The following is a 121,899-nucleotide window of genomic DNA, read 5'->3' on the forward strand; positions in this document are numbered from 1 at the left end:
CACTGTACAAAAGCTATAACTAGAGTTGAACCTTGAATAATACACGTCTGAACTGCATGGGTCCACTTACATGTGGATTTTTTTCAATAAATACCTGTATGGTTTTTGATCTGAGGTTGGGAGTTCATGGATGTGGAGGGATGACTATTCACGCTGATCGATGCCATTTTATACAGAGGACTTGAGCGTCCACTGATTTTATTATCTGTGGCAGTTCTGGGACAAATCTTAGGTTCTGGGGGAGTCAAAAGTTAGGGACAGATTTTCAACGGTATGGGGGTTGGTGCCCCTAACCCCGACATTGTTCAAGGTCAACTGTATAGCCCAAAGGAGAAATTGTACAGACACCTTCTTCCTGCCAAGCACATTTCTTCGAGGATGCTCTAAGACTGGGCAAAGGGGGAAAGAGAGAGGAAAAGGCAGGCTGGAAATGACAGGGACAAGAGAGCAGGCAGGAGAGGGGAGGACACAGAGCAAATGAGGGAGCAAAGAATCCAGAAAAGGGGAAGCGCAGAACTCACATCACCCCCAAGTCCCTGAACCCAGTTGGGAAAAGAAGGGAGACAGACAGCATAATTCCAACAAACCATGAGAGTATATAAAAGGGAGTTTGCACACAAAATAGCAAAGGAAGCACAGAGAATAAAATTCTTTTTAAGGAAAGGGGCATCAGGTAGCATTGCAGGTAGGCACTGTGATAAACTGAAGTTACCATACAGTATAAACTGCTCAAAATAGTTTAATGAGAGTATATGATTCCTATATCCAGTTACTAGAAGGAAAGTATACATGTTATATTTGTATTGCAGGTAAAATCATACTTCGGCCAATAAAATATAGAAGAGACATTTGCTTAATTTGTGGTTGGGACTCGCGCTCTTAACACTCTATCCATGTGAGAGAAAGAATGTGGGAGATAAACTTGGAGCGACACCCGCACCCACCTGCATACTTCCCACTGCAAGGTACCAGGCGGCACTCCGCAGTAACTCGGAATCGGGGCCCGGGTGTTCCATGGACACCGGGGTGGAAATAGGAAGCCTGGAGGAACTAGAGGAGGAACCACTGCTAAGGAGAGAGCTGAGATTCACGGAGGCACTAGAGTGGCCTAGATGGAGCAGCAATTCTCTTAGGGACTCGACTCTGTCTAGTGGAATTTCTTGAGCAAGGAAACTGTCCATGCCTAAGCATACCTTGTAATTAAAGGGAGCTATGCAAGCCTGTTTGCAGGCCTGGGTTTCTGTGGAAACATCACCACCCAATCCTCCGTCTCTCCTGACATGTATGTAAGATGTCTTTCTCTTAGCCTGGGTAAAGACCATATTATGTCCTGGTCTCCCATTCCCACAAGACTGTTTCAGAAACTCACATTTAGGGGTAGCAGGAGAGTGAACCAGCCAGGAGAGTGAACTAGGTTCAGAAAATTTTATTTTATTCCTCATCTTCAAACTCTGCAGGGAACAAAACCACAGAGGTAAACTATTTTTGTGTCACATTCCCAAAGTATCACATGACTCATGTCATTCTGTTTTCTTGACTGATTGGTCCTTCTCTTTCTGATTACATCCATCTCATCTCAGCCAAACCTAATCTTTGTTACCCTACGGTGAGCACAGGATGGGTTTCCCATATGACGTCGTTTTGAGATTCACCAAGTTAATTTTATTCCTATAAACTCAACCACTTTAGACAAAATTGAAAGTAGATGCCTTATCTAAAAGCCGAGCAGGTGCCAGCGAAAAGAGAGGCCCCTTTTGTTGTCTGTGGAGACTGGACTTCCTCTCTTGCACGGTTCGGGGGACTGCTCCTGCTGCAGGCCTCCGGGCAGCTTGCATGACTACAGGGTCCCTGCTTATGTTCTGTGGCCAACAAAAATAAAAACAAAAAATTCTAGCCTACCCTACTCATCTCAAAGCTACAACCTGATGACTTCTGAGATTTGACCTCACTTGCAGATTCAGAATCCTAAAACCGTGGCTTCTACTTTCGCGTCCATTCATGTCTCCATTTTTCTAGGTCTTTGTGTAAGGGAAAGCACAGAGGAAGAAGTAAAAGCTTTTGCCTTCAGGCCAAAACCCTTCAATTTTCACTTCAAATAGAGCCAATGAGACTGAGCAGAAAACAACTTCCTTAGCTACCTGCCAGATGTTACAGCATGGGATGGCAGGGACAGACCCTTTGTATGAATCAGGAATGTGGTTCTTTAGATAGGAAAGGAAGCTTAAGAGAGCCAGTCTTGCATTTATACTCAAATACAGAATAACTAGTACACAGTGATCTTCTAGGTTATGGGACAAAGAGAGGTTTATCTTTTTCTTGGTTTAGGGAAACTAAAGAATACCAAATTATATTTTATCAGGAAACACCATTGAGCTAACAAGGAAGGAATCTTCTAGTATGCCTTCTTGTTTCTCTGTATTTTCAAAAAGACTGTCTTTTTTAATCTCAATTTATTTGATGACTGTACCTCTGAGAATGTTAGGGACAAGACGATTTTCTGTTTTTAGTTTTCTTTAGCTTGTTATCATGCAAAGTCCAGACACCTAATATGACCTCATCCGTGTGGGTGCCATTACGGGTGTGTTCTCCATGACTGGCGGTGACATTGGTGGAAAGTCAAAGCCACACTTGCACTGGCCAAATAGAATCCTACTGTTTGCTGGAAAGCAACTGTGGAAAATATCATTCATTTGTATTGCAGGACACAAGTATGGACCACAGTGAGTGATTTTTCACTGGTGTGGTGGGTTGGATGATGGCCCCAAAATTACATAGATAAGTTCTAACCCATGGTACCTATAAATGTGACCTCATTGGGATATAAGGTCTTTAGAGATATACTTAAGGCTGTTGGGATAAGAATATCTGACATTTAGGGTGGGCCCTACATTTAATGGCAACGTTTTTAATAGAAAAAGAGAAGGAGATTTTAGATACAAGAAAGACGCAGGGAAAGCCATGTGAAGAGGGAAACAGAGACCGGAGTTACACAGCTTCAAGCCAAGGAGTGCCAAGGATTGCTGGCTGCCACCGGAAGACAGGAGTCAAGTATGGAATGGACTCTCCTGCAGAACCTCCAGGAAGAACCAATCCTTCCAACACTTTATTTTGGACTTCTGGCCCCGAGAACTGTGAGAGAATAAATTTACATGTTTTAAGCCACCCAGTCTGTGGTAATTTATTATGGCAACCCTAGGGTGATACAACGGGTATGAGACAGATTCTCACACCCTGATGAATCATGACAAATAACTCAGATTCTTAGATGACCTCCATTTGGTTATTCATTCACTCATTTTCTCATTCATGGATTCGTCAAATATCTATTTCTTACATACTTGGCTTTAAATATGGCTGGCACTTGTTAGATTCTTTGACATGTTCTTATCCACGGTAAATTTGGTTACTCTAACTCTGTAGGTGGAGGAAAGTTTACTGTAGATATTTTGTACTTCTGAAGAGCTGTTATCTTCTGGATTCTTTACAAGTTACCTTTACATTCTACCTAACAACTAACAAATGTAACATTTTTCTCTTCATCTCAGAATTTCATCTCAGGCCACAGAGTTGAAGACAAAGGGTGATAAAGACTTCCACATTGGAGGAAATGTGCTGAATACATCTTTGCAGGATTTACAAAAAGATTAAAAGCTTATCTAGCTACATGTAATCATAATATGAGGAATCATAATATATTTATGTTATATAAAATATAACATAATAAGAGGTTGCTGGAGGTTGTCACTGAAAAGAATTCATAGAAGCTAAGGCTGTTGAGATTTTTCTTCTTGTGAACACTTTTTACAGCTGAGCTAAGCATACATTGCACAACCACAGGGGGCACCGTTCACCCCACGGTCATAGAGATTTATACAGGGATGTCGCAATTTCCCAGCAGGTGGCAGTAAAATATCTTGAGGAGTAAGGTCCTTTTCCTAATTCACACTGGTCATTGGGCTAAAGGTGCTGCTCCTTTTCCTTCTTCTCCCCACCACCCTCCCCCAAGCCAAGTATATAGAGTTCAGAGAGAATCTTCATAGATATTGAGATTGATTAGCTGAATGAATGCGGCTGAGTTGCAGAAACTCATAGGGCCGTCCCAAGCTATTTACTAGGAGACCAAAGCCTGGGAGTCCTGGGAGAGCCTCATAAGGTAAAAGGAGTCTTAGGCCTGATGCCTTCTCTTTATCTGGAGAAGCTTGAAGGCAGGAGTCTTGCTGGAGCTACCATGACAGCAAGACAAGGCAAGAGGAGTCAGACTGGTCCCACTATACTTCCACCACTGGGCATGGTAAGAATACATGAATTCCCAGGCCAAATGGACACCCTGGCTACAGGTGTGAGCTGTCTGAAAGAACCTTGTCTGACAGGCCCACTGAGTAACAGCTGCTACGACCCAGTCAAAAAGAGATGTACAACTAGAGGACGGAAAAGGTAGGGGGAGATAAACAAAGTTCACCCAGAGGAAAGATCACCTTGGACGTAGAAGGGTGTGTGGAGGTCCACCACAGGCTTGCCAAAGAATGCGGAAGGGTGCTCCACAAAGGAGAGATACTTGGTCATCTGTTGTTGTAGAAGGCATTCCACAACAAAGAGAAAACTATAAATAGCACCGGCCTTTGCCTATTTACCTGCCTTTCATTCACCCCTCCTTACCTGGGAGGAGCCAGGAGCTGCAAAAGAGCAGAAGGAGCTTGTGGGCTTATCAAGGGTAGCCATTCTGACAGGTGTGAGGTGATATCTCATTATGATTTTAATTAGTATTTCTCTGATGATTAGTGACGTTGAGCATCTTTTCATATGTCTATCGGCCATCTGTATATCCTCTTTGGAGAAGTGTCTATTCAGGTACTTTGCCCATTTTTTAATTGGGTTGTTTGTTTTTTGGTGTTGAGTTTTGTAAATTCTTTATAAATTTTGGATATTAATCCCTTATCAGATGTATCAGCTACTGTGTTCTCCCATTCTGTGGGAAAGCAGTATGGAGATCCCTCAAAAAATTAAAAATGAGTCTGCCTTTTGACCCAGTGATCCCACTTCTGAAAATATATTCAAAGGAACACAAAACATTAATTCGAAAGGACATAAGCACCCCTATGTTCATTGCAGTGTTACTTATAATCACCAAGATATGGAAGCAGCCCAAGTGTCCAACAATAAATGAGTGGATAAAACAACTATGGGATATTTGCACAATGGAATACTACTCGGCTGTAAAAAAGAAGAAAGTTTTACCCTTTGCAGCAGTATAGATGGACCTGGAGAACATTATGCTAAGTGAAATAAGCCAGTCAGAGAAAGACAAACACCATATGATTTCACTCATATGTGGAGTCTAATGAACAAGCTGAACTAACAAGCAAAATAGAGGAAGACTCATAAATAGCAGGATGACAGCTGGGATGGGGTGAGTTTAGGGGGTAGAGGGATGGGCAAAAAGGAAAAGGACTCATGAACATGGACAATAGTGTGGCGATTGCTGGGGGGAGGGGGTATAAGGGATTAAATGGTAATGAAAAAATACAATAAAAATTATTAAGTTTAAAAAAAAGAGCAGAAGGAGCAAGCTAGTGTTGAAAATTAAACCATGCTCCACCTCCCCATTCTCAGTGTGGGCTCTCCCACACTGAGGCACCAATTTAGCCAAAAGAATTACTTCCCACCATATACCCTTTAGTTCTGTCTAAAGAGAATCTAGATTTTTACAGGTAAATCTCAGAGATATTGCAGGTTCAGCTCTAGACCACTGCAATAAAGTTTATTGGAATCTTTTTGTTGGTGGAGGGCCTTGCCTTCAGTTTGCAAAAAAAATGCAACATCTGTGAAGCACGATAGAGCAAAGCTCAGAAACACAAGGTATGCCTGTATTTGGTAGTCCCCTCTCCCCCATGGAACTCATATGCATTAGGGGAAACTAAATATACTACTAACAACAACAACCCACTCTCCACCACCCCAGCATTAGTTTGTATGCTCTGAAAAATATAAAAAATTGTTAAGAGAAATTTTAAAAGATCTAAATAAATGGAAAGACATCTTCATGGATCAGAAGGCTTACTATTGTAAGAGTAAGCAATTCTACTCAAAATAATCTATAGATTCAACATAATCCCTATCAAAATCCAACCTGGCTTTTTGCAGGAACTGACAAGCTGATTCTTACATAGAAATGTAAGGGACTCAGGATCACCAAATCAATCTTAAAGAAGAACAAAGTTGGAGGACTGACACTCTGATTTTAAAACATACTACAAAGTTACAGTAATTGAGATATTCTGGTAGTATAAGAAAGAATAGACATGTAGATCAATAGAACAGATTTGAAAGCCCAGAAATAAAGCCTCACATTTAGAGTCAATCGATTTGCTACAGGATGCCAAGACAATTCAATGAGGAAAGAATAGCCTTTTCAACAAAAGGTGCAGTGACAACTGGATATCCACATGCAGATAATTAAATTGGACTCCTTCACATCAGACACAAAATTAACTGAGGTGGATCACAGACATGATATAAGAGCTAAAATTATAAAACCCTTAGGAGAATACAAAGGGGTAAATCTTCAGGACCTCAGATTTGGCAATGGTTTCTTAGATGTGACACCAAAGCATGTATGACAAAAGAAAAAAATAGATAAATTGGACTTCATCAAAATTAAAGCCTTTTGTGCCTCAAAAGATATCAAGAAAGTAAAAAGACAACCTGCAAAATGGGAAAAAACATTTGCAAATTATGTATGTGATGAGAGACTTGTATCTAAAATACATCAAGAACAGTTACCACTGAATAAAAAGAACACAGCTCATTTTAAAATGGGCAAAGGATATAAATAAACATTTCTCCAAGGAAAACATACAAATTATCAGTAAACACATGAAAACATGCTCACCATCATTAGCCATCAGGCAAATGGAAATCAAAACCATAATGAGATACCACTTCACAGCCACTAGAACAACTGTAATAAAAAAAGACAGACTGGGTGAAAAAGATGGAGTTAAGAAGTACAAATTGGTAGTTACAAAATAGTCAAAGAGATGTAAATTACAGCTGGGCAATATAGTCAATATTATTGTAATAACTATGTATGGAGCCAGGTAGGTGATTGAAATATCAGCGGGAACATTTTGTAAAGTATATTATCGTCTAACCACTATGCTGTACACTTGAAACTAATATGAAATAATATTAAATATAAACTGTAATTGAAAAATAAAAAAGAAAAAGAAATGTAATTGGTAAAAAAAAGACAGATTATAGTTATTGATGAGGATGTTGAGAAATTAGGACCCTCGTACATTGCCAGCAGAAATATAAAATGATGCAGATACTTCAGAAAATAGTCTGACAGTTCCTCAAAGTGTTAAGCATAGTTTTATCACATGGCCCACCATTTCTACTCCTTGGTATATACCAAAGAGAAGTGAAAAATGTGTCCAAACAAAAGCTTATACGCAGATGTTCATAGCAGCATTATGCATAATAGCTCAAAAGCAGAAACAACTCAAATGTCCATTAACTAATGAATAGGCAAATAAAATGTGTCATAGCCATACAATGGAATATTATTAATAATAAAAAATATTGAAGAACTGATATATATGTTACAATGTGGATGAACCTTGAAAACATATGCTACCTGAAAGAAGCCAGTCACAAAAGCCCACATGTTCACGATGACGGTTACTAAAATTATTGGGGTGTGATCATATTGTAAAATATAAAAAATGTCAAATCACTGTATTATACACCTGAAACTAATATAACCAATATAAGAATATATACCAACTACTCTTAAATAAAAAAAAATAATTATGAAATATGAAGAGTAAGCAAATCCATCGAGATAGAAAGTAGGCTCTTGATTGCCTAGGACCGGGGGCTTAGACGGAATGCCTGCCAATGGGTACAGGGTTCTCAGGGAATGACGAAAATGCTCTAAATCTGATCCTGGCGATGGTCACATAACTCTGCGACTATACTATTATTGAGTCCAACCCAAAAGATTGCAATTTACTTGGATTGGGCATCAGGATTTTTAAAAACTTCTCAGGTTATCCAAATAAGCAGCAAAGCCTGAGAGCCACCAATCTGACCTAATCATGGTTATTTTGCCAGGGATTAGTTTAGGGATGGGCATATGTGCAACTGTGGCCAGTGAGATATAAAAAGTTTTCCTGGGGTTTTAAGGACAGCTTTCTAATGAGAATTATGGGAAAAGAAAGCTCCCTTCTTTTGAACATTGTATAGTATAAAATGTTTCAAAGCAGCTATGACAAGGTTGAGAGTGCTGTGAAATCTAATTGCTTTTGGCTTCCATTGGCATAGCTGCAACATTGGCGTAGATGACCTCTGCATATCGACCTACATCATCCAGATAGTGTCTAGAAGCCATGAGTATCTCCTTGTGTTCAAATAAATTAGAATTAAATAAACTTTAAAATTTACATACTCAGATTTCAGTTGCTCAACAGCCACAGTGTTGGGCAGATATAAAACATCTCCATCATCACAGAAAGTCTCATTGAACAGCATGTACCCAAACAACTTGGAGCCTCTCTCTCTTGGGCATTTTGAATTCCAAGGTCAAGTCTGTTATTCCTCTTATTCACCTTTCTCTCCCTGAAGCCTGATCTTTGGGTAGCAACTGCTGTTGTATCCACTTTATTTTTCAGAGATAAACAGTTATAATCACTTATTCTTTCTTTCTTTATCAGATAGTTTCCATTTGTCCTTCAGACCCGCTCTCCACTTTTTCTACCCTGTTCTGCACCCCAGGAGGCAGGTCAGTGGCTCCCTACCTTCTCATTTCAGGTTGGGTTTGGCCAATGGGAAGCACCAGCAGGGTGTCAGAGGGAGGAGGGAGAGAGATTTGTTCCCTGACCTGCTCCCTGAAGGACTGCTGTGCCTCAGCTGTGCCCCTCCCTCAGAGGCCTCCATCCCAGTGAGGCGGAGCCTTTCATGCATCCCTCTGTCTCCAGGTCCTTCCACTCACCCCTTTCAAGCGTTAGAGTCGTACAGGGGGCACTGTTGCCCGTCCTGGGATGCTACACTCACCTGTGATTTTACTGTGACATGCCCACACACTTTTAAATAGTCCATTTATTATTAAACTCTCCTCCAATTATTACAATTAGAGTGTATGATGAGACTCTAACTAATAGACTTTCTTATATTCATTATTTCTCCAAGAAGATGGGCCTATAAGTAGGGTGATCAACTCTCTTAGTCTGCTGGGATTGTGTGCTTTCCCAATACAAAGGACTTTCAGTGCTAAAACCAGGACAGTTTCAAGAAAACTGAGATGGTTGATTACCCTACCTTTAAGTATCCTTTAATTTGATATTTATCCACATGCCAGTCTTTAAAAATTTCTGAATACAATTACTTATCTCTTCTTTATTAAGCTACCTGTGTAAGGTCTGCTTCTCTCTACCTATTTTGATTTTATCTTGGGAGCTATTGGTTTCTGTCAGATTTTTTTTTCTATCTACTTGTATTCAGTGCCTTTGTTTGTTCCTGGGTTTTTTGTTTTGTTTTGTTTATTGTTTTTTGTTTTTTTTGTGTCCATATCCAGTGGTATTTTCTTTCCAGCATAGGAAGAAATCATGCACAGTGCCTGTCTGGAGATATAACCCATGTAACGTTTTAAGATATTTCCTTAAAGTCTGCGGTGTTTATGGAAGTAAAATCTCGGTTGTTTTCTTGCTACTGCCTTTCTTGGGATCTTTGAGTAACCATTCATCCAGGGTAATCAGAGTCTGAAAGTTTCTCCATTATTTTTGGTGTGAAGAGAATACCAAATTTGCTTTGAGAGTTACTATCAGTATAAAGTGACTTAAGCCCACTCAAGCTATATCCTTCTGGGTGTTGGCTCCTAGTTAAAAGATTAATGTTGTCTAAATAGATGCTGTGTTTGTTACGGGCTATTCTGAGGTTCAGAGTATAGATTTGAGTCCAGGGTCTAAAAACCAGAACTACAAGCAGGAGCTGAAATGAGATGAGTTACTGCTTTAGACCTCAAGGTGAACATGGGGCTAAACAGGACTTGTGGATGCCTAGGAATGACAAGTTTGCATACCAACTTCCCTGACTCCTACATTGGCTATTTTCTACCAAAAGAAAAAGTCAGGTTACTTTACAAAATTTCCCTCAGGAACAAAATCTTGATTTTCCTCCACCCCCCGTTCTCAAAATAGAGGCTTTTTGTTTTCTGCCTCTTCTCCATTTGCCAACTGCTGAACCTTCTACTACCCATTAGGCAAGCTGATCAACAAACTTCCAGCTATGTGGCTCTATGCTGGAGGAGAGTCTCTAAAAATTCAAAGAGTTGGAAACCCTTCTGATGAGGCAGATGTGCAGGAAAGGCGGGAAATTTTTCTCCCTAGAAACTTAAAAAAGCTTAACTTCACTTACAATTTAGGTTGCCCTTCTAGCCCGTGATCCTTAACCCTGATTGCACATTAGAATCATCTGAGGAGCTTTCCCTTCCAGAAGATTGAGTCAGCCTATCTGGGGTTTGAAGTTTCCAGGGTAATTATTTTTTAAAGCTCTCCAAGTGGTTCCGACGTGCAGACAGGGTTAAGAATCCCAGCCTTAACGTTTTATGAATTTAAGTGCGTATACATACCATGACAGTCTCTACTGCATAGGCGGAAATCACTGATCAACCTAAGAAACACATGGGAAGACTTTCATTCTTTTTGCTTCTTACTGTGTAATAACACTACCCAAACCAACACTGTTCCGCACGACACCAACTGACTGACACAGCACATTCCTGACAACCACGATCCCAAGATCCCTGTGAATCACCACACAGGTTTTTTTTTCCGTTCTATTCTCCTCCCACATGCAAGCAACAGAGCAGCTGTCTCCGTTGTAATAAGCAGTGGACTAGGAGACAGAAGATGTGGATTTTAACCTCACTCTGCCTCTAAGTAATTGTGAGGCATGAGTCAGGTCATTTAATATCTCTGAGACTTTATAACATGATAATTTAATTGTCTGGCCTATCTACTCCACAGACTTGTGTGAAGATCAAATGAAATGTGAAAGCAATCATAAGCCATAAATTGCCATTTTTAGATAACAACATGACTATGTACTTGGGACAGAGCATGTCCCTTTCTCCCTCATATTATCTAACTAGTTCCCCTTTAGTCTCAAGGGATGGCAATTAGAAGAACAGGTGGACAAAGAGAGGAATGTGTACAAGAGTGCATTTTTGCAGTGTTTTCAAAGGAAGACCGTGTACACGTTGAAAAAAACTGAGATAGCTCTTTCTATACAACACACACAGAATGATGTTAAGGACATATTGTTTGGTAAAAATATCTAAGTTACAGACAGCATTCAAGGTATGATCTCAGTATAAAATTATATAAGAATATGTTTGTTAGTGCACGAAAACTGCCTAGAAGGATACATTCCAATTGGTTAACACCAGGATTGACTGGGAAGGAGAATTTTATTTTTCCTTTGTACATTTCTGTAATATTTGAATAGTTTTATATATAACTTTCATAATTTAAAAATATATACTAAAATGCAAATTGAGAGGAAAGAGTGGCGGGGAGGATATTTCAGCCTAAGGTTAGTAAAGAGTCGAAGAAAATTGAATTGCCTTAAAGTTATAATGCATGGGGTCAGACAAAGCATGCTCCCAGGTGCACCCCTCACAGTCTATTATCAACAATTTTAAGAATTCACAGCCCTGAATTAGTGGACCTACCGGCAAGCAGAAGGTTGCCGGTTTGATTCCCGATCAGGGCACATGCCTGAGTTGAGGGCCAGGCCCCCAGTTAGGGACTGGGGGACGGTGAGAGGCAACCAATCTTGCCCATCAATGTTTCTCTCCCTCTCTTCCTCCTTTCCTTCCCCTCTCTCTAAAAATAAGATTAAAATCTCTTTTAACAATTCACAGAGAAGAGAAGAGGTGGCAGGAGGCTGAAAATGGTTTAAGGTTCTGGTTTTCAAATGGGAAAAAAATAGAACTTCTGGAAATTGCCAAGTATAAAAGTTGGGACTGATTGGGAAAAGTCTAGAACGGATTATCAAACAGTTGCTTTGTGAATACTAAAAAAGGCATGTGGCGATCAGCAGCAGCTGACAGGGATTCATTAAGAACAAACCATGACAAAATAACCAATTTTCTTATTGGTAGGGCAACTACCAAGAGGATTAGTACGTCAGAAGAATATCATAGACTTCTTAGTGTATCTTCACTTCAGCGAAGCTTTTCCCAAAGACTCTCACAATATCATTTTGGAAAATACGTGAAATGTAAATCATTAAGAGAGAGATTCATGACTAACTAAATAGAATATCCATATATCTGATTGTTAGCCTTGTTCTCTTTCATGTTTCTGTGAATAACCTAGATAGAGACAGATGGCAGTCTTACTGTTCTGAGATGACACAAAAATGGAAGAACTAGACACTAGCTAGAGCACAGAATCTGTATTAGAGATATTTTTAGCTTATTGGAATGTCAAACTGAAATCAGCAAAGGAACTAATGGGCTATAGGATGAGAAATGTCCGTTCCATGTAAGGAAGACTTTTTACTACAGTTGTCTGACAATGGATTGGGCAATAGGTTATCAGTCACAAAAATGTGGAGGGTTAGGAGATTGGCCCATCGAATGTTCCTGAAAGTGCCAAGTTTTTTGATTCCAGCTATGAAGTTAAAAACAGACACTAAGTACTAATGGATTTCAAAGATAGTCAAAGACTATTTTAGGGCATAATATTTGTTTTCATAGAGAAAAAAAATCCTGAGTGGAACCTTCAAAAATCAGTAAATGGGTATAGAGTAGATGCATAAAAGACAGTAGATCATTCCAGGATGTCATAGAACATAAGAGCAAGACTAAGATGGCATTTTCCAGAGTCAGGAGGTGACTGTCCTAGCTGTGGCTTTGGTAAGGAAGAGAAAATAAGCCTGCGGTCAGATCATGCAGGATCCAAAACCAGGAAAGAAGTTTATACTTTGTACTAGAGAAAACATCAGTCAGACTCTGCTTACAAGCATCAGAAACCAACTCTGGAAAACTTCAAGAGTGGAGTTTATTGGAAAAATACCAGGACCAATAGGAAGCCAGAGGAATCAGGTTTGGAAACATTAGAAAACAAGGTGGCCTTCAAGGGCTAGAAAACAGGAAGCAGAAGAGTGGTCTTGAAGTAGGCCAGAGTGCTATGCTAGGCTGAATGAATACCCAACCATATTTGATCTCTTCATCACACTGCTAATGATTCAAATAGAGGGAAAGGATGTCCCAAAGCCCTACCTTGGGTCACATGCCCTTTTTGTAGCTGAAGCAGATGAGTCCTGGATTAACAGTTTTTCCAAACTATATCCAATGGGAAGAGATAATTCTCCAAAAGGGAATTGAGGAGGGAAGGAGAAATAAAGGCCGAGCATCCAAAAGACAATGAAAGCTCACTATTAGCACCATTGTAGGTTTTGAGCAAAGTAACAATATGTTGAAAGTAGTGCTGTAGGGAGATTTGTCAATTTGCAAATGGACTACAGGAATGAAAATCTAAAGGTAAAGGTAGGTAGAGGGTGACTAGGTGGAGCACAGAGGATTAGAGGATTATATAAGCAGTGAAAATGCTCTGCATAATATTAAAATGACAGATATATGAACCTAGAAAATAGGAGGTGAAAATAGAATGTACACCATGAAGGGTGAACCTTAAGGTAACTATGGACTTTGGTGAATGATGTGTCAATGTAGGTTCATCAGTTGTACCAAATATACCACTCTGGTTAATGGTACATTCATCTGAACCTAGAAAATAGGAGGTGAATGAGTACACCATAAGGTGAACCACTGTGAATGATTCCAATGTAGGTTCATCAGTTGTACCAAATATACCACTCTGGTTAATGGTACATTCATCTGAACCTAGAAAATAGGAGGTGAAAATAGAATGTACACCATGAAGGGTGAACCTTAAGGTAACTATGGACTTTGGTGAATGATGTGCCAATGTAGGTTCATCAGTTGTACCAAATATACCACTCTGGTTAATGGGAGAGGCTATGGTTGTGTGGGGGCAAAAAGTATATGTAAAATCTTTATTCCCTCCTCTCAAATTTGCTGTGAAACTACAACTGCTCTTTAAAAAGTTTCTTCTTGTTGTTGTTGTTTTGTTGTTTTTAAGAATCTAAAGGCAGATGGTGAGTTCCCCAGGTTTAGAGAATGGCAATGGAAATAAAACAGCAATGATATTTAGTATAAAAATAGTAAGTCTTGATAACTGCCTAGATGTTAAAGAAGAGGAAAAATGACTATAAGTGCTCCTCTTAGAGCCTGAAGAAATGATGGTCGTAAAGTAAGAAAGCTTAGAAAGAGAGCACTATCTGGGGTGGAGGTAAAAATAATGTTCACGGTATCGATTTTAGCTGATGATGAAGACGTGCAGTAGGAAATAGCCCAAGAGGACCTGGTTGGAGGGATAAATGTAGGAGGGTTTGGCAAAGAGAAGAAAATTGAAATCAGATCAGTTTCTCAGAGAATATGTAAAATGGTGAGCAGAAATAGTAAAAAAAAAAACCACTTCTGGATTGTGAAAAAAAGAAGAGAAGTCCCCATTCCCCAAACAAAAGAAAGCAGTAGAAGAAGTTTAGGGAATTTCAAATGAGATCTTATGCATTGTGAACTTTTTAATTTTAATTTTTAGACAGAGGGGAAGGGAGAGAGAAATAGAGGGAGAGAAACTTGGACATGAGCCTCTCACGGGCCCCTGACTGGGGGCCTGGCCTGCAGCCCAGGCATGTGCCCAACTGGGAATCCAACCTGCGACCCTTTGGTTTACAGGCCAGCACTCTGTCCTCTGAGCCACATCAGCCAGGACTGCATTGTGAACTTTTATCATAAGCAGTATTACATGTTTTTCATTTTTATCTCTGATCCCATTTTCTCCCTCTACTCCAGACACCCACTCTAATTATCTTCTAATTTGTATACAGTATTTCTGTAAACTATGTGGGGTTTAATGGAGCTTGTGTGTTTGAATGTTAATAAATGGCATTACTCTGTAGAAGTCACTGGTTTTTTTTTTATTCACTACATCATGTTGATGTATGTATGAGAAAGCCAAAGTCCTCTTTGCTTTTTATCTTTATTTTTTTCTCAAGTGCTCTTTAGAAACTGCTGCAACAGTTTACATTTCCACTAGCAGATCATGAGAGTTTCCATTTCTATGTATTTCACCAATAGTCAGTAATATCTAATTTTTGCCAATTTGATGGACATAAAGTTGTATCTTATTGATTGAAATTAATCTTTTTCCTATGCATATGAAAATCTCTTCGGATTTCAGGTTCTCCTTCAATATACTGCTTGACTTTATCCTTTCCTCATTTTTTTCTATTAAGTGTCCTTTTTTTTTTTTGATTTTCAGGAGTATCACTTACATTCTAGAGTTGTGCAGTCCAATACAGTAGCCACTACCTACTCGCTATTGACTAGTCAGACAGGAGCTACTAAGTACACAAACTATGGCTGTCTACACTGACATGTACTATAAGTGTAAGATACACACTAAATTTCAAAGACTCAGTACAAAAACCATGTAAAATAATAATTTTATATTGATTATATGTTGAAATGATAGTATTTTCGCAAATAAATATATTGTGGCAAATAAATATACTGTTAAACTTAATTTTACCTGTCTATTTTTACCTTTTATAATGTGGCTACTAGAAAACTTAAAATTACATATGTGGCTTACATCTGTGGCTCACATCATATTATTATTAAATACGCTGTTCAAGATGTTAATTCTCAGTTGGCTTTAGACATTGAAAATAACTTCTCTCCCTCTGTCCTCTGTCTTGTTTATGGTGTCCACTGCACTCATGTTTCACCAGGCCGCCACATTACACAGCTCCGGGGGAGGTATTCACAGCAAGACCGACGTAAGTGACCCTCCGGAGTTGCGCAGTGGGTGACATATACAGCCATACACAGCTCTGATTTTTTTGCCCTGTGGATTGTACTTAGTGTATCTTGCTTAAGAAACCCTTCCCCACAAAACAAGATCACAATGATATTTTCCTTGTATTATTTTTTAAATTAAAAAGGAAAACCAGGATGGTGTTACATCCTAAGGAAGCCATAAAAGAAAGTGGTTTCTAATGCCAAGAAAATGCAGATTTTAGCCAAAATTCTAGCCAAAAAAGAATAACGTTAGAGGAAATCATTTATTGGATTTTATGATTTTGACTACAATGTTTTCTTTCTAATTATGTTTTGGGTAGGCAAATATTAAAATTTGCATTGCAAAGAGCTTGTGAACAGATGATGGGGAAGGCAGGCCACAAGTATGCTGAATGACTGGCTGACTCCAGGCTGTAGCCTAAACAGCTGTTCAAGTTAATTCTGACAATGGGTAAATAACTTTGATATGGATCATAAAAAACTGGCAGTAATAGCAAAGATCCTAAGATAATGTTTAGATTTATACTTACATCATTCCAAAACACCATTTTTGGCACACATCACTTGCTTACCCTGGAAAGTTAACATGTCCTCACACACCTGGAAAGTTAACATGTCCTCACACCCTATCAGATCAAGCCCGGGCTGCTCCAATCTGTCAGTGGAGACAACTGCAAACTGGTCCCGTTCAGTTTCCCACATTTCATTTCCCCAACAGACTGCAGATTCCATTGGATAGGTACCGTGTCTTACATTCGCACCTCTTCCTCAACATCCTGGGAGATAGCCTGGTTAAAAACTGCAGCATCAGGTAAACAGGACACTTTCTTAAGCCAACTAAAATTTTCTAAATCATTTGAGTAAATGCTCTGAGCTTAGCATAAAATGACTAACATTCATTTGAGCAACTGTTTTCACCTTGAAATAACTCACCTGACCTCATACAAAGAAAAATTATAATGGCAGACGCAAGTAGAAAATACCATGTTCAAAATGAGATATCAAATGATAAGGTATTTAAAAGTTGAGGTCAACCTCAGAACTGCTAATATACCCATTATAACCACAGAAATATAGGTTTACAGTAATAAGTATTATAGTCTTCTTCAAACCCTTTAATTCAAGAAAGAAGTTTCAAAGGTTACAGAAAGTCAAAGGTAATGAGGATAGACTCACCTCAGACCAAATTTAGGTCATTTAGAGATTGAAGTCATTTGTTCTTGATTAATACTGGGAATTCTCTCTCCAGGTATTAACACTTACTGGAATTTATAATAGGTAAGTCCAAATTAAAAGCTGACCCTTCTTTTTACTTAGCCCCTAGCGATAAACTTAATTATGACTGTGTGAATATATAATTTTTATTTGTGAGAGTTTGTGATACTTGTGGTACGAGTCTGGACATTATCTTAAGAAAACCAAATGTTTTCGATCCATCTTATGACAGTGATAACTTCATTTGCAGAGGCAAGAATTTGTCTTTCAACATTGTATTTGACATTAAATAGAAATATATTTCCCAAGGCTTAATTGAAAATTACATACTTTTTAAAATTCAGCTGTGATTTTTTTCCCTAACTTCCGAGTTTCTCCATGTCTCCCTCCTCTTTCTGGATTCATTCTCCTTGCCGAAGTACATTCTTCGGGAGTTCTTTCATAAATTATCTATGGATAATAATCTGTCAGTATTTGCATATCTGAAAAAGTCTTTTGCCCTTACTCTTCAATGATAATTAATCAGCCATGCGGACTTTTGGGTCTGCACAAAGTTCATCAGAATTTTTTCAACATTTGATAGAAATCAAAGAAATGCAAACTAAGAAAACTTTGAGGTACAGTTGTGTGTGTGTGTGTGTGTGTGTATAAAATATATATTTAACACATGAGATTATAGTGAAATCCACACTCAAACCTTGTTGATAAATTCCTTCAATCCTTTTGCAAAGTAATGTGGCAACATAGGTAGCAAAACTCAGAATGTTCATTTCTGAAATCTAAATTAAGGCTACTTTGGGAAGTTGAGGACATAATTAGGAATAACTTAGAAAATAATTTTACAGAAGATTAAATCTATGTGCATGCAGTGAAGTGTTTGTATATCATAGTGAAAAACCAGAAACAAGTTAAATGTCTTTGTAAGTTATGCTCTTAAATTTCAAGCCACAATAATAATGGTGCTTTATTGAGACATAATAGCATGGCTTATAGGGAGACATAATAGCATGGCTTATAGGGATGACATAATTCCAGAACGGGAAAGTTTTAAGGTATAAAGCATTAAGTTGTATTGTCATTATCAAAGCAACATTAACCTCTCAATTACAATTTGTACCCTGCTTTTAAGAAGACTGGGATACTCTAACTCTACTGCTACTACTCCTAATTCTACCCAATTATTTCTTTTATTCTCGAGTTCAAATGCCCTCAGAAAGAGTATCTGATTATTTTTGGACATTCACTGTGTCATACTGGGGGTCTTTTGTCGGGCAGAGCTTTTACACAAGACCACATCATAAATCTGTAGCCAAAGTCCAAAGTACACAGCTGTGGTCCAATTAGTAGTAGTAGCAAGGAGAGCAAAGTTGTATTTCCAAGAAACATTTTTTTCCTTAATCTCGAGGTTACATTATTTTTGTAACCTAAAAATAAAACTAAAAGTTTCTTGGTGAACATTATTTAGTTATATACGTAATACAAGTTTCCCTTAAACATCCATTTTTAAAGATAAAAAGCGTGCCTATAGTCTGTTGAGCATAATTCATATTTGCAGAGAGACTTCTGAAATTAGGAAAGATCAGAGCCCAGCAGAGAGAGACTTCTGAGTTTTCATTCATTCATTTCTCGTTTCATGGATCTTAATAAATCTGTTCCTGATATTAATCTTCAAACTAGCTATAGAAAAAGATGAACACTCAGCAGATAGACAGAAAGATGCCAAGAGAGATTTACTTACACTGTATCACAAAAAAACATATCTAGAAAAGGTATGTCCATGTTATACATAAGCAGAATGAAAAGAAAATTTATGGAAAGCATTAAGCATGAACAAAATTTAAAAAACACATAGCAACTGTACAAATATAATCATCAAAGAAAGCAGTAATATGGAAAGGAACATGGCACACCAAATGTAATCTGGAAAATATAACAAGAATAGAAAAAAATGCAAAGTTCTTTGTGCTGGCATGTTTATTATAAAACAAAAATTTATTACAAAATGGTAAGACAACAAAATGAGTTACATAAAAGACAGATTATAAAATTTAGGAGACAAAATTAGGGCTGTATCCGTCAGGGTCCAGTCAGAAGCCAGAAACCATACTAGTTATTTGAACTGAGGGACTTAAAGAATTGTTAACTCCATGCTGAAGAATTGAAAAGGGAAACGAGGTATTGGCCAGCTGGCACTGGTGTCTCCAAGGGGCTGGGATGAAGCTGGTCTGCAAGTGTTAAACAAACCAGAACTGTAACCTGGACTGTGTAACCTGTGTTGCTGCTGGATCCAGGTGTCACAGCCAGGATGAAGAAACGAGGTTGTGCCACTGAAAAGAGCAGGAAATCAAAAGGAAAGAAGAATAAAATCCCTTCTCTCTCCTCCAGCCTTCCTGTCTCTCTCTGATACTACTGGGAGTATGTAACAGAGAAACTGGCAAAGCAAAAACGTGGGTTACGTGGCCTCAGCCCTAGCGTCACTAAAACAAGAGTCCAGAAGAGGGGGTGCAGAGGTAAGACATGATGTTTAATAGCTGGCATAGGGCCAAAAAAATATCATTGCAGAATTAATAAATAAATCTGGAACAGCAAGAAACAAATCTAAGGACAGAATCAAGGTTTATTTTGTTCACCACTACAGAAACCCAGGACCTAGTACAGTGCATGACCCATAGCAAGTACCAAATAAATATTGAAATAATGAGTAAACGAGTGGACGAATGAATGAATGAATGCTCACTGCCACAGTGGGCCCAGCTTGCATGGTTTTTGTTAAGGTATCATTGATTATTTTCTTTTACTTTCTTTTTTTTTAAATTTCAGCTTCGTTGAAGTAAAGGCACAATTGGTTCTAAAATGAAAATGTTTGAACTGCATTTTATCTGTTTTCTTTGAGAATGGCTGCTCCTATCACGCTGGTGGGCATTACAGCCAGCAGTCTCACCACCTGTTATAGCCTGGCACTGAATAGCCCAAATAGACCGTATCAGAAATGTGCAATCATCCTCTGTATCAAGGGAGACGTGGGAGAAAGTTAAATGCACATTCTCTGACCATAACCTGAAAAGTACCCTCATTCTACATTGTCAATCATGAATCTTACTGATAATATGGAAAGTACTTCAAGATTTTTTTTCTGCGGGTATTTTTTTTTTTTACCTTTATTCTCATATAATATTACCCTCTTTTTTTTTTTCTGCAGTGTGATTTGTATGACTTATTACCATAAATGATACCTTCTTATTCTGTGTAACATTAGTGTATCTTCCAGGAGAAATGATAAACAATCAAGGGCTTCTCTTAAGGAATTTTTAGTGTGTATTTTTAAGTCTTGGGAGGTTTTGCATCATTCCAATCCATCCTTTGTGTTCAGGTTCAACAGAGGACATACATTGTTACAGCAAATCCCTGGCTAGTGTGGCTCAGTTGGTTGGGTGTCATTCTGCAAAGCCAAAGGTTGCTGCTTTGATTCCTGGTCAGGGCATATGCCTGGGTTGAGGACCTTAATCTCTTTCTCCCTACCATCCCCTCTCTCTAAAATAGATAAATAAAACCTTTTAAACAGCTGTCATAGTTAAGAGAGTACTTCATTGTTTCCTGTTGATAGCTTTTCATTGTATAGAATCTATTGAGTGTTGGGATCTATTTCCTCACCTATTCTGAAGAATAGTAAAACAGAAATCATAGTTTTTATATTTGACTGTTTTTTCACCTTCTTGGAATTCATACAAATCCTGCTGACTTTGCACTTGAAAGAAACAAATGTAAATGAGTCTTATTTTTTACTTTAAAATTCTTCTTTGGCAAAGATGGTTTGAACTGAGATATTTTGACATGAATAATTCATTATGCAGAATATTTGCACAAAAAACGTCATTGCACTCAAATATCTCAAATATGCAGTTGCATATTAGTAAGTGTTAATCTGAGGGTAAAAGAAAGCAGATAAGAGAAGAAAAATGGGGGTGGGGGAGAAGAGGAAGGAGTATTTGGATACTTTTAACAGCTTCTTCTACCATAATTATTAGATAAAGACACCATTTCTGCTGTGAACCCATGGCTACTTAGCCAAGGGCAGTCAGCTGAGCCCACCCTATCCCCCTGAGGCCCAGACCCTGGAAGGCAAGTAACACTCGGGTTCACCTAAGGACCACCAAGCTGAGGGAGCACAGATATATCTAGAATCACCACCCACTCCTTCCCTCGGACAAGCGTTCTCTTTTCTTTATTATTTCTGCTCCTCTCTTCTTTCTAGAAAGAACTTTAAAAAAATTCTCTGTTCCTTCGAGTTTTGGGAGTCGGCAAGCGTAGGTATTTAGCTTTTCGTGGGTGTCCCTCCCTAAAGTCTTGGGTGAACAGGAAGCTACTGGGACTGCCTGCCAAGGCTGCCCAGTGTTGCACTACTGGTGAAGGAGAGAAACTGGCATGATGACGGACAGTTGATTTTTCTGTCAGGCCCAGATCATCTGAAGATACATTGATCACTCATGGTCTGAGGATCACTGTTTCAGAACTTTTATAATAAGCTATAGCTCACCTTTGAGGGTAAGGACTCCATTGTGTTCACTGCTATATCCCCAATACCTAGAATGGTGCCTGGAACGTACTTAATGCTGAATAAATATTATTTCTTCTCTCTTATTTTTAGTTTTTTACTAGTAGAATTTAACTTGCCTGTTCTAATGTAGTTTAAGAGCTCCTTGAAATCTGGGGCTATAAGGAAACTATCTTCCAGAGAACTCATAATTCTTTATATTATATACCAAACCCATGGTCTTCCTTGAAGGTTTCTTAATTATTGGACAAAAATCTAAAAAAATAAAGATTTCAGTATTGTGAAAAATGTATTTTAAAATTTTAGCAGGAGATAAGTAGTGTTAAAATTTTTGAGATATATATATATACACAATATAAATATATATTGTATACATATAACAGTCCCTCAAAAAAATTAAATATAAAATTATCATATAATCCCAGAATTCCACTTCTGGATATATACCCCAAAAAACTGAAAGCAGAGACATGAGCAGACATTTGTAGACCAATGCTTATAACAGCATTATTTACAATAGTCAAAAGGTGAAAGCAACCCAAATGTCTATCAAAAGATGAATAGATTAAAAATGTGGTATATATGTGCAATGGAACATACATTACTTAGCTTAAAAAGAAATGAAATTTTGCAACATGCTCTGATATTGATCAACCTTGAAGACACTGTGCCAGGTAAGATAAGCCAGTCACAAGAAGACAAATACTGAATGATTCCACTTACATGAGGTAGCTTAGAAATAGTTAAATCTATAGACACAGACAGTAGAATGGTTGGTGGTTTCCAGGGGCTGGCGGAAAGGTGAAATGGCGAGTTATAGTTTCATGAGCACAGATTTCCAGTTTGGAAAGATGAGGAAGGTCTGGAGATGGATGGTGGTAATGGCTTACAATAATGTAAATATATTTAATATCACTACACTGTACACTTAAAATGGTTAAAATGGTAAATTTTATTATATATACTTCACCACAATAAAAATAAAAGAAAAATGTTATCAAAAACGCTTACAGAATTTTGGTCATTAGAAAATATTTTATCTGGCCCTGTCTGGTGTGGCTCAGTGGATTGAAAGGTCACCAATTCAATTCCCAGTCACGGCACATTCCTGGGTTTGGGGCCAGGTCCCCAGTTGGGGGTATGCGAGAGACAACCTGTTGATGTTGCTCCCCATCTCTTTCTCCCTCCCTTCCCCATCTCTAAAAATAAATAAATAAAATCTTTTTGAAATAAGAAAATATCTGATATTGTTTTAGCTCTAACAAATTTTGCTTTGAACTACAAATAACCCATTTTACCAGTTTGGTGGTCCTCAAAGTATGGTTCGTACCGGGTCCTTGGAGGGCTCCAATATCTTTACAGAAAGTTCATGAAGTCAAATCATTTTCATAATAATACTAGGATGTCGTTTGCCTTTTTAAAGAACATTTATTCTCTCTTGAGTGAATGTTGGAGTTCTGCAGAGGTCCCATGATTTGCATTATCACAAAAGACTGAATGCAGAAGCAAATATGAGAATTCAGCTGTCTTTTATTAAACCAGACATTAAAGAGGCTTTTAAAATGTGAAATGATGCTATTCTTTTCATGAAATTTTTTGGCTTGGAAGGTATAGTTGTTTTTATAAAATGTGTTATTTATGTTAACATGTAAGAGTCATTATTTTAAATAAATTGATAAATATTTTAAAATTTTCTTCACTTGAATTTCTAGTATGGAAAATAGTGATAGATAAAACTCTCATAAACAAAAGTTATTTGGGGTCCTCAATCTTTCTAAGAGTATAAATGTTCTACCCTGACTGGTGTGGCTCAGTGGGTTGGGCATTGTCCTGCAAATGGAAAGGTCGCTGGTTCGATTCCCCATCAGGGCACATGCCTGGGGTGGGGGCCAGTTCCTTAGTTGGGGTTGTGAGAGAGGCAACTGATCAATGTTTCTTTCACTCTTTCTCCTTCCCTTTGCCTTCTCTCTAAAAATGAATAATTAAAATCTTTTTAAAAAGAGTGTAAAGTTCCTGAGACCCAAAAGTTTGAGAATTGCCGGTCTAGTTTCTAGGGTGATCAAACTAAACTCATTGAGATGCTAGAAACGGACATTTCTATCCTAGAGTTCTATTCATTACTTCAGGTTAATCAAGGATTAGCAAACCTCTTCTAAATTCAGATAACCCAAAATTGCCTGTGAGTGCAAACAGTTGTGTCAAGTGTGGGTTAAGTAATACTTGCTGATAATTTTGAATCTGCACACTTCTGGGTCTGACTTCATTGCTGCTGGATCAAAATTCATGCCTGCACACAGAGAGTGGTAATTGAATATCCTAACAGAAATTAGGGGTTTGGAAGAAATGTACTCTTTAATTGGGCACCTTATCTATTCTGTGGTCACTTAAATATAACCCACTAACTACAGAGTTCTTAGTCTACTTAGACATGCAATTTAAAATCCATTATCCAGCAGTATAATTCGCAAAAACTGTATAAAGACTAGTTATGCAATAGTGACATCAGAAATATAGTCATAGTTTAAGATAGGTCACTCAAGTCTTCTCTTTAGTCTGTATAACCATGTTTTGCTTTCTGAAAGATCCCCAAGAAAGATGTTGCTAGTTAATGTTGACTGAACTAAAATGTTTTGATTTTTTTTTCTTTGCAGATAATCAGGTCTTATCAAATCACTTACTGGTATAATGGGTAAAAATATAAATGTGGCAGGTAGACAGACTGCATTCCAATCTCATCAGATATTTTGCAGCTATGTGACCTCTTTAAATCTCAGTTTACCTATCATTAAAATAGAGATACTAATACCTTCACTCAATGAACTAAACAAGCATCAAATTAAGTAATGGGTAAAAAGCAATTAGCCTAGTTCTGGGTCCATACTAAGCATCTGATCAAATTAGCTACTATTTCAAATACTACTATTGGCCTTCACTATACTCCTGAGCTAGTTCTTATTAGAAGTGAGAGAAACCAAAGGCCTTCCTGTTATCATTTTTCCTCTGTCCTTAGCAAATACAGAGACTGACAACACTAAGAATTATAGAAAAGGAAAAATAGACACTCTTCTCTCTGTCCTCTAAAAGCAAAGGACAGTCAGAGATGAGGGATAAGCCATTCATGTCTCTTATAGTCCTATTTTATTAATTCTAAAACGAACATTTATTTCACGTTATAATGCTTCTGCAATTGGGATATGTCATACGATGGATGATATTGCAGTAAAACTGGCGGGGTTTTTCTTTCTTAATGAGAAGAAAAATAATATAAGATCTCACAATTCATGGCATATTAGAGTCAACAAAATACAGCAATTGAACTTTCTATTAAAAAATACTAATAGTACCCAAATAATCCCCTAAAGTGCACCCTTTATCATTGTACTTATGATACTATCTTGTAATCTGTTCCCACAGCCCTCAGCCCTAACACAATTACCATCTGACACAAAGACGTCACTAACATTGGTTGAGTGGCTGCATGCATGCGTGGGCTTGATCTCACCTTAATCACCACTCACACTGTGAGTCTCTGAAAAACTGTAGACAAAGGAAGTCTATTTCTCTTTTCCTCAGAATCCAACAGTCTCTAATTACATAGTGTTGCTGTTGCTCATACTTGTTTCACGCATGTGAATCTCATTTGCCCAGCTATGTACAGTGCAAGCATCTCAAGATAAGGACTGCCTGAGTTGTTTAAATGTTTTGCCTATAGTGCTGGTGCCGTGGTACACACTTTTTGATCAATTGTCTGAAGGGCTTTTTCACCCTTCAGTAGGAGGTACAGCCACATTCTTGCCAATCTGATTTCCCTGGAAGCTTGGGTAAGGGTTTGTTTGAATTCCGTAGGCTACTCTAACAGTTCAAATCACCTGAGAGCCTCTTCCTGTACCACTATGGGTTGTTAATGGACCTTTTTTGTCTGCTGTTCAATATTGTCATACCTAGAATGAAAGAATGACAAACTATAGAATCAATGGTGTCTGACAGCTGATGCTGTCAGTGTACGCACCATTCACAGCTCCTCTGATCCTTTTTGATAGGCTCTGGGTCTTTTCCCAACTTCCATTTGCTTTGCTTCTAATGAAACTGCTTTGCCAGTATTTGCAGAAATTCATAATTGCCCTGGGGACCATAGTCATTGATGGCTGGTGCCTGAATAATGAAAGCCCAGGTCCAGCTCCTTTGCCTCACAACTGGGTAAATCCTGAGGTGCAACTTAGGCTCCGGCGATGCCCCGTAGGATCAGCCCAATGCCAGGACTCCATGGAACTGCACCGGTGCTCAGCTTCCAGCCTCCCGCCCTGCCCTCCTTTGCCTGCTCCCTTTTTAAGGGTGTCTCTGAGGCAATTAGGACCTGGATTTGATAGTGTCTGGGTTTCAGCATAAAAATAATGGAGAAAAAGTTAGTTTTGGGTTCCATGGTTTAAAAGTTTACAGTACAGTAAATCCTCATCTTCATGCTGAGCGTGTACCCTTGAACTCACAGTGAGCAACATAAAACCAACAACAAAACCAGACCTGGGGGTCTTTCTTCCCGCCCTTTAGGAGGACACATCTTTCCTGAGCAGGGTGGTAGGACTGGAAAGAGGGCAGCAAACAGAACCGACCAAACAGCATTTCACAATCAATTCTATTTTATTTACAAGTGATATTTACCTAAATTTATTTTTTATAATGTCAGGCCTTTTTTTTTTTTTTTTTTTTTTTTTTGGCTGGGCATCATAGTGGCTTTTTGGAACAAAATCCATGATACAAACAGGCTGATTAATTCCCTGGCGCTGTGCCACAGACAGTCCACATTTTGCTGCAATGCTGCAAGATCACAAAACAGAAACGTGTCCTCTCACAGGCTCCAGTTCTTCTCTCATTGCGCCTGGAATCTCAAAAAACAAATCTCAGGATCCATTCTAGGGGATGGAAGTTACACAGGATAATACACTTCGGCAGGCAATTTCCTAAATTTGTTTCTGAATTTCTTTAAAGCTCTTAGGTGTGGTAAATGGGAGTGTAGACAGTGAAAAGAACATAGGCCTTGAAGTGGGACTAAATTCTTGTTCTTCCCCTTCTTTTATGGCTTTCAACAAGTTGTTTAATCTTCCTGAGCTTGCTTCATTTCTTCAGTAGGACTGTTGTAAAGAAATGACCGAGATAATATATATTTGGTGGGGCAACTGTGAGAGATGTTGATCTCTATCTTGCTCGGGCTGCTATAGGTATATTTGTCTTCCCATTCAAGGAAAGTAGCCAAGTTTACCTCAGGGAGTATTTAATAGCTTTAATGTTACAGGACCAAAATTAAAAGTTTCCTAACACCCAGAACACAATCCTTGGTCCTTTGTTCTAGTCTTGGAGGTGAAACAGCTGGACTGTGCCAAGTGACAGGAGACACCAAGGGTTAGGAGAAGAAAAAGTGAACCAACAGTAAAGAGAAATCTGTTTTGGGGATCAAGAGGCAGGGACATGTGCCCTACTCCCAAACAGCAGTTGGATACAGGTCCTCTGATGGCAATTGCAGACGCATCTGTGTGCTGCATCTCAGGGGACAAGATGGGTAGCCGCTAGACTTCAAGGTTTTCGATTTTATATTCATGGCCCAAGCTTTACTGTGAAGTAGTGAAATCACCTACCCACAAGAACAGTACTGCCTATAGACATGGGCAAGACAAGCTCCCACACTGGGTCCCCTACTTTAAAGGGTTTTGTTCTGGCTCTCCATGGGTTACATGCCTCATTATGGGGCAAGAGGTCTGCAAAGGACATGTGCACCCAGAGTTCCTGCTTCACCTGCTTAGCCCATGCTCCATGCTTCAGGCTAGGAATGCCCGAAACCCCAGAATTCCCAGCCCAAATGACCTTGAACTGCTTCCAGGTCGTGAGCCAGACTTTTCCCAGGGTTCATCTTACTGAAGGCAGCCATGCCTCTGTGTGCACACCCTCACCTGAGAGACATTTAATGTGTGACTTTTTTGCAAGGATGGACATTGGTGGACAGAGCTTGGATGTGCAGGCTGGACTATACACGCACATGCACACGCATACAAGGTCCCTATTGTGCAGGACAGAGCTTGGGTGGGAGAGGAAAGAGGGCAGGATCGGGGCCCCCTTTCCTTACACTGCCACGTTCAGAACTCCAAGAAGCCCTCAAATTCTAAATTCAAACTACTTTCCAGCTTGTTTTGAAGTTATCTTTGCCAACACAAAATGATAGGATCTATTTGATCTAACAGTTTTTCAGCTTGATTTATAACTCTAAGCTATTTAACATATGGTATGTGAACCTCCATTCGTGCTCTTGTCCTAGGCCCTGTAAACAGTAGGGGTGGCCCGAGCAAGGGACGCAAGGACTTGGATCATGAACACCCAGCTGTGATAGTCAATATGGTCTGAAGATCAGAGGCTCCCTCTCAGAATATTCTGGAATGTGTAGGATCCCAGGAAGGTACAGATATTCCTGATAAGTCCCCCAAAGTGAACATGGCAAATTTTGGATTTATCATCTCCTTTGACCTAGGTGGCTCAAAGCCAGACTTAACTTCATTTAGGACAAAATAGAGCAGGGATTCTTGTCTGTCTTATTTGCCACTTCACTCCTAGCACTTAGAACAGTCCCAATACACTTTTGTTGAACGAATGCATCCTTGTTCCCAGTGCCAAGAACCAAATGCATCCCTGACACATATGTAAAGCACCTGGTTTTATGCTGTCGCATAATAGATTTCAGTGATAGGTTCTCATTTTTGCCAAACACCATGTAGTTCCTATTTGTATCTCATTTGTCAGATGAGCCTAGAATGCCTGGCTTATTTATTACATTGTTTTAGCACCGTTAGCACTGCCCTCCAGGCCCAGGCTACTGAGTACCTTGCCTGCCAGGTTTCCTCACTTCCTCACTGTCATAGGTCCTCCTCCCACTTTCCAGTGGAGCCCCACCTGTCAAAAAACCAATCCTTGGGCTCTGTACGTAAGACCAAATCTGTTTCATAGATCACAGCCTTCTAGATTCTTCTCCATTTAGATGTGACTCCCTGGTTTCCATAGTACAGTTCTGATTATTGGTTGTGCCCACATTGAACATAATACCTGCCTAATACCTGCCTTCTCTCCCATCCTAGATGCCATCCCAGAGTTAGAAACCCCAACTACCAACATCACCACGTATCTGTACAGCAGATACACCCTTTGATGTGTGGGATGGAAAGTGGTACTCCTACTGTCACCCTTTAGACTACTTTATCCAGGAAAGAGTTACAAAAAGAACAAGTCCATCTAAAAGCAACCCTGTTTCCTGGCAGCTGAGGACAGAAGAGAACTGTTTTAAAGCCTTCCATTCTCCAGGTCACCTCTGTGCTCCTCAGCTCCTGCCTTCTGTAGAGAACACACATATTCCCAGAGGACTAAACTCCTAAGGTCTCTACCCTGTTAGGATGTAATCACAACCATGGCCAGCACTGTACTAGTCTGAGTTTGACCTTCTTCTGTGTGCGTTCACTAGCTTAGAGCTTTAGCTACACTGAAACTCTACTACAGAAGGTCCTCGAATCAATGTCATTTTGTTATAATGCTGCTGAGATGCCATAGGAATTTAATTCCTGTTTATATCAATCAGCCTATGATAAAATTGGTTTCATTGTGCCATTTTGGCACAGTTCCAAGAATCTATTAACAGTGTTAAGTGAGGACATACTAGTACTGAGCTCAGTAAACTCCTATTCTGTACATTGATGGTTTCTTGCTGGCAAGAACTGCACCTTTTGCTTTTATATCCCCAGCACTTAGTCTTGTTCATGGTGCTTGGTACATGGTATTGTTCAGTGAAATTTCTCCTGGAGATAAGTTCTGTCAGGAACTATAATAGGTATGAGGTTTACCCTACATGCAAATTAACAAGTTAACCTGTTACAATTTCAGAGGTGCTGGTAGAAGACATGAAGCTGTTGGGTCAGAGACAAAAAGAGTTTATTACTCACAGCAGTAGTAGTAGCCAGAGTACCTGCATTATTTTAGAGACAGTTCCCCAAGACCTGCTTTCCACAGGGCAATGTGAAAAGGGCAAGTTAACTCCTGTACATGAAGAACACCAAGCTTAGGGAAACAGAATCTTTTTCCTTTTCTTTGCAGAATTTTATAGTTTTGTTTAATGCAAATAAAACTTTCTCGTGGGCCCTCTATTCATTTTCTTCGCTGTGCAGCCTGGCATGAGAATGAGTGACTCACGGCCAGCGGGGCCGCTCTTTCCTCAATAGCTTTGCAGTGGTTGGAAAAACATTATGAATACTCCCTGCACAGTAAAGATTGGTGCACATTAGCAGTACTTCCAGCTTTCTGATGTTGTAGACCAGAAGCTTCTAGAAGCCACTGGGCAGCATGTGTTTCATTTTCTTGTTGCTGCCACAGTCAATGTTGAGTGTCAAGATCTGACACTTGACTCTTCTCTGTACCCTGTTGATTTCTGCCAGGTATGCTTAATTTGGACATATCGGTCTGATAGTGCCAGATGAACTTCCTGAACTTCTTTTGACCGTCTCAGGCTTCACCAGGGGTCTGCGAGCAGTCATGGTGCCAGGTTGGAGATGGACGCCACCTCCCTGAATCTTTTGTGATGGGCAGTCAGCAGGCCTTCCCTGTATTCCAGGGGGACACTATCTCTGTCAGACATCCTCAAAAACGTAGTCTGGGATAAAGTGCAATGAGTGCTTCACTTGCAAGGAAACATGCAGATATGTGAGTGGCCTGGGGAGAAATGTCTCAACAGGTGGCTGAAGTGAGTCAAAGGAGTCAGCAGTCAGAAGTTCACTTGCCCCTGCTCGCCCCAGCTTCAGACGCCTTTAAGGACCAGCAGTTTCTCAGTGTTTCACAACGTAGTACTCCTTCCAGTTTCTACTTGTTTGGTGGTCCAATGCTCCCTGACTTGAAGGCCTACTCCCTGCTTTTCTCTCTGGGTCAGATTCAAACTTCAGCTTTCCCATAAAGCATTCCATAACCAGCCCAATTTACCATGACTTCTTCTTCTCCAGCATTATAGAGTGATTATTAGCTATATCAGTCATATTGGCACATAGGAAGTAACAATAGTAAAAACATCAACAACATCTGACATTTGTGTGTCATTTTACCTTTTATAAAGTGTTTGTACATAATCTATTTCCTTTGACTATCATAGCAATCTGTGAGACACACAAAGGAAAATATGAGGAAAAGCAGACATTCGGAAACTTTCCCAAGGTCACCTAATTAATAACTAGGTCATCAGGTTTAGAGAAAGTTCCCAGACTCCCAGTGGCTGCATTATGCCACTTCTTGTTGCTGTTTAGTCTACCATGTGGATTTATATCAGGTAGTGGTAAATTTTAGAGAGACTTGATCATTTTTTTCTGGTCCAAGGTTAGGAGAGAATAATAGAGTTACAGCAGATTCTAGTGGTGAAGAGTTTTGAGTCAGACAAACCTGCTATGGAGAGATTTCTTTGATTCACCAAAATACAGGTTGTCTCTTTTTCTGGAACATGGAGCTCCACTATACCTTTCCCTTGCATCCAAAGTTCCCTTGCATCATGGTAGAACCATGAGACTGAGTTCCAGCTAATGGAATGTGGTCATAAGTGGTGTCGCTACTTTCAGGTCTGGCCGTGGAACATCCTATGCAGTCCTCTATGCCCCATTTCCATCACTCGAGGTTGGCTGATGATGGGGAGATCTTGAAGCTATGACATACTTAGGCTGCAAGATGGAAGGGGTCTGTGTACATGAGTCAGTGCTTAGAGTTGAGCTGCCCAACAGAGCCACCTAATGAGCACCATCCACACTTGACTTTGTTTCAGTGAGAAACAAATTTTATTGTGTTACATCACTATGATGTGGGGATTGTTAAACCAGTTACCCTGCTGTAATACACTTGAATCCTGGCACTGCATTTTACCAGTCTGGTGTGACCTTATTTACCTATTTGTAAAGTGAAAATAGTGATGATGATGATGATGATGATGATGATACCTATCTCATAGGATGCCTGCAAGGATTAAATGAAATAACATATGCAAAGGACTTTCACAGTGACTGGCACATGGCATAAATGCTATTTAATCAATAGATATTAACTACTCATGTAATTATGTCTAACACATTTTCTGCTGGTTCCAAACAGAATTACATATTCCTGTTGCCCAACTTGTGTTGGAAGAGAAAATCTCACTCTGATCACCTCATGACAAAGAGAATGAGTGTGGCTCCGGGTTAGAGTCCGTCTGCACATAGGCCCTGTCTTCTGGGGGTCCTGTCAATCCAGCCTTTCCTGCCCTGATAGATTTTTAATTTTCAATGAGAAATAACCAGGGGAAGGGGTGTGGAACCCATGAAAATTATAAAGCTATTTCCAGAAGGAAGAAAGCACTATCAATCTTCTGAAACTCTGATTATCATCTGGGAATATATATTTCTAACTAAAGGTTACATTGATAATGCTTATTCTGAGTGTTCACAATGAATTCATCAGTTGAGTGGTTGGGTCATTTAGAATCAATTAGATCTTCCAAGTGAAAAATTCTATTAGGGGGCAATAGTGATGTGTCAATATACGTTCCTCAGCTATAACAAATGTAGCCCCCTGAGGCAGGGTGTTGATAATGGGGGAAGCTATACCTGTGGCAAGACAGGGTGTGTATGGGAACTCTCTGTACTTCCCACTCAATTTTGCTGTGAACCTAAAACTGCTCTAAAAAAATAAAGTCTACTAAAAATTCTATTCACTACCACTGAATTGAACTTCCCCATTGTAAAACTTAGTTTAATTGGGATAATTATGTTATTAAAGGAAACTAAAATAGTTTTGTCATTAAGTGATGGACACAGTGTATTCCCAGCACATTTTTTTCCTCTGGTTGGTGGCAGCAAAAACTGGAAGTACACATCGAGCCACCTCTCTGACTCTTGGGAAGCGGGTGCCAGCGCACAGACAGGCCTGTCACAGCTGATTTCGTGTTATGACTTGTTAATGTGCCCAGCCACCCACCCGTGCAGTGGTTCAGGGAATTAAAAAGGAATCATAAGGCACGGAGCAGGAACATTTCTCACATGAGCAGATTAGGAAAGTAAAGAGCATTTCTTTGAAAATTTTACATGTGGTCCAGATTTAAATATGTAACATAGGACACAGGATACTTTTCACTGAGCCTCTTGCCAATTATCCCGCTGCTTGCACTCACCTTGCCTACTGGAAGTAAACCTGCATAAAATCTATGGGCTCTGAAACCAGTAAGCCTGGATTCAAATTCCAGCTTGATGCCTTGGCCAGGTTACTAACTTTTCAGATATTTGCTTTCCTTATCGGTAAAACATGACTATAGCAATGACCAATGGTAAGTAACTAGGAACTGTTTTGTCCCCTTGTTGTTGTTAGAAGAGGATTAAGAACCAAATTTTGATACAAATTTGGAATAAAGAAAGCACACCACTTTAAAAACTCCTGAGGGATTAATCACAAGACTGATAAGAAGATTTTAATACAAATAATCCATTTATTAATCTCTCTAACTTCTTGCTAACCCTTTTACCCTTCTAACACTAAAAATTATACACACAGTTTTGGAATATGGAATATTTTATCAAAATATACTAGTGTAGTCCCTGATCAGGTAGCTCAGTTGATTAGTGTCAACTCGATACACCAAGGTTGCAGATTTGATCTCTGGTCGGGGAACATATAAAAAATTGGTTAATGAGTGCACGAATAAGTGGAACAACAAATCGATGTCTCTGTTTTCTCTCTCTCTAAAAAAGTCATTAAAAAAATACTAGTGTACCATAAGAAGTATAATTTTAGAACTATTTGCATTTTCCTATTTACTATTAAGCAGCCTATTAAAAGGTTTTTAAACACATGAAAATAAAAAATCATTTCTATCTTCATTCTCAAACTGATTTATCACAGTCATAATATGAAAAAACTTCCAGTGAAATTGTATAAAATACCCTGAAGGTATAATTTAATATACTTTTATCTGGTGCAAGTACCAAGAGGTGTGGTCTGGTCTGGGTCAATCTGTGTTTCATGGAGCATAGTGGTTCAGTTCTGGATCTGAGGAAGGCTTGCTCTGAAACTTTGCTTCTGTCCACCAGCTCACAAAGATCCAAAACTTTGGTTTGGCCTAGAACTGATCTAGTCCCTCCAGAAATCCTTCAGTGAGAATTTACCTGAAACAAGTTGAAATCATACCGGTCACCAAGATCTAGGTGAGGAATTAGGATTTCTTTATTTTACTTTGATGCATTCTGCCTTTATTTAAAACAAAACAAAACAAAACAAACAAAAAAAACACTTAAGTTTTTTTAAAGTAAATGCAGCAAAGCAATTAAAGATGCAGCGAACAGGGACACTCATGCTATATTTCATTTTATCCTATACTCTGCTCAGCTTATTGCAGGTGGTTGGAGCCATATGACTAGTTCTGCTCAATGGGCTATGAGGGAAACCGATGTGTGTCGCTTCCAAGCTGAGACAGAAAAAGGTAGGTTCATGATTTGCTAGATTTTTTTTCTTTTTCTACTGTTTCAAGTGGCCTCATGGGTCCCTAAGTGACATTGTAGAACAAAATCTATTGCCTATCTGCCTGAAAGAGTGTTTAAGAGAGAAACGAATTTTTGTGTGTTGAGCCTCTTAAATTTGGAGGTTGTTTATCACAGCAATTAATTTAATCTGTCCTAATTCACAATTCCCTAAAATTCAGGGGTGTCCAACCTTTTGACGTCTCTGGGCCACACTGGGAAAAGAACAGTTGTCTTGGGCCACACATTAAATACATTGCAACATGTAATCACAAAAAAATCTCATAATATTTGAAGTAAATTTTACGATTTTGTGTTGGACCGCATCCACAGCCATCTCGGTCTGCATACGGCCCATGGGCCACAGGCTGCAGGTTGGACACCCCTGCCAGAATGCAACCCGTTCACTCCCTCTCCTCAAGCTTTCGTACACATTGTTTACAACGCCTAAGAGGTTCTTGCACATTATCCATCAATCCACATCAACCCACTCCAATTTATATTTGAAGATCCAACCCCAACATCTTCTGCGCAATGAAAGGCAGCATGGCATATACAGGAAAGAGTAGAGGTTTCAGAATTTGCTTGGCTCAGGTTCAAATGTGGCTCTATCTCTTACAAGCTAAGCAACTCTGGAAAAGTTATTTAACCTTTCTCTACTCTAATTTTTTTACCTATAAAATGAGGAAAATAACTGCCTTGGGTGATTGCGAGATTGAATATCGTATGGTCTGTAAATTGCTTAGAGTGTTTGGCACATAGTAAAAATGCTAGCTGTATCATTATGCCCAGGCTGCCATCACAGTAGCTAAATTCAGATGCATTTTCTTCTGGGTTCCCATAGCACCTCTATCATAACACTTACTGTCTTCCACTATATATTTTTTGCATTCACATGTATATCCCCCATTAATCTATGAATAACTAGAAGTCAGTTTCATTCTCTGATTTTGTTTGCAATTCTAGTCCCAGCACCTAGGACGCTGTTTGGCAATAGTAAGTTGCTCCGTGAATGTTTGTTAAATAAATTCATTTTGATGTGCCCAGCATAGTCAGTCCTCACTAAACTATGTATCGATTGGATGAATAAAGCAATGGATAAATCAATTAATGAAAAGTGATGATCACTTTCTTTTCCCCATGATTAAATTAACTTTTTAAAAGGAAAACCACTTTAAACTTCTTCCTATAAATCCCATCTCATTCCTGCAGCTGCTTCTGCTTTCTTCTCTCATGGCTGACTGGCTATATATTCATCAATATGTGTGTTCTCTGCTTTATCGTACTTCTCGAAAACCTTTATCAACCCACGTGCTATGAGGAAGGGCTTTGCGACTACTTCTCACCAATTGGAAGCAGAAATAATATATCTACCTCCAATCTTAGCTTGTAAAGTACCTGCCTTGAGGTCCTCCTTCCCCCTTTATCCTTTTTATTGGATGCAGAGGAACCAGTGGAGGATCTTAGTCCCAAGAAGATGCTGGAGCCACCAGGTGGAAAATGCTTGGCTCTTGAGTCCCCAAGTGACTGAGTGGAGTAAACTTTCACTCACCTCACCCCAACCGATCAAATTGGGCTATGATACTAATAAGAAGTAATTACTGTGTTCAGCCATTGGGATCTGGGGATGTTAATTACATTCAAAATACTATTTTCACCCATCCAGGACTGGCATAAGAAGCACTTAGGCAGCTTGGTACACCCCAGCCATTCATCACCAAATGTATAAGGGCTTGGAAGGAGCGGGTCCTCTTGTTAGTGCTGACCACTGGCTCCTGTGTTGTCCACCCCTTGCTGACAAAGATCTAACCTGGGACTTGGCCAGTTTTGCCCACAGGAGAAATAAGGAGTTGCAGTTCCTTATGCCCATGAGATGTCCTGTTCTGGTCATGGGCACGGCTTTCTAAGCCTGAGTTCCAATATTGTTTGTAAAGTATAGTCCTGCTTTTGATGTTTTCAGCCTAATATCCCAGGAGCTCCTAGGCATGAGACTTTGCTTCGCTGTTGCTGGATCCTGCACCAGAGCTATACCCCTTCCTCCAAAGGCCATTCCACATTAATTAACCACGGTAAGCATGGTAAGCCAGCTCTTTGCCTGATTGGAGTCTTGAGTCCTGTCTACCTCCTTCAAACCCTGCCTCCCCAGATAGCGTTGGGAAATCTAGCTCTATCTTAATGCCCCACTTGGCAGACCAGGCATTTGTTTCAACTATGCCCATTTCTCCTGCTGTTCCCTGAGGCCTCTTTGCCCTACTGAGCTGCCAGAGCCTTTACTTTCATCTGTGCCCATGCCTACCCTTCATTTCCTGGAACAGGTGGGCCTGGAGCCAGGTATCGTCCTGACCTTCCTCTCCAGCCTAGAGTAAGCAATGGGGCCTCACAAAAGAGTTCTGAGATAGCACAGTTCAAGAGTTATCAGGGTATGCTTTCACTGGCATTTAGTATTTTCATCAGTGTTTGTTATTGTGATAAATGTTTTAATTGTAGAGTTTCACAAATATGTTAATGATTTTAGGGCCTTGTGTTTTTATAAGATGTGGATATGCTGCATTTAGCCTATGCTTACATGCACACATTATTTTATTATGCTAAATCAAGGCTTCTGGGCTCCCAGCTTAACATTTGATGACTTAATATGCAAGTTTACAAAAGTCCCAGCCAGTTGTCCTATTGTTCAGTCACTGGGTACACAAGCTCCTCAAGTGCCTTCCTCCTTTGATCTCACTTTGTCCTACACTCCTCAATGTGCCTTGTTTTCATTAGCTGGCCTGTATCTTTACTGTCCAGCTAAATAGTCCAAGTCATTTCTAAACAATAGCTTCTGTTATTGAGCTTAAGAAAGTTAAAGAATAAAATCAAACCTGCTGCTTGTAGGCACAAGTTGTGAATTGTCAGTTCTCAGGAAAGCAGCTGCCAGAAGGAGTCTGCCCGACACTCCTGGCAGCAACAATGCCAATAGAGGGCTCACCCGCAGATGTCCTGGAAACACCCAGTTTCCATCCTGTCAGGGCAGAACATTGCATGTGCTTTCAAACTTTACTATCTGCACAAGGATGTTTGCAGAATCCTGTAAAGATGGCAAACGTGGAGTGTTAATATGTGTCAGACATTGTGCTGCACATTTTATGTACTTACTTACTCATGGAGGTGTTTTTACAAGGTAGCTACTAGTATATTATTGCTCCCGTTTTTATAGGTAAGGAAGCTGAGGTTTAAATGCTTCAGGTAACTTGTCGTAGTGTGTCAATTAGGATGAATTCAGCTGCAATAAATAAAAACTTATGATCAGGGACGTATACCAGTGCTTCTCAGATTTTAATGTGCATAAAAATGGCCTGGGATCTTATTAAACTGCAGATTCTAATTCATCAAGATGGCTGTGAGATTCTACATTTTTAATAAGCAACCAAATGATGCTAATGCTGGTCTGCAGGCTACGCTTTGAGTAGCAAGTGTTTAACCATAAGAACACTTACTGTTTAGTTAATGAGAGGTTTGGAGGTAGGCAGTTCCAGGATCGATTCAGCGCTCTACAATGTCCTTTAGGATACACTATTTTTCTAATGTGCAGCCATAAATGAACAGACTTTTTGACCTTAGGCTATTTTCTCATAGTCACAAGGTGGCTATCACTGCTCCAACTGTTATATCTGCACGGAGCTAGAAACACAATTCATTTTCTGAGACTGAGAACATCGCTAGCTCAGAAAAATCTAGCGAAGAAGACATGGATGGGAATGAAGGTGGGGAAAGTGGAGGGTAAAAAATCTGATGGATAGACATTAATCAGTGTCTGCTGTAGCTAAGAAACAGTATAGCCAGGATTCAAACCCACCTGTATCCAAAGCTATACTACCTCTGATCTGTTCAATTAACTGAGATGACCTGGAGTCATCTCAGAAGGTAAGTCTAGTATGTGATTGTTCCGAACATGCCCAGGTCTGATGACTTGTACCCTGCCAGCCTAAAGAATATGCTATTTAAAAAAATGGATCTGTTTGGAGCCTAGAGATGAAGAGCTAAATAAGCGCTGTGTGGTTACAAAGAATCTGCTCAGCAGAGAATTTTTCTTCTATGGGGCAGGTGATGTTCAGCTGGATTAGACATACAGATAAAAATTTCCCTTAAAATGACTTATCTTAACTCTATGCTCACCAGGAAATTTTCCAACTAGTCATTTGGTCTGCCAAGTAATCAGACACCAGGAAGTGGGGCAGGCTCGCCTGTTGACTCTACACAAAAGTTATTATTTCTTTGAGAGTCCATAGTTCCCATTGGAAATAAATACTAAAACGTAGAGAAGAGCTCAGAGGCATACCCATGTCCAAACTGAAACGTTATGCAGTAAGCATGGAATGGTAAATCACTGAAAAAGGAAAAAAATTTTTGAGATGTTGGGTCCCCATCTGGGAGAAAATTTTTAAACAAAATTTTTAAAAGATAATGAGATACCAGTTACATTAACTAGACTGGTATCTCAGGGAACATGGGAGAAGGTGTTCACTGGAGCCTTTTTTATGGTGCTGGGGAGTTGGAGGTAAATTGGGTGGCTAACACTGAGAGAGCAAATACGTTGGATACAATGCATTTGATGTACCACATAACAATGAGAATAGATCTTCAAAACATAGAACTAATGACAAAAGATATAGAGTGCAATAATAGTCATGTAAACTAAAAATAGAACTACATAAAATAATATGCTGTTTGCATAATGTATTCAAATAAAAAGATACACATTAATTATGTTAAATTACCTATGGGTATAGGGGAGTAGAATATAATGAGCAAAAGGGATGGATAGATGGGTGGATGGAGAGACATGTAAAAAGGACAGAGGGATCTTGGTGGGACCAATAATGGTAATGGAAGAATATCATTAACTCAACCTTCTGCATCTAAAATCCAAATAAATAAATTAGCATAGGCAGGAAAGCACATATACAGACATATTTATGTATATATACATATACATATTCTTTTAATCCTCTCCTGAGGACTTTTTTTTTAATTGCTTTTAGAGAGCAAGGAAAGGAAAGAAAGAAACATCCATGTGAGAGAGAAGCATCTATTGGTTGCCTGGTTGCCTCCTGTACACACCGAGACATGGATCAAACCCGCAACCTAGGTCTGTGCTCTGACCGGGAATCAAACCCACAGCCTTTCAGTTATAGTACAACACTCCAGCCAACTGAACCACATGAACCAGGGCTCTCGATATAAAAAAAAGACACACTTTTTTAAAAGTTAAAAATGAATACGTGAAGATTCTCATTTGTTCATCAGTTTTCTTGTGATTTCTCGTCAGTGTCTTGATAAAAATGAGTCTCAAGGCCTGCTAAGCTGAGTCAGAGCCCGGGCCTGAAGACTCACCAAGGTCAGCTTCTCTGAATAACCCAACTTCCTAGTCCACACCCAATGTACCTCTAATTACAACCAAAAGTTTGGGAGATTTTAATTAAAGTTGGATATCGTCTTTCTGTCTAGTTAGGATGCATCCTTTCCTTCAGGCAGGAAGTCATACATGTTCATTTTTATTTCTACCCAGTCACTGTTTCTTTTTTAAATTATGTTCTTCAGTTATTGGAGTTAGACTGTTAATACCTTCTCATTTGCACTAACAGTTTTCATATTATCACAGCTATTATTACTGTAAATAATTGCCTTGGTCAGTGTACTTTTTTTGGTATGAAGATAGATATCTTTTTTGTGTGTTTTAGAAATAAGTCCTGATATTTGAGGGATAACATTTAAGGTGAAGACACTATAAATAGAAAACTAGCTCACTGAATTGTAAACTGGCAAGGAATGGAATGGGGAAAAAATGGAGTGTGTCCTTAAGTGGAAGAGAATGCTTGCACAGGAGACCAACTGTTGTTTTAAATTAACCTTGACGATAGGATTTAACCCTTTGCTCCCAAGGACATTAAATAGGTTAATTTCTAACCAATTGGAAACAAAGGGTTATGGGGCAAATTATGCAAATACTCAAGTCATGCTTGAATTTGTAAATTCTATAATCTAATGTGCTAAGTAAGATGTCAAGACAAATTCTTTTCGGCTTGGTTATTTATAAAGGTAAACTGTAAGGTATATAACCAATATATTTAAGGAAAACAGCTATACAAGTGAAGAGAACTGTTGAAATACCTCCTTGGCATAAAAATCCAAATGAATGTACATATACTTTCATAGTAACCAATAGAGACTTAGAAGATCTAAAAATGTAGGTGGCTGCATGTTGTGCTTTTTATAGCTCTAGTCCGGCTCTAAAGTCATTTTATGACTTCGTGGCTTTATGCTTTCTTCTTCTTAAAATGTCATTTGTATGCACACTGGTGTAGCTCACTGCTACGGGAATGACTGCTGTTCCAGCCTGCCTCGAGGCTAGTCTGTCTGGGAATGAATTTTGCAGATGGTGGACACTCCAGGCTCTTATTTCAGATAAGATGTAGAACCCAAAGGCAAGACCATGACAAATTCCAACGGCATGCCCTCTGGGCAACAATCTGTGAACAAACTCACTGCAGTTCTAGAAATAGGAAGTGGAATCAATCTAATCAAGGTGCCCAAAGGAGGAAATTATTCAATAAAGAAGTTCACACAGGAAGCATGTTTTCCTAGACACACAGAGAGGGAAATATTTGAAATCAGGATTACTCAATTGATAAGGAGTAGCCTGGTAAAGATGTGCTGCTTTGGAATTTTATTCAAGGACTAAGATTTATTACATTATTTAACCAAATACGGGAAAAATATAATACTCCATGTGTTGTCATTTGTCTTCTTTGCAAAATGAGGATGAAACTTGAAAAAGGAGGGAAAGGCATAGAGCTTATTAGGGGAAGCCACTCTAGGAAGTAATTTTGAGAGGATTCTATCTTGCACCTGTTCTCCAGTCTTTAGGCAGAAAAGGGGCTATAAATAAGATGATTATTTAATTTATCATCCAGATATTTTGCATGAAAGGGAACGCTGCTAATAAATATGCAAGTGCAATAGCTATAAATCTGGATTGTCCCAGGCAAACTGGATGTATAGTTCTCTTAACTGCGAATATTATGTTATTTCAGAGGGACTAGAAAGATGCTTAGCTGATTGATACCCGAAATTCCGCCATTAGAGCTTTATTCCTTTGTCTTAAACTACAAGAGGATTGGCTCAGTTTCCATAAAATTACTTTTGGGAGAAGTAATTTATATTTCAACATGAATAAACTTTTCAGATTCTTGTCACAGGGAAATTTGGGGGGAGAGGAAAAGCCAGTCTGTAGAATTCTGGACAGTGTTTGACTGAGAGAAGAGGGAAAAAGAACACTGCATAAGGGAAGCTGGAGAGGTCTGAGGATGGTGCTGGCCATAAGACCGGGTCTCTACCCAGGGAAGCATCCACAAGGAACTGTAGGTGCCAGCCAAGCCACCTCGGCCTGCAGGAGCGATGCTCTTCTAGGCCCAGGGGACACATGTTCCCCTGAAGATCGTATCTAACAAAGTATAAAGAATGATCTTCCAGTTGCTCAAGAATCATCCTGCTCAAGCAAGCCTGCTTAGAAGCTCACAGGGGAACTGCCATTTTCATGGATTCAGAGACGGCTTTCCCTTCACCACGCAGAATCATTTAGAGAACACTCGCTGGTCAGAGCACCACGTTTTGAAGGTCCCACACCCAACTCCAAGTGGTAGCAACTGAGTTAACCCTACAAAGCATCCTTTCTTACAGAAAAGATGAAGGGATTGTTTTGTATTTCTTGACCCTTGGCAATTGATATGTCCGATTTAATCACTATTCAATGTGAATCCTCAGTATTAAAAACAAAACAAAATAAATAAATGAATAAATTAAAGTCCCTGGGCTATAATTTGGGCCATTTTGACCAGTAATTTAGATCAACCCCATCCTTTCTTTTCACAACAACAGGTTATACAAGCAAGGGAATAGCCAGTGACCACTCGCTTTTTATGAATATATAAATGAACTGCAGGATGTCTCTGGAGAAGATTACAGGTTTTATGTAAAGCTACGTTCAGAAATAAGATCCTGAAATAGAAACTTACAATCTGAGCAGAAATCAAATGGCTCCAAGATGCCTGTACCAAGGTGTCCTTGCCAAAAGTTCTGCTATGGCAAATGCACCGTCCATGAAAAGGCTAAGAACCGGGGCCCAGCCTATAGTTAGTTAACCTCAGCAAGCTTTGCTGCCTAGAGCAGCCCTGTCCGACAGAACCTTCTGCAATGATGGGCATGTTCTATATTTGCACTGTCCAACATGGTAGCTATTAGCCACATAAGACCTTTAAACACTTCAAGCGTGGCCATTGTAACTGAGAAACTGAATTCTTAATTTTACTTTAGTTAAGTTAATAATTTAAATTTAAATTAATTTAAATTTAAATTGCCACCTGTGGCTAGTGGCTACCAATGTAAGTCTAGAGGTTAAATCAGCCAAAAGAAAGCAATGCAGAAGTTACCCTTGAATTCAGCAGGGAATTTGAGAAGTTAACATTTGATAACTTTTATTTTAACTCTGTAAGAAAAAAAAACAAAAACCAACTGTCCCTATTAAGTTCTCTCAAGTCTTCACAATGGCCTTCTATGCCCTTCTGGACCTGACCATCCCGCCCACTGCTGCTTCACCCATTACCTCTAGGATCTCAGCTCCTGCTCTACTTCCTTCTTCTTACTTAGCTCCGGCCCCGTGGCCCCCTTGCGGCATCCCTGTCTTGGGGCTTTTGCACTTCCTGCTCTCTCTGCCTGGACCACTCTTCTCTTAGCCACATACATGGCTTGCTCCCTCCTCTCCTTCAAATTCATGCTCAAATACTATGTTTTCAGTGAGGCCTTTTCTGACCATTTTACTTAGAATTGCGATGCCAACTACCACCCATACTCCTTATCTCTTTTCCCAGCTTGTTTCTTTAGTGTTTATCCCCTTCTAACATACTTCTAACAAAATTTGCTTACTTATTTTGTCTATCTCCTCAATTAGGCTGTGAGCGCTATGAAGGCAAGGATTTTTATTTGTTTGTTCAGTGGTGTGCTCATAAATATTTAACAACCAATTTTCTGGGAGGTGTGCAGTGGGGTGGAATGCTGTGTTTTGTAGCATTAGCTAATTTCCGCGGTCTAAAAACCCCTACTCTGACTAATTTCAAACTAACAACAGGTTATGAAACATGGAGCTGGGAAGAAGTATGCACAATGAGTTTGCAGTTCAAGCAGCTCCAGCACTCCACTAGCTGCTATGCTCCAGCTCCTAAAACACTTCATCTTTCTCAAATAACAGTTCCCCTGCTTTGCTCTTGAAGGAATCACCTCAGGCTCTTAAAACTTAACCAGGCTAATATCTAGAGAATCTTCTTTCCTGGGGATTCTGATTAAGAGGAACTGGGATGGGATGGGAATTTGTGCTTTTAACTAATGCCCTAAGTGCTTCTTAACATCAGGATAGCCCAGTCCATATTCACTTTCCAAATGGGGTTAGTCCTCCAAACCTGAAAAACAGCCTTGGGCCAGAGGAGATGGAGAAAGCAGCCTATCATCCAAACAAAGGTAGAGAGACTCAGGTGGGAAAACTCCTGACTATCCTTCAATGCACCATTTTGGCTTCCCTTCCCAGAGGACACGGAAACGGGAGAGAACTGCAGGCAGGCTTTGAATCTGGCCTCACACAATGGTCCCAGTTCTCTAATCCAACAAGCATAAAATACCACTGTAAAGCAGGATATAGGAAGGCTGAGTTTCAAGAATGTTTAAAAAGAAATATAATTTCCTTTTGAAAGTTCACATTCAATTTCTATATTCATTAAAACTGAGGAGGAATGATATAATAACCAGATCGTGTCCTGTTTCTATGAAAATTTTTTCAGTCTTACAATGATGAGTAAACAGATTAATCTATCTCTTACTGGACTATTGGACTGTAAAAAACAAATGTATTCAACCAAACCTGTGCCCACTCTGCACTACGCACTGGGATGGTATATTTGGTAAGACACAGTCTCTGCCCACAGTCTTCTGGGGACACATTCAAGCAAATGGGCAATGCAGAAGGATAAACTATATTAGTGGTTTAAGGCCAGTGGGATTGCTTTCTGCAGGAAGGGGCATCCAAACTGAAGTTCAAAGGAGGAGTGGGTATTACCCACATTAAGGCAAAAGTGGTGGGAGATAGGCATTCTAGGAAGAGATAAGAGAATGCTCAAAAGCCAGGAAGAGTGTGAGAGTTAGATAGCTGGATTCTACAAAAGAAAGTTCAGGAAGACTGCACCATTCAGTGAGATCCAGGAAATGACTTGAGACTAGGAGAACGAATTTGCATCAGGCCACGAGGGCCTTGCAAAATCAAGTTTTTTTTACTGTTTAAAATATGTGCTCTTCTTTTTTGTGTTAACCAAAAATAGGGAACCCCTTGAAATGCTCAGAGCAAAGGATGGGTAATGACTTGCAGTGCATTCACAAAATGGAATAGTATACAACAATGAAAGTAATGGGTCTGCAACCACATGCAACAACGCAGATAAATTGCACAAGCATTATATTGAAAGAAAAGCAAGACACAAAAGGGTAAAAATTGTATGAATCCTTTCATTTGAAATGTAAGAAGAGACAAAACTAGTATTTGGTGACAGAAGTCTGAAAGCAATTCCAACAGGTTATGAAAAGGTGTTCAGCGTTACTAATCATTGGGGAAATGCAAATCAAAACTACCTATCAGAATGGCTATTATCAAAAAACCCAAAAGTTAACAAGTATAGACAAGGATGTGGAAAAATGGAACATTATACACTGTTGGTGGGAATGTAAATTAGTACAGCCATTATGGAATACAGTATAGAAGTTCCTAAAAAAATAAAAAGGAAAACTACCATATGATCCAATAGTCCCTCTTTTTGGTATGTATCTGAAGGAAATAAAACCAGGATTTTTAAGAGATATCTGCACTCCCATGTTCATTGTAGCACTATTCACAATAGCCAAGACATGTAAACAATCTATGTATCCATGGACAGATAAATGAATAAGAAAAAAATGGCAAATACATACGATGGAATATTATTCAACCATAAAAAAGAAGAAATCCTGCTATTTGTGACAATAATGATGAATCTTATAAGCATTTTGGTAAAAGAACTAAGTCAAGCAGAAAAAGATAAATACTGGATGATCTCAGTTATATGTAGAATCTAAAAATGCCAAACTCATAGAAATAGAGAGTATATTGGTGGTTGCCAGAGGCTGGAGGATGGGGAAAATGGGGAGATGCTGGTCAAAGGGTACAAATTTGCAGTTATAAGATGAATAAGTTCTGGGGATCTAATATTCAGTATAATGACTATAATTAAGAATACTGTATTTAGACTTGAAATTTGATAAGAGAGATCTTTAAAAAACTCAAGGTAACTATGTGAGGTAACATATGTGTTAACTAACTTTACTTTGGGAACCATGTCACACTATATATGTATATGAAGTCATCACATTATACGCCTTAAACATATACAATGTTATGTGTCAATTGTATTTCACTAACACTGGGGAAGAAAGAAGTCAGAAAGTAGTTACTAGCCAATACTAGCTAGAAGAAAACACAGAGGGACTTCAAGGAGCTAGTAATGCTAAGTTTCTTGATGGGGTGCTGGGTACCCAGGTGTGTGGGATCCGGGTATGTGCTTCCAATTTGTTTACTTTCCTGTCTGTGTATTATACTTCAAGAAAAAGTTAATTTAAAGATATATAGTACTCTTTTAGTTTCATAAACTTTAAAATACTTCTCTCACTCTTACTTCCTGCGTTCACGTTTTCATTACTGAATTTTGAACTCATGGTCTTAAGGTTGTATCTCGTGACAGTGGGTCACCACCCTAACTACACTTTCACCTAAATTGATGTTCTCATCTCAGCTGATCCAAGTGGCTGGAAATGACCGGCTGCACTTGCTGACTGGGTCCCACACTAATGCCTAGACCGGCCTGGCAATATTATGTGGCCCTATCACCATGATCTCTGGTATGTACACCTGACACAGAATGCCAGTGTAGGTTAATGAAAAACAAGAAGGGAGGGGAGTTTAATCCTGTCAAGGCTTGTTAATGAGAAAATATAATTATGTACTTTGTATTTTCGGCAAAGAACTCATGGGGTTAGCAGACATGGTTATGAATGTAACTAACATTCCTGCCGGATCAGTCAATAAAATATTGACTTAAAATGTTCATTTATTTCTGTGAATTGGTGTCATCATTGATCTGGGAGGAGGAAAAGCGCTGATTATCACCAAAAATATCCTTTATTCGTCTTGCACATAGTAAGGGTTCAATATAGTTTTGTCGAATTGCACTATTAGCCAAAAATCCTGAGTCTGTTTTCCCCTAAGCAGTTAATAGTTCATAGAACCATAGCAAAACAGAGCCAGAAAGGTTATGTAGAATATACTCTGCTGTATAATGAATGACATCTTAGAAGCTTGAAAGTATCTTGTGCATGAAAAAGTATCTCATTACATTTGCTTGCTGTGGGTGATAGTTTATTAATCTGGAGGCTCCTATAAATAAGCAACTTTGGTTTTTCAAAGCTGGGAGTAACCTTGGGAATATCATGCTGAGCCAAATAAGTCAGACAGAAATAGTGAACAGCCCAGAGTATTCTCAACATGCCAATAGATAATACTGTAGTGCTCAAGCAAGAAAACCATGTCAATTAATTAATTCATCTGAAGCCAGAGGGAGATTTTAGTAACATGTGAGTCAAGCTGCTATGCCTGGGAAGCTTGGCAGTAAGCTAGGCTTTGCCTTTCCCAGCTACACCTAAAATCAACCACTGGTGCTCACAGTCACACTGATTTGTACAGACAATAGCACTCCTTGGGAGGCCTCGACACCAAGAACAATATAACTCTGGTTTACAATAGGCTATCTCTTTTAGAAATTGTATTATAAAATCATTCATTCATACAAAGGATACACATATATAACCCATCTTTAAGGTTTTCATATGTATGTTTCAGGGTATCTTATTCATTTTTAGTATGGGACTATGTCCTGGAAGGGAAAAAAAGCATTCACGCTATTATCAGGGATTCACTTGGTAAATTTAAACAGTACAGAAAGTTGCATAACTTTAAAAAATATTTCTGGGGTTTAATGATTTTTATGGCTAAAAAAAATCTTAATATTGAATCTTCAACTTAAATGTCTTCCTCCTTGTTACTAGTCAGTGAGAGGTTTCAGATTTTTGAGACACATTTTTTTTTTAGATTAATCTAAACAAAGAACTCATTTTATTTAAAAAATTAGATCCAGCTATTCCTCAAAGGACTAGATTTGTTTAAACTTTAGAAGATACTTTAGAGGTAATTTGGTCAAACTAAAAAATATTCAAAATCGCAGCACAGACTTTATAATTGTTGACAAATTTTCTTAACTTAGGAAATATTTATTGAGCACCTACAATGATATAAATGGAAATACAATTGGAAGATTTTTAGTGCTTCCTAGTCTACCATCTTTCCAGAATCCTATCTGATGAGGTTTAAATTCCTGCTTCTTTCTTGCTGGGAGATTCCATAGGCATAATTTGACCTTTAAATTTTCCCATCTGCAAATGGGAATACTAATTTATTTCATAAAATTGCTTTAAATGAATTACATTAGCTAACATATACAAAGACTTATCACAGGTGTAAATGTGATCTTTAAAATAGTAACAATAATAGTTTATAAGACATTACTATTATTAAACCTTACATTGCTTTGTATTCAGAAAGTTCCCTTGCTGAGAGCTTACAAAGATTTCCTAAGAAAAAGTGACCAGGGCCTGAATTGTGGTTTATCACCTTTAGTCACATGCTAACAACTCAGAGCTTCATGAAATTCCTTCTCCCAACATTTCCATTTACTGAATACTTCTTCACTCACACCAAGAATCAAATTAATACTTAAATTCACCTCTTACATAGAAGTATCTACTATGTTTCATTGATTTGCAAAATTCCAGTAGGGAAGCAGGTCTGTCAAGCACAGTAATAAATGTATATGTTGAAAAGGTAAAGAGAAGATCTAGTAAAGAAATCACAGCTGACAGCTCACATCTGCTACTAGTCACCTCTTGTAAACCAGGAAGCATTCAAGTCACATGTTCTTCTCAAGGAGAAATGCCTCATAAACAGGTATTAGGAGAGGAAAGCATTTAACCAAAGCCAGGTAGTTTCTACAGAAAAACAAAACCAGGAAGTTCTAAGCAGCTTTTTATTCTGTGGACAAGATAATTACTGAGACTGAAATAGTAACATGGACTATTCACATTAAAAAAGAGATAAGCACCAAAAAGTAACTCACAATGGATTAAAGACTTAAATATAAGGCCTGAACTGTAAAACTTCTAGAAGAAAACATAGAGGAAAAGTTTTATGTCATTGATCTTAATAATGATTTCATAGCTAGGGTGCCAAAGGCACAGGCAACAAAAACAAATAAACCAGTGGGACTACATCAAACTAAAAATTTCTGCACTGCAAAGGAAACAATTACCAAGGAGTAAAGCAACCAATGGATTGAAAGAGTATATTTGCAAACCATATATCTGATAAGGGGTTAATATAGAAGGAACTTCTACAACTCAACAGTAAAAAAAATAATAACCAAATTTTAAAATGAGCAAAGGGACCTCTGGCCAAGATGGAGGGATAGGTAGATACACTTTGCTTCCTCGCAGAACCAAAAGAAGGACAACAACAAATTTAAAAACAGAAAACATCCAGAACTTCCAGAAATTCGAACTGTATGGAAGTCTGACAACCAAGGAGTTAAAGAAGAAATATTCATCAAGACTGGTAGGAAAAGCAGACACTGGCAGCCAGGGCAGAGAGCCACAGCAAGGCAACAGACCTGGAGGGCAACGTGGCAGCTGGCAGACCGGGCAGTCCCATACTCATGTGCAGATAAGCTGAGAGGAACAATGGGGGAGTGAGACAGACCACACAACTCAGGGTTCTGGTGCAGGAAACTAAAGCCTCAAGACCTCTGGAGGTAAAAACCTGTGAAGGTTGCAGTGGCAGCAGGAGAAACTCCTACTCTCGCAGGAGAGTCCATTGGAAAGACCCACGGAATCCTAGAATGTATACAAACCCACCCATTTGGAATCAGTAACAGAAGGGCCAATTTGTTTGTGGAAAGCAAGGGAAGTGACGGAAAGTGGGGCAAGCGCCAAGCAAATGGCATTGTTCTCTCTCTGACCCCTCCCCCACATACAGTGCCACAATGCAGTGAAGTGGGCTGCTCTGCCCTGGCGAATACCTAAGGCTCCGCCCCTTACAATGTAACAGGTGCGCTGAGACGAAGAAATATGGCCCAAATGAAAGAATGGATCAAAGATCCAAAAACAGAACTAAGTGATGAACATATAACCAGCCTATCAGATGCATAGTTCAAAACACTGGCAATCAGGATGCTCACAGAAATGATGCAGTGTGGTTGCAAAATAGAGGAAGAAGTGAAGGCTATGCAAAATGAAATAAAGAAAAACATACAGGGAACCAATGGGGAAGGAAAGGAAACTGGGACTCATATCGACGATTTGGAACAGAAGGAAGAAATAAACATTCAACTGGAACAGAATGAAGAAGCAAGAATTCAAAAAAATGAGGAGAGGCTCTTTTAAAAAATAAGAACTTCTGGGACAACTTTAAACGTTCCAACACCTGAATCATAAGGGTGCCAGAGGAGAAGAGGAAGAGCAAGAAATTGAAAGCTTATTTGGAAAAATAATGAAGAAGAACTTCCCCAGTCTGGCCGAGGAAATAGACTTCCAGGAGATACAGGAAGCACAGAGAGTCCCAAAGAAGTTGGACCCAAGGAAGCACACACCAAAGCACATCCTAATTATGTTACCCAAGATTAAAGATGAGAAGAGAATCTTAAAAGCAGCAAGAGAAAACGAGACAGTTACCTCCAAAGGAGTTCCCATAAGACTATCAGCTGATTTCTCAAAAGAAACCTTACAGGCCAGAAGGGGCTGGAAAGAAGTATTCAAAGTCATGAAAGGCAAGGACCTACATCCAAGATTACTCTACCCAGCAAAGCTATCATTTAGAATGGAAGGGCAGATAAAATGCTTCCCAGATAATGTAAAGTTAAAGAAGTTCATCATCACCAAGCCTTTATTATATGAAATGTTAAAGGGACTTACCTAAGAAAAAGAAGAAAGATCAAAACTATAAACAAACTATATAAACAAACTATAAAATGACAACAAACTCACAACTATCAGTAACTGAACCTTAAAAACAAAAATAAACTAAGCAAACAACTACAACAGGAACAGAATCACAGAAATGGAGATCACATGGAGGTTATCAGAAGGGAGGGAGAGGGAGAGAATGGGGGAAAAGGTACAGGGAATAAGAAGCATAATTAGCAGGTACAAAAAAAACAGGGGGAGAATAAGAATAGTGTAAGAAATGGAGAAGCCAAAGAACTTATGTGTACGACCCATGGACATGAACTAAGGCGGGGGACTGCTAGTGGGAAGGGGGGGTGCAGGGTGGAGGGGGATAAAGGGGAGAAAAACAATGAGATAACTGTAATAACATAATCAATAAAATATACTTTTAAAAATAAAATAAATAAAATAAAATGAGCAAAGGACTTGAACAAACAACATCCCTCCACAGAAGACAAACCTATGGGTATGCGATAAGATACTTAACATCATTAATCATCAAAGAAATACAAATCTAAACCATATAGAGTTATTACCTCACTTTTGTTAGGATGGCATTTACCAAAACCCCCCAAACATAACAAGTGCTGGCAAAAGTGTGGGGAAATTTGAACCGTTGTGCACTGTTAGTGGGAATGTAAAGTGGTGCAGCCCTTATGAAAAACAGCGTGGAGTTTCCTCAAGAAATTAAAAATAGCCCTGGTTGCATGGCTCAGTTGGTTAAAGCATGGCTCTGTCCACCGAAGTGTTGTCAGTTGGGTTCTGATCAGGGCACATGCCTGGGTTACAGGTTTAATTCCTGGTTGAGGTGTGGAAGAGAGGCAGCTGATTGATGTTTCTCTCTCAGCTCTCTCTCCCTCTCTCTCTCTCTCTCTCATCCCCCACCGCTCTCCCCTTTCCTTTCTCTCTAAAATCAATAAACATGTCCTCGGGTGAGGATTTAAAAAATTAAAACTAGAACTACCATATGATCCAGCAATCCCACTTCAGGATATATATCCAGAAGAATTGAGATCAAGATCTCAAAGAGATATCTGCACTCCCATATTTATTGCAACACTATTTATAATAGCCAAGACACAGAAGCAACACAAATGTCTGTCCATGGATAAATGGATTAAAAATGATATAAATATTTAATGGACTATTATTTAACCTTAAAAGGGGGGGAAATTTTGCCATTTGGAAAAATATGGATGAACCTGGAGGACAGAATGCTAAGTGAAATAAGCCAGACTCAGAAAGACAAACACTGCCTGATCTCACTTTTATGTGATTCTGAACAGTCAAACTCATAGAACCAGAGAACAGAACAGTCGTTTCCAAGGGCTGAGGGGATAAGGGAAAATGGAGTGGTGTTGGTCAAAGGGTACAGAATTTCAGCTAATGAGTAAAATGAGCTGAATGCAAAAATGAGTAAGTTCTTAAGATTTCATGTGCTGCATGGTGACTATAGTTAACAATACTGTATTGTAAACTTGAAATGTGTTAGAAGTGTATAGATCTTAAATTAAGTCCCACCACACACACAAAAAAGAAAATGGTAACTATGTGGAGATGATGGACTTATTCATTAGCTTGATTATGGTAATTGTTCCACAATGTGTATGTATCCAAAGCATCAATTTGTACCTTAAATATATACAATACTTTTATGTCAATTTTACCTCAATAGAGCTGTTTTTTTTTTAAAAAGAGTGATAAGCACATTGTCTCCTAAAAGTTGTGGTACAGATAGATACCAACACATGTACTCAACCCCAACAAATACAGTAAGTAAATGAGAACGGGGGAGTGGGGGGGTACTTTTTTCTACTTTTAGAGAAGAGAAGAAAGAAGGAGTAAGATCTGGCCCATAGCTTCCTTGATTGGAAACACCTAGAAATTCTTTGCATTTTCTAGTAACAAGGGTTTGAATTATCTATACCAGTCTTTCCCAGCCCTCGCTGCACAGTAGAATCACCATGGGAGCTTTCAAAATATACCGATTTCTGGGCCTGCTCCAGACCATAAATCAGAATTTCGTGGTGATGAGCCTTCGTCTATGGCAGCCGTTGAGGAGCAGCATCCATGGCCCTCCGCTACCCCATGGCCATGGGCCTCAACAGGGGCCAAAAGTTGCAAAGAACGTGAGCAGACTGAGGCGCAGCTGCCGCCGGGCCTCCTCACCAAGCACACCCACTGTGTGCAAGACATGATCCAGAGGTGTGTGGCTTTGCCCTCAATGAACAGCATGCCATGGAAATGCTCAAGGTCTCTACGGACAAGAGGGCCCTGAAATTCATCTAGAAAAGTGTGGGGACACACATTTGTGCCAAGAGGAAGAGAGAGGAGCTGAGCTATGTCCTTGCAGCCACTGGGAGGGCAGCAGCCAAGAAAGACTGAGCCCCATCCCCTTTGTCAAATAAAACCTGTTCAGAAAAATAAATAAATAAATTTCTTGGCGATGAGGTTTGGGCATAGACTCTTTTGGGGTGTCATTTGTTAATTTTTTTCTACAGTCTTATTGTGGTATAACTGGCTACAATAAACTGTACACACTTAACATGTACAATTTGATGAGGTTTAGTATAAGTACGCATTTGTGAAACCATCACCACAATCAAGATAACAAATATTTCTATAATCTCCCCACATCTCCTTATGTACACTAGTATCCCATTCCTTCTCCACCCACGCCCTCCCCAGGGAAAAACTAATCTGCTTTTGGTGACTGTAGGTAAGATTATGTTTTCCAGGAGATCTTATAAATAGAATCGTACATTATATACTCTTTTTTCTTTTGGTATGCATTTTTACTCAGATTCATTATTTTGAGATTAATCTGCATTGTTATGGCCATTAGTATTGCCAAGTAGAATTTCTTGTATTTTTTAATCACAGATTGTTTATTAATTCACTTGGTAGATATTTGGATTGTTTATTGTTTTGAACCATTACAAGTAGAATGCTTTAAATAATCATGGTCAAGTTTTTATATAGGCATATGCTTTTTTAAATTTTATTTATTTATTTTTAGAGAAAAGAGAAGGGAGAGAGAAAGAGAGGGAGAGAAACATTGATGTGAGACAGAAACATTGACCAGTTGCCTCTCATACTCCCTAGCTGGGGACTGAACCTGCACCCTAGGCATGTGCCCCGACCAGAAATTGAACAGGTGACCTTTTGCTGTGCAGGATGACACCCAACCAACTGAGCCACACTGGTCAGGGTATGGACATATGCTTTCATCTCTTGGATAAATGCCTAGGAATGAAATGGCTGGATCGTATAGAAAGTGCATGTATAGCTTTTTAAGACATTGTCAGTTTACCAAAGCAGTTGTATTATTTTACATTCTGCCCAGCAGTGTGAGAGTTCTGTTTGTTCCATTGCCAACATTTTTTTTATTTTAGCCATTCTAATAAGTATCTAACGTTTTTAGTTTACACTTCTCTGATAACTAATGATGTGGAGCATCTTTTCATGTGCTTATTTGCTCTCTCTCCATTGATATATATATTTCCCCCTTTGGTGAATATTATTCAAATATTTTCTTCATTTTAATTGGGTTTTTAGTTTTGTTGTTTATAATTTTGAAATTTCTTTTTTTATTATTCTTGTTTATTCTATTACAATTGTCCCGATTTTTGCCTCTTTGCCCTTCTCTACCCAGCCCACCCCCAGCTCCCACAGTCAGTCCCTGCACCGTTGTCCAAGTCCATGGGCCACCCATACACGTTCTTCGACTAATCCCTTTCCTTTCTTTCCACCATTCTCCAGCCCCCTTCCATATGGCAGCTGTCAGGCTTTTCCATGTTTCCGTGTCTCTGGTTCTGTTTTGCTCATTAGTTTATTTTGTTCATTAGATTCCTCTTATAGGTGAGATTATATGATATGTGTCTTTTACTGACTGGCTTATTTCATTTAGCCTAATAGGCTTTGGTTCCAACCATGCTGTAGCAAAAGGGAGAATGTCCTTCTTTCTCCCTGCTGTGTAGTATTCCATTGTGTAAATGTACCACAGTTTTTTAATCCACTCATCTACTGATGGGCACTTACGGTGTGTCCAGCACTAGGCTACCGTAAATAGCACTGCTATGAACATAGGGATGCACAGGTTCTTTTGAAATGGTGTTTCAGGATTCTTAAGGTATATTCCCAGCAGTGGAATCACTGGGTCAAAAGGCAGTTGCATTTTAGTTTTTTAAGGAAATTCCAAACAGTTTTCCACAGTGGTTGCACCAGTCTGCATTCCCACCAACAGTTCACTGGGGTTCCCTTTTCCCCACATTCTCACCAGCACGTGTTGTTTGCTGATTTATTAATGATAGCCATTCTGACAGGTGTGAGGTGATATCTCATCGTGGTTTTAATTTACATCTCTCTGATGGCTAGTGATGTTGAGCATTTTTCATACACATTTGTCTGTGAGCCATCTGTATGTCCTCCTTGGAAGTGTCTATTCAGGTCCTTGCCCATTTTTTAATGGGATTGTTTGTCTTCCTGGTGTTGAGTTGTATGAGTTCTTTACATATTTTGGAGATTAGACCCTTGTCTGAGGTATAATTGGCAAATATGTTCTCCCATGTAGTTGGTTGGCTTTTCATTTTGATGATGGTTTCTTTAGCTGTGCAGAAGCTTTTTAATTTGATGTAGTCCCACTTGTTTATTCTTTTCCTTTATTTCTCTTGCCCTAGGAGATATATCAGCAAAAATATTGCTACATGGGATATCTGAAATAGAACTGCCTATGTTTTCCTCTAGGACTTTTATGGTATCACAATTCATAGTTAAGTCTTTTATCTATTTTGAGTTTATTCTGGTGCGTTGTGTAAGTTTGTAGTCTAGTTTCATTTTTGGGTTTGTTTTTGTTTTTGTTTGTTTGTTTGTTTTTTTGCATTACCAGTCCAGTTCTCCCAACACTATTTATTATTTTTTTAAATATTTTATCTTCCTAATTAAAGGTGGACACTGTCTCACCTTTCTTTTGTGTTTTTTTAAAAGAATTTATTTATTTATTTTTAGAGAGAGGGGAAGGGAGGGAGAAAGAGAGAGAAACATCAATGTGTGGTTGCCTCTCGTGTGCACCACTCTGGAGACCTGGTCTGCAACCCAGGCATCTATCCTAACTGGGAATCGAACCAGCAACCCTTTATTTTGCAGGCCAGCCCTCAATCCACTGAGCCACACCAGCCAGGGCCCAACACCATTTACTGAAGAGGTTATTTTTACTTCATTGTATGCTCATACCCACTTTTCTAAATATTAATTGGCCATAGAGACATGAATTTATTTCTGGGCTCTCTACTCTGTTCCATTGATCTATATGTCTGTTCTTATGCCAGTATGAGACTGTTTTTATTACAGTGGCCCTGTGGTATAGTTTGATATGAGGTATTGTATTGTCATTCTCTCCAACTTTGTTCTTCTTTCCCAAGATTGCTGATACTATTTGGGGTCTTTTTTGTTCCATATAAATTTTTGAAATATTTTTTCTATATCTGTGAAATATTCCATTGGTGTTTTAATAAGAATTGCATTGAATTTATAGATTGCATCATTATTAGTTAATGATGTTAATTCTTCTTATCCATGAACATCGTATATGTTTCCATTTATTTGTATCTTCCTCAACTTCTTCCTTCAGTATTCTAGAGTTTTCCAAGTACAAATCTTTTACCTCCTTGGTTAAATTTATTCTTAGGTACTTTATTTTTCTTGTTGCTATAGTAAATAAGATTTTTTTCCTTAGTTTCTCTTTTTGATAGTTCATTGTTGGTGTACAGAAACGCCATCAATTTCTGAATATTGACTTTGTATCCCGCTATTTTGCTAAATTCACTTATTAGTTTGAGTAGTCTTTTGGTGGAGACTATAGGGTTTTCTATGTACACTATCATGTTGTCTGCAAATAATGACAGCTTTACTTCTTCCTTTCCAATTCAGATGCCTTTTATTTCTTTTTCTTGTCTGATTGCTGTGGCCAGAACTTATTATGGAGTTATAAGTGTTCATTATATATTCTGGATAAAAGTTCTTTGTTGTATATGTGCTTTACAAATATTGTCTCCCAGTCTGTGGCTAGATTTTCTTAACAGTACTTTCAACGAGCAGAAGTTTTTCATTTTGATAAAATCCAATTTATCAATTTTTATTCCTTGATAGATTCTGGTGTTTTTGTGTATGTGTTTTATTTAAGAAATCCTTGTCTAACAAAAAGTTACTGAGATTTCCTCCTGGAAACTTTTTGGTTTTAGCCTTTCTTTCTAGGTCTGTAATCTATTTCAAGTTAAGTTTAGAATATGTCATGATGTAAGAATTGTGTTTCATTTTGGGGGGAGTTTCATTTTTGGAGCATGGATACCCAATTGTTCCAGCCCCAGTTGTTTGTGGAAAAGATTAGCCTTTCCTCGTTGAAAGTGTCCTTTAGTCCACTTTCATTTAATTAGTCTTGGCCTTTGCAGAAAATCAATTGGCTATATATGTGTAGATCTAATTATAGACTCTATGCTGTATCATCAATCTATATTTCTATATATGTGTCACTATCACACTCAGTTACTGTAACTTTTAAAAAGTCTTAAAATCATACAAAGTCCTCAATTTGTCTTTTTAAAAATTATTGTTGCTATTCCAGCTCCTTTAAATTTCCATATAAATTTGTAATAGGCATCCCAGTTTCTACAAAAAACCCCAGCTGCTGTCATTTTTATTGGAATTGCATTATTTTTAAAGATCAATTCAGAATGCACTGACAACAATATTGACTTTCCCAATCTATGATATAGTATATCTACCCATTTATTTAGGTTTTCTTTTAATAATTCAAGACAATATTTTGTAGTTTTCAATATTTGTATTATACATCTTTTTGTCAAATTTATGCCTAAGTATTTGATAGTTTTTGATGTAATGACAAATGGTATTTTCTATTTCAGTTTCTGTTTGTTGCTAGGATAGAGAAGTGCAGTTGATTTTCAAATATTGACAATATTGACCTTGTAGCATTGATGTAGTGAGCTATGTTAATTAATTTACAAATGTTGAACCAATCTTGAATATTTTGGATGAATCCTAATTAGAATTAATGTCTCATTATTTTTATATTTTACTGAACTCAATTTGCTAAAATTATGCTAAGGCTTTTTGCATCTATGTTCATGAAGGACATTGGTCTGTAGTTTTGGGGGTTTTTTTTTCTCCTATCCCTTCAATCCCCTCCTCTTAGGCAACCATCAGATTGTTCTCTGTATCTATGGGTCTATTTCTGTTTTGTTTTGTTTGTCATTTGTTTGGGGTATTTTTTTTTTTATTCATCATAGAAGTGAAAACATGGTATTTTTCTTTTTCTTTCTGACTTACTTCACTTATAACATCTTCCAGATCCATCCATGTTGTCAGAAATGGTAAGATTCCATTTTTTCTTATGGCTGAGTAATGTTCTGTTGAATGTATTATGTACCACATTTTTTTTATCCATCCATTGATGGACTCCTAGGTTACTTACATTTCTTGGCTATTGTACATAATGGTGCAATAAACACAGGGGTGCACGTATCTTTTTAAATTAGTGTTTTTATTTCCTACAGATAAATACCCAGAAGTGGTATTGCTGAGTGTATTGCAGGTCTAATTTTAATTTTTTGAGGAATCTCCATATTGTTTTCCATAGTGACTGCAATAATTTACAACCCCATGAAGAGGAGTCCCCTTCCTTCACTTCCTCACCAGCACTTGTTACTGGTTGATTTTTTGGTGATAGCAATTCTAACAGGTGTGAGGTGGTATTTCATTCTGGTATGGATTTACAATTCCCTAATGATAAATGATGTTGAGCATCTTTTCAGTGTTTGTTAGCCATCTATCTGCCTTCTTTGAAAAAGTGTCTATTCAGGTCCTCTGCCCATATTTTAATTGGATAGTTTGGGTTTTTGTTGTTGTTTTTGGGGTAAGCTGTATGAGCTCCTTATACATTTTTTATATGAACCCATTATATGATGTATCATTTACAAATCTTTTCATTTTGTTGATGGTTTCCTTCTCTGTGGTCTGTAGTTTTCTTTCAACATCTGTCTGCTTTTGGTATCAAGGTATGCTGGATTTACAATATGAGCTGGGAAATATTACCACCTCTTCACGTTTTGAAAATATTTGTGTATAAATGGTGTTACTTCTTCTTTAATTGCTTGGTAAAATTCACATTGACACTATGTGAGCCTGAAATCTTCTTCGTGGGAAGGTTTTTCATGACCAATTTTTAAAATAGGTAATCTTCCTATCACTAATATCTATTTATTTTTGAATAGTTTGTCTTTCAAGAAATTTCTCCATGTCATTTAAGTTGTCAGTTTTATTGGCATAAAGTTGTTTATAATATTTACTTGCTATTCTTTAATGTCTTGAAGACCTTTAGGAACATTTCCTCTCTTATTCCTAATATTGGTAATTTGTATTTTCTCTTTTTCCTTTAATAAGTTTCACTACAGTTTCCAATTCTATTAGTCTTCTTAAAAAGCTAGTCTTTTGACATTACTAATTTTCTTTACTGTATTTTTGTTTTCTATTTTATTAATTTCTGCTCATACAGTTTCACTTCCTTTCTTCTGCTTACCTTTGGGTTTAATTGGCTTTTTTTCTGGTTTCTTAAGGTAGAAACTTAGGTCATTGATTTTAAATGTTTATACCTTCCTATTATGTGTTACATATTTCTTTTTTTAAGCACTTTTTAAAAACTTTAGCTGCATTTTACAGTATTTGACATGTCACATTTGCATTTTCCTTGAATTCAAAATACTCTCTTAATTCCCTGTGGTTCCTTCTTTGGTCCATGGGTTATTTAGAAATGTGTTTAGTTTCTAATTATTTGAGGACCTTCAAGATATCTTTCAGTTATTGATTTCTAATTTAATTCTGGTGTGGTTAAAGAACATACATTGTATGATTTGAAAACTTTAACTGTATGGAGGCTTGTTTTATGGCCAAATAGTTTATTCTGGCAAAGCTCCTGTGTATGCATGAAGATAATATGTATTATGCAGTTGTTGGGTGCAATGTCCTATGAATGCCAGTTAGGTGAAGTTGGTTGATAGCATTGATCAAGTCTTCTGTATCCTTACGAGTGTTTTAACTACTTGTTCTTTCAACTATGGAGGGAGAAGAGTTGAAATTTTCAACTATAATTATGGATTTGTCTATTTTTCCTTTCAGTGCGATTAATATTGGAGCATAGGGTTTGTTTTTCACTGTAACTTTGCACACAGAGTTAAGGAATGTTGGTCTAAACCAATAATCTCAAACTTTACCATGCATCAGAATTTCTCAGGGGGCTTATTAAAACCCCAATTACTGGGCCCCGTTCCCAGACTTTCTAGTTCAGTAGTTCTGGAGGAATTTACTTTTCTCACAGTTGCCAGGTGATACTGATACTGCTTGGTGCACACTGTAAGATCACTGACTAGGAAGACGAATACTATATGATTTCGCTTATATGTGAAACCTAAAAAACAAAACAAACAAACAAACAAAACAGAAACAAACTCATAGGTACAGAGAACAAATTGATGGATTCCAGATGGGAAAGTAGTGCGGAGGATGGATGAAAAAGGGAAAGGTATTAACAGGTACAAATTGCCAGTTATAAAAATAGTTACAAGCGTAAGGAGTATAGTCAATGATATTGGAATAGCTACCTGTAGTGTCAGATGGGCACTAGACTTATCAGAGTGATCGCTTCGTAAGTTATATGAATGTGTAATCACTATGTTGTACACCTGAAACTAATAAAATTTTAATTGGAAAATAAAAATTATTTAAAAAAAGAATTACTCAGCCAAAGTTTCTCAACCCTGGTTGCATATTAGAATTACCCAAGGAGCTTTAAAAGCTGTAACACACAGGCTATACCCAGACCAATACAATTTAGGATCCGCACAGCGGGAGGGGGAGTAGTGGGGCCCAGGCATCAGTGTCGTTTAAAGCTCTTCTGTGTGATTCTAATAAATAGTCAAGATTGAGAATCCCTGCTTTATGCTAAAGGAATTCTTCGGAGTGCCCAAGAAAGTCCTTGGGGCTCATTACCAACACTTCCTTAGTGTCCCCTGAGTGAATAAAACATTGCGCAGTAGCAGCACACACAGGCTGTATGGGTGATCTAGTGTGCAGGGGTCAGAGATTGGGTTTTAGTTCTTTCCCTTCTGCTGTCAGCTTGGCAGGTTCCTCTTTTGTCAAATGGAGCCAATATTTCCTGGCCACTTTCTACAACTACAAAGGTTCTGACAACCAATAACGTCTATCTTTAAACACTGGTAAAAAAAAAAATATATCCATTAACTAACTACATTTAGAAATTAAAACAATCTTTAATGATACTTATTTTCCATAATTGGTTTTGTAAGTAGTTTATTTAGATAAGAAAAATATTGACTAACAATTATCCAGGTACCCTTTATCCTACCTAATACTTGCAGGGAAATTCGTGCGTAATACAGGTATATTTCAAATAAATTTTAACAGCCGTTCCATGAGTAAAGTCACTAATCAGGAATCTTTTAATCTTCCATTAACCCTCCTATTTTCCTTCACTTCATCCTGCACAGGGACTTTGACCAAGGAGAAACCATTCTGGCAGAAGGATTATGACAAACAAAGGCTGACACTTTGGACTACAGCAGTAACACAGCCTTCTTCTTTTTTTTTCTTCCTTCTTTTCCTACCCCCAACTCCTCCTTTAAAAATTGTTTTTTAATTTTCAGAGTAATTTTACCCAAACTATAGGTTATGCAATTTTTAAGATAATCATGTGATATGGGCAGAACAGGTATTGCTGCCCACATTTTTCAGCTGAGACAACAAAAACAGGCAAAGAAATTGCACAAGGAATTATAGTACAACACAAGTTCTTTGACAGGTACAAAAGTTTCTCGTACTGAGAGGAAGAAAAAATGTGCATAAATGTAGAAAGAAAAAACAGATTTCAGACAGCCTCAGGAGCCACCTTGGAGATTCACTAGGCAAAGGGTTACTATGAGCAGAAAAGAATATTTTAGAGTTCAAGTCATCTAACCATTTTATAAAAGGGGGGCTTGGCTTGCCCTAGGCAGCTGGAAAGTGTGAGAAGAGTGTAGGATTGACTGGCAGGAGACCTAAGTTCTGGTCTCATTGTGCCAGTGAGCTTTGGGTCAATCCACTTAGCCAGCGACCTACAGATACATACATTTGGATGTCCCATAAGCATTCCTAACTCATGCCCAGAAGTATTTCCCCTCCCCCACCCATTCTACCACCAACCCCACCTGTTGTGATCCTCTCAGTAGATGGCTGAGGGCAAGATCCCGGGACTCATTCTTCCCTTCCATCTCCTCACCTTCTCAGTTACAAATTCTGCTACAGATCCTTAGATCCACTATCTCAGTTAAGGCCTTCACAATCCCTGGCCTGGGTTAGGTTACTGCAGTTGTGGAACATCTCATGGCTTCCTTCTACTCTGCTCTGTTTCAGAAATTCTGCCACCTCGCCTGCCGCCACAGAGCTCTACTTATTATTCATTTGCTCTCCACCACCGAGTGAAATCTAAATTCCCAAGCAAACCATCAATCTGTTTCTTATTTGGCCTCTGCCTTCTCTCACTTTATCTTTCACCACTCGTAACTTCAGCCAAGCTCAGGCTTTGCAGTTCCTCCCCTGCCACCTTTGGCTTTGACACTAATGGTTCACTCTTCCTGGAAGCCTCCCCCTTCCCTTGCCCAATGTCTGGCTAAAATTAACTCACTCTTCCAGACTCAGCTGCAGTTGGAATTTTTCCTGGCACACCTTTCATATGTCCCTTTGATATTTTCAAAGCATCTTGTGCCAAGAGTCCCTATTCACCCTGAACTGTTTGCTCACACATCTGTGTCCCTCACTAAACTGAGCTGTAGGGTGGCAGGGAGAGCATCCTATTCAGTGTTTGGTATTGAATATTCATCCAAAAAATACAAGGACTTATTGTATGCCAAATGTTGCAGGTATAAGGGATATAGCAGTGAAGAACGCAAAGATACTCCCTGCTATAGAGTGGGAGGTGATGTAATAAATAAGTAAATGAACAGATAAATGAGAGAATATAAAGTACTATGTGGAGAATTAAAATAAATTATGTGATATGAAAGTGAGTGGGTGGCTAGGTTAGATTGGGTGTGTCAGGAAGTTCCCCCTAAGGATGTGACAACAGCTGACAAGTGAACGCCAATGCCCCAGGTATTCAAAGACAAGAGCATTGCAGCAGAGAGGAATACAGTGCAAAGGACAAGGAACCAAGGGTATTCCAGGGGCAAGGTGGGAAAGTAGTGAAGGTGGGGTCAGGGAAGAGGACAGGGACCACATTATGTACGCTTTGTAAGCCAGACCAGAATTTTGATTTTGTTCCAAGTGTGATGGGGAGTGACATGGGCTGATTTATACTTTTCAAAAGCTCTCTCTAGGACTGCTCTATAGGTAATGGGCTGTCAGGAGTGGAAACAGAGACCAGTTTGGAGGAGACGGATGTAGTGCACGAGATAGGATGGTTGCAGCGGTTTTGGAAAATGTGCACGGACTTGGAATACCTATACCATAGTGGCTAGGACCTGCTGGTGAGCCGATAGATTCAGGCTCAGAGCACCTGGGTCGTTACAGGGGCACAGAGCAGCGCTGGGCGACTTTTACGAGGAGGATCTTGAAAAAGTCCCTTGCCTCCCCGGACTCGGGGAGGAATATAGGTCAGGCAGCTGTTAAGAGACACACCCAGATCCACCGCGGGTGGCCAGCCAGCGCCGGGACGCAGAGAAAGCAGGGCTGCCGGGGCGCTCGGACTCGGGACTCCACGTGCTCCGCGCGGGGGTTTCCGCGTCCTCCGGGCGTGGCCGGAAAAGGAAGTCGGCGTTGCAGTGGCCTCCCCAGCGACAGCGGCGGTACCGGCCACCAGCCCCTGTCCGGCTCGGCCACGGAGGCAGTGCAGCGGCCGGACCCCGAGCCTGCCCCCGCCGAGCCGCGCCGCCCCGCCGCGCGCCCAGCAGTGCGATGGGGCCGCAGCGGCCGCTGCCCTCCGCGGCAGCCGCTCTGCTCTGGGGCTTCCTGCTCCAGCTGGTAAGGGGGGCGAGCGGGCGCTCGGTCCTCCCCGGGGCGGGGCCGAGTCTGGGGCTGGGGCTCCCTTCTCCTTCTGCACCCTCCTCTCCTGCCCGACCTCTCTGCCCGAGACTACGCGGTCAGCTCGCGTTTTTTCTTTTCATTCCCCTCCCCTTCCCATTACTCACTTTCCTTCCAGCCTTCCTCCTCTACCCCCACGCCAGTCCTTTCAAGCCCCAGAGGTACCTAACCCCAAGAAAGCTTTCTGAGGAGCCCCTCATGCTACGTTGATTGACCTTGGAGCTCCTCTGTAGTTTCCTATACATTTTAAAATGACGTCTGAGATTTATCGTCTAGCCTTTTTTATAGCTTCTTAACCTCTTTCCTCCTCGGGAAGCGGGGGGCGGGGAAATGTACACGGTCCCAGGAAGGTCAGCCGTCGTTCAAGGACTGCACTTTAGTTTAATTGCTCTAATATAGATTTTTGTTCTTCCTCTGTAGTTCCTGCTTCGCCTTAGGTCTCCTTTGATTTCATTCTCGGGGGGAGGGGGGGTTGGTAATAGTAATAATTTAAAATAACTTTTAAAAGAACACACAAAAGTGTAATGCCTTTAGTGGTTTCTAGTTCTCTGCCTACATTAAAAGGGAGAGGAGTAACAAATAACGTGTTCACAAGTTTGTTTTCATAATTGCCGAAAAGTGATAACGTTTTAAAATTCAATATCAAACAACTGGAGGTTCCAGGGGTATTCAGGAGCCAGTGTTCAGTGGATCAGTTTTTGTTTCTTGTAAATTTCACTAGGGAGTTGCAGGTTGGAAACTTTTAGGAGCTTTATTTACACAAAATCTGTAGGATGTATGCCTGTTTAGTTCTTACAATTAGGAGGTCTAACCTCTCTGAAAGTATATTTTGCACTCTCTCCAGTTTAAAGGGTTATTAGTGAATATATTTAGTATGAAAGTGTCTTTAACATTTATTAAGAAACCAAAATCAAAATCGAAGCCTAAAATGGTTAAGTGCCTTTGGTGTATTCATAATTTGCTAGGCAACATTAGGAACAAGAATGAGGTAATGAATCTAAAAATTGCTTGTGGTATAATATAAAGAAAATAAAGTAGCAGTGTTAGACGGAATCTTTGCAGTGTTATATAACCAGTCCAGAAGATTACAATTCAGGTATTATGTAAATACACATAAAACTATAACCTACATTTAAGTCGTCCAAATGTTTTTGTACTTTTTCATTTGAACTTAAGCTAATTGTAGGAATGTATCTTCTATATCACATTTCTATTAATCCTTTATCAACACAAATTGATCATTAATTTAACGTACATTAGTTGTTCATAAACTCACATTGAAATTCTTACGAAAGCTCTGAATGCTCTCAGTAGAAAAATATAAGCAGAATTTTCATTAATTTCAAGAGCTTAACAAATCTAAAGGTTTTCCGTGTTCTAAATTGTAGCTAGCCTGTCACTCCTGCGTTCTAGATTTTATTTTTTATATTGCACATGTGTATTTTGTTATATCTGTGTTAATCTTGGATTCTGTACTCTTCTGTCCCAGGGTTATGGGGACTGTGGAAGGAAGAAACTTGATCTCCCTTCAAGGTTCTTTTGGCTGGTCTAATAATCCAAGAGGCATAAGACAGGTTAGCAAGAGAAAATAACCAAATATAATAGCTACATATGTATGGGAATGCACATGCACAAGAAGTTCAGAGACAGAAAAGGAAAATGGGTATATAAGACATTCTGAGCTAGGGATGGGACATGGTAACTTGGGGGTTTCAGAGCATCATTGCAGGATGATAAAAGCAGATGTTTAGCAAATAGAAGGTTATTCCACCTTACAGACAGGTCAAAAGAGGTTATATGTTATAGCTCCCATTAGGGACAAGGTGCCAAATTCAAGTTCTTCCAGGTACTGAAGACTGGGGTAGAAATTTCTCCTGGCCCATCAGTAAAATTGCCCTTAGCCCCAAAAAATACACATACCACACAGGCATGTCTTGGGGTGACTAGCTCTAAACTCCCACAGAACTGTTTCTTCCTTCCTCCCTTTCTTTCCTCACTTGAGAATATGTTTATTGATTTTAGAGAGAGGAAGGTGGGGGTAGGGGCAGGAAGAGAAACATTGGTCAGTTGCCTCTGGTACATGCCCTGATTTGGGATTGAATCTGCAACCTAAGGTGTGTGCCCTGACCAGAAATTGAACCCACAGGTTTTTGATATAATGGACAACGCTCCAACCTACTTAACTACCTGGCCAGTAACGTTCTTTGACTCAACAGATATTTAGTGAGTTATCTGTTACATGCTACATACTGTGCTGGTGACTGAGTAAACTGACAAGATCTTTTTCAAATTGTAGAGATCTTTTTCAGTGCTAACTAGTATTGTTGATTTACTGTTTCTTGTTGCTTTCTCAATGGTTTTTCTTTGTTTCTTCCTTTAATTTCCTGAAATGATCTATTTCTCAAACCTTTCCTTTTTGGGGAAATTCAAATAAATCTGGTATCCTTTTCCTCAGCAGGAGTTCTCTCTCTTCTGCTTATGTACCGGGTACCTAGTTCCTTACCTACACCACTGTCTGGTGGTGGTTGCCTTTTTATTTTGTTTTTTACCATTTTCTCCCTGAAGCCCCTGCTTGTTCCTCTTCCCTAAAAATACAGCTCTAGGTGTCTCTCTGAGTTCATTTGACTGAATGATGTCAGCTTAATCATTTATTTCTCCTTTCTGGGTTGTTGAAGCTGGCACTGCTGGGCACCTTTCCCTTAGTCATATAAGAACAGGGCCAACATCCTCATCCAGAGGCAGTACATAATCTCCAGAAACCTCTGCCACGTTCTTGTAGAAGAGGCGGAGACTTAAGTATTGGAAAGGCCTTTGACATCAGGTAGCCCTCCCTCCTCATCTTGTCTTCCTCACATCAGTAACCCCACTGTGTATGTTGAAATTAGGCTACTGCACTTCTGGCTATTTTAATGAATTCTAAACCCATTCAGCATTAAGTCTAGGTGTAAAAAGAGGGCCTGGCAGGTAGTTAATTCTCTCTTAGCCTTGCCATTCCACGCTCATCTTTCCCCAGTGCAACCCCCAACTACTAGCCCTGACTGTTGGACCTTTATTTTACAGTGTTATTTGGACACAGTCACACAGTTCTATTTCAAAGAGAATGAATGAAGTGTAGCCTGGATCAGTTTCCTAAAATTGCTTCAGAGTTCTCTGAAGAGTCCTGAGTCTTTTTTATAATGTTTTTACAAAAGTTCTGTACATTTTCCACAACTTAAAAGAATTTGAAGTATTATATAGCCACATCTTGAACTAATTACATTGAAATGATAATCGGGATCCCCAGCAGAAAAATCTTTTGCTGAAATTTGCATTCCTCTGGTAGATTACACCAACTCAGCGAATCTTCTTCAATTCCTTCTCTTCTGCCCTCTTTCAACCTCCTGGGGAAACTAGGTGCCTGCTGCTACCCAGGCTGGCTGAGCTGCTCTGCTGTGGACTGAATTGTGCCCCCCTCTCCAATTCATGTTCAGGTCCTAACCCTCAATGTAATAGTATTTGCAGATGGGGCCTTTTGGACATAATTAGATTTAGATGAGGTCAGAGGGTAGGTCCCTTGTGATGGGATTGGTGACCTTATAAGACACCAGAAAGCTTGCTCTCTCTCCCTCCTACCTCACCTTCCCCCCAACCAGGTGATGACACAGTGAGGGGGTGGCAACCTATAGGCTATAAAGAAAGCTCTCAACGGAAACCAACCATGCTGACACTTTTATCTTGGACTTCTGGTCCCTAGAACTGTGAGAAAATGAATTTATGTTTAATCTACCCACTCTTTGGTATTTTGTTATGGCAGCACAAGCTAGACAGATTTTGGTACCAGGAGTGGGCTGCTGCTGTAATAAATAACCTAAATGTGTGGAAGCAGCTTTATGACTGGGTAAAGGGTAGAGGCTAGAAGATGTTTGAGGTAGAAATATGGACAGGAAGGGTGATTCTGGTGAAGTGTGAGACAGAAATGAGGAACATGTCATTTAAACTGTAGGAGAGGCAGTCTTGGTTATAAAATGACAAAGAGCTTGGCTGAACTGTGTTCTCATGTTTTATGGAAAGAAGAATTGTGATCAGTGAAATTGGATATTTAGCTGAGGAGATTTCTAAGCAGAGTGGTCATTGGAGCAGCTTGGTTCCTCTTTGCTGCAGCAGGAGCAAGAGGAACTGAAGAAGGAATTGTTAAGCTAAAACAAACCAGAAACTGAAGATTTGAAAATTCTCAACCTATCCTTATGGCAAAATATGAGAAAGCTTCTTCTGAAAAGAACACTAAGGGTGTGGCCAGACAGCCATTTGATAACAAGTTTATGGGATTGTGTGAGCAGAAACACTACCAGTTTGAACCGAAGGGGATGGAGATGGGGCAAAATGAGGAAAGGTTGTTGGACTTCTTAGATTTAACAGGATGGGATGAGGGAGCAATGTAGCTGTGAAGGTGCATTATCCTTCAGGAACAGGGAGCAATGGCCCCAAAGGCGATTCAGAGGTCATCAGAGCCGCTGCCTGAGTTTCAACAAGCCTTAGGCGCCTGCAGGGAGCCTTGGGGGTGGGGCTCCACAGAACCAAAGGGGTGGGGCCACCCCACAGAGCCACGGGAGGCTGCAGCCACCCCATTGGGCCTGGGAGGCGGGACATTGAGCCAAATAGGATGTACTGGAAAGTTAGTATCTAAAGGAACGAGTATTGCTAGGGTTTAGATTTGCTTTTGTCCTGTCACATATTTCTTCCTTGCAGTTTCTCCCTTTGTAATGGGAAGGTCTGTCCAGTGCCTAATCACCATTGTATTTTGAAAGCATGTAACTTGTCTGGTTTTGCAGGTTCACGGCCAGAGCAGAGTTTTGCCTCAAGATAAATTATAGCTTGAGTCTCACCCAGACCTGATTTAGATGATATTTAGATAAGACTTTGGAATTTAGTGTTGATACTGGTTGGAGTGAGTTAGGATTTGGGGGGCTGTTGGGGTAGAATGAATGTATTTCACATGTGAGAAGGATATGAAATTTGGGGGCCAGAGGCCCAATGCTGTGGACTGCTTTTTGTGCTCCCAAATTCTTGTTTTGAAGCCTTAACCCCCAATGTGGTGGTATTTGGAGACTGGGCCTTTGGAATGAGGTCATCTGGGTAGGGCCCTTATTATGAGACTGTTGCCTTGCTTGCTCTTTCTCTCTTTCCCTACCAAGTGAGGACACATGGAGGAGGCAGCCATCTACAAGCCAGGAAGAGAGCTCTTCCCAGAAATCAACCATGTTTGCACCTTGATCCTGGATTTTTAGGCTCTGGACTATGAGACAATAAATTTCTGTTGATTAAGCCACTCAGTTAATAATATTGTTATAGTAGCCTAAGAATTAGTCATGCTGGTTTTGTCACATCCCTCCTTCAAACTTTGAGATTCTTTGCAATTTTTCTTTTACCGTCTCTCTTCTGAGCTGTCTCTGTGGAGTCTTCATCTCATTGTCAGCTTTCTAAGTCACTGATAGTTGTGTATCTTCTTCCCAAAATGCAACTTCCACATATACATCTTCTTCGAAACTCAAAATAATCCTGAGAAGGTTGAGGAAGATTATGACATCCTAAATCATAGAGGAAGTCATGAGAATGAGGACTAGAACCCAGGGATTCTAGATGTTTCTTGATATTTTTTCACTAAATTGTATAGTAATGATTTTTTTTGTGGGTGTATGTGAATGAAAAATAGATCACAACACTGGATAAACTTGCGAATTTATTCATAAGAAAAGGTTTTAGAGATATGAAAAGGCATGTTTATTTTGTATATGTGTATATTTTAAGTCCTCACGTGAGGATATGTTTACTGATTTTTTTTGAGAGAGAGGGAAAGGGGGAGAAAGAGAGAGAACATTGATGTGAGAGAGGAACATCAGTCAGTTGCCTCCCTTATACTCCCTGGGGATGGAACCCACAACCTAGGTATGTACCCTGACTGGGGATTGAATCCACAACCCTTTGGCGTACAGGATGACGTTCCAACAAACTGAGCCACCCAGCCAGGGTGTGTTTATTATATATTTGACAAATTTTTTGTTAAAAATCACCTGAAATTGAGTGTGCTTACAAAAATCTAGACCATAAAGTCTCCAGATATAGGACTTTAACTCAAGATACTAATTTTTTTTTAAAAATTGGATTACCGTAGGCCAGAATTTGCTAAATTTTACTATGCTCTGTGGTCTTAAATCAACTCTGATTTATAAATTTATATTACCTGCTTGGCCTTGGTAGCATTTGAGTTTGTGAATTCTAGTGTAAATCATAAATTCCCTAACAACCGACCTACATCAAGTAGTAAGGTTCCTTAGGGAAAACCAGGAAGAAGGCTGGATGTAGGGAGCAAGTAGAATATGAGCCCTGCCCGGCTCATTATCTACTGTCTCTTCTAGGTGCTTTGTAGACTGCAGAACATTGAATGAATGTGTGGCTACCTTGTCTCCTCTCCACAACCTAGTACCTCTTAGCCTCAACATTACATGTCCCCAGATTCTCCAAGTGCAAGAAATGATCCTGGTTCTACTTGCCCCCTCGGCCACATGTAGGTTGTCTCGATTATATAAGGTATTAGGGAGGAAAGGGGTATAGAATATATATATAATAATGAATGATCAGAAAGTTATTAGGCCTGGCTGACCTGAACATGTGTCATTCAGACAGACACCCCAACTCTGCCTTCCCTCACTTTTACTGTATTGCTGTTGACTTAAAACTAACACCTATGTAAAGAGAAAGATGTTTGTAAAGAAAGGGATACCTCCTACATTGCCAGGATGTAAGGGTAGTGTAGGTGACTGTTGCTCCTCAGCATTTACCATTCAGGGATTACAGTGCAACTTTGTATCTTCTGGTTTAGGAATCTAGGATTTTTTTAAAAATTACTAGTTCTTACTATAAATAAAGTCCGTTTCTTAACCAAATTTGCCCTGAAACCCTAGCCCTCATATTTGGTGTCTAAAAATAGAATACATAGTTTAATTTGTAGATTATATGAAGAAAGATTGCAGGGAGTTAATTGGATAGAGTTACAGTCACATTGACATACTGCCCCTTGAAACTAGTGGATTAAGTCAACCTAATGGATAACTATACAAATGACATAAGCCTGTTTAATGGACAGACGGTAGAGGGTAGGGTTGGGCAGGCTGGGACCCAGTAATATACTTGAAGGAACCTAGGGGTAAGATGGGGAAACTGCTGGCCAAAACGTAGACATTGGCTATACCAGCGGACTGCAGGTACAGTGTGACTCTTACCTCGAGAAAATTCTTAGGAGGACCCCAATAACGTCTAGACTGACAAGTTTCACTGCTATTCATGATGAAGTCTATAACTGTATATTCTATGGACCAATATCAGAGCATCACCTGGAGGCTTCTTAGAGATGCATGATCTCAAGCTCCACCTAAGACCTACTGGATCAGAATCTGCATTTCAACAAGAACATGAAAGTTCAAGAATCACAGCTCTATAATAAAGAGTAAGAAATTGCCACACAGATTACGGAGCATAAACTCCAGGAAAAAAAGAAGAACCATGCTTGACTAATTCCCTTTTCTTAAGGGAATTAAATATATGCATGGATAAAGGTTAACACTGCATTATTCAGAGCTTAATCTTGATCAGATGAAAATGGTCCAAGGTAGAGAGTCCTGGCAGACCCAAAAGATGGCATGAATACAGGGTACAGGATAGTATGTTAGGTAAATTTTTAGCCAGAGAGTAGTTATTCTCGAAAGAAATACGTGAAGACTTAAATTTGAAAATAGATCCGGTGCTGGAAGACACCTTTTGAAGGAGAAAGAAGGGTATACGACACATAAACCAAAACTGTGAGCCAAGGTCAAAGAAGAATCCTCGAACTGTGCTGTTAGCTTGGACAGGAGTAGAACAGGCCTATTCCCGGTGTTAATATTGGGCTGGTGAGTCAGCAGCAGGAGGCTGTTGGAACAGAGGCCAGGAATTCAAATGCCCATGGTTGAAACTACCAAGTGACTGGAGTGTAAAGCATGAATGCAGCCCCAAGAGACAGGGATTTGAAGGTCAGAGCAGGACTGACTCTGTAAGTACGCTTATAAAATAAAAGTCTTTACACATACCCCTCTTTAAGGTCTGAGCGGTCTGGGAAAATGAGATAGTATATCTGCAAGGGTGTGAACATAGTATACGCCATTACAACTCTTTTTTAGACTTTGATAATCATTTGACTACTATTTAGGAGAAAAATGGTCAAAGGAATAGGCAGCTGTAACATTAAGGGAGACTTAAACATCAATACTCTTTGATTTGGAATAAATGATGGAATATGATTGAAATCAAGTGATGTGAATATAGTAAATTAGGAATTGTTCGCGAACAACAGGCATCCCATGGAGGTGCATTTGAGACAAAAAAGGAAGTGCTACTTTATAGTATGGGCTAGTTAACTTACTTGTATGTGAGGCTCAAGTAAGATGCAGAAGATAAAGAAGATATGTGGAGAACACCCGATTCCACCACCAGTGGTTGTAAGAACCGGCATGAAGTGGGAGGATTTGGGGCAAGATGTATGGAGCAGTTGACAAAGGGAAAGAAATTCCATGAACCTCTACAGTCCTAGAATTGGGGGTGTTTGGAAGAGTATAAGGAAAGGGCTTACAGTCTGGGACATTTAGGATGTGGAAGGAACTAATTGGAAACTAGAAAAATTTGAGGGGTGGTAGAAGACACACCAGTATTGTGAAGGAGGGAATTAACAGCTAATAAAGAGGTGTATGTGAGCAATATATAACTGGAGGGTGAAGTTTAGGCAGTAAGAGCTGCTCAGGGATCTGGTTGCATGAAGGAACTTGAAGTGATAGCAGAGGTGAAAGACTGCTTGTCTGGGTTCTGGAGAGCTCCATTCTAATCGTGGTCTCTGAGACTGCTTCATTTTAATCATTTTGGAACTGTTTGAACTAGAAAATGAAGGAACTGTATTATGTTAGCTCTAAATTCCATTAAGCTCTTGATACTGAACTTTTTTACTAAGAATATTGTCATTACTGATTGAAAATATAAACATTTTTTTAAAGTTGAGTAAAGTAATAGAAGACCAGACCACAGTTGATTAAAGGGGACAGTTCAGATATTTTGGAGCATGTCTCTAACTCAGAAGATGTAAAGGAAGGTATCCTGCCCTTTCACCATAAGGTCTTTGTCAGATGATCTAACACTAGCAGGGGTGGACCACACGTCTCACCTAAATTTATGCTTGTAATGTTTGAAGGGGCTCTTGACAAGTTTCAAGCCATTTTTGTTGTGTGTTTCAACTTAATTGGCCCATAGCAACGTGGTCTCCACTGGTCTGTTCTCTTACAGCTGTGCTGCTCAAGGCAAGGTTCATAGACCAGCAGCATCAGCATCACTTGGGAACTTTTTAGAAATGTAGAATCTGCTACTCCTGTTGACCTACTGAATCAAAGTCTGCTTTTTAATATGATCACTAAATGATTTGTATGCACAGTAAATCTTGAGAAGCACTGCTCCCATGGCTGTGGTTCTCAAATTTTAACAAGCACAATCTCCAGAAGGGCTTGTTAAAAATAAACTGCCCAGGGTTTCTGATTCACTAGGTCTGGAATAAGGGCCAAGAATTTGCATTTGTTAACACCCTCATCACCACTTAAGCTTTTACTACAGACTCTGACTTTGATCACATTTTGTTTGTGGTTATCTGTTTCAGGTTTTTTTTAAATTTATTTTTTAATTATAGTTGATGTACAATGTTACATTACTTTCAGGAGTACAATATAGTGATTAGACATATTATATCTTACAAAGTGATTACCCTGATAATGAGAGAGAGAGAGAGAGAGAGATTTGTTGTTCCACCCATTTATGCTTGGTTGGTTGCTTCTTGCATGTGCCCTGACTGGAGATCAAACCTGCAACCTTGGTGTATCCGGGATGTTGCTCTAACCAACTGAGCTACCCGTCCAGGGCGTGTGACTATTTCTATAACTGGCAATTTGTACTTCTTAATCCTTTCGTCTTCAGACTTGTTTTTAATCTTCCTGGTAAGACTGTAATTTCTTGTTTGGTGTTTCTTTTGGGGGGCAGCTTTATTGAGATATAATTCACATACCATGCAGTTCTCCCATTTAAAGTGTACAATTCAATGGCTTTTAGTATACTCACAGATATGTGCAATCATTGCCATAGTCAATTTTAAAACATTCACATCACCTCAAAAAAAAACCAAAAAGGTGGAACACACAGTGGAATTTTAGGGTAGTGAAACTATTCCGTATTTTGTATGCTAGAATAATGATGGATTCATGTCATTATACATTTGTCAAAACCTATAGAATGTACAACACAAGAATGAGCTCTAATGTAAACTGTGGACTTTGGTAATGATATGTCAATGTAGGTTTATTGATTGTGACAAATGTCCTGCTCTGGTGCACATGTTGATAATGGGAGAGGCTATGCGTGTGTATGGTAAGGGGGTATTTGGAAATTCTGTACTTCCTGCTCAGTTTTGCTATAACCCTAAAGCTCATCTTAAAAATAAAGTAAATTTTTTAAAGAAGAAAGAGACCCCATACCCTTTAGCTATCACCTCCAGCCCCATATCCCATGAAACCTAAGCAACCACTAATTACCTTGTGTTTCTTCTATGTGGTACAAGTACTTAGCAAGGTGCTAGTTATATTATTAATAATAGTTACCATTTACTAAGAGCTTAATGTGTGCAATTACATTATCTAACTTAATCTTCATGACAACTCTATGAGGTTGACATTTATTGTCATCTCAAAACCAAGGACATTGAATCTTAAAAAAGGTTAAATGATTTGTAATGTAGCCAGTAAATGGTGAACTCCCATTCTATCCCAGGTCTTTCATTCCAAAACTCATAACATATATTGTTAATAAACTAAATTTTTGAAGCTATACAATCTCTATGAGAAATTTTACTAAGATATTTTAAAATATAGTAGAAATGGTTAAGTTGTTTTGTTAGCTTGCTTATGAAATTTGCTGCATGTTCCATATTTAACCTAACTAGTCTATAAAATATGTATGGTTATACTTTCTTCTTTTATAATCTTCCTTTAAAATTTGTGTTTTGCCTTTGTAATTCTCTTATCAATGAGTATTACTTTTATTTTGTCAATATTGAATTTTCTACTGTCATAGGAAATATGGTAATCACTTTACAACAATGAATCTTATATTTGGACATCTTACTTCCATGGACACTTAAAATATTTTCAGTCTCTTAGTTTTTGTAATTATAGAAGTAACACTGAATATTATACCGTTGTATGAAAGTACATAGTATTTCTTTATCAGTATGAAAAATCTAATTTATAAAATTTAAATTTTAGAAAAGCTGCAGAGCACTGTATGATCTCATGTGTGTAAAACAAATGATATATATTTCATACATATCCTAAATATTTATAGATAGTATCTGGAAAGGTATAAAAGAGACCCCCTAAAAGTATAACTGTGAGACCCAGGATAAGTAGGGAGGAACCATATAGCTTTCTGTTCTGTTTGAATATTTTTTCCTTTAAGTTTCTCTTTCCTGTCTTTTCACACTCTCACATTTGCCTTTGTCCTTGTTTTTTGTTTTGTTTTGTTTTTTTTTAATAGTCTGGTGTGTCTCCACATCCTTCTTCAAGGTCATGTAAATGTAGAAATATATATAAGGAGCTTTTGGGGCCAGTTATTACTTGTATGTATGTATGTATAATCCTCACCTGAGGATATGTTTATTGAAAGGAAAGGGGAGAAAGAAGGAGAGAGAGACAGAGAATGAGAATTGATCAGTTGCCTCCTGTATATGCGCTGACTGGGAATCAAACCCGGTGCCTGTTGGTGTACCAGACAACGCTCCAACCAACTGAGCCACCTGGCCAAGGCTGCTGGCACTACTTTTATAAAAGTGGGATTACACTATAAATATCTCCCTGGAACTTGCTTTTCTCACTATGGACATCTGTTTCTACAGATAGATGTAGTTGTTTCTTTTTAATAGCGGTGTACTATGCATACCATAATGTAATGGGCTCCTTATTGATGGAATTGATTTTTCCTTTTTTTTGCTATAACAAATAATACTGCCGTGAATATCCTTACACATTTATCTTTGTGCACTTGTGTATACATCTGTAGGATATGAATCAAGGGTTCTATGTATTAAAATTTTTGAATTGTCTGTTGTAAAGGTTATACCACTTCAACAGCAGTCTGCACTATAACTTAAATCCTCATCCAAATGTTATTCCTCTCCAAAAGGAGCTTAGTAGAATGGCTTGTTCCAGATCTGTGGCGGATAAAGGATAAAGTCAGCCTAGGACATCTTGTGCCAAAAAACACAGAGAAGTCCTCAAAGACTAATGGGGCTCTGGCAAAAGGACACAAAGAGCCAGCTGGAAGAGTTTCTACTGGCCAAAGTTAGGACAATTTGGAAATCAAATGCATAATTGTAATTACACTACATTGGATTTTTAAAAATGAATGAGTCTTTGTGATACTAAAGAAAAGGTGGTAGAGGGAGAAATACTAGCTAATAAATGGTAGAAGGAATGACAGTATTAAAAAACATTTACCATTTTGCAACCCCTATGTGGTATGTAAAATAAAATTCAGGCATAGATCCTCATGAAAGCTAAAACGGTAGGTGAGAGATTGTTGAACTGTTCATATGGTGCAACAGATGACTTAACATTCACAAAGGGGGAAAGTATGTAACTTTACACTAGAGAATCCTGCCGTTACTATGTGACTAGATGATCAAACTCGAGATCACTAATAGGGGGCCATCCTGACATCATGTGCTATCTTATTGGATGTAATAAGAAGTTCCCAATTCATTTACGGAGTATTCTTTTCAAACATGTTTAATCTAAACCTAATCAGCCCTCGTCATAACCCACAGGATTACCCTCTGTAGTTAGAATTGTGGATGAGTCTACTGTGTGGCCTTAGGTAGGCTATATTAGTAATTTCTCTGAGTCTCAGAGCCCTCATTTGTGAAATTGATACTGAATCAGACAAATGCATAAAAATAACCTAAATATACTTTGTTTAATTTGTATAGTCTGTTCATACCTAAAAACAATTTAGTGTGCGGTAAGAATTTAACATATTGATTCATCTCTGCTGTCAGAATCCATTCATGGTCACCAAGTATGTACCTGAATGAAAACTGCTGCTCTTTCTTTCACAAATAATATCTTTATCTAATTATTCTGTGTAATTTGATGGCATTTTAAAAGAATTCCCTACTGTTGTTTAGGTCTATAAGCTAACGAAGCTCCTGCTATGCCAAAAAAGCCTTCTAAATCCCACCTGTTCAAGGGAGTTTTTAGATAGGAGAGCATGAATTAGAGCATTTTTGTACGGATTAAAAATTTAGATTGTCTTATCTGGAATTACCAATTTTATAGAGGAAAATGGTCAAATATCAGCAATTTGATGTGGCTCAACCTAATCCCTACTTTAGTGGTGAAGGCTTAGTCCATCTTCTTTTGCCAAGCAGTCTGTTTTCTGTCTTTTGTTTTAGAGAAAGATTTGCTCGGAGGAGGCAGGAGGAAGGATTTGGATTGATCCAGGTTTGAAGGGAATCACGACGTGGAATAGTATTCTACGTAATTATCTTAGGATGTTTCATCATTTCGCTCTCTCCACTGCCAGCTCCATGTACAGTAGTTGCTCTTTTCAGCCTTTTCTTACCTCTTGTCTCCCTTTTTTCCCAGGTACTAGGCAATGAGGGCAAAGGAAAGAACACTCTTTTAGCTCTTCTTTTTCCTCACTTTAAACTCGGGATTAGTCTTTTAGAATAGGCAGATAGAGAATCTTCAAGACTTGCCAGTTCTCTGATTCTTTTCCAAAGAGAGCGCTTGGAAATAATAATGTACTTTTTTTAAAAACCCTAGTTATTCATAGAATACAGAAGGTACAACAGGTTAAGGGATTTCAAGTGTCTCTTCTTTTATAGAACATAAGCAATGAAGTAACAGCTCCTAAGGCACTGGGAAGGAAAGGTCCAGCCTGTGAAGGGAGTACTGACATTATCATACTGCAGCAAGAATCCTCCCTGGGGTATGGCTCTCAGTACAGTGGCCGTAACTGTATCTCTGTAAGAAAGGGACCTCCTCAAAAAATGTGTTCTAAGCAAATGTGTCTAGTTTCAGTATTTGCTCAAACAAGGAAAACTAAATTCATTGGAAGACCTTCCCCCTGTTCAAACCTGTCTATCGATAGCTTTATGAAAGTCCTTCGTTGTTGGCAGGCCAAGCTGTCGCCAATGTAAAAATTATCGTTTGTGCCCTAGACAGCTGCTCAGGAAGCGATCCTGCATGCGTCTGGAAATGGCACCCCCCCACCGTCCAAGGACTGCTGCGTGCTCTATAACCCTCGCTGGACAGCCCTTCCAAGGACCCTAGAAAATGCAGTAAGTACTGTGAACCGCAGTTGCTGTTTATTTATAAGCATAATAATATATTGAAAGGTGACAGGGAGTGTACATTATGTTTCAGTGTATGACCTAGTTGTAATACATGATTAATAAATAATAATTCTTTCGTTGTTTTAGCTTAAGTGTTTTTCTCTCTCAGAAAACAATTTAGGGAATTTTAAAATACCTCAAAGCCTGATCATCATGAAGTATTTTTAATTTAAAAGAACATTGTATTAAAATCAGTAGGTAACTTTATCATTAAATGCATTTAGGGTGAAATATATTTATCATGTTAAAGACATTTCTTCTTTTCAGACTTCCATTAGTTTGATGAACCTGACTTCCACACCACTGTGCAACATTTCTGATATCCCTCCTGATGGAATAAAGAACAAAGCTGTTGTGGTTCAGTGGGGAACCTGCCATTTTCTTGAAAAAGCCAGAATTGCACAAACAGGAGGTGCTAAAGCATTGTTGGTTGCCAATAATAGTGTCCTAGTAAGTTATAAAACTAGAATAACTTCTTTTGAACTCATGATATCAAATTCCACAGATTGAACTGTATCTTCTTTGTGTGTGGTTTAGTGGCTGAGTTTTGAATAATTTCATTGGTAGGATCTCTTTTTAAGTAAACATTCTGGTTATGATAGGCATTTAAAAGGAGAATTTTGTTGTTTCTTTTCTATTCCTAAAGTAAAGAAGACTTTGTTAAGAACAAATATATGCGTGTGTTTATGCATGTGTGTGTGTGTTACATGTATATGATATACATTTATGTAAAAATTGGAGAACTCTACCTCTAATACTAAGAACACATGAAACTTTGTTTTATAATTTTAAAAGGATGTAATATTAGATTTAATGGAATAATTTGGATTTTATTCTGTAAATATATAAGTAGTTCATATGTTTTCATAATATGTTTTTTTTCTTTTAGTTTCCTCCCTCAGGGAACAAATCTGAATTTCATGATGTGAAAGTACTGATTGCATTTATAAACCACAAAGACTTTAAAGATATGACGCAGGTAAATTAGTAATTACATATTAGATAAAGTTCATAAATAGTATATAACTCTTTACTTTTAACTACTGGTATTTAATTTAAATTATTGTACACGCTCTACTGGTTAACGAAGCTCTAAAGGCTATCAAGTCTTTACTTGGGAAGTATTCCTCTCCCATTTAGCACAAGGCATTTCAAAGCCCTGGCTTGGGGGGGGAGGCAGAGACAAATGTATTTAAAAAGTAAATAAATTTTAAAAAATAAATAAATATTAAAGTCAAACATATGCTGAGAGGGGGAAAAAAAAAAAAAAAGCCCTGACTTTAGAAAGGCTATTTATCTGTTTTGACTTCTTTAAAAATTTCTGACTGTGTGGAGTACTGCACTTTCAAGATTTAATAAACCAAAGTATAGTCTCATAATTTTGACAGGAGAATATGTCATGTTGTCAAAACTACTTCTGGTATTCTTGACTGTCTGATGTATTGTGTCCATTCCAGACCGAAATTGGAGTATTGCTGCCATACACTATAGTGGAAAGAAAACTAATTCCAGTGTTTTAAGTCTCATTTTTTGCCTTTCAGACTCTTGGAAGTAACATTACGGTGCAAATGTATTCTCCTCCATCATGGCCTAACTTTGACTATACTATGGTGGTTATTTTTGCGATTGCTGTGTTCACTGTGGCATTAGGAGGATACTGGAGTGGACTAATTGAACTGTAAGTTTAATTTAAATGCAGTGTTTTTGTGATAAATGGTTAAAAATTATTGTTTGAAATCATTTTCATCGTGCAACAATATTTAAAATTCTACCTGACCTGAGAATGTAGTGGCATTAGGATCAGATTGCAGTTTGTCCTCATACAGGTCATTTAACTTCGCACTGGGAAGGGAGCCATTGACTGGAAGGAAATAAGCAAGGGTAGGTGAGGAGTTTTGCAGCTCCTTCTGGGTTGAGTCATTACAGTATGACCTCATCTTTCAGTTCAGTGCTTTAGGAATTCTGCGTATAGTAAGCATGCTTATATTTTAATTGAAATTGTAGAAATTGTGAACGTATATAAAATTTGGATTTCCCTTCTTAATAAAAACCTAAACCCAATCTTCTTGCAGTTGTGTGCCTTTGGCTCTAGATTAAAGCAGGCCATGTAGTAGAGAAGGATCAGTTTATAATTCTGAATTTAAAAAATGTGCACAGAGCATATCATTTCATTCATAGAGGGCAATATATTTACCTTGTGAATTGATCTCTAGATTTCATTAAAAAGGGCTTATTTGCAAGTAAATGAAGCTAATAAGCTTATTTTTAATTTCTTAAAATACTAAAATTTGATTGACTTACATCAAGAGAGAAATCTTAGGGTTTAACAAGGGTAGATTCCTGGAGTATTAAGCTTTAAATATTTTACATATTTGGAAAACATATTTCGACATATCAGTCACATGTTTTCATGTAAGCATTGTTTTTTCTTCATTAATATTCTTTGTAAAACATAGTATATAAGAAGATCTTCAGTTGTTTTCTAGATTATTTGTTGAAACTTCATAAATAATTTCCCAAAAGCTACTGATTCATTAAAAATCTTTTCCCATTTAAATAGATTCACCCTATACTACCATTACTATCTAAATTGTATCTTAAGAGTAGTTCTTCTCAAACTGTGATGTGCTTATGAATTGTCTTGAGATCTCATTAAAACGTAAGTTCAGATTTAGGGGGCTTGGGGCGGGGACCAAGATTCTGCATTTCTAAAAGCTCCCGAGTGATTTTGCTAGCCGATGGACCACACTTTGAGATAGCAAGACAAACTTTATATACGTGTCAGGGCAGGCTCCTCCTCAGGAAAACTGGAGATGCGGGAGGAGTACCTATAAGTTATTTTATTCATAAAAAGTCATGATAGACAGAGATGAAGAATTTGTTGCCTTCAATAGCTAGGCTGGGAGAGATGTCCTTTATCTCTAAGACTGTGAATTTTAAAATTGAGGTGGCAGAGTCTAACAGGAAGATAAAGGTAGAAGGAAGTGTATGTGTGTTTGGAGTAGGGGGGTGACAATATAAAGAGAATATGAATCAGTGATAAAAGGAAGAAATTTTCATGAAAAGTAGAATTATTAAGAACATAAGGATCATCATTTCATAAATAAAGAGTAAGAGTGAAAGAGAAGAGGAAAGAGAATAAGGCTTAGGGAAGGGAAATTTTGCCAGAACAGGACCCCATAACCCAGAATTACCCTGCCAAATGCAAGGTGCACCTTATGTAAAAGGGAAAGATGACTTGGTTTCGTATAAAGACTTTTCAGTAGAGACTTCCAAGTCTTATAATGAGATCACTGGTCCTCAAGCTTTATAAACTCAAGATGACATAGAAGAAAGCTTAACTTCCCTGCTATTGCATGTGGCTCTTGAGCAGTTTAAGAGTATAAAAAAAAAGTATTTTAATGTGATATAAATCTAGTATATGCTTTCTCTTCAAGAAATTGCCTGGTACTTTCTATTACACAGAACACGAATATATAAATCTTTCATTATTATGGCTTACATGTGTACTCTGATAAAAATGTCTTTAAATGTATGTTTGTAATGACAGATACCATAGGTTGGCACATTTACCCACTTGGATATCACTTTTATTAAAATTTATATTAACAACCTTGTAGCTCTGTAGTTTTCAAGGAGGTGCTGGTGTGTCTTTCCCAAAACTCTCTCCCTTCTCTAGTCTCAGGTGGCCTTCCTAAAGTCACAGGTGCTTATAATAAGCAGGTAAATAAGCAGTTTGGCAAATGTGTAATTTGATAGAAATAAACTTTTTTTTTAACCTAAAGTTTGTATTGAGCCGAGACCTGGTGAGAAGGGTCAGGGAGCGCACACAGGGAACAGAGTTTCGTAGACCCAAGTTGATGGCATTGGAGCTGGAAAAGTATGTAGTGGCTTCCATATAACCGGGAGGAGACGGTAGGTGACAGAACAGAGACTGCTCAAGCAGGGACACGTGTGGCTCATTCCTCTTCAACTTCAGTCTCTCCCTTTTATTAACCATGTGACCTAGCAAGGATTATTGGAGGAGTTAGAAACAGTGTTTTGCTCTTAAATTAAGGTAGGACAAAGCTATGTCTTGAAATTCCTGTGAGTTCATAATACATTGATAAGCATATGGTGAACACTGAGTTGATGGAAAGGAGAACTTCGTGTTTCCATTTAAAAGAAGCTAACTTTAGAAATACTGTGTGTAAATTGATAATATTAAGAGTGTAAGAAGAATTAGTTATCGTTTATTCCATCTATATAGTTTCCGAATCAGATAATATAAACATCCACAAACAATTAATTAATTAATTTCTATATGTCATCTATTTCAACAATTTTGCCTCCAGGAAAGAAGGCTGTTTCAACAGATAATGGTTAATAACATTATCTCTGGAGGGTAGAATAATGGAGAGTTTTTACTTCTGGATTAAATATTTCTTTTTGGTGTGCATTTGTAAAAGTGTTTTACTTTATAATCAATAACAAATTTAAGTTGGTATTAAAAATTGATTTTAAAAATAATTGTACTTGGAAGAGATTTGCTGAAGTTCCTGTGTATGTTTATTTAGAGAACACATGAAAGCAATGACAGATGCTGAAGATAGTGAAATGAGGAGAAAGAAGGAAGATTATTTAACTTTTAGTCCTCTAACAGTTGTAATATTTGTGGTCATATGCTGTGTTATGATGGTCCTACTTTATTTCTTCTACAAATGGTTGGGTAAGAAGTCTTTTTTTATATTTGCTATTTTTAGTACAGCCTTTCATTTACTTTGCCAGATTTCTTTTTCCTTAAGGCATTCTACCTGGAAAACTTAAGTGAATAATTAAAAAGTGATTAACTTTTAAATTGTTAGAAGTATTAGGTCCCCATTACTCTGAAATAAAAAAAATATTCAAATTAAAAATATACTATCTTAAACCCTGGCCACGTGGTTCAATTGATTATAGCATCATCCTGACCACCAAAAGTTTGTGGGTTTTATTCTTGGTCAAGGCACATACCTACCTAGGTTGTGGGATTGATTTCTGGTTTTGGGGCGTGTGCACGAGGCAGCTGATGATGTTTCTCTCTCACATCAATGTTTCTCTCTTTCTCTCTCTCAAATCAATAAGCATACCTATTTCAAGTGAGGATTAAAATAAATAAACAAATAAATGTATAAATATATAGTCTTGAGATAAGAACACTTCTTCATGGATGACTTGAAAGAATTATTATTGTTCCTAAATTTCCCTCTCTGCAGATAAAACATGAAATCCTCATGTCTAAAGATCAGGCTAAGGACTTCTTGGGGACTATATTTAGTTACATGAAATAAAAGGCTATTCAAATTACTGATTTATTGCCTTTGCTTACCCCCAAAGTGTAGTTTATTCTTTTGTCAGTTTGCAAATCAAGATGTTGTGTTACTTGAATTTTGTTTCATTTGTATAAACAATTAGGATCACATTATCAGTACATCTAAAGACAAACAGGTACATGCCTGTGGTCTAGAGAATAACTGATACTTTCTCCTTCAAGTAGATAGGGGTAGGAACTGTAATGGCTTGTCCATCCCCTGGACAGTCTTCTGAACTGTCTGATAGGATGGACATCTGCCATCCCTGGCCAGTATACAGCACAAAGAGGAGGTGATAAGACCAGGAAAAAGGGAAGTATACCTGATGAGAACTAGCAAAAGCCCTTTGAAAAACTACCAAAGGCTACAACGCTTACTTGGGGAACTTTAGCATAATTTTCCGGACTAGAAAACAGAGGTCCTAAGGTTAATTTCAGCTTATTCAATTTCTCCTGTCTGGTGGCAGCAATTTAAAAATATGACCGTTGACATATATTTACAGTTAGAAAAAAATCACTCTGAATATCACTCATATTCCAATCTGTTGCTGGGAAGTGAGTTCTAGGGTGTTATTTGTATTATGTTGTCACTGAGTGGCTAATTTTTCTGTTTCACTAGGCTTTGATTGTTTTTGTCTGACCTTCAGTCAATATATTAGTGGCCCTTTAGAGAAAAAAAGAGATTCTTGTACCCTGTCTGAAAGCATGTTTTAATTTTTGGTGTGATATTTCCTTAAACTGATAGCTATTTTAAAAGTTGACCTTGCTTATAAATGTAATTTTTGATGTAGGAGAAAAACGATTAAACCTCAAGGTTATCCCAGGATATAGGATTTAATTATAACTGTTGAGAATATCTTTTTATTTATTTATTCAATTATTCATTCATTCATTTATTGATTGATTGATACAGGGGGAGAGAAACTGCGATTTGTTGTTCCATTTATTTATGCATTCGTTGGTTGCTTCTTGTACATGCCCTGGCCGAAGCTTGAATCTGCAACCTTGGCATATGGGATGATGCTCTAACCAACTGAGCTACCTGGCCAGGGCCGTAACTCTGAGAATATCATATGTGATATTGCAAGATTTACTTCACTTCCAAATGGTATCTTACAGCTAAATATGCTGCCTTTTCTTAATATAATAAATAATGTGACTACTAAATTGCTAAGATTCTGCTTACCATTTTATGAGTGTCATGCTCAAGGAAGTAACTAAAGACAGTTATATTAACCATATTCTTTCCCATACCCAATCATCTTCTTAACTGTAGTATGATACTAAATGAGATAACATGAAATCTGTTAGCGCCTCAAGAGCCTGATTTATACCAATGTTTTAAAACTTGGGTTGGAGACCTTTGGTGGATGACTTACTAAACTTAACTTGGCAGTCTTTGACTCTCTATCTTACTAGTCATATTAGCATATGTAACCAGTAATTAAAATAATATCAGCCCTGACTCAGTTGGTTAGGCATTGTTCTGCAAAGCCAAAGGTTGCTGGTTCAATTCCCAGTCAGGGCACATGCCTGGGTTATGAGTTCGGTCCCTGGTTGGGGTGCGTGTGAGAGGCACCCGATCAATGTTTCTCGCACATCAATATTTCTCTCCCTCTCTTCCTCCCTTCCCTTCTCTCTAAAAATAAATAAAGTTAAAAATATTTTTTTTAAAAAACATCAAATAACAGTTTTAGATACAGGATAGTATATGCCAGATACTATTCTGAGCATTTTATATGTATTCAATATTTACTTATCTAAGTTCTCAATAACCTTGACATTGGTGTTATTACATTTCACATTTTGAAGATGAGACTCAAGGGAGTGAAGAAGTAATTTGTCCAAGGTCACCAATTATAAAGTGGCAGTGGGTTGCTTTCTCTGGGTTACTTTCTGATTTGCTGTCTCTAGAATACTTTTTCTTTCAAAGAAAATTTATAGTTTTCTGGAATTCAGTGGAATTTGAAAAATTCAGGTAAAATTTCTGTTTTCATTGTGAAGTTTTGGTAAAGTTCAGGAAAATGAATATTTTAATTTTATTTTAGAATACAATAATCTCTCCCATTTTAACAATAAAGAGTTCAAGTGTTTTTAATATTAAATAATATTCAAATAAGTATAGGTACTATAGAAAAACACTTCTCAGTTTTAACTGCCTTAGTATTGTATCATAACAAAGGTTTGTTTAAATGGATCTGGATTTACTGTAGGTCAAGTTATAGATAAATTCTACCTTTAGAAAACATAGATAGCATGGCTAATGTCTAAGGTGTCAGTTCTCATCCCTAAGCTGCATTTGAAAAAGTGTTTATAATGATTTATTAATTCTTCCACTTGGTACATTAAAATTAAATACTCATAAAAGCCTGCAGCTCACTTCATAGAAATCTTTAACAAACATGTGAGTTTGAATCATTGAGTGATAGTAAATGTAGAGCCAGCTTCAGGCCCTTAAGCAGCCTACCAATGTATAATGGAAGTAAAACAACACAAAATACTCTTAAAACTCAAGATCTAAATATTTTCAGTTTACTAACCAATTCAGGTTATAATATAGTCAGTGAATTGAAAGTATCATGATCCAGTGAGAAAGCTAGAGAATTAATATTGCTTATGTAAATATTTTCTTGTTATATTTTTTTCTGTTCTCATATAATTTATTTTCCTTTTTTTTTCTAGTTTATGTTATGATAGCAATTTTCTGCATAGCATCAGCAATGAGCCTATACAACTGTCTTGCTGCACTAATTCATAAAATACCATATGGACAATGCAAGTATGTATCTCTTATGAGGAATCCCTGTAATATTAATATTTGCAATTTAAAACAACACAAGAAAAAAAACAGGAGTCTTATTTTAAACCTGTGCGGTTCATTATATGTGTGACTCCATGTAACTACATGTGACTAAATGTAATTTAATTTACATTTAAATTAAATTAAAACTCAGTTCCTCAGATTCATGAGCCACATTCCAAGTGGTAAATAGCCACATGTAGGTAGTGCCTCCTGTACAGAACAGCACCAGTGTGGAACATTGCTAGCATCACAGAAAGTTCTGTTGAACTGATAAACATTTTATTAATTTATTTTATGATGTTCCACTTAAAATCAAGACTTTTAAATTGGTATTTCAGTAGTTTTGTTGTTACTGTGGTTAACATTTATTAGCTTTCCTCATATTAAGTGAATATTTTATTTCATCTGGAGGAGTAAACTCTTTCATCCTGTCTTCCTGTGTGTTTTTCTAGAATTGTGTGTCGTGACAAGAGCATTGAAGTGAGACTTATTTTTCTCTCTGCACTGTGCATAGCAATAGCTGCTGTTTGGGCCGTGTTTAGAAATGAAGACAGGTATAAGTACTTGATGTATTTGCTTTTAGATTATGGATGGATTATTTTATGTCTTGCCCTGATAGTTATTCCTTATGATTATTATGGAAATTTTTTGCTTGTATCCTAGGATACCACCATCTTTAAAAAAGTTACTTGTTAAATAAGCAGATCTTGTGCTAATGGATCTGAGGTCATATAGAGGAGGAAATGTGAATCATGATTTAAACATCTAAGCTGAAATAAACTTAAGCATTTCATAAAGCAAATTACAATGTACTTAATTATGGTATAGATACACAAAGGAGCACACTGCAACTATAAAGAATGAAGATCTCTATGAATTGATATGCAGTGATTTCCAGAGTATGCTTTTAAGTGAAAAAAACAAAATGTAGGCAGAGACAAATGTATTTGAAAAATAAATTAATTAATTTAAAAAATGTACAAGAATATGAATATGCTAGAGTATGATACCTCTCATTTAATAAAAAAGGAGATATAAAAAAATACACAGATGGTCATCCATTTGCAGGAGGATAATCAGGGAAAAAAATGTATATTTAGGTCCATTAATGGTTTATTAATGAAATCATTAAAGCCCAATGGATTTAATGGCCTAAAATTTGGGAGCAAAGTTCATACACTCTTAGACAGATATGGATAATTATGCATATCAGTTCCTCGTAGAGTTTGTTGCATAGTTCTTACTGCCTTTATGTTCTAGCTATCTGGGTGTGTACCAATATCCTTTGTTATACACTACCTTTCTAGAAAGAGATATGTAAAAAGAGAAGAAAATTTTTTCATTAAAGAAAAATATGCCCTTATGTCTGATACGTATTCATACGTCTGAGGTAGCCCTTCAACTTTTTCTTAATACAGTAGTAATCATTATTCTACTAGCATAATAAATTACTAAATATGGATAATATGACAGGAGTTTTGTTATTAAAATTGATACTTCATTATCGAGTAGTCAAATCATAGTAATTGAATAGTATTACTTTAATGATCTATTCTTTTAAAGTTCCATCTAAAAATAACTGGATAAAACAATACAGTAACTTCTCTTGATTTTAGGTGGGCTTGGATTTTACAGGATATCTTGGGGATTGCTTTCTGTCTGAATTTAATTAAAACACTGAAGTTACCCAACTTCAAGGTAAGGTATACTACTCTGCTAGCTAAAATAATTTTTATTTTTAAAACAACTTCTTTAAGCTATAATTAATATATAATAAAATGCACCCATTTTAATTGTGAAGTTTATTGAAATTTTACAAATGTGTAACTTTGTAACCACCATTTCAATCAAGTTAAAGAGCATTTCTCATCTCCTACAAAGCTCTATCATGCCTGTTTGCAATCAGCCCCAGGTAACCACTGCTAGCTAAAATATTTTTAATCATTTACATAATATGCCTAATTCATAAAATTCTTATAGGACTAAATATCAGGAAGAACATTTCTTTGATTCAGTGATTCTTTTTTTTAAAAAGCAAATGGAATAAAGAAAATAAAAGTTTTAATGTGATTTGTAGAATAAAACTACAAATAGTCATAACCATTAATGCTTTCAAAAAAATAGTGTTCAAATGTATGTTCATATGTTTATTTATAACTTGAAAAAGAATCTCTTAATTTAGATACAGGAAGTTTGACCTTTAAATTTGTTTTTCTCAACAGTCCTGTGTGATACTCCTAGGCCTTCTCCTCCTCTACGATGTATTTTTTGTTTTCATAACACCATTCATCACAAAGGTATGATATTTTTGAAATCCATGAGAAACATGCTAAAACATGAGAATCTTAAACCTGCTGTTAGATGGTTGGTTTGGCAGATGTTTAGCCCTGAGTGCATTCTAACTCTCTTAAGAAAATTGCCATTGAAATTGGCCTTTTAATAGGGGATATTTTTAAGCCTTTAAGCCATTCTGCTAAATAAAAAACGTCTCCTGACTTATGTGAATGCAAGAATGTCTATATATATGCTTCCTACCCTTTTTAAAGTAAATGTCCTTATTATTATTAAACAATAAATGTTTGCCATAGGTACTATAGACAGCAAAAATAACGAAAATGTGTCACTGCTACTTTCATTTTTGTATTCCTCCTCTGAGAGGAAGAAAGAGCGCCACTGTGGAAATCCGAAGACCTGCTAAAGTGTAGCTCTGTAACCTTTCACCCTGGACAAGTCAGTAGTTTCCTAATCCATTGTGTGAAGGAGTATTACTAGCATTTCATCCTCCCTCTTCCATCAGTGAGATTCGTTTTGGTTGCAACTGACAGAACCTTCTCCTTTCTGTACTGAGAAAGTCCCATCTAGCCAGGCTATGCGTAGAGGCAGGGATGGGGCTGGCCTCAGGAGGAACTAGACGCAGGGCCACATATGATCCCTTTTTGCTTCTGTTCATTTGGTCATTGTCTCATACTGGTTATTCCCATGAGGTTAGAGTCACAGCACCTGGCAGCTCCTAGGTCATCTATTTGCAGCTGTGCCACTAGCTCCTTAATAAAGTGAAGGTGCACTGCTCAGAACAAGGGAGATGTGTTGGATGAGTGTGGTAGTCTTTCGTAGTGTATGCAGCTTTTCTGCCTGGTCCCTATTCCTGTCTCATAATACATTAATTATTGTTTAATTCATGATCTCACCTATAAGCGGAACCTAACCAACAATGCAAAGATGCAAGGAAAATATGACCAGTAACACTGAAAGGAAAAGAAATCAACAGAGACAAGAGGGAAGGGGGGGGCAGGGAAAGGGAAGGGAAGGGGAAAGTCAAGGAACATATAGCAAGGACTCATGGACAAAACCAAAGGGGAAGAGCTGAGGGAGGGAAGGTGGGAGGGGGCAAGGGAAAGAGGTGGGGGGGAGGCAGAGACAAATGTATTTAAAAAGTAAATAAATTAAAAAAAAAATTATTGTTTAATTCTCCCACTTTCCTCATTTTGAGTCTTACTTTGTACTTTCCTGTCATCTCTTTTATCTTTTGTCACTCTCACATTTAATATTTAATATTATAATCACTACTTTTTTTTCCCATTAGTTCTTTATCCATTCTTTAGTCACAGCCAACTGTGAAATCTCTTTAGAACTCTTTACTTCTGATACTTGCTGCAAAATAATGGCATAAGCCTGTGCCCCATTGGGGAGCTAAAATTGCAACTAGGTAACAAATGTAGTTAACTGCCCCAAATCACAGCTATTCAATCTTTTTCTGTGCCTTGATGATGAGCCATTTGACTCATTGACTTCATCTGCCATAGAACCCTACAAAAGCATAGAACTAATATTACATTATAACAAAATATTAGATAACAAAAACTGTTAACTTATTAAAACATTTTTTAAAGTTCTAACTAATGTTGTCCTAGCTTGTATCAGTTTATATCGATTCAATAAAATGTTTCTGTAAGTTACTCCGTCAGAGGTCTCATAATGAAAGTAAAGCGTTCTCTCTACAAAGCAATTGTCATAGGTCAACAGATCATGATGGTGTATGACACATATAGTTTACAGGAGCTATAGCTATACACTATAACTAAATTGTTGTTTTAAAATAATTTTTCCATTCTGTTTTAACACTAGATTCACTTTTTAAATATCAAATGTATCTGCCAGCAAATGATTTCCAATCCCTACACATAAAATTTTTAAAATTTTAAAGGTATAGCGTAATAATAAAGATGTCCTTGAGCTGTCTTTCTTCCTTCCGTGCTTAGGGAATTTTGCATCTTCTTTTTATTCCCTCTTAGTTCCTAGGGACTAGGAATGTGACTTCTAGGAATCTGATCAGGCAGAAAAAAGTGAGGTGCTCTTTGCTCTGTTCAATGTTATAGATTTATTTTAACACTTTCTCAATCTGGTTTGTTTTTATTGAAAGTATAGACCTTACTTTTAGTAGGTTACTCAAAATGAAAAGCAGATATGTAATTTCTGAATTTTGTGGCTCTCACTGAAGATTTCAGGGTTTAAATATTAGACATCCTAGTCCTGGCTGTCATGGCTCAGTTGGTTGGGCATCATCCTGCAACCCAAAAAGTCACTGGTTCAACTCTGTGTCGGGGCACTTGTAGAAGGCAATCAGTTGGCCTCACATCAGTGTTTCTCTCCCTCTCTATCCCCCTCCCTTCCTTCTGTCTAAAATAAAATTTAGAAAAACACTGGGCATTCTAAACATGTTCTTGACCATGATATTAGTAAACTTTTCAAGTTGGCAGGACTAATGACTATAAGTAGAGAAAGTAAGAGCCTGTCTTCATTTTTATTTCACCCACTATGGTTTTTGGTGTAGTATTTTGCGAATAATAGTTATTCAGATGCCTTTGAATGTATGAGAGAATATCAGTGATGGTCTTTAGTTAAATGTTTTAAATAACAATTAGAAAACAAACTAAACTCTTTATCTGAAAATTGAATCACAGGATGGGAGTCCTCTGTAAGGAACTGTATTCAATATTAGTTTATTTTTCTAAACTTCTGTAACTTAACCCGTCAGTAACCTGAAGCTTAACATGAAAAGATTTCTGTAGCCAGGGATTTTATCCTTCTTTCTACTTAGCTCAGGTATCAGTGAAGTCCTCTTAAAAACACTCCAGTGATTTCTCTTATGCACCCCACCCACATGTAAAATATTACAGTTAGTAAATCAAATTTTCCTAAAATTCAGCATTTATTTATCTCCCCACTACCTGTTTTGGTGCTATATTTATCATGATGTGAAGCTTGCTACCTCAAAATATTTCCCCTCTCCACAACAAACTTGGCTGTCAGGAAAGAACTTTTTAGTGAACTCCTCACAGCCTGCATAAAAAGGCCCGAGCCAGACACAAGGGAGGAAATTCATCTAAGGTTAATGTTTTGATTGGGACAGAACAGCAGGCACGGCTGACATTGGACAGGAGTTAGGCTATAGAAGCTTCTCAAGTTCCTTAGGGCTGGGTCTCCTCAAGTTTGACTTCATTGTTTTGTTATTGTGGTGAGTAGCCAGGGGTCAGATGTATATTTATTCAAATAAAGTTACCAGTATATATTACAAATCTAAATATTAAAAAAATAGTATATCTCATGTTCCTATTAATTTTTATTGCTAAAAATGACTAAGGACACAGAGTATATGACATAACCAAAAACACAAAAATGTGTAGCCCATTAGAAGTGCTAGATATTGTCAATACAAGTCAGTGTTCAAAGCTTCACTTGAATAAGCTGTGTATGGTTTATCTGTCAGTTTCTGAAAATTGCTGAGTTCTTATAAAGTGGAACAGTGTGCTAGGTGGATTTTGTTTTAGAGAACTCCAATTTTTGCTGTCTACACAGATTGTTTTAGGAAAAAAGTAGTTCATGGTGCATATTTTTCAGTTTATAGTAGGCCACAAGCCATGGGACCAAATCATTCTTAAATTTGGGCAGATTGTTCTCTTTAAATGATTGGACAATTTCTTTCATCTTCCTCCTCAATTTTAGAACGGCGAGAGTATCATGGTTGAACTTGCAGCTGGACCTTTTGGAAATAATGAAAAGGTAGCGATGGCAATTAAACAGAAATGGCTGCCAGTGTATGTATGTGTGTCCAGTTAATTATTTGCCTTACTGTGTAATTCATTGGTCATGTAGTGCACGTTAAGGTATTGTAAAACTTTATTTCTCACAAAATATAGCCCTTTTCTTAGTTATTCTAAATTATTAAATACCTATTGACTTGGGTTTCATCCTAGAATGATGGAAACTTGGTGGAAGCCACTGCTCAACCCTCAGCTCCCCATGAGAAAGTAAGGACTGTATTTCAGATATGTTCATTGGACTTTAAATTATACCCTCTGAGACAAGATTCTTCTTTGGGGAAAAAAATCCAGATTGCACCCCCAAAAAAAATCTGTTTCAAGGCCTGAGTCCTATTTTTGCTAAAAAGGGAAAAAAGGTTAGATATGGGGATACTGGAATTAATAGTTACCCCTACATGTGTTTTATTTTTCCAAAACTGCATATCTATTTCTTTCAAGCTTTCTGTATATTCAGAGTATATATGTGTTTAGTTTATGTTCTCTAATTCCATGTTCTTCGAATGTCAATTTTAAAACGTTAAAACAATTATTCTAATATTAATCCTTCCCTTTCTAAAAGATATGTGTAAAGATTCCAATGATGTTTATTGGTGACCCCCCTTTTTTTTTTTTTAAATATTTACAGTTACCAGTAGTCATCAAAGTACCAAAGCTGGCCTATTTTTCAGTAATGAGTGTATGCCTCATGCCAGTTTCCATATTGGGTTTTGGAGACATTATTGTACCAGGTAAGCAACTGTTTGTAACAATTTCAGTAAAAATATACTCATCATTTCAATTTGTCAATTGTGTAGTATCTGTTAAAAGTTACCTACTCTGTATGAAGTATTTCTGGCTATTGCTAGAGCTGGGATTAGTGACAAAGAAAGGAAAAAGCTTTTTGAGTATTTGAAGACAAAGCTCAATTTGTTACAACCAAAGTATATCTTCCCTGGCTCAAATATGTCTTAGAGGAAGCAATTAGGATCAGTTTGACCTTCTTCCTTAAGAAAATATAATATATATCAAACCCCTTTTAAAAGTTGAATTTAATAATAAAATGTATTACAATTTCTTGTTACTTCTACTTTAAAATGATAATTATGTTTTAAGGGAAGTGATTTAGAGGAGAAACATCGTAAGCACTACCTGATAGAGCACTATAACACAAAACAATACAGTGGGTGGTAAAGTCCATCAGCTTCTCCTAACATGTCTTCTATGACAGTTATTGTAGTTCTGCATTATTCTCCTCACTGGGCTACCTGTAGATTAAACTTAACCCTAGCCCATTAATAATATAGTTTATAAGTAATAAGTATTTCTCAATCTGCTGACACTTTGTCCTTCCTCGCTTACTGTCTCCCTGGGTGCATTACCTGCCTGTGGATGGGTAAAGAGTGCTGGCTGCTTTGAAGAAGAGAAAAAGAAAAAACCCTTTCATTTACATATTTAAAGCCAGGTAGAGAGAAAATTTAACAGTGTTGCCTTTTGAGTCCATGTTGCAAAGTCCACAAAGTCCAGCTTAGCAATGGTCTTAGTTCAGTGAGTCTCCATTCACATAACTGATAAAGTAGGGAGAGCATTTTATTGAGTAATCTTAAGGTTTCTTAAACACCTTTAAATTTATCCACAGTTTTACCAGTTTCACACTAAATGCTGTATAAAATCTTGTATATGGCACTTAGCACTGAATTGGGGGGAAATATATAAACATTACATTCTTGAAGTAAATGTCAAAAGGTCTCAAACAAATATTTCTCCAGAGAGCAAAGTTTTTGACTATACATGACTTAATTCTAAAAGCTAAATTCTAATTTGGGGAGAGGGAGTGACATTTTTTTTAAACACATAGAAATGTGATTAACTGAAAATATAGTAAAAATGACACAGAACTTATCAAGGAATTTATATGATTAGTTTTGTAGGGACCAAAACTGCTGATAAAAATGCAAAATTAATTAATTCAAACGACCAATAAAACTAGTAAAATTATTTTATGATACTTAAATATTTAAATATCATTCTGACTGTTTCATAATAATGTTTAATTAGTAAATATAATCTAAAACTTCTTTTTTGGAGAGGCCAACAAACTTTTTAAAAGAAGTAGGTAATAAAATGGGTTATTTTTGCATACTTGAATTTTTGCAAATGAGAGCTTATATTTAATTTCTATTTGAACTCTTTGTGTTAAAACTCCAAATCATTTTATTCTACAAAGAACAGAGACTTTAATCACAATTTGAAATTGCCTTCCTGATGTTCTTTTAATACATTTTTTTAAATGCTACATTTAAAAATTTTCCTTAACACCATACATTAAATGGATCTCACAGACATACAGAACATTACCACCAATAACAGCAGAACACGTAATACTTACATCTCAAGCGTACATGGAAAATTTTCTAGGATATATGTTAGTATGTTAGACCATACAACAAATCCTACCAAATTTAAGAAGAATTGAAATCATGCCAAAAATATTTCCTGATCCTAATGGTGTGAAACTGGAAATCAATAAAAATAACGAATATTCATAAATACATGGAAATTAAACAGTATACTCCAAAACAACCAATGGATCAAAGGGTAATTAAAAAGTGTCTTGAGACAAGCAGAGAACCACAGCATTCCAAAACTTACAGGATTCTATAAAAACAGTTCTAGGAGGGAAGTTTATAGTGATAAGCACTTACATCAAGAAAATAGAGAAATCACAGATGAATGGGCTAACAGTACACATAAAGGAACTAGAAAAAGAACAAAAGTTAACAGAAGGCAGGAAATAATAAAGATTAGCACAGAAATAAATCAAAGAGAACATAAAAACAATAGAGAAATTTGCAAGGGTTGGTTCTTTAAAAAGATGAAATCGACAAACCATTAGCTCAACTAACCAATAAAAAAAAGACAGGACCCAAATCAATAACATTATAAATAAAAGAGGAGACATTACAACTAATACTACAGAAATATAAGAAATTTTCTTCATAATATGGAATAGTAAGCAGCTAATAGAAATCATGTTGTTAAAGACCATTTAATGGCTCAAAAAAATGTTTAATATATGGCATTAAGTTAAAAAATTAGTGTATAGAATTTTGTCCAAAATTTGAGGTACTTTAATGGTCTCATGATGCAAAAAATGAAGGTTAAATACAGTACAACATGTACTATTGCCATAGTTAGTTGTTGTGGTTTTAAGAAGATAACAAGGAATGTTTTTTCTTTTAAGGCCTGTTGATTGCATACTGTAGAAGATTTGATGAGCAGACTGGTTCTTCTTCTTCTATATACTATGTCTCCTCCACAATTGGTAAATTTTTAGTTTTTTCTTTTTATTATGTTGAATTGCATTATCTGTAGGAAAAGGTAGGGGTCTAAAACTAAGGAGCTCTGAATTCTAATTCTTTGCCATTAACTAAGAAGACAATACTTTTCCATCAGAAAGGAATAATTATACTTTACTACCTACATCACAAAGTTTTTGTAGTTTAAAAAGGAAATTATATGTGAAAGAAAAACATTAGACTTCTGGCCAAGATGGAGGCATACGTAGATACACTTTGCCTGCTCACACAACCAGAAGAAGGACAACAACAAATTTAAAAGCAAAGAATAACCAGAAGTGCCAGAAAATCAAACTATATGGAAGTCTGACACCCAAGGAGTTAAAGAAGAAACATTCATCCAGACTAGTAGGAGGGGCGGAGACGGGCAACTAGGGTAGAGAGGACATGTGGCAAGGTTACAGCTGGAGGACTGGGTGCTCGAGACACTGGCTGGCAGTCCCATGTTTGGGTGCGGATAAACTGGGGAGCGAGACAGACCATACAACCCACGGTTACAGCATGAGGAAATAAAGCCCCAAAACCTCTGGCTGTAAAAATCTGTGGGGGTTGCGGCGGTGGTAGAAACTCCCAGTCTCACATAAGAGTTACTTCGGGAGACCCACAGTGACCTAGAACATACAAAAACATGCCCACCCAGAATCAGCACCAGAAGGGCCCAGTTTGCTTGTGGGTAGTGGGGGAAGTGACCGAAAGCAAGGGCTGAGTAAGCGGCATTGTTCTCTCTCTGACCCCTGCCCCACACACAGCACCACAACACAGCATTCTGGGTTGCTTCTCCCTGGCGAATGCCTAAGGCTCTGCCCCTACAACGTAACAGGGGTACTGAGACAAAAAAAACCATATGGCCCAAATGAAAGAACAAATCAAAGCTCCAAAAATAGAACTAAGCCACAATGAGGTAGCCAACCTATCAGATGCAGAGTTCAAAACATAGGAAGTGCACTGAAATGGTTGAGTATGGTTGCAAAATAGAGGAAGAAGTGAAGGCTAGGCAAAGTGAAATAAAGAAAAATATACAGGTAACCAATAGTGGAGGGAAGGAAACTGGGACTCACATCAACAATTGGGAGCAGAAGGAAAAGATAAACATTCAACCAGAGCAGAATGAAGAAACAAGAATTCAAAAAAATGGGGAGAGGCTTAGGAACCTCTGGGACAATTTTAAATGTTCCAGCATCCGAATCGGGGGTGCCAGAAACAGAAGAGGAAGAGCAAGAAATTGAAAGCGTATTTGAAAAAATAAGGAAGGAGAACTTCCCCAATCTGGCCAAGGAAATAGACTTCAGGAAGCACAGAGAGTCCCAGAGAAGTTGAACCTAAGAAAGCACACACCAAGGCACATCATAATTAAGTTACCCAAGATTAAAGATAAGGAGAGAAAAAAGCAGCAAGAGAAAAGGACACAGTTACCTGCGAAGGAGTTCCCATAAGACTATCAGCTGATTTCTCAAAACCTTGCAGACAAGAAGGGGCTGGAAAGAAGTATTCAAAGTCATGAAAGAGAAGGACCTGCATGCAAGATTACTCTATCCAGCAAAGCTATCATTTAGAATGGAAGGGCAGATAAGTGCTTCCCAGATTAGGTAAAAGTTAAAGGAGTTCATCATCACCAAGCCTTTATTATATGAAATGTTAAAAGGGATTTACCTAAGAAAAAGAAGATGATCAAGACTCTGAACAGTAAAATGATGACAAACTCACAACTATCAACAACTGAACCTAAAAAAACAAACTAAGCAAACAACTAGAACAGGAACAGAATCACAAAAGTGGAGATCCCATGGATGGTTATCCGTGTGGGGCTGGGGAATGGGGGAAAAGGTACAGGGAATAAGAGGCATAAATGGTAGGCACAAAATAAACGGGGGCAGGTTAAGAAAAGTATAGGAAATGGAGAAGCCAAAGAACTTACATGTACAACCCATGGACGTGAACTACAGTGGGAGGGTGCTGGAGGGAAGGGGGGGTGGCAGGGTGGAGGGGGAGAAAGGGGAGGAAAACAATGGGACAACTGTAATAGCATAATCAATAAAATATTTTTTTTTAAAGAAAAACATTAGGTTCTATATATAAACTGCTTGTTAGAGCACTAGCATACAAATAGTCAATAAATTGTATAATGTTAGATTTTTAAAAATTACTGCATGAGAAAAGAAAATTTGGCTATACCTAACAAAATATAAAATGCCTGGTAGTTTTGCTTTGTTAATTCCATTTGATGTATTCTCCTCAAAAGAAATACGCATACATAAAAAAATACTGCATGGATAACTATATATAAATGAATTTATGGCACAATAACATCTCACCTAGGACAGCAGAGGTAGTTGTTATTTATTCCTCTGTTTGTGTTATTGATAACAGACAAGAACAGGAAGGAAGCCAATAAAGAGTACTTCGGAACATATCAAATAGATATCTCAAAGTTCATACACCAAATTTCTTTTAGGTAAATAACCCTCACCAGAGCAATTTAGATACTGCTCTAGGAAAGTTTTCAATTCCACAGTAGAACTAAATCTAGTAAATTAAAAGTATAGGTTAAGAGTAGAGTGGTGCTAAAAATAGGTACCCTGACAATAGGAAAGAATAGCTAAGTGAATGAAGAGATGAAAAAAGAGAAGCGATCTGAATCCATTCTGTATTTACTCTCTAAGGGCATTAAGAGTCTAGCAGCAGTTAGTGTGGATCATTCGAAGAATACTCAGTGAAAAAGCTTATAATAAGACTGTCTGTCAGTTCTACTGTGTCGCTTTGGACAACGCACTTGACTTTCCTGGTTGTCCATTGCCTCATCTGTAAAATGTTAGACTAAATCGTTCATAAGGAGACCATGAGTCATTAAGAAAAGATCAAGTGATATTTGGTGTGCTTTTGTTGAAGAAGTCCACAAAATATATAATCAATATTAGGAAGATTTTTCAAGGTAACCATTAGTACCTACAGGTACGCATTTTTTGTTACCTAAAATGTGGAACAACTCAAAATCCTAATGGGGACCGATACATGAGACTTTCTTGAACTATTATCTTTATCAATAGTTGATGACTAGGATAATCATAATTGAAATACTAACCAGTTTCCAAATTCTACAAAACCTCTGTAGGATGTCTTTCCTAATTACTGTCTAGGAAAATAATGAAATTATGGAAAGAGTCTTGGGTAGAATTGTCCTTAAATACTTGAAAACAAATACTCCAACATATTTTTATTTGGAAACTAGGACTTCAACATATTTTTATACTTGCAGGCCCTTAAGTATCAATAAGTTAACAAAATGGTATTATTGCTCTTGATTAAATGATCATACGGCCTGAGGGCATAACATTCCTTTGGAAACATTCAGAAATGATTGATACTTGGGTTTGTTTTTTTTTGTAGCCTATGCTGTTGGCATGATACTTACGTTTGTTGTTCTGGTCCTGATGAAAAAGGGGCAACCTGCTCTCCTCTATTTAGTACCTTGCACACTTATTACTGCTTCAGTTGTTGCTTGGAGACGTAAAGAAATGAAAAAGTTCTGGAAAGGGAACAGCTATCAGGTATGTGCTTATATTTCAGCTACCAAGTTATCTTACGAAATAATTCACAGGCTGACTGTGGCTAGAAACTGCCTCTATATAGCTCAAAGCTTTTATGTGCCAAAAATTTATCTTGAATCTCTCAGGATGTTCTTCAAGTTTTTTCCAGTGCTGCCCCCTTCCTGTCCACCTGCTGCATCATTGGTTCTCGTCACCACTGCAATCTGATGCCAAAATCCTGGTGACTCAAGATAAAACTGCCAGGAAGGAGTGGGAGGGCATCAGGGAAAAAGCAAAACACATTTAAACATGAATTTTCAAAATCCATGCAGAAGTAGACTTCGTGGAATATAAAATTCTATGTTTACTGAATTTTGAGTCTGACATTAGCTATTTATAGTGAGGGTCCTAAGATTTGCTGGTAAAAGGTATATAACTTCTTCAGCGTCTAAATTAAATTAGGGCACTTGTTTCAGATTTAAATGTATCAAGATCGCCTTGCTGTAAAATTGCAAAATACAGGAAATCTTAATGGCAGACTCTATTATGTTTGAGCTGTTTCTTCATTGAAGTTAAACCCTTTTTTTTTTTTTTTTTTTTTCCTGAATGCTCTTGGTATTCCAGTAAACTTTGTTTGCACTGAAATGAAAGAGGGTTAGGAAACCCTAGCTTTTGAGGTCAGGGTCATGGCACTGATGCCTTCATGAGGCAGTTAGCTCTGCTTTGCTGTATTACAACAAACTGCCGTCCTCTGTCCACCCTCATGCATGAGTGTCAGCGGTCACATGAACAAAATAGAGATACTTTGGGTGGATGGCCGTAATTGTTAGTAGATAAACAGTTCAAAGTTCATATTCATTTTGTAGCTTGTCTGTAGTATTATCTTTAACAAGAGGTGAGTAACACATTCAGTTAGACTACTGTAATTGGGAAAAGCACTGGTCTAGAATTCTTTGGGGCAAGTCTTATAATTTCTCTGAGATTTGGATAAAAATAACAGTATCTGCCCTGCTTACCTCACAATGCCATTGTCTCAACATGCATTTAAACACATGGAATTAGTGTATGTTCACAAGGTTTGTGACTAAGCTAGTGAGATAGCTTGCAACTGTTCCATTACGAGGACTCCCATATAAAGTTTTTTTATAGATTAAAAGAAATAAATGGTGTCCTATGTGACAGACTCTACTACTATACTAGCTTTTGAAGGCCGCATCCCAAAAAGTGCTTTGTCTTCATTTAAAAAAATAGTTTTATATTTCTCCATTTAGCAAATGTTTATAGAGCAGTTCTATGACCCAGGTACTATTTTAGAAGCTGGTGATAAAATATGAACAAGTTAGAAACAGATCTGGACTCATGGCCTCTTAAAAGTTAGAATGTAGCGGGGGATGCGCATAGAGTCACTACCAGTAAAGTGTGACAAATGTACTAGTGATGGCCGATGGCCATGAAAGCTAGAGCAGGGACACCCAGTGCTTGTGGATTCAGGAGAGTCAAGGTGATTTGGGGAAGGCTTTTTAAAGAATGTTAAACTCCTGTTGAGACTTGAATTGAGCCATGTGTTCCACATCGAGGGAACCATGTCTTCAAAGGCGAGAGGGAAGAGCATGGCGCCTTCTAGGAACTGAATGAGGTTAGGGTGACGGGAGTGTTGAGGAGGCATAGGGGAGCTGCGGGAAGTGAGAGCTGCGGGAAGTGGAGGGGGCAAGGGTAAGGGCCTGCCGGGTCTTGTAAGCCATGTTAAAGAGTGTGGATTCTATCCTAAAAACAGTAGGGACCCTTTAAAGGTTTTAAGAAATTCAGAAGATAGATTAATGGAGGGAGCAAAACTTGAGGCAGCTATTACAATGAGAAGGAATGGTAGCCAGAATTAGGAAGTCAATGAGATCGAGAGAGGTGGATAAGGTCAAGGGAAATTAAGAGGCATGATTAATGGGATGTGGCAATAGATCAATGTAAGAGGGAGGAGAAGGAGGTGGAGTCCAAGGTTTCTGGCTTGAGTAACCAAGTAGATGGATGGTGATATTATTCACTGAGATAAAGGGGCGGGGGGCAACAAATCTAAGGAAGGATATGATAAGTTCAGTGTTGGGTAAGTTAGGTGTTGGCTATGAATTCAATTTTGAGCATTCCGAAGAACTTATAAGACCACCAGGAAGAGAGAAATAATAGGTAGTTGAATAAATGTTCCCTGATGTTCAAGAGACAGAACTAGCTAGAGACAGAAATTTGGGAGTGACATTAGCATACTCAATGGGTGAGCGAGAACATTAGAGGGAGAAGAAAAGACTCAGGAAGAATTGTGAGCAAGAGGTATCTATAATTAGGGCACCCGATTAACTGATTATAACATAAGGACAAGGAAGGTGAGCGGCATGGGGAAATTTTGTTTGGGTTAGCATTAAATCCTGGGTTAGAATTTAAATGTGGGGCTGTTAGAGCACATGTGATATCTTATAGAATTAAATATATTTTTAGTTAATTTTATCACTGGTATGTTACTTTTATTTATAAAATTTTCCCTTTCCCCTTAATACAGGGTGGGGCAAAAATAGGTTTACAGCTGTGAGTATGCAAAACACAGTTCATTCTTGTATTCTTGTTTATTAATCATTGCGTTATATTCCATTTGAACAACCGTAAATATACTTTTGCCCCACTCTGTGATTCTGTGCAGTTTTTACAGTATTTTATTATAAAAATATGTGCTTCTTATAGAAAAATTTGAACATGTAGAAAAGTAAAGAAAATTAAGTTCACCCATAAATCCCATCCCCTAGAGATGGCCACTGTTAAGATTTAAGTGAGTTTCCTTATACGCTTTCCTTGATAAACGGATAGGTGATTGGATGATACCATACTCTAAAAAGTTCTCTATCTTGTTCCTCTATTGCATGTTAGTGTTATTTCATTTTAAATTCCGTGTAAAAATCATTTTAATGGCTGTACCTATGCATATACCATACTTTATTTTACCATTTCCTTTTGGCACAGTAACTTCTCTTTGGCGGGTTGTCCAGAAAATAAAAATGTGGGCAAAACTGATGTGAAAGGACATCCATTAGAGTGCTCCTGGTCATCTTTTTTCGGCTTTAATGACTTGCAGGTTAATATTATTAGCAGTTAATGAACTACAATTTTTACATAGACCCTGACCCTGCTTTTACTTTATTTTTCTTTTTGTTCTTTAATTTCAAAGTAATGCATGTTTGCATTTTTTAAACAAGCGATCCAAAAATGTCTAAAGTAAACATGGAAGGCCCTTTTCTAACGCTTCCACCCCTGTACCTACCCTGAAGGGGCAGCTACTGCAGTTTATGTGGAGCTTCCAGATCTTTTTATGCCAACTCACACTATAAATAGGTGAATGTTTAGAGATGTTGTATGCAAAGATGTAATAACATTGTGTCTCTTTGGAAATATTCTACAGCTCATTTTTTCTTGGGTTTATTGTAGCACCTTTCCTTGTTTCTCTCTCTATGATATTTATTGAGGAGAAAGGGGATGGTAGGTAAGGAAAGAATTCAACCAACAGATGCAGTTATATTCCCTGAACAAATGCTCTGCCCTGACCATCTTGAGTTTAATTCTTTTTTTTTTTTTTTAAGATTTTATTACTTTCTAGAAAGAAGAGTAGGGAGGGAGAAAGAAAAGGAGAGAAACATCAGTGTGCAAGAGATACAACAATAAGTTGCCTCTCACAAGCCCCCAGCCGGGGGCCCGGCCCACAACCCAGGCATGTTCCCTAGCCAGAATTGAACCAGCGACGTTTTGGTTCTTAGGCTAGTGCTCAATCCGCTGAGGCACACCAGCCAGGGCTGAGTTTCATTCTTAAAAATTATGATCCTGAAAAAAAGTATGATTTTGCTTCACAGCAGCTGCCCATAAAGAGAAAGATCACTGCAGCTGGACGCAAAGCAGTAGTAAATGCCCCTGAAGGACAGACACCAGGACTCTGACCACATAACACAGTAGCTAAATAAAGCAATTAATTGTCAGAAAATCCATTAAAAAGTGTCTAAAAACATAGGACAACTTTGGTTACACACTTCTCACTTTCCTAGTGTGGTGTCATAATTTTATTAGGTGAAGACATTCAGAATATAAAATAACATTGTAATAAAAAGAGTGGAGTTTGCTGCCAATCTGACTGCGTTGTAACTCTTATTTTGTTAATTATTAGCCATGTGACCTTAGGCAAGTTACTTAGCTTCTTAGTGTCTCAGTTTCCTCCAATGTAAAATGGGATACTAATCATTCTACTTAAGAGGATTATTGTAATATATGCAGCATGCTTAGAATAGTGCCTGGTGCAACATAAGCATGGTAAATGTATTTGCTATTATTATTTGTAAAAATTGGGTTTTTTCTTGTTTTGGTTTATTTGTTGGTTTGGCTGTTATTTTTCAGGTCATTTACTAGATTTATGTTTTCCTAGTTTGAGTATTAAAACTTTGGGTATTAAAAGGATTTGATAGCTATCAAAGCCTCAGAGGGGGAAAAATCTGTTAAATGCTGTCATTTTCCCACTGTGCACTAGATTTTTTAAATATGAAGAATGGATATTTGCTAAAATTTTAATGAACCTAGTGGCAGAATACTATATAAACTGCTGCCAAGAGACAGTCTATCTTTCTAGAAAACTAGCATTTTTGAAAGTTACAGAATGGAATGCCTTCACAAAATTATTCCCCAGTTAAGGTTTCTGAGAAAAGAAAATCTCTCATTGCTTTTGTCTAACATTTAAAGTCAAAATTAATTTAGCTTGAATGTTGTCATTTGCGGTATATTATAAGCTAAATATAGACAATATATCACAGGCTTTGGCATCAGTTCTGGCAAATTACTAAATCTCTTTAAATTGTCTCCTTGTCCATAAAATGAGGTTGGATCTACAGGTAGATAGGAGAATGTGTAATCCATGGTGGTGAGTTAGCCCAAGACTTGGTGAGGCTGCTGGATATTGAAATCAGATAAGGTTAGGCAGCAGCTTGGAGAGTAGAACAAGGAACCTCTTATTAGCCTGGTAAAACGGGGAGGAGGCTGGGTATGGACCCAGTGTGGGACAGAGCGAGGGCCAGCCCTGGAGACCACCCTCAGGCAGTTACTCGCTCATCTCTTCAGCCAGCAGAGTGATAATAATCCTTTCCTTTCTCTCCCCCTGCTTTCATTATCTTTATAGCATGGCCAGTTTCTGTTTCCAAAATATCCCTTACATAACTCCCAACTCAAAATCTGCATTCTCCAAGCAGATATCATAAGTTTTCCAGTTGAAAATAAGTTTACCTTTCCCCATATTTTTTTTAGACTTTGTACTTTAAACACTTACTAACATTTGCCTTGTAGTGTAGATATTTATATGCCTCCCTCATTATGTTATTAGCGGCCTACGTGTTAGGAACCCGCAGTGCTGACAACAGTGTTTTATACACTGTAAACCCTCAGTTAGTGTTATTGAAATTCTTCATGCAAAACAACTGTAATATTAGTCCTTAATCCACTGACCTTTAGTCACGTGTGTGTCTACAAGCTTCCTGATTGTTCTTCAGCAGTCCTCATACCTCATACAATTACCAAAATTGTTATGTTATTGTAATAGGCACTTTTAAAACATTAAACTAGACTTACATGTCTACAATCTTTATATATAGTCATTTTTTGCAAGTGCCAAAAGTGTTTGCTACTGTTTTGAAATAATCGAATATAAAATATGTAATATAAAATAAAGTCAGAATCAAAGGTGCTGCCATGTGTATGTGTGCTGTTCATCATGTGGTTCACTCTAATAAGGCCTGATGTTAGAGTGGGAGTATAAGGGGCAAAAAGCAGGACTTCCCACTGGAGATTTCCAGACGTCATGGGTTGCCCGGGTGGCCTTTTTATGTTGTTTTCAAAGGTCAAATTGCATCTTGTTTATTGCTGAAACTTAAGACAGTTCATAGAAATACAATCCTTTAGCATTTTATGGATTCTTTTAGCTCATTCCATGATTTTCTCTGATCAAAAGAAGTAACCTTTCCATAGGATTTCACTAAAATAATGCTAATTTGGAAATCTTTATTGTATATTTTTCTCTATAGCTTGAAGCTATTTAACTCTATGTTTTCTATGAACTATTTTTCTAGAATCCTTCCAGAATACAGTGTTTGGTTCCATTTATTTAATTTTACTCAAAGTCTTAGTTCTAATTAGTGTAAATAAAAGTGTATGTTGTCTAGAAAGAAAAATCAAGCCATGGCATAATTACTTAGGTACGTAAAACAGTTAAGAGAAATCATCATTTTAGGGGATTTTTGTTTCTTTCTAATCCTAAATCAGTGAAGTTAGACTATGCAGAAACCTGCAATGGGTGGTTTTACCCTGGGTGGAAAGTAAGTTTTCAGTTTATTGATATTCCATGAACAATGGGTTTGTCTCTGTTAAATGTCACTGGTGCTTCTAATTATTTTTAGAAGTCACAAGCTGTGACTGACAAGTCGGAGTAGAGACACTTAGAACAACCCCACTTTAGTATCAACAACTCTCCAGTTACCCCATTTTAATGAGTGTTTTATTAGACTTTCTGGAGATTGGTTCAATTATAAATAAGCAGAGCTATCAGTAAATCACAGGTTTCTATATTGTTTTTATTGAAAAATCAGTAAAATAAATACAGAGTAGAGATGTTTACTTCTCAGTAAGTTGATTTTGAAAGCCCCCCCGCCCCCGCCCCCCCCCCCCGCCCACGCACACGCTCCAGGGCATGCTTATTTATTTTAGAGAGGGAAAGGAAGGGAGAGAAACATCAATTGACTTTCAGAGTGCGCCCAAACTGGGGACCGAACCTGCAACCCAGGCATGTGCCTTGACCGGGAATTGAACTCTCAACCTTTTGGTTGTAGGATGATGCTCCAGCCAACTGAGCCACACCAGCCAGGGCTGAAAGTGTTTTGTTAACTAATATATTTCTATGCTTAGGGATTTGATTAAAGTGCCAGGGCCCTGGCCACAGTAAGAAAGAAGAAGCATGTTCTAAGTTAGAGTTTATAGGCTCTTATTTCATTAGATTACAGTTGCCAAAGTAAACAGTTCTTGATGAAGAAAGAGGGCTTCCCCACCATCCATTTTGCTGAGGCTGCTCTGACCTGTTTCACCCAGAGCTTCTAAATTGCTGTGAGAAAGGAGGGCTAAATATTTCTTACATGCTTCTCCTTTCCCTCCTTTATTTAAATTGTGACTAAAATCAGCTCTTCAACAACTTCATCTTATATTTCATGTGGTGAAATGCTTAACAAATATGCCACCTGTCTTTGGCTTTTTTTCCTCCTAGAAGTGCTACAAACATGTAACTACCCTCATCTAGGGGATATATTTAGCAAATAAAGGTCCTCAAAACTGATTGTTTGGGGACTTGCGATGACTCATAGAGTATCAGCAGGTTTGGGTTGTTTAAGCTGTCTCCGTTACTGGAGACAGTTGTCAGCTGAAAGACTCGGTTCTGGTTTATTCTTGTCTAGCAAGTGCTGAGACCGCGTTTGGAGAGTATTACTCTCTCTCTGCTTCCACTTCTAAAAAAACACTTTTTGAATCAGTTTACAAAAATAGGAACATTTAACTTGCTGGTCTTCTCTTCTAATTCTTGACAAGAGGCAAAAAAGTGCATCACAATACTGATATTTAATCATTTATCTAAAAATCTTTGACAATATTAACAAAGACATTAAGTACTTTTTTCTATTTTTAAGTAATTTTATCTGAAGAACAGGGAAAAACACTGAAAACATTTAAGCACTATCTTCATTCCCAAATATAGAAAGCTTTTCATGGGAATATGGGCAGAGCTGAAGTGATCGTTTGAAAAAAGTTTAACGGGTGGTTCCTCTAAAATTAGTCTAAAGCATATGTATTCTTGATTTTCTTTTCAGATATCATTTGACCATTGAGTACCTTCAAGTTACTTGTTTGTAGTAGAAATTTTTTGTCATACAGTGTTTCCAAAATTTTACATATTTTAAAATTGTCTTAAGGTCCTTTCAAGGTGTCATCCAGGTTACACTGTTGCCGAGCCAGCAGGTATTCTCACAGAAAGATGGGGGGTCCCTCTTAGTTTTGCCACTTCCAGGAAAGGACACTGCCTGCAACAGTGACCTGGAATAAGCATCAAGAGTATCTTCCTTCCGTGCTGGAGCTCCCACTGCCACGACAGACAGTATTCATATAGGGAGATGGAAATAGTGGAAGATCCAGAGAACACACTTACCACATTGACCCTGAGTCCCATGATTAGGCTTTGTGAAAGGTCCAGGATCACTTTGACCGTGTCCTCAAGAGCGTGGATGTTGAACCAGTACATGATCCAAAGGGAGTGCTCAGTTCCATAGAGCACTCAGTGTCATTTTTAAAATTTGAGATTCCTTTTGCCAAATTAGTGAATATTGAGGGCAAGTTGAGAATTTGTATTTTCTGACGTCTCTTCTTATGCCTAGATGATGGACCACCCAGACTATGCAACAAATGAAGAAAACCCCGTGACTGCTGGTGAACAGATTCTCCCGCAATAATATGTGGACCTGCCATATGTGTCAGCTGATTTTCTGCAAATACAGTTTGACTTTTTAAATTGACTTTTGAATTGACAATCTGAAAGAATCTTCAACGATATAGTTGCAAATATACCTTTTTAAGAACCGGTACTGACAATTGTATCATAAGTAATTAAAATACATTTGCTTTGAACTATGTTAAAGTTGTGCCTTCACATTAAATAAAAGAATATGGTCTGTATAACTTTCAAAATGTATTATTATACAGTATATTTTTCTAAAAAAAAAAGTATTGATCCACCCCTGTATTTTTCTTACTGAAATCAATTTCTTTTCAACTCTAATGATAGATAAAAGTATGTCTGTCAAAGTGAGTTTCTGAACCGATTTTACTGAAAAGAATGATGCAAATTTTATCCTCTATAGAAATAATTATTTAAGATTATGCAAGAAGGCAGTTCAACAATGAAATTTTGGACTTTGATCACTGCAAAGTTTAGAAAAATATAATTTGGGAATATATATAAGTGCATATTTTTATAGTGTAAGTTCGAAAAAATTCCAGTTCTTTTTTAAACTTGGGAACCTAAATTGCTTCAGATTGCCATGTATTATATTAGAATATTTTTCCAGGTATAGAGAAACATAATATATAGAACTAGCCATTAAAAGAACACAAAAACTGACATCCACAGTTTTCAGTGGTCTGTTGCCTCTTTGAAGGTATAGCTTAAATTTCTATATTAACATTCAATTTCACTATAGTATTTCTGATCTCTGAAGTTTGGTTCTGTTGTTTAAGCTTGGTATTTTGCATAAAATTTTATATTAATACATATGACTCATTGTTTGAGTGTAATATCCCTAACAGTCCTCTCGGTCACCATCTTGATTCCTACTCCTTTCTTCAAAGGAAATCACTGTTAACCTTTTAATATTTTGGTGGACAATGGAATGCTAATATACCAAGTGCGCTTCAGAGGAAAGTATTGGAGACAAAAGACAAAAGACTGGGCATTAGTGTCAATTAAATTACATTTACAAGAGTGTGAGTTAATTGTCTTAGCATAAGACACTGGTGTCTCAGTTTTCTCATCTGCAAAATGAATAGGTTAGACCAGCAATTTCAACCTTTTTCATCTCACAATACACATAAACTAATTATTAAAATTCTGTGACACCCCAAAAATATATTTGTTGCCAGTCCGACAAAAAATAGGTATAATTTTGATTCACTCACACCAGATGGCTATTATGTTGGCTATCGTCATTTTTTAATTTGACAAGCTAAGGGAAAAGAGGTCAGTGCCCCCAACTAAATAGTCAGTATTGCATGTTTTAAAAATACTTGTGGCACACCAGTATGCCTCTTGCAGCATACTGGTTGAAAATTGATGGGTTAGACCAATTAGTCACTCTGGTACCTTCTAACTTGAAAAAAAATCTTTCTCATTCTTTGCTAAATCTCAGATATGACCTTCTCCTGGGAGTCAGAGGTCAAATTATCTCTTCATTTTCTTTACTTTCTCTAAGAAATTTCCAAATGACAAGTAACTGCAAAAGCAGCAGAATTTTGCATTCTCTATAAGTAATGTACAGGATATGTGAACAACTGCTTTCATTCTAAGGCCAGTTCAACTGATTAAAAGATAAAGTTATTTATTGCCTTTTAAAATAGATCTGAGCTTTGGTATTTAAAGTAAGTTTAGCATTTGAGAGAGTTAGATGCTTTTGTTTAATTGTTAACTTTTGCTGAGTAAATTGTAGGTGGAAAAGCTTCCCCAACAGCCCTCTTTCCGCTTAATACACTGGATTGTTGGGTAGATGACAAGTAAGTATCTGACAAGTAACAGTTAATCTAAATTTTGTCTCCTTAATATCAAGTTTGAATATTTTCCCAAAGAATCTAATTTATTTGGCAGATTCTTGACAGAACAGATTGCCATTTTAAAGATCCAACTATATTTTCATTTATAATATCAATAAAATGTTTGCCAAAATACAGCTTTTTTAGTAAAAGTATCTGCATTCTCATCCTTGCTTGGTGATATTCAAAAGCCTCAACCACAGTTTATGAAGAAAGTTAAAGAAAATCTTACATCTAGAAATCTGAAATTTTGGTTCTTTGATACACATTCTATTTTATCTAACCATTAGTTACCAAGGAGATAAAACGTTGTTCTAGTTTGCTATTAAAACCTTGTTGATTAAATACAAATAAATAGTGAAATTCCTTAAGTTTCTCCATCCTCAAAGTCAACTTTACATTGTACTTAAGTAATCCTTCTACCAACCCAGCTGAAAATACTTAGAGAAGTTACAATAAAGTACAGAAATATTTTATTTGGGAATCAAAGGAAAGGGAAGTTGAAAACTTGGCTTTAAAAGGCTGTCTCATTTCTTCCTCTCTTGCCTTCCCATCACCAGTAACGTTAAGGAGAAGAGTTGTTTTATTCCTAAATATGCCTTAAAAACAAAAATAAGGTATACTGTATTATTACTTATTGAAAAATGAGTAATTATGAACATTTTTGTGTCTTGTGAAACAGAAATCACTAAATATCTCAAATTTTAATGTGGGTGATATTTTTATTTCAGTTTAGTTCAGCAAAGATAACTAAGAGGTTTGTGAGGAAACACCTTGCTATTCTAATACATTTTCTTCCAGCTTGTATTTCTTTATTAGATTAGCAATAGTTTATTAGTAGAAACTATGATTTACTTCTCTTTTGAAGAAAATGTTAAGCCATCTGCTGCTGGCTTTCATAAAATTTATATGTCTGTAGAGATTTTGGTGAAATGATACATTTTATAGTAAATACTAATGAGCTTCCTAGTTTTCTTTTGCTCTTTCAATTTTTGCCTTAGGTATAAGCAGACATGTTTACATTTGACTAAAAAATATTTCAACTAATTTGTTTAAGCTTGGTCTCTAAAATTTTAGTCTGATCTCAGGCAATGAGATTCAAAAACATAAAGATTACATTTCAGAATGGTGCAATGTACTAGTTTGAAAGGCTATATATTTTCCCATTAAAAAGGAAAAGAGTTGTATTTATTCAAGATGATGACAAATAACAAATTCTACAGTTTAAACAATTTATTTTCAGTGATCTTACCCCAGAGTATAATTCCAAACAGGTTGGGGTAACACAAATAAAATCAAAACACTGAGTATAAATCACATTACACTTCCTGAAAGAAAAATATTTTGGAAATTCAAGAGATCAGAATCAAAGTACTCAACCTTTTGGAATTTGAAATAAACTGTGTAGTACCAGTAATTTGCATTACTGAATTTTCAGAGTAAACAAAATGATTGACAGTAATATACATGCTGTATTGTAGTAAAGACCATATATGTGACCTTGCTTGTTTAAAGTTTCTGTTCTTAAGGACAGCTTTTGTATCTCCAAAAATGATCATTGGGGAAAAAACGATTTCTTAAAATTTTAGAATAGTCTTGTATTAGTGGTAATTAAGGGGCAACAAAAATAAATCAAATACTTAATGTAATCATGTGTTTCCTTAATTAGGCATAAAAAGTGTTGTAAACAACATTTCTTTGGAATATGGGTTTTTAAAATAAAAAATATCCAAAGTTTATCTGGTTGGTTTGCAGGATTTCCCAGGAACAAGTCAATGTAAATTTGGTAGTTTTTGCCTATTTTATACCTTCTGTTGTATTTTGTTTAAATGAGAACCTTTTTAAAAATACATTGATTGAATTTTTACTTCTTATATGATTGGTTTGAGTGTGGAATTCTTTAACCCTTTGATATGTAGTTAGTGTAAATTAATACTTTATAATACTATTAGGCTTTATTTTTTTTATGGAACATGATTTAAAATATAAAAATTTTTGAAGTGTAAATTTAGCAGTGCTTTAAAGCTCTTCAATATGTGCCAATACTGACAAGAAAAAGTTTTTTAATGTATTGAATTCATTATTGTATGCAATAAATTCTATTTTGAAATAATATTGGAACTTGTTTATTTTGAATGGTGAAAAATAATTGAAAATGAACTAAAAGTGTACTGGGTCATGTTCATGTAAGGTACAAATAGTAATAATTACTTTCAAAATTGCGTGGTTATTTATGTCTGGCAAATTGTCCTTAAAACCTAGATTCTGTAAGTGTCATTTATTGGAAATTTATATTGATACGCAATAGCCCTTAATAAATATTTACTGAATTAATGTATAGACTTTTTTTACTGAGAAATGAGCATACCTCTTGTGATGAACATTCCTGGCATTTTTAACTTTGCTGATGTTCCCGCAAATTACTAAGATCCCACTGCCATCATACTTCTTTTTAACTCAGATGGGGTTGGCCCAGATATGTTTCCGTAGAGTGTTTGTCTTGCCACATGTTGAGGAAGTCCTGTTCCCTCCATGCCTGCTGCAGAGGAAGCTTGTGTCATCCAACAGGCCTGGGTAACTAGAAAGATGCATAAGAAACTGGAAAGAGTGGCTGTCTTTAGGGAAAGGCGGGTATGATGGCTACAGCACAGAGGTAAGAAGGAAACCTTTTTCACTGGAAACTCTTGTACTGTTTGCATTTTCTATTATATGCTTCTATTATGATTCAAAATACAAATCATAAAAAGGTATTGAATTATTTTCCTCATAACAGGTAAACATACTAACAGATGGTTAAATAGTAAATTATTTGTATCATTTTCCCACACTTCCTCCTGGAGGGATGTGGTTGAGGAAAGTGGAGAGTTTCCGCATTCTACATGTAAATATTCACTCAGACACCATTTTCAGTGTGTTACCCATTCATGCCCTCAATTGTGACTGGTATCTGCCAGGCCACCTACTCTTTGAAAAGAACAAACCTCCAGTTTTCTGCCAAAGTCAGGGAGGGACAGTTTGTCCAGCAACATGAAGTACAAGAGGAATTTGTGGCTCTTCATGAATGATAGAAAATAACCATTTTAGGGTGATCCAAGATGCTGGCACAGTAGGCAGAAGCTCTACTAACCTCCCAGGACCAAACTGGAATTACAACTAAATTATAGAAAAATCCGGAATAACCAGTTGAATACTATCTGTAGAGGAAGAAGCCTTATTTTTTTTTTTTCAGGCTGTAAAAGGAAATGGATTTTAATAATATTCAAATCTAGCATTTACTATTTTCAACAAATAAACACTGCCCCTCCCCAATAAGTAAAGAGGCCTTGGGATAAAGCAGTCAGGGCGATGGGTTGTGGTCATCCCCTCTTCTGGCCTTCATGGAAACGCCAGGAAAAGGCTCACAATGTCCTCCTTCAGCTCGGAGGGTGGGGGAGAGCTGGTCCAGGGCACCCCAAGTGCCTCGGCCTTGCGTCCATTGCTGAAGACCAGGGCACTCTCGAGCTGGTCTTCCTAGGTGTGTGATCTGGGCTCTGAGGCGGGGGCCAGGCCTTGAGCTGATGATGGCCAGCTCTTCTTGGCCTTCAGCGTTCTGTCGGCCAGTCAGGACTGGCGCTCCAGCTGGCAGGATAGGTTCATGCTATGGCACCTGTGAACCTACCAGGAGCCACACCTCACCTGTTCCTCCAGGTGCCTGCCCAGTAGCAGACCTGGAGGAAAGGACAGATGGAAGAAAACCATATCACCACAGTGAGACTGCTAGGAAGTGTGGAAGCACAAGGGGGATGGCTGGCCTCCCACAGGCAGCGGATGAAGTCATGGAGGTGTATTTCAGCAGCCACGGGGGCTGCTCCTGAGAAGTGTGGGGTCTAAACCCCAAGCTGGGCTCTTCAGCCTAGAGCACCACAACCAGGAAAGGAACCCAAATAACATCCAGCTGTGAAAAGCAGCAGGGCTTCTGTCCGCCATGGAGAAATGGCTTGAGATGCAGAGAGCCTCTTTCAGGGCTGACACACAAAACTTAGTTTGCAGCCACTTACCCTGGGCTGTGGTGGAGGGAGGGCAGAGAAGACTAGAACAACATGAAGAGAATTAAGGATTAGTGGCTCTGGGAAGAGTGCTGAAGGGTCAGTCACCAGGATCCTATACCACAAAGATCATCTTGCTTGGGCAGAGCACTTCCCTCCAGGCAGCAGCAGCCTCCTGGGTGGAAGCAATAGCCCCATCTGGAGAAATCCTTGGCCCACCCTGAGGAGCTTAAGCCAGTTGCTGAGGAGTACTTCTGGAGACACTTTCAGTGATTAAGACTAAAAGAAAGCCTATGTTGCGGGGAGGGGCGGATCTTTTGGAACTTGGAGAATTTAGCTGATCCTCCCCCAGGCCCAGTGCCAGTAAGAGCCAGCCTTGGTGTATACCCTAGTTCTTTCTAGGGTATGCACCAAGCACACACCCAGGCCACAGCAGTAGAAGCCACAAGCTGTGGATCACTGATAGCTCCAAATGATAGGGGAAATCAAGAGTTAAAGATATTTAAGCATAGCTATAGTCAATAGGCTTCAGTGATGAATGCATGTGGAAAGCTGTTATTCTAGGAACTGGAAGCCATGAGGTATGTGACAGGAGGTCGACAAACAGTTCAACCTTTGTGCCATATGAAATCTGTAAGCAATGGAAGATGGTGTCTGACCCATTGTGTTTCAGGGAAGGAACACAGATAAACTGTTGATCAATAGATAGAGAAGCACTAGGGAAATCACTGGTCAACTGAAACTCATATCCAATTACCCTATTTTTCCAAACCCCTTATATACACTTTCTTCTCTTTATAAAATGGTTGGCTTGAGATTAGCTGTTAAGACAGTTCTTGAGGGTACGTAACCCGCCATCTTCTCAGAGCACCAGAATCTGAATAAAGCTCCCATAAAGATTCAATCCTCACCTCTACTTATTGGTTTGGGTAGTGACAGGCAGGACAAATGTCAATTCTTCTGGTTTCACAAACAGGTTGCCCAGTGCCAGTCAAGGCAACATCTGACATAGAACTTCACCAGTCCTATGATCCTCTGTTGCAGATCTACATGACACATAGAAACAAACACAAAGAGGAAGCGGAAATGGGAAGACAAAGAAATAGGCCTCACATGAATGAACAAGAGAATTCTCCAGAAGAAGAGTTAAATAAAATGAGGCAAGCAATTTATCAAATATAGAGTTTATGAGACTGAGATATAAAGTTTAAAGTAATTATTATAAGGATGCTCAACAGCATGAAAGAAAAAGACACAGAAACAATAAAAAAGGACCAATCAGAAATAAATAATGCAATATCTGGCATAATACACTGGAAGAAATAAATGATAGGTTAGATGAAGCAAAGGACTGAATCAGTGATTTGGAGGACAAGGTAGAATAAAATACCTAAGCACAGCAGCAAAAAGAAAAAAGAATTTAAAAACACGAGAGTGTAAGGGATGTGTGGGACAAAATGAAGTGTAACAACATTTGCATCATGGGGATACCAGAAGGAGAAGGGAATGAGTGAAAAATCAAACTATTTGAAGAAATAAAGGTTGAAAACTTCCCTAACCTGATGAAAGAAAAAGACACACAAGTCCAGGAAACACAGAGTTCTAAACAAGATGGAACCAAAGAGACTCACACCAAGACATATCATAATTAAACTGGCAAGGCTTAAAGACAAGGACAGAATCTTAAAAGCCAAAAAGAAAAACAGTTACATACAAGGAAGCTCCCATTAGACTATCATCTGATTTCTCAACAGAAACATTTCAGGCCAGAAGGAATTGGCATGAAATATTCAAGATGAAAAGCAAGGATATACAACCGAGGGTACTTTACCCAGCAAGGCTATATTTAACAGTTAAATGGCTTGCTTTAAGGAAAAGAAAAAAATGAAAAAAACAGAGGAAAATAGTTAAAAGTAAAATGACAATAAATATGTATGTATTTAATAAATCACTTTAAATGTAAATGGCTTAAATCCTCCAAGAAAAAAAAAAGACATAGGGAAGCTGAATGGGTAAGAAAACAAGACCCATATACATGCTGTTTCCAAGAGACCCACCTCAGAGAGAAAGACACACAGACTAAAAAAAAGATATTATGAACAACTACATGCCAACAAACTGGACAACCTGGACAAAATGAATAAATTCCTAGAAACATACAGTCTTCCAAAACTAAACCAGGAAGAATCAGAGAATCTGAATAGACAGATCTCACCTAATGAAATTGAAGCAGTAATCAAAAAACTCCCAACAAACAAAAGCCCTGGACCAAATGTCATCACAGGTGACTTTTACCAAACATTCTAAGAACTCACACCTCTCCTCAAACTACTCCAAAAAAATTCAAGAGGAGCAAAGACTCCCAAGTTCATGTTAGCATTATTCTAATTCCTAAACCAGATAAATACTATAAAACAGAAAATTATAGGCTGATATCCTTGATGAATATAGATGCTAAAATCCTCAAGAAAATATTAGCAAACCGAATACAGCAATGCATCAAAAAGATCATACACCATCATCAAATGGAATTTATTCGGGGATGCAAAATTAGTACAACATTCAAAAATCAATAAATGTGATACACCATATAAACAAAATGAGACGTAAAATCCACATGATCATATCAATAGATTTAGAAAAAGCATTTGATAAAATCTGGCACTTATTTAGGATAAGAACTATCAGTTAGTCATGTACCAGATATAAGATAATACCAAATAATTATTGTTCATTTTTTTACATGTGATAATGGCTTGTCCATTTTTTAAAAACAGAGGTATACTCGTGCACTACTTACTATTGGAATAAATTCTGACATTTTGCTGTTAAGCCTTTTTGTGGAAATGTGAGTATCATTAGAGTGCACTTACACAAACCAAGACGGTGCAGCCTACAACACACCTAGACTCTATGGTGTAGCCTGTTGCTCGTAGGCTACAAGTCTGTCAAACATGTCAATATACAAAACAACATGCGGTTGAATCAAGCACAAGAGAAAATAATGCAATAAAGAGAACCAATAAGCACAAGATGCATGAGGCTAATGCCACCATAACATGGCATAATGTTTTACAGTAAACTTGTTTTTTTTAGAAATAGAATACAATCTAAATAATGACAAAAAGTATAGTACGGTAAATATATAAACCAGCAACATTGTAGTTTTATTATCAAGTATTATGTACTGTACATAATTGTGTGTGCTATAGTTTTATATGGCGGGCAGTGCAGTAAGTGCAGGTTCGTTTACACCAGCATGATCATGAACACCTGAGTAATGCTTTGCACTACCACCTTTATGAAGGCTGAAATGTCAAAAGATGATGGGTATTTTTTAGCTCCATTATATGCATATTGAAATATCGAAGAGCAAAATGACGTGGTGTCAACGATTTACTTTAAAATAAGTCAGCTTTCCTGGCTGGGTAGTTCAGTTGATTGGAGCATTGTCCCATATACCAAAAGGGTTGTGGATTCAATTTCCAGTCAGGGCACACACCTAGATTACAAGTTTGGTCCTTAGTCAGCACTGTGTATGAGAGGCAGCCAATCGACGTTTCTCTCTCTGTCTGTCTGTCTCTCTTCTCTCTCAAATCAGTAAACACATCCTCGGGTGAGGAATACATAAACTTGTACTTTAGGACTTTCATTAGACAACCTTATAATGTTAAAAATCTCAATAAATTGCTACTAAGTTAGGAAATATGTTAATCATATTAATATATAGTAAAAATAATATACTTATTACTATATTTGAAAATCAGATATTTTTGGAGATTCCATGTTTTCAATTTTTTTACCTTTTTAAAGGAAATATTCTTTAGCAACCCAGAATAATTATCAAAGCAAACCCTTAAGTATCAAACTATATAATCATCTTATTTCTTGCGTTTGCTCAACAACATTGATGTGTCAGTGCAAATGAATAAAAATTCACAGCTAGAACCACTAACTAATACTTTTTTAATTTTTAAAAATATATTAATTTCAGAGAGAGAGGTAGAAGAGAGAGCGGGACAGACAGACATCAATGTATTGTTCCACTTATTTATGCATTCATTGGTTGATTCCTGCATGTGCCCTGATGGAGGATAGAGCCACAACCTTGGCGTATTGGGATGATGCTCTAATCAGCTCAGCTACACAGTCAGGGACAATAATTTAAAAACTGTGAAAATTAAAATCTATTGCAGTCTCATGATCCCTAAATCCAAAATCACTTATGTGTACAACCTTGTTCATCCTTCAATTTTATGTGATTAAGCTTCTGCCTCAACAGAAATTTAGGGATTGGTTTTTTACATAAGCTTTATCAATTTTCCCCCTTGCTTTCTCAGGAAGTAGTTGAATCAAATGATTTAGGAATAGCTAGCTACACCATCAAAATTAATTATAGGAAATTATCTTTGTTTATCATAGTCTGATGCATTTAGTCTTAGACTCTTTTAAACTCTGTATCCAGCCAAAGTAATACATTCATTATACACTCACATATGTCTCAGAGAAGTTCATGTAGTCCCAGCAATAACATTCTTCATCAACACAGCCTTTGCTACATTCAAAGGGGAATTTCTCTCTATGGTTACTGGTAATTTGTTCAAATTTTTGTCTAAATTTAGCCACTTGGGGCAGAGTTTGAAAACTTCAGTAAGAAAATTTTTTTCCTTTAAAAATGAAGGCCAAAGAACTTTTTTAAATGTTTATTGTATATTGTATAACTAATTAGCATATTCACAAACAATAAAATGGAAGACGGCTGATTATTCTAGAACTATTATTCTAGAACTGTTGAACACCTATGATATGCCAGGCACTGTACTAAGCTACTGGGGTTAGAGATTAACATCTAAAATATTCTACATATTTTAGGTTGCCATTTTATAAACTTTCTCCTTGCAACCCAGGTTAATTTTTTTGAAAGAATGCCTAAGAAAGAAAATCCATTAATCCTCTACCCAAAGCACAACGAAATTTGTTGGAACTGGTTTAATCACTCTCTGCTTATAGAAACAAAGGATTTGCTGAATATTTATGTGTGTCTAATTTTAAGTGTCAGGGAAAATTAGAGTAAATAAACATCTCATAAATGGGCCCTTTTAAATTATTTTGATGCTTTCATTGATGTTAAGTGTTTTAAATGTCCCCGGCATTCAAAGCTGTCCCTCTGGTTTTGAGATACAATGACCTTTCGAGTTGCCCAGGGACTCACACCGGTGGCAAACCCATCCAGGGAGGAGTCAGAGCACGGTTAGTGTGGAAACGGTCATATAAGCCAAGTAAACAAAGATTCTTAACTAGCTGATTAAACAGTCTGAGGAAAATATTTTGTGAAAGAATGAATCACATGTAATCTGTTCTCCATTACTAGTGACAGATTTCTCAGTCGCGTTTTACTGTCACCAGAGGTGATAGAGCATTAGGGTTAAGGGCATAAACTCTGAATTAGACTGTCTTGTTTGAAACCCTGGCTCTGCCTCTGTTTCCCCCTCTGTACAATAGAGATGATAATAATAGTATCTAGCTCACAGAATTGAGAGGACTTAATAAGTTAATACATGTTAAGTGAGTAGAATAATACCTGGCAAATAGAAATTATTGAATAAATAGGTGGCTATTCAATATAAGGATGTAATAACTTGGATGCTTTCAAATTGTTTTACTCTGGAGTCTGCTTTTACATATCTGAATGTAACCTCTTTGTTTGGATGTCAAGTTTTGTAAAACATGTTTTAAATAATTGTGGGAAGTCATAAAATCTGGCTAGTATCAGAGATAGTAATCATTCATAAATTGTACTAGTTATTAGTCACTTCAGATATAAATTACAATAAACTCACAGCATTCTAAAATTGTATTTTCTAGTTTAAAAATTAAGCCTCTTTATTATTATATACTCTAAAACCTCAGAGACTCTAGTAATTTACTAGAATAAAGTAATGGTTGCTTTAGAATTGTCATTTTACTACTGCAGCTGTTTATGAGTTTAAATCAATAAATTTTCTTCTGAAAGTTTCTAATTGTTTATGCAACACCAAGTACTGTTTATATTTGTTAACAAATTTAAATTACAAAAACAAAGAATAAAATGTGGGCCTAATCGCTGACCTCTTTTGGGTTGACTGAGTTTTTTTTAAAATCTATTTCTCCTCTCTACTGCTTGGGAGTTTTATAATTCTATTTTCATGATTCTTAATCTTAATTTTTTAATGTTATGACACTTAAAGTCTAAAACACTATTTCTACCTTGTTCTAAAACAGTGAAAAGTCTGTGGAAAGGTGGTCCTCAAACAGTTTTGTTTGCATACCACCTAAAATAGTTTTGAAAAATAGTTTTGAAAATTGAGTGACTGGACATTAACTAGACTTAATGTGGTGATCATCTGACATAATATACATATATTGAATCATTATGTTGTACACTTGAAACTAATATAATAAGTCAATTAGATCTCAATAAAAAATCAATGTAAAAATGATTACATAACTTTTCATCATATTTTTCAATATTGGCAATAAATATAATTACCAGAATATTGCAAATTTAGAAATTTTAAAATATAAATTTTATTACTTGGAATTTAAACAACATAATGATTTCATACCAATTATCATTCATTTAAGAAAGTTAACAAACTCTTTTTCAAAAATAGGAAATTTTTTTACCTTAACTTGTGTTTATAGTCTACTTTCCTTGTTTCTATTATTATTAGACTTTATTTTTAGAGCAGTTTCATATTTACAAAAAGGTTGAGAAAAAGTGCAGAAAGTTCCATAAATTCTCCTCACATACCTCCAACCCAGTTTTCCCTATTATTAACATCTTGCATTTATGTGGTACAGTTGTCATGATTGATGAGCCAAGAGTGCTAGATTATTATCAATTAAAGTTTATAATTTACATTAGGATTTACTCTTTGTGTTGTATACTCTATGGATTTTGATAAATGCATAATGACATGTGTCTACATTACAGTATCATATATAATAGTTTTGCTGCCTTAAAAATATCCCATGCTCCACTTATTCCTCATTCTCCCCTTCCTAAACCCCCGGCTAACACTATTCTTTTTAATGTTGCCATAGTTTTGCCTTTTCCAAAATGTCATACACTTGGAATCAACAGTAGGGAGCCTTTCAGACTGGCTTCTTTAGCGATGCTCATTTAAGGTTCTTAGATGCCTTTTCATGGCATAAGACATCCAGTCTTTTTTATCATGAAATAATATTCTATGGTATGGATGTACCACAGTTTGTTTATCTATACTTATTGAAGGACATCTTGGTTGCTTCGAATTTTTGGCAATCATTCATAAAGCTGCTATTAATATACATGTGCAGGTTTTTATGTGGACATAGGATTTCATATCATTTTGGTAAATACCAAGGAACGCAATAGGTGGTTTATATTTAAAGAGCATTTTTAGTTTTGTAAGAAACTGTTATAGTACATTTCAAAGTGTCAGTACCGTTTTGTATTTCCACCAGCAATGAATGAGAGTTCTGTTGTACCACGTTCTTGTCTGCATTTAGTATTTTAGGTAATTTGAATTTTTGCCATTCTGGTAACTTATTGTTTTAATTCGCAATTTCCTGGTGATATATGATGTTGAACCTCTTTTCATATGGTTATTGACATCTGTATATCTTCTTTAATGAAGTGTCATTTCAGATCTTTTGACTTGTCTTCAGATATTTTAATCCTAAGATTTTAAAATTGGGTTATGTTTCTTATTGTTGAGTTTTAAGACTTTTTTTTTTTATTTTGTATATCAGGGCTTTATCAGACATGTTTTGCAAATATTTCCTCCCAGTCTGTTGCTCATCTTTTTATTCTCATAAAAGTATCTTTCACAGAGCAGAAGTTTCAATTTTAATTAAGTGCGACTTACTAATTTTTTCTTTCATGGATTATGCTTTTGGTGTTGTATGTAAAAAGTCATAGTCAAACTCGAGTTTGCTGTGTGTTTTTTCTATGTTATCCTCTAGGAGTTTTCCATTTAGTTTCATGATCTATCTTGAGTTTATTTTTGTGAAAGTTCTATGATCTATGTCTAGATTCACTTTTGACATGCCTTTGCTCCTTGGTCAAAGATCACTTAACTATATCTGTATGAATCTATTTCTAGCATCTCCATTCTGCTCCATTGATCCATTTGCTTATTCTTTCCTCAAAATCACACTGTCTTTATTACTGCAGCTTTATAGTAACTCTTGAAGATGAGTGGTGTCATGTGAGTCTTTGATTTTGTTTCTCTCAATATTGTTGACTATTCCGGGTCT

The 121,899-nt window shown here is 37.6% G+C and overlaps 1 protein-coding gene across 2 annotated transcripts; it reads left to right on the forward strand.

Moving 5' to 3' along the window:
* The first annotated feature begins 63,246 nt into the window (after positions 1-63,246).
* Positions 63,247-111,896, forward strand: SPPL2A (signal peptide peptidase like 2A). Of its 2 annotated transcripts, XM_054565431.1 has the most exons (16): positions 63,355-63,559; positions 77,934-78,053; positions 78,375-78,557; positions 78,997-79,086; positions 79,649-79,785; positions 82,664-82,815; positions 86,119-86,215; positions 86,692-86,793; positions 87,856-87,937; positions 88,462-88,536; positions 92,243-92,299; positions 92,494-92,547; positions 92,966-93,068; positions 95,561-95,641; positions 99,060-99,220; positions 107,668-111,896. In XM_054565431.1, exons 1-16 carry the CDS (start codon positions 63,494-63,496, stop codon positions 107,740-107,742), a joined length of 1,635 nt encoding a protein of 544 aa, XP_054421406.1. In that variant the 5' UTR covers positions 63,355-63,493; the 3' UTR covers positions 107,743-111,896. The 2 variants fall into 2 exon arrangements, with proteins under 2 accessions (XP_054421408.1, XP_054421406.1); XM_054565433.1 differs by lacking the exon at positions 92,494-92,547 and having other exon boundaries at positions 63,247-63,559.
* Positions 111,897-121,899: the final 10,003 nt, after the last annotated feature.

The sequence above is a fragment of the Pteronotus mesoamericanus genome, unplaced genomic scaffold (assembly GCF_021234165.1).
Source record: "Pteronotus mesoamericanus isolate MK-2021 breed Mesoamerican mustached bat unplaced genomic scaffold, CSHL_Meso_final contig_164, whole genome shotgun sequence".
Taxonomy (NCBI): domain Eukaryota; kingdom Metazoa; phylum Chordata; class Mammalia; order Chiroptera; family Mormoopidae; genus Pteronotus; species Pteronotus mesoamericanus.

What these genes read in the sequence shown, in the direction of transcription:
- SPPL2A (XM_054565431.1), top strand. Translation starts at nt 63,494, where the DNA reads ATGGGGCCGCAGCGGCCGCTGCCCTCCGCGGCAGCCGCTCTGCTCTGG. An exon ending in TTTCTTCTACAAATGGTTGG is followed by an intron (nt 82,816 to 86,118) that starts GTAAGAAGTCTT and finishes TTTTTTTTCTAG; the next exon opens with TTTATGTTATGATAGCAATT. An exon ending in CTATGTCTCCTCCACAATTG is followed by an intron (nt 95,642 to 99,059) that starts GTAAATTTTTAG and finishes TTTTTTTTGTAG; the next exon opens with CCTATGCTGTTGGCATGATA.